Source organism: Drosophila eugracilis, unplaced genomic scaffold (assembly GCF_018153835.1).
Source record: "Drosophila eugracilis isolate 14026-0451.02 unplaced genomic scaffold, ASM1815383v1 contig_2159, whole genome shotgun sequence".
Lineage (NCBI taxonomy): Eukaryota > Metazoa > Arthropoda > Insecta > Diptera > Drosophilidae > Drosophila > Drosophila eugracilis.
In genome coordinates, this window is record NW_024573043.1 from 779857 (window position 1) to 904583 (window position 124727).

General features: G+C 43.5%; 19 protein-coding genes across 22 annotated transcripts; 12 read left to right on the forward strand and 7 right to left on the reverse strand.

Annotated features, from left to right (window-relative positions):
* The first annotated feature begins 12499 nt into the window (after window positions 1-12499).
* On the forward strand, window positions 12500-13351 carry LOC108115916. The gene has a single exon (XM_017227552.2). The coding sequence runs from the start codon at window positions 12500-12502 to the stop codon at window positions 13349-13351; it is 852 nt and encodes a 283-aa protein (XP_017083041.2).
* Window positions 13352-13414: 63 nt separating this feature from the next.
* LOC108115915 (seminase) lies at window positions 13415-14317 on the forward strand. Its single transcript, XM_017227551.2, has one exon. It carries the CDS (start codon window positions 13415-13417, stop codon window positions 14315-14317), a length of 903 nt encoding a protein of 300 aa, XP_017083040.2.
* A 10400-nt stretch (window positions 14318-24717) lies between these two features.
* On the forward strand, window positions 24718-25442 carry LOC108115913. Its single transcript, XM_017227550.1, has 3 exons — window positions 24718-24963; window positions 25024-25194; window positions 25263-25442. Exons 1-3 carry the CDS (start codon window positions 24718-24720, stop codon window positions 25440-25442), a joined length of 597 nt encoding a protein of 198 aa, XP_017083039.1.
* Window positions 25443-25858: 416 nt separating this feature from the next.
* LOC108116079 lies at window positions 25859-26612 on the forward strand. The gene is made up of 3 exons (XM_017227797.1): window positions 25859-26107; window positions 26184-26354; window positions 26410-26612. The coding sequence occupies exons 1-3, from the start codon at window positions 25859-25861 to the stop codon at window positions 26578-26580; spliced, it is 591 nt and encodes a 196-aa protein (XP_017083286.1). The 3' UTR covers window positions 26581-26612.
* Window positions 26613-26661: 49 nt separating this feature from the next.
* Window positions 26662-30017, reverse strand: LOC108116078 (serendipity locus protein H-1). The gene is made up of 3 exons (XM_017227796.2): window positions 28761-30017; window positions 27493-28697; window positions 26662-27376 (listed from the first exon to the last, which is right to left on the reverse strand). Exons 1-3 carry the CDS (start codon window positions 29765-29767, stop codon window positions 26988-26990), a joined length of 2601 nt encoding a protein of 866 aa, XP_017083285.1. The 5' UTR covers window positions 29768-30017; the 3' UTR covers window positions 26662-26987.
* Window positions 30018-30826: 809 nt separating this feature from the next.
* On the forward strand, window positions 30827-36416 carry LOC108116021 (pre-mRNA-processing factor 39). The gene is made up of 8 exons (XM_017227708.2): window positions 30827-30914; window positions 31146-31237; window positions 31460-32324; window positions 32382-32584; window positions 32646-32771; window positions 34154-34428; window positions 34487-35815; window positions 35881-36416. The coding sequence occupies exons 1-8, from the start codon at window positions 30875-30877 to the stop codon at window positions 36203-36205; spliced, it is 3255 nt and encodes a 1084-aa protein (XP_017083197.2). The 5' UTR covers window positions 30827-30874; the 3' UTR covers window positions 36206-36416.
* Window positions 36399-38933, reverse strand: LOC108116022 (DDB1- and CUL4-associated factor 10 homolog). Its single transcript, XM_017227709.2, has 3 exons — window positions 38325-38933; window positions 37904-38273; window positions 36399-37728 (listed from the first exon to the last, which is right to left on the reverse strand). The coding sequence occupies exons 1-3, from the start codon at window positions 38615-38617 to the stop codon at window positions 36529-36531; spliced, it is 1863 nt and encodes a 620-aa protein (XP_017083198.1). The 5' UTR covers window positions 38618-38933; the 3' UTR covers window positions 36399-36528.
* A 955-nt stretch (window positions 38934-39888) lies between these two features.
* Window positions 39889-44203, forward strand: LOC108116029. The gene is made up of 4 exons (XM_017227716.2): window positions 39889-40188; window positions 40240-40386; window positions 40455-40666; window positions 40729-44203. Exons 1-4 carry the CDS (start codon window positions 40009-40011, stop codon window positions 43946-43948), a joined length of 3759 nt encoding a protein of 1252 aa, XP_017083205.2. The 5' UTR covers window positions 39889-40008; the 3' UTR covers window positions 43949-44203.
* Window positions 44204-44265: 62 nt separating this feature from the next.
* Window positions 44266-51824, reverse strand: LOC108116030 (neural Wiskott-Aldrich syndrome protein). Of its 2 annotated transcripts, XM_017227717.2 has the most exons (7): window positions 51620-51824; window positions 50427-50594; window positions 46681-46908; window positions 45979-46605; window positions 45735-45896; window positions 45490-45678; window positions 44266-45433 (listed from the first exon to the last, which is right to left on the reverse strand). In XM_017227717.2, the coding sequence occupies exons 2-7, from the start codon at window positions 50541-50543 to the stop codon at window positions 45182-45184; spliced, it is 1575 nt and encodes a 524-aa protein (XP_017083206.2). In that variant the 5' UTR covers window positions 50544-50594; window positions 51620-51824; the 3' UTR covers window positions 44266-45181. The 2 variants fall into 2 exon arrangements, with proteins under 2 accessions (XP_017083206.2, XP_017083208.2); XM_017227719.2 differs by lacking the exons at window positions 50427-50594; window positions 51620-51824 and adding an exon at window positions 47012-47084.
* A 361-nt stretch (window positions 51825-52185) lies between these two features.
* On the reverse strand, window positions 52186-64661 carry LOC108116025 (adenomatous polyposis coli homolog). Its single transcript, XM_017227712.2, is given in 5 exon segments — window positions 52186-56328; window positions 56390-56528; window positions 56833-59318; window positions 59320-60758; window positions 64470-64661. Coding segments are annotated over 4 exon segments (7281 nt in total). The 5' UTR covers window positions 60694-60758; window positions 64470-64661; the 3' UTR covers window positions 52186-53046.
* Window positions 64662-65176: 515 nt separating this feature from the next.
* On the forward strand, window positions 65177-91695 carry LOC108115991 (dedicator of cytokinesis protein 3). Of its 2 annotated transcripts, XM_017227658.2 has the most exons (13): window positions 65177-65910; window positions 73171-73412; window positions 73473-73621; window positions 83474-83594; window positions 83657-83894; window positions 84496-86229; window positions 86283-87103; window positions 87165-87274; window positions 87392-87409; window positions 87561-87767; window positions 87832-88006; window positions 88066-88287; window positions 88354-91695. In XM_017227658.2, the coding sequence occupies exons 1-13, from the start codon at window positions 65877-65879 to the stop codon at window positions 90298-90300; spliced, it is 6018 nt and encodes a 2005-aa protein (XP_017083147.2). In that variant the 5' UTR covers window positions 65177-65876; the 3' UTR covers window positions 90301-91695. The 2 variants fall into 2 exon arrangements, with proteins under 2 accessions (XP_017083147.2, XP_017083149.2); XM_017227660.2 differs by lacking the exon at window positions 87392-87409.
* On the reverse strand, window positions 73946-79692 carry LOC108115992 (innexin inx3). Its single transcript, XM_017227661.2, has 6 exons — window positions 79596-79692; window positions 77498-77694; window positions 76084-76292; window positions 75275-75735; window positions 75060-75213; window positions 73946-74993 (listed from the first exon to the last, which is right to left on the reverse strand). Exons 2-6 carry the CDS (start codon window positions 77658-77660, stop codon window positions 74793-74795), a joined length of 1188 nt encoding a protein of 395 aa, XP_017083150.1. The 5' UTR covers window positions 77661-77694; window positions 79596-79692; the 3' UTR covers window positions 73946-74792.
* A 164-nt stretch (window positions 91696-91859) lies between the features above and the next one.
* Window positions 91860-108085, reverse strand: LOC108116007 (progestin and adipoQ receptor family member 4). 2 transcript variants are annotated; one of them, XM_017227683.2, is made up of 8 exons: window positions 107786-108085; window positions 106701-107458; window positions 96309-96524; window positions 93943-94046; window positions 93742-93879; window positions 93649-93657; window positions 93371-93511; window positions 91860-93309 (listed from the first exon to the last, which is right to left on the reverse strand). In XM_017227683.2, exons 2-8 carry the CDS (start codon window positions 107344-107346, stop codon window positions 93217-93219), a joined length of 1347 nt encoding a protein of 448 aa, XP_017083172.2. In that variant the 5' UTR covers window positions 107347-107458; window positions 107786-108085; the 3' UTR covers window positions 91860-93216. The 2 variants fall into 2 exon arrangements, with proteins under 2 accessions (XP_017083172.2, XP_017083174.2); XM_017227685.2 differs by lacking the exon at window positions 93649-93657.
* LOC108116005 (neprilysin-1) lies at window positions 93972-96241 on the forward strand. The gene has a single exon (XM_017227681.2). The coding sequence runs from the start codon at window positions 94144-94146 to the stop codon at window positions 96166-96168; it is 2025 nt and encodes a 674-aa protein (XP_017083170.2). The 5' UTR covers window positions 93972-94143; the 3' UTR covers window positions 96169-96241.
* LOC108116003 (neprilysin-1) lies at window positions 96767-98720 on the forward strand (the record flags this gene model as incomplete). The annotated part of the gene is made up of 1 exon (XM_017227680.2): window positions 96767-98720. A coding segment is annotated over exon 1 (1923 nt), but the record flags the coding sequence as incomplete, so codon positions are not given.
* Window positions 98723-100598, reverse strand: LOC108116006 (neprilysin-4; the record flags this gene model as incomplete). The annotated part of the gene is made up of 1 exon (XM_017227682.2): window positions 98723-100598. A coding segment is annotated over exon 1 (1869 nt), but the record flags the coding sequence as incomplete, so codon positions are not given.
* LOC108116001 (neprilysin-4-like) lies at window positions 101358-103586 on the forward strand. Its single transcript, XM_017227678.2, has one exon. It carries the CDS (start codon window positions 101378-101380, stop codon window positions 103472-103474), a length of 2097 nt encoding a protein of 698 aa, XP_017083167.1. The 5' UTR covers window positions 101358-101377; the 3' UTR covers window positions 103475-103586.
* On the forward strand, window positions 104080-106345 carry LOC108116002 (neprilysin-4-like). The gene has a single exon (XM_017227679.2). It carries the CDS (start codon window positions 104164-104166, stop codon window positions 106252-106254), a length of 2091 nt encoding a protein of 696 aa, XP_017083168.2. The 5' UTR covers window positions 104080-104163; the 3' UTR covers window positions 106255-106345.
* A 6257-nt stretch (window positions 108086-114342) lies between the features above and the next one.
* On the forward strand, window positions 114343-115965 carry LOC121530052. The gene has a single exon (XM_041818406.1). The coding sequence runs from the start codon at window positions 114343-114345 to the stop codon at window positions 115963-115965; it is 1623 nt and encodes a 540-aa protein (XP_041674340.1).
* The last annotated feature ends 8762 nt before the right edge of the window (window positions 115966-124727 follow it).

A 124727-nucleotide genomic window follows, 5' to 3' on the forward strand; every position in this document is an offset into this window, starting at 1 on the left:
GTGTGCCATGGCGATGGCAATGGCCATTGTAATTATGAAGTAACTCAATAAACAGTTGGCATGTGAATTACTGTTCGGAGAAACTGCATGCAAATTGCAATTAGTTTCTGTTTTGCATTTGCCATTATTATTGAATTTGGACTAATGTGCAAATAGCATTGGCAGTCCTCGTCGTTGCCAACCTGTAACTCAATCAATGGTCAGTGCGGTTAAATTGCGGCACACAAAGGGGACTTAAAGGGTTCGATGTGTGTTTTGAACTCATTATTGATTCACAATGCAAGCAAACACTTTTTGTTTTGCCAATTATATGGGGGGATATGTACTACAATCACCCGCTGCAACTTCCGATATCACCTCATTAAAACTGGTAAACCTACGCGCAGACATACAGACTTCCGTTTTGGAGGGCTAAAATGAAATTTATAATGACAGCTACAGCAAACAAGCAAACAAATCATACCCCAAACCCAAACAATTATGGGCAAAAGTTGAACGATACAACGAAAATATATAATCAAACCAGGGCCTACACACTGTGAATATATGTATATAAGTACCGATCCGTGTAGTTCCCACCATCTAGTGTCCAGTATGCAGTATCCAATGTCCGTTTGTTTGTTTTAATTAAAATTACAGAGCCGTGTCTTTGCCCCGTTGCCTTTGCTGGCCACTCTCTCACTTGTCCCGACTTTAATACTTTTTTACTAAATAATTTATATTCAATTTTCAAATAAATTACAAACAAAAATAGTTGGCAAACAAACTGCAGCTACCATGGGATGTGTGAGTATTAAACCATTCAAGTTTGTAATTGCAAAGGATGGCAAACAAACAGTTGATTTAATTCCATTAATCCCGGATGCTCGACTATGAACAACAAGATAGTTTTTTACGATTATTCTGAAAGTGTTTATTTTGACATTTGATTTTCAATCGTCCCATTGTGCTGGCCCAAAACTCTGTGTGTTTTCCATGGACATTGTCTGCGTTTAGTGGCAGTGAGGATTATTATAATTGTGTAAGCTATTTAAGCATGATAAACACACGGTGTCACACTCATTTGCATGTCTATGTGTATATATATATGGGTATGTGGTGGGGGGTGGTTAGAAAAACAAACCCACACCTGCACAGTAAACACTCCTCAACCGCCCCCGTGTGCGTGTGATTGTGACGTGTGGTTGGCTTTGATATGGCATTTTCGTGTATGCGGCTTTGGCCAGAAAACCAAATCTCTAACTCTCTCGCTGTCCACCAAAAACTTTAACAGTTCAAGTGTCAAATTAGCAGAGCAAGCCGAGCCGAAACTGAAGCTCTTAAATATTAACTCTTACTTAAAAATGTACACAGCTCGCCTGGTTACCAATTAAACTAAAGTGTTGCGTTTTTGCCAACCATCTAGAAGCTAGAATCTAGAATCCTCAACCATCGGCCGCAGCATGCACACAAACTTCAAACTGCAGCTAGATAAACAGTCCGCCCTCACAGGCGCAAATATTGATAGTCTAACACAAAAGTTTTATGCACTAAAAGAACGCCTAGCAGTGGGTGGGTGGTTGGGGATGGATTCCTGGTTCTCTGTTTCTGTTCCCAGGAAAGTCAATTTTCACCCAAGTCGACGTTAGTTGAAAAGTTAGAAACACGAAAAAATAAAAAGGAACATACAAAAAGAAAATGAAAGCCGAAACGTAAATTTTTATCTCTGCGCGGTGCAGTGCAAAAAGGTTTCGAGTGCAAAATAAAGTTACTTTGGCAATGCGATGCATCAAACCGCAAAACAAGATAATTTCAACGGTAAATAAATCACAGCCACGAGTGCTGGTGGTGTAGTGGGTGGTGCAGTGGGTGTTGTGACGGTACAGGGTAGATCTACCTACACGGTTCACTGCCTAGCCTCTTTCAGGGGAAACTCTGCTCCCCAAAGTGAAACAGCTGAAAAGTTGCAGGTACACAAAAAAAGAAGAAGGCCTGAAATAGACATGAGTTTTAGAAAATTATATTGAATTGACGTTTAAAATTCAACAAGGATGAAGTTCTAGAATCATTTTAGATTGTTTAGTACAAGAAAGTGCTTTCATTTTCATTATTATCTTCTTTTAAGATCTCCTGATTATGTTTCTTTTCCTTTAGTGTAGCCTAGCAGGCAAATCCAGAGCCAAATCATTCCATTACCACCTTGGGCAACACTCGCGCATGGTGTTGCACAAAAAGCTGATTAGTTGCCATTGTGGCTACCAACGACGAACACCGGTGCACTTTGCAGCCAGGTGGGAGTGGTGCTAGGCGTTGGAAATGCTCTTCCGTTTGGCACCCCGAGGATTACTCCAATTCAGGCGATTGCCTCACTCACTTTTATAGCGAAATTATATGCAGATCGCTTCATTATTTGCATGCGAGTATTTAATTGGTTCGAATGCACTCGATAAACTTCCAATCCGATTAGCTAAACTAAGCTTGGTACCATTGTCATTTATTATTAACCCGAACTGGGGAAAAGGGATTATTATCTAAGGACTTTGCAGCTTAGTAAGTGGGCCAGCGTCGGCAATAAAAACCTGATTCAGGACTAAGCACTCGAGTGGAAAACAAAGACCAAAAGAAAACCTGGGGAAGGGTAATAAATAAAATGGCCTTGTTTCACGGGGAAAAAAAGGTGTCACACCCCCACGTGGAACTGCAGGCTGCAGCGAGTGCTTAAGCCAAAGTTGAACTTTAAGTAGTTGCCACCTTAAGTCGCTGCCAGCTGCAGGCCAAAAACCCAACTAAACTGAAGCAAACCGAACCGAAGTGTAGCATATTGCTCTATATGGACTGACAGTCCCAACGATCCACTTTGCCCCACTCTCCATCGAAAAAAGTGAGCAAAACTTTTCCATTATTTTTATCTGCTTCACATTTTCAAGTAGGAAAAACTTTGATGCTGTATGCAAAAATAAAAACACAATCCGCAAGCTGGGAAAACAAAACCAAAAATTAAATACGATTTTTTTTTCGTTGCTGACAAAGCCAAAGAAGATTTTCATATATATATAGATATAGCCTGGCTAAGACCTTCCCCAAACAGTTATTGTTGCTGGCCCGGCCAATTCAAGGCCCCCTCGGGCTGGTGTCTTTGGCATTTTATTTAGTTTGTTATTTGTTCATACTTAAGTGTGTCGCCAGCGTCTTGTATTGGTTTTATTCGAAAAACTTGTCGTATGTCGTCCTCGAATCGAAGAGGATGCTGAAAAAGAAGAAGCCAGTCAGCGATGCCCAAGACAATAACCCAGACCCACATCCACATTCACACCCACACCAGCAATCACTGATTTCGGATCCTCATCCTTGTAGTATAAGCAAAGTAAGTTGTTGAGTAGATTACGCTTTTTGTTACGTCCTGCCTGACTGCCCGCCTGCCTGCCTGCCATTGTCTTTAAGTTTTTGCCCGTCCTTTATGGGCAACGAGGTCCCCGGGTCCCCGGTGACCCTGTAAACTTCAAATTGCTACAAGTGACACATCCCTTCCCATCGTTCGTTCGATCTCGTGAGTATCCTTGCCAGGACAATGGTCAGGCGCCCAGGTGAGTATGAGTGCGACTGTGCTGCTTGTCTCGATGCCAAAAGCGCCTTCAATGACACAAAGCTGGCGAAAAAATCCAAAGATAAACAAATTCGAACAATGTCGTGTGTAATTTAAACACTTGTCTCCGGATGTAGCTGCATGTCTTTTGGCACACTTACAGACATCTTAGCTGTGCCAGTTTAAAAGGGTTGAATATGTTATTCTTAAATTCTTATTCATAGTTAAATAAATAACAGATATTGATGGCGAAACCATTTAGTTCTGCGTATAAATTGAATCAAAACCCCGTTAATGATACTCTCGTATTTATCTATCGCCACTAATTCCTCCTTTCTCTCGCTTAACCCACTTTTATGTGGGTTTTCTGGTCTGCTGCACTCATCCCAAATAAATATAAATTTGTGCTCTGAATGCTGGCTACTCGGAGGCAATTCAATATGGTGAAATTCCGCGGATGCGAATGCGGATGGGGGAAAGTGGAAAAATGGGAAACCAGGGGGAAAGATGTAAATCCCTTGGGCCATACACATGACATGCCATGCCTAAACCATATTTTGTGCCACAGTCATGTAAGTACATAATTCAACAAAATGTTAATTTAATTAAATTATGAATATGAAATTTTCGGTGGCTGCCTTGCCTTGTGTCAGGTGCAGAAGGGGAGGCGGGGCCATTTTGAATGGCACCAAAAACTCGACGCGCTTCGACTGAACAAATTCATTTATATTTCGCACACGGGGCCGGCTCTCTTTGCTCCAGCTTTTTGTGAGGCAAACACGCTGGCATATGGATATACCGAGGAAGCTGGAAAATGAAAACAGAAAACTGGGTTCTGGGAACTGGGAACTGAAAACTGGGAACCAACTCAATAACGATACGGCCAGCCCATACAGCATGTGTGGCCCAAAGCCGCATATCGCATATAGCATATAGCATAAAGTGTATGAGAGCCAAAAGGCAGCATGACCAACAGCACAGCCATTGCCACATGTTGATTTTGCAAACTGAAATTATATAATGCAATGCCTGGTAAACAAGCCGCGGCACACATGACTGCATAAATAAACTGAAATTCGAAGAAAACAACATCATTAAAGTAGTCTCTGGGCACGGAACACATTGGCGGCAAACATGGAGCCATACAACATAGTCCCCCCAAAAACCAGAAATATATATATATATATTTGGTTAGATATACTCAAATACACGTGGGGACCGCCAGAGCCGGGCTAATATCAGCCAAATCCAGAATTACTAAAAACCAAATGTGCAGCCGCATTATAAACATGCAGCGAGGCAGTTACTAGAAATAATGAGCCCGCTGACTGAGTGTTTGGTCAGCAGCACTAAAAGAACCATTCGGTGAATGGAGTAAAGGCACTTAGAGAAAAAAGGGTTACCTTTAGAACTAACTTATATAAAAACAAAGTTCTGTAAGAAAAATATCATTATAAAGATTTTTAAGAGCTGTATCTTTTAGAATCTGTCTATAAAAGAAAATGTTTCAGATTCCTTAACGACACTTTTGAAGTCATATTAAAGAATTCTAATAACTATGATATAAAAGTAATCATCATGTACTTGATTGGCAACTTTTACTAAAAAATTCTTTAAAATATTCATAAAACATCTTGAAGTGTAAGTACCAGCGCTCAAATTAATGAAATTTTAGATTGAAAAGTGCGAAATTCACTTGAAATTTGCAATTCGCCAGCTCGGTCAGTTGATTTCCGTTAAGGGAGCTGAAATAAAATCCGTTGGCAGCTGAAGGAGCAGCAGCATTACGACGGAATTGAGTTGCTGAGCCAGGCCAAAAGCTATCGGTGCAAAAATCTGCGTGGCCAGCACAATGCGAAAACACCCAAAGTCCCCATCATAAATTCAATTTTTTATGTGGCTGCTAAGACAAAACGCCAAGAGTTGACATTAAGCAGCCGGATGACGGAGACTCCATGGACGGGTAGGACAGCTCTAGGACTCGCAGGACTCCTACTCGGTAGCAGTGACAGCGATGACGACAAGTGGGAGAGGACATCAAGTGAAATGCAACCGAGGCTTCGGCTTCGGCTTCAGATTCAGATTCAATGCGCGTGACAGAAACCACAGGGCTGTCAGCAGAGCAACCGCCTTGGATGGCCATTACCCCAAGTCGGAGCATCCTTCGTTTGACATGGAACTCTGTCCAGGATGGAATGGACGACGTTGGGCTGGGGTTGTCAACTGTAGATGGTAGATGGTTCTTCGTTGGCTGTAACTGCAACTGTAACTATATATGGCAGCGTTCTTATTGTGGGCCCGCTGCTCCTCTCTGTGCATTTGTAACAGAGCTTTTCGTAAATTGATCCAATTTATGCTTATTTTATGGCAAATTACGGACGAAGGAAGCCAGGAAGTCTCTCGGAGACCTCTGCCACTGACACCAAAGGGATGCAGCTGGTCCAAGGACCTGATTAAAGGGACTTTAAATATCCATATCGTCAGCTAAATGATGTATGTATATCAGCAATCAGGACATTTTCAAGTTCAGACTCTTGTGTGGAATATGGAAAGGTATTTGAAGAGTTGGGGAGTACTAAATGAGCTGCTTTATTCTGTTCATTATTCTGAAATATAATGTAATTTCCATCGAATGGTATTTCCCCTGCCATTGAGCAATGCTATCAATTTTAATTAAATATTATTTATTATTAAACTATCTGATTTTATAATTTAGCTAGTCCCTTGGGCAAATTAGATTTTTGGAAGCAATTTTGATTACATTTAAATGAAAATTGTTTTGATTTTTAAACCCAACTACCTTTCTATTGCACAAATATTTATGATTTTTCATTATTTTAACAAAATAAATGACAAGTTGAATAGCCATCAAAACTAAAACGGTGCCTAGTGGTTTATGGAATTTATAAATCTGCTTTCCAGCTTTGCATTGTGACTTCAGGGAGTCCCCACATGTTCATATTCCAATACATATATAGTATATATATATATATTCGATTCTGCATATCCACTTGAGTCGTTGGACGCCAACTGCTGATTGTTCGCTACTTTCACCCACACAATTTGCCTGCTAACTTGCCTTTATTGGCTTCTAAATGCAGCTCTAAATCCTTTGAACAAATTGCCATATTGCTGCCAGCTGCCTCTTGTGCGGGATGTCCTTGCTTGTTGCATTGTTTTCGTATAATAAAATTAAACTTATGCACTCTTTCCCACCCTTCGTACTCCTTCCCAACGCTTCTTGCGTTTCTGGAGCAACTTCTCGCCCCGGGGCGCTTGGGTGAGCATTTGTTAAGTGGCAAAAGATTGAAATGAAGGCAAACACACAATTGCATACAACCAGGGACTGACGTGCAGATTATTGGCATGTAAGCGTAAGTGTGCGTAGGTGCACTGAGAGAAAAAAATATACCAGCACAAAATTCTAGTTATGTGTTAAAACCTTTAATCTAAGGACCCAATAGTTCCACTTTGCAGTACCATTTCCAACTGCTAGTAGATAGATGATGAAAACTGTCATCAAATTATCTTCTCAGTGCCTGCATAAGGGTGTGTAAGTGAAATGAAATGGAACGAATTGGTTGCAACAAAGTGAGGGTGCTACATGGGGCTTACCGACTGCCAGATAAAGTTAAAAGGGGCGCCAACGCAATTTGCTCGGGGTCAGTTCTCCAGCAATTTCGTTGATAACTTATGTCATTCAACGAATGAAGTTGACATGCCGAACCCGAGCCCTCAGCTCCCTGTTGGGGTTGCATTTAATATTCGAATTTAAATTGCTAGCCCTGTCGAATGGTCCACTAACACATGACATACCTACATAGCTCAAATTTGTGCACCTGGACAAAAGTAGAATGTTACCTTAAACATGCTGCAACCAACGCCTCTCAATTACCTAATTGAAAGCCAAGCCAACGAGATGGGCACAAAGTCAAAGCTGGTTACTCATTCGCATTCTCATTCTCATTCGGCATCGAAACTCTCAAGGCTGTGAGCTGCATATGATTATAAGTTCCAGACTTGTGCCATTTCAATTTGCTCTTTGACATTCCCTCTCTGTGTCAAATGCAAATTGAAAAATCATCGAATGGCCCTGGCCAAGCAACGCTGGCATTTTGGCTGCCGGAAGCGTTTTGCTGCCGCCCCAAACTAATATTGAGGCAGGGGCGCTGCAAACTGTTTCCGCTCCATGGCCGGCGGAAAGGAAAACTCAATGGAAATGGAAAGCTGGATCTGAACCCCAAGCTCTGTGCCTGGCCTGGTCTGGCTTGGCTTGGCTTGGCTTGGCTTTTTTGGCACGCAAGAGGGTACATGGTTTTGGCACTACTCCCGATCCTGCCACTCCTGTTGTTGTTATTGTTGCCCGTTGCCAAAAGTCGCTTGTTAAACAGCGGAAACGGAAACGCCAACAGTCGCACAAAGGGAGCACAAGCACACAGGCGGCTTTGGCAACAAGACGCCCACCGGCATCCATCGGCATCGCCATCGTCATCGGGCCGAGTGGCAACGTTTTTGAAAAGTGTAAATCAAACTAATTGAATGTTTTTCGCCGAGCGAACAGCCGGTGCCAAAGATATATAACTGCGACACGCCCCGTTTAACAGGCAGGGAGATATGTACTCGTTCTACAGAAAGAAAGGAGGAAAAAAACAAGAAAAGAAAACTCGAGCACTACTGTGATGATAAGAAATTCAATTTCGTTCGATGCACACGCTTCTGGTTGAGTGGTGCACGCTCCTTTGACAATTTGATTTCGCAAATATCGCACATACGCAGTGTTGCAGGGTGGCTCTCCCTAATCAAAGGCCCATTGAAGGATCAAAGCCGATTTTGCTAATAGTCGCTATTCATTAACTGCAGCAGAAAACAAGCCTTTACGCCAAAGGAAACAGAATGCAAAAAATAAACCAATCAAAGGCCCATTGAAGGGGATTAGCACTTAGGACTACTGCATCAAGCATACGCCATGTATACAGTTTCCACTACCCAAAGGGTCAAACATCAAGCCAAGATCAGTGCTCATTCTGCTAATAGTCACTATTCATTAACCGGCAAACCCTCGAATCAATTTGCAATGAAACCCTTAGTTAAGCTGCAGGTAAGCCGGCTCCGGCTTGGCCCCACCCCACCTGCATTTGTCTGCGGCTGCAAATTGCCGTTAATTTAATGAGCATTTTGGCCATAAAATCACTTGGCACGGCTCAATTGCCACGACGCTGGCAGCCGGCACAATTTATTTGACTGTTAATTAGAAATTTAAATTATGCGCTTAGCCTTTGCCCTCGAAGAGGCACTTCCTCCTCCACCTCAAAGCCGCCGAAGCCACCGATTACTCTCTCTTCGTTCGCCATTCAATTGGCGCTGCACAAAATTAATTGCAGGCAACGGCAACGGCGGCAGCCAGCGCCTTGGAGCATCGTTTGCGCCCTGGCAAATTCGAAATAATTTATAATTTGGCACAATTACGCTCAGCCGCAGGCCAGCCTTCGTCCTTCGACGGCTGCTCCTTGCCGCAGAAGGCAGGCCGTTGGACGGGGGCCATGAACTGGCCTGATCTCATCCCGGGTTTCCAGTTCGGGTTGGGTTTGGGTTTGGCTTCGGTTTCGGGAGCCCGGGGTTATATGGGTCATTTGCCATGCAATTGCATTTTATTGATTTTCCTGATTTTCTCTGGCTGGCTGGCTGGATGACTGGATGGCCAGCTTGTTGGCCGACTGGCGGAGATGCAATAAACTTTCACTTGTTTTGTCGCCGTCGCCTAGAAGCGGGAAAGCGGAAATCAGCGGGCGCGGCGGGAAAGCTGCGGACACTGGTAAACACATTGCTCATAGCCAAAACATTTGGCACACTGCCGCGACCAGACAACCAGGATGCACTGCCACAGAAAGTGGGGATAGAAAATGTACCATTCAGTTTTTACTAAACTAACTTTTTAAAATAAAGATTTCAATTTAATGAATAAAGTTGAAAAGCGTCCCTTTTAGAAACACCAAATAATTTTCGTTAAATATGCCAATAAAAATAAAATAAAATCTATAAAATGGAAAATAATGGCTTAGTTTTAGTTCTCTAAATGGAAACAGTATACATTTTTCAGCAACAAAATAGCCAGCTCTTCCTTTAAAAACTCTAATATTTTGACTTAACTAAGCTGAAGCTTAAATGACCATCAACTTTAGGATTGCAGGATTAAAGTAAGACAAATCTCCTTCCTTTTTTCTCTGTGCAGCAAGACCAGCAGATCTAGCTGGGATTGTCAAGTGGTTTTTGGCTCGGTCCCGAGATTTGGCTACGCTTTTGTGATTTCTTTTCTGCTGGTCCATTGTTTGCCCAGAAATTGGGTCAATAGCCTTTTTGAGGGAGGTGTCCTGCCCGCAGCATCAGATGCTTTTGCCTTTCCTGCTCCTCCTGCTGTTGATGATAATGATGAGGGGGATGATGACGTTGGCTAGCTCGGCTGATGAGCAGCGAGCCTGGCCCAGACTTGCAGCCATTGTTTCAACTTCTGTGCATGTAATTTCCTCCTGCTGCATGCAGCAAACTACTCCCTCCAATGTGCGAGAGTGTGTGTTGCTGGTTTTTCACTTTTGTTGCTGCCACACTGATTACTGCTGCTTGTTAGTGCGTTTGACTGTGCGGTTTTTATGCTCGTTTACATGCATGTATTTGTATACCGAAGTCCTTGCCAAGCACTAAGCACTAAACACCGAGCACCGAGCTCGAGCACCCAGTATCCATCCGCCAACCATCCCTCTGCACTTTTGCCAAAATACACATTTTAGCTTAATTTGCAACTTGTTAGCTGGCAGCAAAACAATCTCCCGTCGGTCTCGCCAAAAACTCATGTGTAAACAAATCAAACTTGAAACTAAAGCTTAGCCCCCGAACATTTCGCAATAATGAGCAATGCTCGGGGGCCAAAAGAAAACTTGGTCCTCGTCCCTGGTCCTGGTGCCCAACAGCCCAAAAACCCAACAGCGGGGCAACAAGTGGAGTTCCCGAAGAAGCCAACTTTGTTAAATCAGCTTTAAGCTGCAGCAGGCTATTTGTAGCCCAAGCTGTTTGTCCGCCAAGATACCCCGATGTTTGCCAACTTCCTTTCTCATTTCATAGAAACAAAGGTCCACTTGGCTCGATTCCGGATTTAGCCGGCGAGTGTTGTTTAAAATGCGTAACCATATCCCGACCATGAATTTATGCAGTCAACTGTGTAAAAGGCGTAAAATGTCCAAAGACCATCAGTGGTGGTGGTGACTTGGCCTGGCCTGGCGTGGCATTTGTTTTGGTTGGAGGAAACCGCCGTAAGGAGTGTTTCTCCAGTAGCTACCAAACGGCGGCCTCTTCATTCATTTCATGCTCCATTGCATTGCGATATGTGTCAGGAAGAGGACAATCAGGCACTCGGAAAAAAAGGTGACAAGTTGAAGTCAGATATATGTATAAAGATTTGATTTAAGTCTGCCAAAGTATTAAAGATCTATTAGCAAGTATATAGAATTAGAGTATTTATTAAAAGCAACTTTCTATAACAGCCAATTTATTTGCCGTGCATCTTAGACCACCAGCAGCGTCTGGGAACCATATAAGATACCACTCAGCCAGATCCATCTGGGACTTGTTTGGCCAGCAGACTACTCGCAATCGTTGTTTTTATTCAATTACCAATTCGAATTCGAATGCTGTCATTGGCCCACTCCAGTCCATCGAAAGCAGCTGCAGCCGTTTGTCTTGCCAATTGGCCGGAGCCATCAACAAACCGAACCCAACCGGAGCATTATTGTAATTCAGGCAGCAGCCAGGAGCAAGTATCAAGCAGTGGCTCTCGATTTTAAATTGTTTGGAAGCAATAAAAAGTTTATCAAGTGTAAAGCGTAAAACAGCGCACGAAGCCCTTGACTTTCGGCACTCAGTGTTAATTGTGTTGAGCTTTAAGTTGGGAAATGGTGCCACATTTCAAGGACCTGGCAAAGTAAAGCTACCAGGGCTTAAATCAAGGCAAAAGTAATACAAAACAAAGGGCCCCCAAAAACACACCCTCCCTCTTACACACACACACACAAAAGCAGAGAGAGAAAAACGCACAGCAAATAAATCAATTGGCTTTGCCTAAAACGTTTGAAATTGATTTCAAGTTCTTCGGCCCATTGTTTTTATATGCAACAAAGGGACAATTTTTCATTTCCAACGACAACAATAAAAGCAACACAAGGTCCTTTTCATGGTGGCACTGCCACAAACACACACACCCAGAAATAGACACACACATGCGGTCGATCCCTGGGCATGTAAATTGGCCGCATTGTTTATGAGCTCTGCTATCCTCCGTGTCCTCCGTGCCAGCCAGCCCCTCCTCGCCCTGCCATTGACTATTGATTGTCAATTCAGTTTAAGCGCCGCCCATAAATTCAGTAAATGAGCAGAGGTCCAGCAGAAGCTGCTGCCATTCTTCTTAATTTGCTGAAATGCACAAAAACAATTTTCAAATTGCACGAAAGACGCCCACAACGCGAATTCGATTTCTCTTCTTGATAGTTCGCTTGTCCTCTTGATTTTGTAGAGATTTTGTATATAGCATAGCAACTTTGAGCTTATTTGTATTTATCTAGATACAGCTCTATATTGATAGAAACTTTTCCTTTTCCCTCAGAGATTAGTTACTAGAACTACAGCTTTTTAAACACCCAAATCGTAGAGTCAAAGGCACTTCAAGTGTTTGTGTGTCCAGCGTGTGTTTGGTCATTAGACCTGACACATTGTCAACACGCAACAACTGCCAACTGACAGCCGTCAACTGTTTATGTTTGCCATTTACCAGGCAAAACATTTTGATTACGCATACGCCATGTGGATCGAAGCGACGTTTGTTGCTTTGACAGGCGCCTCGAATTCCATTCGCCCATAAATAAAAGTCAGCTGCTGGTCATCAGTCGATTGGAGATGCATTCGCTGCTTGTTTGTGTTTCAGCGCTTTGCTTTTGTCAGCTTTGCCAGGCAGGCGCGGGGATTCCCCTCTGCAAGGATTGTCGGGTGAATGTGATATATCCTGGTGAGGGAAAACCCCAACAGCAGTTGCCAGAGAATCATCAAATAGTTCGCATCATCAACGACTACAGGCGAATCACCAAAGAGCAAATGGAAATTCAGGATGAGATCAGGCAGCATAGATTGCAGGTGAAGGATTTCAACTTTATAGCCAAGGTAAAGTTGGAAAATGTCATACGATGCAGTGCGGCCTTGGTGGGCCCACGACTGCTGATCACCTCAAGTACTTGCTTTGTGAATAAAACATCTCAGCAACTGAGAGTCCTTTTCCCTGGTGGAAGAACTTTTGATATTGATAGTATAGTAAAACCTGATTCTTGCCCTGAGATTAGCCTGCTCCTTTTGAAGTCAGAAGTTTCTGAAATCAATCCGATTTACCTGTGTCATCAGGACATACAGTTGGGCATTAACGCCTCAATGATGATGGCCAGTCCTGATCTCAGTTTTTATGGCCGTCGGCACACTAAAATCATCTCGAATGAGGTCTGCCAGACTACTTTTTTTGAAGAAGATTCCGTTTTTACTACCTCCAATATGATGTGTGCCATGAACTCCATGACGCCAGATAAGTGTGCCACTTCTCCAGGGGATGCCTTGCTGATAGACCACAAGCTGTGTGGCATAAATATTTATGGATTCCGCTGTTTCGTAAATGAACTCAACGGCGATCTCTACATAAACCTGAGTAAGCTGCAGCCCATGATCGGCGATTTGATACGGCAACTAAATGTTAAAGTCGGAAATTGAAATCAGTTTCAGTTTTACATTATTTATATTCATGAATGGAACAGGTTCAGTTTGCTAACTATTATGCACCAGAAGCCTTTAGTACTAATACTAATAATTTACCATGGAATCCCTTCAGTTTTGGGATATTTCGACTCCGCGCCGCAGATGAATATGGGTGACCTACCCTCAAAAGGACAATCCTATCAAATAGTTCGTGTCATTGAGTATATAGTTCCATATCCCTATCAAAGACCACCCAACATATCTGCCAGAGGGGCAAGTGTTAACACAATGGAGCCAAACAGCCTGGAGATTATTCCAGCTGATATTGAAAGTCTTCTTACCGCTGGACAGAGAACAACAGCCAAGCCCAAGGCAGTTAAGCACTTTCTGATGAGGATCCTCTACGAAAATAAAGTTATCTGCAGTGGGGCTTTAATCTCCAGCCGTTTGGTGTTAACTTCCGCCCACTGTTTTCCCAGGAATTTCAGTAAAGCTTCCGCTCATTTATATAAACTCCAAGCAAGTAGAAGTCGCATTTACTCTGTGACGAATATAATTCTCGGCTCCATGGAAGACATGGCCCTGATGTTACTCCAGTTACCGCTCCAGGATTCATTCGTCCAGCCGATTGAACTCTGTGACAAACCACTCCGCAGGAATGACAATGTCAGCATCTACATGTCACAACAACATCTGCGCTTCCTGCGCACCAAACTCATTGCCAATGGAAACTGCAAGCGAAGTTATGCCCAGGACGAGAACGCCTTCATCACCAAGACCATGTTATGTGCTTTGAATTCGAACAGATTGGTGGACTGCCAGACGGCCAAGGGGGATCTGCTCCTGCATCAAGATCAAATGTGTGGTGTGAACATCTATGGACAGCACTGCTCCGATGGAGCCATCAATGGAGAGCTCTATGCGGACGTTTTCAAGGCCAGGTCACAGCTGTTGCCATTGATTGAGCGCTACTCCGCTTGACAGGCTTAAAACATTTTAAATTGTTTACTGCTTTATGAAGTTCAGCTTTTAAATAATATTATTGAAAACAGCTAATGCAACTTTCTAAGTCATATTTAAAACATTTTCATATAAAAAGTCGTACAGTAAAATGAAATCTTTAATATATTTTCTAGTAACATTTGATTTGTGTTAGCCTCACATATTTTATTCCAACCAAAAATAAAAGGCAAATACATTTATTGTCGCTGTTCAATGTTCGATGTTCAATGTTCGTGTGCTGCCCAAATCAAATCAATCTCACTAAACAAACACTGAAAATAAAAGGGCGAAAGTGGGTTGGAACCACCGAAAAATGGCAGAATAAAAAATAAGGGAATGCCGCCTTCTGCTGGTCGCTGGGGGAAAATTGAAAGTCGCAGCCAACAAAATCAGTGGAACACAAAGAACACAAGCTGGTGATGTTTTTTTAACATTTTATTTTCTTTCAATTTGCGGCTTAAAAAAGTTAACTGTTCCCATCAAAATGCCCTGAACTGCAATGACTATGATGTATGTAAATTTGAACAAAAAAAAAACAAATAGAGAAAAACAAAATGAAAAATTGTTATGAGAGAAAAAAATAAAAACAGACACAAAAGCTACCAAAACCCTCTAAAAACATCATGACAGCAAAAAGGTGTTACACTTGGCTTGAAATTTACACCATTGGTGGGCGTGGCAGCAAAGGGGCTGTTGCGGCAACACAGAGGGACTGATGGAAAAATGAAAAAAAAACGCCTGAAGCTGCGCCGGAGGCCATGGATCCGTCGCTGGCTTTTGGCTTTGGCTTTGCGCTAAAATATGCAATTTTGTCATGAAATATGCACATGTCCACAGCGCGGCAAGGACGATCCGCCAGCAGGCGGCCAACCTACCATCACCACCCACATGCAGCACCACTATCAGCGACAGCAACAAAATAAATTTAAAAAGCAACATACATAAATAAATTAAACATTTAAAAAACCCAACGGGAATAATGAAAGATATAAAAGGCTTAGACTGAACGAATCTGAAAGTGCCCTTTATGGATGGATATTTATAAATAATTATAATGAGATCTTACTCAATATCTTACAAGGATTCTTGTAATAATAATATACAAAATAATATAAAATATGTAAATCAAGGATTCTTATAATAAAAATATACAAAATAATATTAAATATGTATATCAAGGAAATTAGCTGGATAAAGGGCATCAAAGGTATCCATAAACTCTAAACTAAAGTCAGCTATGACTTTTCGACGCCCACCATTTGACATTTAAATGCGGCGAAGCCTGTCGAAAATGTTGCCAGCAACATCAGCGCGAACAACTAAATTTATGTACATAGAAATTAATATTAAAGAAAAAAACAAATAGAATGTTTTCATAGAAAATAAAGGATTCAAATGCCGATGATGGTATGGTATTAGTGCAACACGGGATAATAATGAAACAGAAAACAAAAATGGCATGAAAAAAACTCACAACACTCGTGTGATAATAAAAACAATAAAACAAATATATTCCATTTGACTAAAAAATTGTTTCCCCCGGGGCTTGCCGACCCCGCCTCCAACCACTTCAAGCACTTTAGCCACTTCACCCACTTTGCCGCCCCCTTTTTCAGCGACCCGCTGACCTACCGCAAATATTTATTGTTTGACAATTTTTATTGCCTACTTTCAGGCGATTGTCGCTAGCGCAAAAACGGAAGCGACACAACAACAAAAAAAAGTAGGAAAACTTTTCAGAAAAAAATTCAAAAGGCGTTAAAATGATTTTGAGAAACTTTTGCCTTACGTGACTTTGGACCCAACATCGGCGACCACTCGCCGGGCCTACATATTGTTCAATTTCCGTCCGGGCCGGACTGACTGAATCAAATAGGTGGCATAAACAGCAGCCGCCGCGGCAACAAAAGTGTTCGGGGACCCTGCGATGGGTATAAAATAAAAGTTTTCCACTTAAGGTTTATGAAAAGTTTAAGCCCGGCCGCCCATCCGCCCGAAGGGGATCCTCCCACATTCACACCTACCGCACGCCGTCAAATGCGGAAACGGAAACTACGGTCGAAAAATGATGAATACACCACGTCGGTCGGCGGACCAAAAAGAGGGAAACCCCATCCCCCTTCGATCCCTGGCCAATACAACACAAAAACACACTCCAGAGGGATGCCGGCAATGGCTATAATATCCTTGGACCTGCTCAAAGATTTTTCGCAATAAGGAAACGGCGAACGCTAGATTTCCCTTCCACCTTCAACTTCCTGGCCATAACCACTTAGGACCCACCAAGTTTTTCCCGACACAGAGGTGGTCGGGTTGGGGGAAAACTCCCCAAATGCAAATAATAATGTAATTGCCGGCAATTTTCTTCAAGACTTGTTTACCTTTCGCTTCAGCGTTTGCGTTGTTAAACTTTTATGAGATTTGGACTGAATTTTAAAGCATTTACACCTGGCCCGCAATGACAAATGAGCAAATGAATTGAACCCTATTGCGGGGCTGAGAGCCAATTTAAAATCCCCTCGGCTAATTGCAGGTCGGACCCACTAATTGAGTGCAAGTCAAGCAAATCGCCTAATTAGCGGAGGCAATCTAAGCGGACTACGATTGCCATTCGAGGGAGTCCGTTGCCGGAGCTGGTGAAAAGGATATGCAATTTGCGCGGACAGGACACTTGATCTGAGTCGAAGCGCGGAATTGACAGGCCGGCCGCAGTATTCCGGTTTAATGCGTTATTAATTGGCTGGTTAACCGGCAGTAGCGGAATGGGATTTGCCTTAATTTCCTCATCGTACTTGGACACTAGGTGAAAAGCAGTACTACAACAAAATTTTTACAAATTGCAGTTTTTTTAAGAATTTTATAGGAATTGAAGTCTCAACATAAGTTATTTTAAGTAAATTCATTTGCCAAGAATATTAAAAAAAGACATTCAAAAATATTTCAAAGTGCACTCGTTTGACTTTTCGTATATGTAAATGACCGTGCATATTTTTCCGACTCCACTTACGGACTAAGTGCTAGGCCGGAGTACATTTCGAGAATGTTTTCGGATGTCGCCGGCAAGACCACGTGCCAAGGGGCAACCACGTGCCATTGGGGCCAACCACGTCGCCCGTTGACTTTTCATAGATTTAGGAGTACATTTTTCTTTGGGGCCACAGCACCACTTTACCGCTGAGCCGAACGCACCGCCAAGTTTTCCGGTGGGTGGATACGTGCCACGTCCACGTAGCACCACCACTGTCACTGTCTTTTCTCGTACGCCACATGTGTTTGGGGCACATACACACGTAGGTACATACATATTTATTTGAGCTGCGCATAATGAGCGTTATTTATATTTAAGCAGCTGCGGAGCAGACACAAATCGTAAATAAAACGTTTTAATTTATTGGGCAAGTGATAATTTCGGAAAGCATAGGCCTAGAAAATGCTATAAAACCGCCATGATAATTCGACAACACGAATATGTTCGAATATGTTTAACCCCAGGACTATCAATCAAATTAACCCATAGCCCAAGGCCAAGTAGCAAAGTACCCAAATTGATTTGTTGGCCTTTGGGCAAGGTCAACCTTTGACGTAGCCAGACGTCTAGTTGGCGTGCGATATAAATATAATTGGGCAAAGTGAAAAGCTAATTGAGCTTGGACAACCTTGGTAGGTGAAACCCAAGGCGATTGATTTACTAAGTCGAAATTAAAGGAATGCAGATTCGGTTGTCAAATTTGCATTAGGCCAATGCTGTTGGCAAAACATGAATAAATGTCAGTATTTGTTATCGTTTTTAATTTTCTTTTGATTTTATATTCAAATTGATATACATAACTATTCAGTCACGACTAAATAACTAATTGATCTAAGCACCTGGGACCCACCCGCAACTAAATCCTAAATCCAACAGAAGTGTCCTTTTTTGTTTCAACTTATTATTGCATCTCAGAGTTCCATTAGGACTCAGCCAGCTTCTTTTGCCCTCAAAGCTTATTATGATAATTGGAAATTATATGTAAAAATGATGACTTAGCGGCCAAGGGCCTCCAGACAATCATCCCGAACCAAACTAGCATCTCTGCCGCATTAATCAGATTATTAATGGCGCATAAAAGAATGATATAGCGATGGACGCAGAGAACAAAACGTAATTGAATACTAATGCAATCAATTAAAGTTAAACTCCGGGCACACGTGCAAGGGAGGCGAAGAAAAAAAGTTGTCAGGATAAATCTCGGAGGGTCCTTCTGCGGAAATGCAATGAAGGCTGGTGACTAGTCCGATGATGCTGATGAGTTCAATCAAGTTGTAAACATGATTCCACATTCTATTAATGCGCCGCCAGTCTCAGTAACTCAATACACAATCAACGGCGTTTTAGAGTTCATTTGCGTGGTATAAAAAGGGAAATCGAATCATAAAAAATAATATGCCGCTTTGTGGAAGTCGGAATGGGTGTGTGTGTGTGAGTGTATGTGTGAGTCCTTCCTGAAGACAGCTGAAGAGGAAAAAGGAATCAACATCGACAAGTCCTTACCTTTGGCATGCTAACGGAGACGTGGAAAATCCTCCTCCTCTGTTCAACTTCAAATTGATGCAATTTATGAAAACTTTTGTGCGCTCAATTGCAAATACAAGTGTACAAGTGTACAATCTCTGTCATTTTTATGCACTTCCCCTAGTTATGCCAAAGCAATTTCTCTCTTTTGGCAAGTTTGCTTTCGTTTTCGCCCGAGTTCCTATCTTGATTTTCCAGCCTTTTTTTTCTGCTTGAGCGATACAAATTTCTCTGCACTTTTCCCTTTTTATTTCGTTTTTGTTGCCATTCGTGCATTGTGCGGCAAATTAAGCGCATTGCAAGTGATTTGATTTGCTTTCATATAGAAAATACTTCAAATTTCCCTTTGCCATTGCCAGAGCAGCAATCACTTTAAAGTTGCCAGGAAAGCAACGACTGCGAACGAAAAGTAATTCCCAGCTAATGACTGTCATTTGTATCTGAAAATGAAATGTGCGCCACTCCTGACGGCGTTTATTTATTTTTATGGCAAGGGCACAGCGCGTGTCTGTAATTACCGCCAAACATTCAAAAGTTATGCCAACGAATTATGGCATTTAATACTTTTGAGTGAGTGCAGCAATGCTCAAGGAGTCCCACTTGGGAGTACCCAGGCGGAACTGCAACGGGAGTTAATGTGCAAATTTAGAAATCCAATTCAATAAAGTGCTATTACATCAAATATATATTTCCTACATTCATTTATATATAACTAATATATATATATTAAAACGTTTTCACTGCACTAATAATAAAGATCAGATCAAAGCAATCAAAAACAATTCAAAGTTCAGTGACCTTTACTGATTTCAGAAATAAAGTTCAGACAACCCCTAATTCCTGCTAAAAGACCTTCAAAAACAGCATCAATAAGCCCGGCATTTGTTTGGCATTGTTGGCAACGGAGCCAAAGGACCAATAACAGTAAAAAACTTTCATTATTCTAAAAATAACTGTCAAAAGGAACTTTTCACAAGGTTTCACATTAACATTCTAGTTCATAACAGGCCAACAGCAGTATCATTTAACAGAGCAGTGGCACAACATACAGTAACAGAAAAGCCACCCCTGAAATTCCCCTTCCTTTTTCGAACATTGCCCCGTTATCAGGGGTTCTTTAGTGCAACAGAATGTTAACTGGGCTCTGTAATAGCACTGGCAATGTTGAGCTGAAGGATGTTTAAGAAAGAAACCTGTGGCACCCAGAAAGAAAATGTTAGCTGATGCTTAAGCTTAACATTTAAACATTACACTGTTGGGTAAACAAAAGTTAAGTTATTAAAAACCCACAGAAAATGAAATCATGTATTAAAAGAACGCGTTAAATGGGATATATTAAAGAAACTTTTGTACACTGAACCAAAAATAGTTAATAAATTAAAAAGACTATAAACACTTACGCCTTCCCTTTTCGTTCAGTGAGCAATGGGAAATTCATTTGGCAAATGGAAGCTACGCATTTGGCTGCCGGCTGATGAGGTGGAGATGTGGGTCTGAGCCAGGCCAGTGGCTTTTAGCCCCCTTTAAAATAGTTTTAATTGAATTTATTGATATTTCAGAAGGGGGCAGAGATAGACCCTAATACACTCACACACCCACGTCGTACAAGTCAAATGCAAACCCAACAACGAAACATAAGGAACTGGAAACTGAAGCTCGGGGCTCTGGGATCTGAGATCTGGGAATTGGAATGTGGGACTCGGGCTCTGGCAAATGTGGCCCAGAAAAACCAAAGTTTAGTTAACTTTTCATCAGGCTAATAAAGCGTGCGTCTTTTTGGCAACAAAATGGCGGCGGCAATGGAGACAACGACACCAAATCAATGCTCAGCAAGTCCTGGCTCTTAAAATGTGTATGTGTATGAGTGTGTGATTATAGATGCGACTAATGAATAGAAATGTCGTCCTTCAAAACTTTTCGGTTGCCAGGCCAAGGAAAATCTGCCAGTTTCCCTCTCGCTCTATTTGTGTGGGTTAATGAAAATCTGATTTTTGTTCCATATCCCACACACACACACCCTCAGATATCTTACACTTTCAAGTTGACTTTGAGTTTTTGGCTTTTCGAGGACTCAAGGAAGCGTGGCAGAAGATTTGCGGCTCACTTGGAATGCAAAACTTAAATGCGTGCCATATGAATCGTTAATTGTGTGGGCGAAGCAGTGGGCGGAAACGGATGCGGGCTGAAAGAGGAAGAGAGCGCTAAGAAGACGAATAGAACATTTAGGAAAGGGTGAATAATAAACCAGGTTTGAAGACGCTGGTTGTAAGAAGGTATTAGACAGCTCAACTTCTGTATCATAAATTTTAAATTTTCTTTAGAAATTTAGATGACCTAATCTGACATCATTTTTTTCCAGGTAAGCTAGGTTTAGAAAATATCTAATTAAGCCCGAAAAATAAACTAAATCTTATTTGAAAACATATATACAAATGTACTTCATATTTCCATTCCATTTGCAAGTCATTAATCGACTTCTCTTTGTCTAGTAAATACTTTAATATAAAGTCAAGCAGCTATGGCAAATATTTTCATGCTCATTCATAAAATTTGACATTAGCATATTGCATTTCCATTGCGTTAATGTGACAAAATGACAAATGAAGTTGGTTTCGCTCCTCCAGTCGCATTGCATTGCCAGTCGAAAGCCGTCTGTCTCGTTTCATTTCCGCCGCCTGCCTTCCGGTTCCTCGAATGGTATTTTATGCGTTTCGCGGCAAACTGCACTTGAATTTGCATTTGCATTTTTCCGAGCGTGGCAAAAAGCAAAACACTCTGACAAGCGTTTACAAACTCGCCAGTGCGACAACGCCAGCAACAAGCCAAGTAGCGCGGCAACTTTGAAATTGATAAATTGATTTATGCAAACAAAACAGAAAAAAAGCGAGAGAAAGAATATCCCGAGAAGGCGAAACTTGCCTGACTATGCCCCATATATATATATAAAATACAAGTCTTTTATCCTTGAATCCGCTGAATATGAAAAATGATGATGAGGGAGCGAAATCAAAAATTTTTAGCACACCTACACGCTGGCGTGACAACAGCAGGACACACAAAAGATGTAGACATTGAACCCGAGGCTCAGACGGTGGATCGGCTTCCAAGAATTGACTGGTACATACAAAATCAATTAATAAACAATATGAAACGAAATTTGCAATTGTTCGTTATGTCCAATGCAGACATGCCCTCTCGAAAGCTTTTGTGGCTATTTTTGCTGTAAGAGCCTCTCTGTTTTTTGCCCACGGTCGCTTAAAGTCGATCTCAGGCCCATTGTACCGGGGATTTGGTTCCATTATTGTTGCTGTGGCGCTTGCTGATTGACCCACGCCCTCGCACGTACCAATGGCAACACCATCGGCAATGCCAACCATATTCCTGTATCAATTTCCATTTTTTGCGAAAACACTTTCTGTTGTTCTGGGTACTCACATATCAGTCTACTTATACACCTGTGTTCAGATTGGAAATGCTCAAAGTTCTAGACTTTAAACACTGTTCTTATTAGTTGGCTAAATTGTCATAGAAGGTGTTTGTTTTTCAACTTGCTTTAACTAATATTATGTTCCTTAATTTAAAATAAAAATAAATAATATGGCAAGTGCTATTGCTGTAGGCGCTATTGTCTAGCCCATGATGGCAGATTTTGATCTGGATTTGTATATATATATATTTGCATGTGCACTGCGACATTTAAACCGTAAGGACAAACAATTCTATATGGTAAACAAGTCACGTGCGACGTGTGTTATTGCTTTCCGTTGCCTTTGATTTTCTGCACTGGAAGAGTGGGCAGTGGGCGTGGTAAAGGCAAGATGTCGACTTAATGGGTGGCACCACGCCCACTTTGTCTGATGCCAGTATATGCCTGCTTGCCAAAGCAGCTGGCATTATAAACTTAATTAAAATATCGGCAGACAGTAATAAATGACAGCCCCCGAAAGCAGGCAATGTTTTCTTTTAGAAAGGCAAGCGGCAAATATTTAAACACTCCCACACACACGCACACACATTGTAAAGACTTTAGCACAGATACGCGGGCATGTGTGTATATTTATAGACACACATCCTATACGAGTACACCCACATGCACACAATGGCGCTACAATCACAATCACAGGTAACTGCTACATGTGTAAATATTTACAAAACGCGCCAAGCGTCGACAAACCGACGCCAGGCATCTTCACTTTTGCCGCCAACGAGCGGCTCTTCATTGTTGTTGCAGCGCGTAACTCTTTTGCTTCGTCCAGGAGCGAATCTAGGGCTTCGATAGGTGTCAGTGGGGCTCAAGAATGGAATTGAAATCAACTGGACCATGCTTAGTGCACTTAAATATTCTCTATTTGGGATTCTAAGTGGTTAAGTTGTTTTACAATACTCAGTTATCACAACGTCACTAATCATATTACATATCATATGTCAATTTTTAAGGAATAAGGGTTTAAACAACTTGGAAATAGAGCCTAATCTACCCACAATCTGCTCCTGAATTTCCACTCTCCCACGCAGCCAAACACAGGTTTATTTATGCCTTTCGATATTTATCGCTGTTGCTCTATTTGTTTTTGTTGCTGCCGCTGCTGCTTTTTCGAGAATCCCCCCATTTTGGATGTGTGGGTAAATGTGGCTGTGTGTGTTTTATTCCCTTTTATTATTATTATGCTGTCATTCCTGTTGTCGCGACATTGTCAGCGAACGTTGTGTGTGTGCGGTCCCTTTTACGTGTATTTGGGATATGGATATGGCGGACTTCGAAACAGGCTCACCTCCTGCGTGTCCATGTTTATTCCTGTATGTCGACAGCGAAACGGTTTTAGTTGCCCCCATTTGTACAAACCGTTTTATGTGCCGTTATGATGGCATGGCTTATGATGGCTTGCCATATTTGTAATGCCCCAAATCAAAACGCTTTACTACTCCAAAAAGTGCCCATAACTCGAGACAGAAATCAATGTTTGATCTTCGATTCGATTACCCAATACCCAAATCAATTTAGTAATTTGGTCACATTTCATATTCTGTCCAATATGCCTCATAATGTCAACGAGGTTAATATATCAAATGGTCTCTTGGGATTTTATGTTCTCGTCCCCAAAAAATCAGTTTACACTTCCGTAAAACAGGATCTAAAATCGAATTTTTTGAGTTACACATCCATAACACATTTAAACCAAATGGGGTTGATATATATATTAAATACCCAAGAAATAAACTCTAGTACCTTCTCAACCCTCCTTTGAATGCATGAATGGAATAGAAATAAACCCTACCCCAAACTTAAGCCTCCTCAAAGGCAAACCGCTTAAACTCCCTGCCTGTTTGTTGACTTTGATATACAGTCATTTGAGTGTCGCTCAAAGTAATGGCAAAAAGAACCAGAGTATGTGGAACATCCCTTAGGCACTGCAATTTGCATTTGTGCGGCCTGACAGTTTCCGCTTCTGAAAATTCCTATAGAAAGACAATAGAATCAATTTAAAAAGACTTATTTCAATAATAGTTTATAAAAGTACTCCAATAACATCCAATTACAAACAAATTGCATGCAACTAATAATTTATGTGTCTAAAAATATCAAAATATGGCAAAAGTTCGGGTGCAATTAATCAGGTTTAATTTTATAGAGTATACTAACAATTTTGTAATATTTTTTTTAAAATCATAAATGAGAATTACACAAATTAAACTAGCTATTAGCCATGTAATCTTAAAACCAGTGTTATGTCAAGGATAATTACTATTATTTGGAGTAGCATTGCGTGTTTCCGGAAAGTATAAATTGGTCGCAGCATCAACAATCTGATTGTATTGTTCGCTTAATATGGATCTGGATATAATTCTACTGGCGAATATCTTCTTTATATGCAATGCAAACGGAGCTATGTACGAACTGGCCGTGACGGATGAGGAAATATTTAGCAGTTGTCCTGACCCTGATCCCGGCACACTGGACATAAATGGTTTGATAGATAGGTCAGAGCTCCAAACTTCCATGGATGCTGATGGAGTGACTATAAGTGGAAACAAAACGATGGTGTGGGATATCCAACCAGAGGATCGAGTACAGGTGATTAAGAGCTCGACAACGATTTAAGCAATCATTAAACTTCTAATGTATATTTCACAGCTCTCCATCAAACTTCTTTACTTGGACAGAGGCATCTGGTCGCCAACGGTATTCTCATTGGTTACCAGGGACTTCTGTAAGTCCATGTACGACAAAAATCAGATATGGTATAAGTGCTGGACGCAGCATATTACAAACGACAACAAGCATACATGTATCAATGTTCGCGGGGTATGTTTGATATAAAATATATATTTATCTAATTTATATATATTTATCTAAACACTTTCTCGTGCCAGATGAAATTTACCTTGGAGACCTATCTGCTAACGTTGCGTGCCGCAGCCACTGGAGCTCTTCGCGAAGGTCGCTACAAAGCCAAAATATTGTTTCAAGCTTTTGATTCATTTAATCTTGAGAGACCAACTCGGATATGCTTTGAAATAATAGGCGACCTTTACCTAGCTAATAAAGCATAATGCATATTTCAATTTAATTTTGTTTTTTAACTTAAAAATGGAACATTTTTGTATTTGTCTTTGTCATTTTTGTCTTTTCTTTATAGTTTTTTTCCTAAAATGTATAATCCCTATATTAAAGTATCCTACGTTTCTTAAGTTATTAAGCGGAAATATTAACAAAATGGCTGATTAGATCTATAATTGTCATAGGAAGGAACCACTACAAAGAGACTTTTACATTCAAAAAATAAATTATTAATTATACCTTAACTTATATAATTTATAATTCTAAATTATATCAAAAGATTGGGAATATACATTTAAAAACTGGGGTATGTACACATTAATTACTATAATTAAGAACAGAATTGCCTGCTAACGAATGGTATATATTGCTGTAAACTTCACTGATCGCCCTAGAATTCGTGGATATAATGGATCTGAAAGTAATTTCCCTGCTGGCACTGCTCGTCATCTTAAGCCATGCAAATGGTACAAAATATGAACTAACGTTTGCCGATGAGGACATATTCAGTACTTGTCCTGATGCAGATCCCGGCGCACTTGACATACACGGCTTAGTAGATATATCGGAGCTCTCAACTTCGATGGGTGCTGACGGTATAACCATCGGTGGAAACACAACATTGACATGGGACATCGAAGCGGGGGATCGCATTGAGGTGATAAGTACTTGAAATTCAACGAAAATTACAAGTTTCTACACCTTGGAAACTGGCTTATCACAATTTTTTCCAGCTGAGCGTTACCCTTTTGTACTTGGACAGAGGTACTTGGATAGCCACAGCATTCTCGATATCATCAAAGGATTTCTGCAAGGTCATGTACGACAAAAATCAGTACTGGTACAAATATTGGACGAGTCATATTAAAAACGATGTCAGAGATGTATGCATTAAAGCCCCCGGGGTAAGTAAGCAATGAATGCATTTTGCATAAATTATTCCAATTCTTCAATTGGCAGACAAAAATGATGTACGAGACCTATGTGCTGACTTTGACTGCCAACGGCTTGGGTGCTCTTCGTGAGGGCCGCTACAAGGTCAAAATAAATTTTAAGGCTTTTAGTGCTAATGGAGTTGAGAGGCCAACTAGCATTTGCATGAATATCGTGGGAGATTTATTCAAAGTGTGACCGATTCATTCAGTTGCAGCATAGAAAACTCTGTGCCTGTCCTTTGTTTGACGAGCGCAGAAATAAAAAAATATTGGCCAATTACTAAAATATGTACGAAATTTATTATTGGTGTGAAGCGTACAAATTAAAGATTTATCATAATGATTCAATATATAAACGTTTATATATACAATCAAATACACTTACGGGCTATGCAGAAATCAGCTTAGGTCTATCACTTAAACAAATGTAGCGTCATAATCTTAATAACCTAAGGATTAACATCCTAATTCTTTTAAACGATTGCCAGCGGTCAGCAACCGCCCAATTGCGCGGCCGGAACATGGTCGACACTGCTAACTTAACTAAGACACAGGAGATCGTTGAGGCGTTCACGTTGGCGGGCAGCAGACGCCGCCGACCGATCATGTCAGGTGCGACGTGGCCGCAGTCGCCGATTTCCCCGCAAAGAATCGACTTCCACCGGTCTGGTTGGTAAAGAGTAACGTGTCAACTGGCGGTAGCATCTGGTTGGATCGCACCAGCAACGGCACATTCACCATGGACACAGATGGTGTCTGAGCCAAGCTCGTGGCCACGGACTGCGTCACATTTCCAGTGCTACTCAACTTGCCATGCGCGTTCAGCGTAAAAGCGGGCAGGTAGTAGTTTCCAGATCTCACTGGTATTGTTTGCGTCGCAGTTGCGGCACTAGATGCAGATGAGACGGCCGTTAGTTCCATTGAGGCAGGCGACGAGAACGGTGACGACTCAAGTGAGGGGCAAGCAAGGCGATCGCTGGGCTTGCAAGGCACTGTAAATATAAAATATACATTAATATTTGGTTTCTCTAAACAAAGAATATTCATAAAAGCTTTTATTACAACTTTTGTTTAAACAAAACACAACACTTTTGCATTTTCAACTTACTGAAATCATCGTCCGGTAACAGTTCATCTGGTAATTCATTCTTGATTTGGAAATGCAGGGCAGCGGCCGAGTCTGAGATGGCGTTGTCTGATGTCCCCATTTCCGTGTTCGAATTAGGTGCATCATACAGACCGCACTCCTCCATCTCCAGGGCCTGTTCCATGATCAGCTCTTCGGCGGAAGTGAGGCTCAGGCCGTGCAAATCAAGAAACGGACCCTGGTTCTGCACTGGCTCCTTCTTTATTTGCGGCACTGCAGCAATAGGCTCAAGGCTGGTTTGGTGAACCTGAGCCTGCTGGAGGAGCTGTGGTTTTTGTTGCAGCTGCTTAGGTGCCAGCTGCTTACGCTCCCGCTTGGCTTTGGTCTGCTTTGGTGCCGGCGGAGGAAGTGGCACAAGTACCGTAGTTAGTTCCTGCTGATGCGACTGCGGTGGCGGAGCAGGATGTACCTGCTGCAGAGCAGTACCCGCCGGCAGGGTGATACCCAATGCGGCAAGAGTGGCCTGTTGTGGCTGCTTCTTTTTCCGGGCCTGTTTTGGGGGAGCTGGAGTGACTGCAGTGGTAAGATTGGGCTTAACTTTCAGTTCACCAGAAGCGGAAATGTCACTGGGATTCACTGCTGCTGTGGCCGCCGCCGCGGCTGCTGCTGCCGCAGCTGCCTTTTGCGCCTTGTTGGTGGTGGACTTCTTTGAGCAGTAGGAGGGAATGTTCTCAAGGTGTTCGCCGGTCTTGTGGTCTACTTTATGCCGGCGTCTCGTGTGCTTTAGCCAGTTGGGGAAGTTGGTGAAGTCGCGCGGACAGTAGTTGCACTTGAACGGCCGCATACCGGTGTGTATGTTCGAGTGCTGTTTCAGCTTCGAATTGCTAATGAAGCTCTTATCGCATACAGTGCAAGCAAAGGGTCGCTGCTCCAGATGCACCAGATTATGGACCTTGAGGCAACGCTCTGTCTTGTACATCTTGCCGCATTTTTCACATCGATAGGAACGCGTCTGTGCATGATACTTCTGGTGGCGCTGCAGATGGGAGCGCTCCTGGAACCGCTTCTGACACTCGGGGCACTCGTACGGCTTCTCCGATGAGTGTATCCGTGCGTGATGAGTTAGGTTTATTTTCTGCACAAACTTCTGACCGCAGATGTCACACTGGTACTTCTTGTTATCGCTGTGAATCTTTCGATGCATCCACATGCTGCCCAGTTTAAGGCTAAAATTTTAGATAAAAGATGTCAATTAGAATGCCTATTTACAAATTTCTTGCAACACTTACCATTTGCCACAGTCTGGACACTTTTTCCAGGTGTCCTTGCGTCCCTCGGTGCGGTGCGTCTTTAGGTGCTTTTTCAAACCGCCCAGCACCTCGAACTCCCGTTGGCATTCGCTGCATCGGTAGGTTAGCCTCAGACGATGGGCGGCAGCTTCGTGCTTTGCCACTTCGTCCGGCGTCTCCAGGAGCAGTCCATTGCAATCTAGGCACTTGTGCAGCGGAGCCGGATCCACCTCGAAGAGCTTCGTTTCTGAGGCTGCGGGCGGTGGCATGCTGACAGCATCTGCCATCGACTCCGCCGATTTGGCCTGCTGGAATATGGTGAATGCTGGAGGCAGAAACTCCGACTCAGACACCTCCACCTTAGTGACCACTTGCTCCGGCGGATGCTTTTCCTCGGGCGGCTCCTCCTTAAAGACCTTCAGGCGCACCGCCGTTGCCGCTGGTAGTTTGGGCTTGCGTTGCAACATCTGGCCCTGTGGAATTTGAAGCTGATGCTGCTGATGAAGCTGTTCTGGCGACAGCTTCACTGGCGTGGAGGCGCCGCTGGAGGTCTTCTTGAACGGCGAGTTGGTGAAGGCATTCGGCGGCTCCGGCCGCAAGAAAGTTACACTAAACTCGGAGCTGGAGTGGTTATCACTAGCCAAACTGCTGGGCACAGCGGAGGAGCTGGTGCCCGTCAGATCATCGCGGCAAACGTCCGAGGAGAGATTCAGCTCGGTGTTGTTTTGGGCACTCTCGTCGAGCACGCGCCAAAAGTCCGTGGAGGAGAGACTATTGCTATTGACCAGACTGGCAGAACTGATGGTCACGCAGGCCGACAGATCGATGTCCAGCGACTCATCCTTGATGCTCGATATTGAATCAAAATTGTTAATTCGCAATAGTGAGGTGAGGATCTCGTCGTGGGCTGCCTTCGTGGGGGTGCCCGCATCGCCGCCGTAGATTTTAGGCGGCAACTTCTTGCTTGGCGCCTCCTCCTTCATTCTCTTGCCCTTGCCGCCCTCCATTCGCCTTGCGTACACGTACAGGTTATGCGGTCGGCGTTTTCGCTCGCCGTATTTTGTCTTTGTTTGACGGGCCGCTGGCGCTTCACATTCACTGGTCGTCTTTATCCGGTCACTGGGTCCGTATATCACTCATAGCGATCGCTTTTGTTGGGTTAAACGCGCCGCAATAGTCCGAAAAACATTTAATTATTGTGAAATGCGCCTTGGCTTTGTTGTTTTTGTCACGCTTACAATTCTGGAATCGCCATTTTGAGAACAGTGTTGGAAGATGCGCACGAGTGGTAGTCCCGCTAAATATGATGGTCAACTGCCGATTTTCTAGCTACATTTATTTTCTTAAAATTTAAATTTAAAACGATATATAAAATGTAATATAATATATATGCAGCCCCAAATTATAACACAAATTGTTTCTGCTTATCCGGATATTGACTCTAGATTTTTTGCATTTTTCATGTTGTAAGGAAGGCGTAGTTATTTGGGACATTTTCAAATGATTGTTATACAGAAATAAATGATTCGTTAAAAGCTCTATGTTTAACATATACATTAGTGTTTACTACTAAATTAAATTACTTAAATGAAATATTAAAGTATTAATTTTTATACAAACATCTATAATATGCAATTTGTGGTTTGGTCTTTTTTGGTCTTATCAAAGTTCAATAGAATATAAAAAATTGTTTGTATGTTTTTAGGTAAGTCATATTGCTTTTTGAGACACTATTAACTAATTTAAGGTACTTTTACAAAATGGGATCTGATGTTTTGAAATATTTAGCTTGACATAATATAGCTATTTTCCAGTCAAAGTTAACGTGGTTCGTCATTGGTATTTTTCTTCCGCTGGTATATTGAAAGAGGTTCCGTTCTGAGAACTCTGAGAAATGAACTAGTTCATTTAATTACAGAAGTCACCGAAAAACATTATTTAACTATGGTAAAATAGTTCTCAATTCCTAGTTGAAAAAAGGCAATAAAAATGTTTAATGAATGTGGAACACAAAATTAGTCGTTTTTTAACGGCTGTTAATCATCGAATAAACACTCTTAAATTGGATTTATCGATTCTACCGGGATATATATCGATATCAATGTATAATAAACATGGCGTCAGAGGGAGAAAACGTTGTGATGGAAAGTCCAGGTAATGATAAAAATTTGGCAATAACCAGCCCAATTCAACTGGAACGCAATGACCGGTGATTCTTAAGTCAGTTGTAATGAGTCTATTCCGAAACTAGACATTGGCAGTCATTTCGAGCAGTCTAGAAAATCCGTTCGAAAAAACATCACGAGGTCGCAAATTTATAACACCGCTTGTACAGTTTATGTAAACCGCGTGGAATTACATAGTTGGTTAATTGACGTTTTTCAGGTCGCCGCACACGTTCTGGCCGAAAGGCTGCATCTCCGGCTGCATCGTTACCCACGAGGAACACTAGACGCACATCGAAGCGGAACGTCCAGGTCAGTACACTTATGTAGTCCTTAGTTCCTGCTAATGGGACGCCCAAGCCAGTGATGTAAACGATTGCAACTACAAGTGCGGATGTGGCGTTGTTCCATCCGCACATGATTTTCCTCCCTGGAGGAGCAAGATTACCTGCAAGGGCCAACTGATGGCACATAATCCATTAACTACATTTTGGTATGCGGCTTGCCGGTCATTAACCTATCTTACCCTTCCAGCTAAGTGAACCGGAAGAGGAACCCGAAGAGCGGGCAGCAGAGGAGGTGATCATGATTCTGGATGACGAGGATCAATTTGCAGGGGCGGCCACCGAGGAGGCACCCGCTTTGGAACCACAGTTTGAGGAAACCCAACATCAGTTGGACGACGATGTTGAGATGCTGACGCCCGCCGAAACTGGCGGAGTGGATGAGAAGAGCTCTTCCTTTCCATTTGGTACAGTGGCGGAGCAACATTCAGAAACTAGCGATGACATCAAGGAGAGTCGCGGACAGGCTGGCGTGGACACCCTGCTAGCTTCTATGGCAGGCGATAATGCCAACAGTCTGCCATCTGTGGGTGGAAATGATGAGAGTGACAACACAAAAAAGGCAGATTTTGAGTACAATGTTGAGGCTCTACAGCCACAGACAGAGAAACTGAACTCGTCTGAGGACTCCAGCTCCCATCATGCCATAGCCGAAGATCTGGCTGATGAGGCAGACAACAGTAATGCCACCATTGTCAACACGGAAATTATATCCGAAGATGAACTGCCTCCACCCAGCAAACCAGAAATCAATGATGCCGAGGAAGTCTCCGACGAGGAGCTGCCAGCTCCGCAGCGGGCGGAGTTGCCAGCGGATGCTGAGGTTATCTCCGAGGACGAGCTGCCCACCCACAATAATAACAACACCACCACTGAGCCCAAGGCTGCTTTAAAGCGCAAAGCGGAAAATAATACCGATAAGGGGGCTGAAGATAAGGAAACAAACAGTATGGAAAAAAGCACAAAAGATAAGTCTGTGGAGCAATATAATCCGGGAAGCCCAACATCTGAGAGTAACGATTCTCCGCCTTTAGAGAAGAAAGTCAAGGTTGAGGGTAAGTAGTAAAATTCAAAGCTTGGTTTTTAAAATCACTCAAAACTAAAATCCGCAGAATCTGAAAACAAAGAAAAAAAGAAGGAAAAGGAGCGCGATAAGGATAAAGATAAGGAGAAGGAAAAGGACAAAGAGAAAGATAAGGACAAGGAGAAGGAGCGCAAGAAGCTGCCTGACCTGGATAAATACTGGAGGGTTGTCAAAGAGGACTCTACCGACTTCACCGGTTGGACGTATCTATTGCAATATGTGGACAGTGAGGTAAGTCTATGACTGAAAACCTCTTAAAACTTTAAATAAATGTCATTTCCATGAACACCAGTCCGATGCAGAGGCGGCTCGAGAGGCCTACGACACATTCCTGTCTCACTATCCCTACTGCTATGGGTACTGGCGCAAGTACGCTGACTACGAGAAGCGCAAGGGCATCAAGGCCAACTGCTACAAGGTGAGTACCCCAAACACATTTGGTCGTGCAATTAAATATTTTTCGCAATTTCTTGTATTACGCTTACAATTACGATTAAATTTGATATTCATATATTTGTTGTTAAATGCAATTTATTATGACCTAATAAAAACTACATTAAATAAATGCAACATTTACAAAAAAAAAAAAAAAAAAACACCTAATTGAGAAGACAATACAAAATTTTAGGAATGAAACTCTAGCCTCCATTCAGGGTCGTTTTTTTTGTAGGACTTGTTTTTGTTAAGTTAAAGGGTATGAAACTGAAACTGGTTTCGGTATCGTTTATTTCAGATGCTGAAATTGTGACGTAGTTCTGGTTTAGGTGGGAAAACTATACAATTTAGAAATATTGTGATCTTTACTTTTTCATGGACAAAAATTTCTCAAACCTACTTATTATTATTGATTTGGATTAAATTTTTAGTTAAATTATAAAGAATTTGTAATTGATTAAATACCATACATTGCTAATTTCATCATATGCAACTCTTAAATTTTTAATGTGTCTTTCCCACTTAGTAGACTTTAAATATCCTAAGTGCTACAATTAATATTTGTTTCGGTTTCATAACCTTAGTTCCTCACCTTTAGTACACATTTTTTTAAATTCTTGGCGTGGACATTTTTATTAATATTGCTGGTACACATTTTTGAAATTCCTTACATCGGTTTGACAAAATTTTTACTCTTAGAATCTTATTTACCACTTGTACTCGTTCCCAATCACTTATTTTTGGTGATTTTTGCCCCTGAGATGTTGTAATCTTTCTCTTCACGATACGTACCGGACATTTTTAGTATTATTCACCTCTGTGTTGCACAACTCTCGTTGTAACCCAGCCCAGTTTAGCTCAGCTCAGTTGACCCTTTAAACCCCACACCGACCTAAACGCGAAAGCGACTGATTCGTCTAGTCGAAGTTCGATCCGTCTACTTTCTGATCTCCGTACGTTTGTATCACCAGTTACCTCTTCAGTTACGTTACCTCCATCCTTCTTCAACACGATATAAATAGTGAGCTCGCATCTCGTACAGTCGTAAGTACAAATGGCGTTTAAATGAAATTTTTAAGTCTCTGTGAAGTTTTTTGTTATTTGAACACTGAAAGTGTGTGCCTAAAAAAGAAAACAACTACAACCTGTGTGTTATGTATTCTGTGTATTTGTAAAGACGCTAAGTTAGATTATAAGATCAAATACCATTCACATCAAAACGATATCCTTAAGTTTCTGAGAACGCAATTCTTAAAAGATTACTATAAACCATGACAATTTTTTATATTTTTCTTATGCGATCATCCACAATAAATCAAAAAATCAAAAAACTGTACCGAACATACGAAAATGAAAAAATCCTAGGTCTTTGAGCGCGGGTTGGAAGCTATTCCCTTGTCGGTGGATCTGTGGATCCACTACCTGATGCACGTCAAGTCCCACCATGGAGAAGATGAACAGTTCATCCGTACCCAGTACGAGCGAGCAGTGAAGGCGTGTGGCCTAGAGTTCCGCTCGGACAAACTCTGGGACGCTTATATTCGATGGGAGAACGAGTCAAAACGCTACCATCGTGTAGTCCAAATCTATGATAGGCTATTGGCCATACCCACCCAGGGTTATAATGGTCATTTTGACAAGTGAGTGCATCTCCTTTTCAGTTCAAGCAAAATGTATATATTTGTGTTGCCTTTTTAGTTTCCAGGATATGATTAATCAGCATGCTATTACCAGCACGATTGGCAAGGAGGAGCTGGTCCGCCTACGTAAAGATTTCCACGAGCGTCAGCAGAGCAAGTCCTCAAAGTCCTCGTCAAAGCATCGACGTGACAGCAGCAGCTCTAAGGACAAGGAGTCAAAGGATCGAGAACGGGAAAAGGATAAGGACAAGGACAAGGACAAAGACAAAGATAAGGACAAGGACAAGGAGAAGCGGGACTCAGGCGGCGGTGGTGCTGGTAAGTCGCCTAAAGATACTAGTGAAACTCATGTCGATGAATCAGATAGTACTACCGATCTGATCGAAAGCGAATCAACGCCTGCTTCTTCAAAACCGGCACTCCCGATCGATTTCAGTGATTTAAGCACGCTGAATGACGAGGAGATAGCCAGCATAAAGGAACGTGCGATATCTGCGCGCCGCAAAATCCACAAGGCGACCGTAAGCGCAGTGACCGCCCGATGGTCCTTCGAGGAGGGCATTAAGCGGCCATACTTTCATGTAAAGCCTCTTGAGCGAGCACAACTGAAGAATTGGAAAGACTACATCGATTTTGAGATCGAAAAGGGCGATCGTGAGCGTGTCCTGGTTTTGTTTGAAAGATGCCTTATCGCCTGCGCTTTGTATGACGAGTTCTGGCTAAAGATGCTTCGTTATCTGGAATCCTTAGAGGATCAGAGCGGTGTGAACAACCTTATACGCGATGTCTTCCGTCGCGCATGTCGCATTCATCATCCGGATAAGCCCAGTTTGCATTTAATGTGGGCCGCCTTCGAGGAGTGTCAGTCAAACTTTGATGCCGCTGCTGAAATTTTGGAGCGCATCGAACAACGTTGTCCTCATCTCCTGCAGATTGCTTATCGTCGGATCAACGTGGAACGACGTCGCGGATCGCTGGACAAATGTCGCGAGCTGTACAAGCACTATATAGAAAGTACAAAGAATAAGGGTATTGCCGGCAGCCTGGCCATTAAGTATGCCCGTTTTCTCAACAAAATCTGTCATGATCTCGATGCAGGTTTGGCAGCCCTGCAGCAAGCTCTGGAACGTGATCCCGCCAATACTCGAGTGGCCCTGCAAATGATCGATCTGTGCTTGCAGCGGTCTAAGGTGGATGAGCAGGAGGTGGTTAAAATTATGGATAAGTTTATGGCCCGACCGGATATTGAACCTGATCAGAAGGTACTGTTTGCCCAGCGCAAAGTCGAGTTCCTAGAGGACTTTGGCAGCACAGCCAAGGGTCTGCAAGATGCACAGCGCGCTCTGCAGCAGGCTCTAAGCAAAGCCAATGAAGCTCAAAAGAAGGGGTAAGGAAAATATATCTCAATTTTATAATCTCAACTCATCCCTAAATTCATATTTTTCCTTGCAGTGATAGTAGTCCTAGTCGCAAAAACTCGTCTACAGGTAGCAAAGATGGATCTGGCGCCTCCGGATCAGCATCAGCGGCAGCCTACAACAATGGTGGCTCGGCCGCGGCCGCAACAGGCTACAACTATGGTGCGGCCAATACTTATTACGGACAGCAGAGTACCAGTGGAGGTTCTTATCCCCCGCAGCCCCCGCAGCCCCCACAGCAGCAGGCGTCCTATGACTCCTACTATAACCAATGGGGTTATGGACAAGGTGGTGCCAGCAACAGTAGTAATGTTGGATACAACTACGGTCAATGGAGCGGCTATACAAACTACTACTAAGATCCTAGCCTATATCCAACTCAATCCCCCATATCTCTAAGACGCCCAAACTCGTTTAGTTTTGCTTGCTGATTTGTTAAGTAATATACGTCTAACTGTAATTTTTTATCAATTTCTAATACATATTGATATGTAGGGTATTTAATTGCGCCCTCACATACGCCCCACAATGCGTACAATAAAAGATATCTGCTAAATCGGTCCACCATAATCGTGTTGTTGTATTTCGCCAATATATGCTTGAAATATGTCGAGTTATGCCTAAATAAAAAATAAAATTTACAATCTGACAGTGAGCGCTCGACGGACGACTCAACTGAAGTCTAAAGATTGGGTCGATACCAGGTTACTTCGCCACCGTTACAGCCGGTCACAAGTAGCGGTTCTCTGGGGCTAAACTTGGCGCATAGAACGACATCCTGATGCTCCGTAATTTTGGCCAGTTCAACCAATTTTCGCGGTTTGCTTTTAACTTCTTCGAACGCTTGACATCTGGGATAATCGCAGCAATCCTCACTGTATCCCAAAAGTCGGACTCCATTGCCATAAGGTGAGCAGACGATCCGACCGTCCGCTGAGAATCCCGGCTCCTTGATGAAGCCTGGCTTAGTGTTTGTTTCGGCAGCGTAGTAGAGCAGCTTTTTGGCATTCACCAGTATGGAATGACCATTCTCCTTGGACGTTGCCGCTGACGCATGACTAAAGGGTCGCAGACGAAGACGATGTCCGATTTCTAACCGGACGGTAGTGTCGCTGTTGGTACTGGAGCTACTGCTGCTGGAACTACTGCTACTAGAGCTACTGCTGCTACTCTGATTGCCCTCTGTTGGCGGCGGAGTAGTCAGCAGTCGAGAACCGCTACTGTTGACCATCAAGCGACTGGCCACCGAGGGTCGTAAAGGTAGCACTCCGCTACTGATGGCGTATACAAAGTTATAGCCGCTCACATGGTTGTTTGAGTTTCTCGCACGGTTCTGACGGATGGCCCGCTCTTGGACAGTCACCTCTGCGGCCCAGATATCAGGTATAAAGGTGTCCGAACGAGTCGACAATGAGCCAGCTCCAGGCGCCACACGTCCTGATCCTGCATTATCCAGGTGGAACACCTGGACAGTGCCCATGCGCATGGGTCTTCGTGGCTGTCTGGGAGGCAGTCCATCCGTGTCCTGGTCTTGTGTGGTGTCATTCAACGAGCTGCGGCTGGCGAGCGTTGTCGATACCCGTTTTCTCTTGGGCTGTGGTTCAACCTCCTCCTGCTCCTCATCGCTCCGCACTGGCTCTTCGTTGATGTCATGGATGCAGGTCCACTCGCTCTGCTCGTCGCAGCTGACATTCCTAGTCAGCATGCAGCGACAGTGCGGGTGAATCTGCAAAGCCATGATCATCTCAGCGTCATTGTTCTCGGGGAAGTCGGTGACCAGTTCTACGCGGTTCTTCTTTTGCCGTTTGGAGAACACGTGATCATATTTCGCAGCTTGCGGGATATACTGTTCGCCCAACTGCATCAGTCGGTATATACCAGGCTAAAAAATCAGATAGTTTTATTAGTTTAAATTTCTCACTAAGAACTTATAACTTCTTTTGGAGTATATCCCGTTGAAAGTTAAAATAATCTGTGCAAGATTGGTGACAATACTAATAAGTGATGATACTTTAGGGGACTTGTTTACAATCCCTTTATATTTGTAGATTTCTTACCCTGAATCCGCACAGATCCTTGTGCAGTGTGGTGAGATCCAGGTGGTGGATGATCATGATGTATCCACCGCTAGTGCAGAGTACAAGCTTATCCCCCGTTGGCGATATCCGACATCTCATTAGCCCGCTCGCATGGAAAACTCGCTGCGAGATCAGACCCTGTTCCGTCTGCGAATTGATATCCCAAGTAAAGATACTGCCATCGAAGCCAGAGCTGACGAGCAGCTTGTCCTTGGAGGAATACTCAATGTTCTTCACCCAATTGGAGTGACCGTGGAGGACGCGCAGCTTCTGCTTCATATTCCGCAGATCCCAAAGAGCTACGGTGAAGTCGTCGGAACCCGTGGCGAAGAGTCGCTCATCGAAAAATCTGCAGCACAGATTAGGACTGAGCTTCTATGACTGAAGCGGGTTTACTTACTTTATGCAATTGACACAGTCTGTGTGGGCGTCCGGTACTTTGAAGATCTCCTTCTGTGTGATGGCGTCAAATACGAGGACGCATTTCCTCTCCGTGGCGGCCACGACCACATTGCCATCAGCATTGAACTCCAGGTTAAAGATGGCCCCGGTGCGCCCCGCCTCCGTTGGCTTGCAATTGGCGTGATAGCTATTGAACATGTTCATCGAGCTGTATATCCGCCGCATTACAAAGTTATCATCGCTCCGGTGGATGTGAAAGCCACTTTCACGGCGGCTCAAATACCGCTCCATCGTATGGATCGTCCTAGCTATCGGCTTGGATCGGAAATCCTGGAGGAGTGTGTGGATGTGTAGGCCTATTCGCGATTTCTCAGACACCTCGATGCAATCCCCCTGGCCTTCTTGTGTTTATTCTAAAACGAGGGCTGCAAACCAGTTTGGTGTTGCATATGTATAACCGATTTCTTTTTTTACCACTAAACGTAACATTTTAGGATTGGATTAATTAAACAATGATAAATTCTAAAATATTTAACGGCAGATCGATGACTGATTTGACACAATACTCTTTGGATAAAATTCCATCGATTATTTTAACGTCTCTTTAGCGATTATTAAAAATATGTACATATGTCTGAAATGTCTGAAACAAATTGGTCTTTTGGTATTTATTTCTAGAATATTAAATATATTTATTAAACGACTTAGCCACGCTGTAAGCAAGGACTACTTATTAAAACAATATTAGGAATTATTCTGACATTAAAACGGGATTTTAAAAATGTAGTAGAGGCATTATATTTATGGCTTTACAACTTACCACACTCTCAGAAACTTGTCTAATCCCTTTAAGTTAAAAATAGAATTCGTTTTCTTTGTTATTATTTTCTGTAATAATGAAGGTAGAACAACTTTTAAAAGACAATACTGAATTTAACAATCTTCAATTTACCTGTAACCTGATGAAAGAGATATATAATTATTAAAAAGGTTGTCAAATCTCTTCTTAAGCCCACTGACAGTAAAATAGATTTCAGAGACTTTCGATTTAGATATTATCTATCGGCAGTTGACATATTACTTAAAATAATTTGTTTAAATAAATAATTAGGGTCAATACTGACTAGAAAAGCGTTAATCAAAAAGATTTTTTAAATGGTTAAATACAAAACTTAAATTCCAAAAATTAATATTAAAATTATTAATATTATATTAAAATAGCATCGATACTATCGATTCAACAATTTTTCTAAATTCACTTCAATTTTTATTTATATATATTTTTTTTATTTTTGGTATATTTTGTGGTATTTATCAAATAATCTTGTATAACGGTATAGTAATTACTTACTATCTTTCTTACTATAATAATAAGTCTGAATATCAGCCTTAACAAATATATTTCCTTAACATATTATTTTAGATATATTATTCATGAAAACAAGATGCTGTCCCATTTTATATTCTTACAAATTATCAATTCTCTGCGTACATAAATAAAATGAGTATTTAAGGTATATTTTCGTACCTCGAAATGTTACTGTTCCGCGGTCACACTGAAACATTAAAACAACAACAACAGCATTAAACAAAATGCGAGTTCAACTTGTGATAAAAAAAATAACCATGCTAATTCCTCGTTGGTAAAGGCCTTTTGAGATACCGTCTTAAGAGCTGGCAAGATGGATCGGTTTGCTTTCAAGATCGATGCTGCCCTGAAGGCGAATCTCTGTAAAATCTGTCGCTTGTGCGGCATCGATAATCCAGGAAAAGTGCCTATACTGCTACCAAATGAAGGCGCCACCATTGACCTGGACGAGCCCTGCATGTCGCAGAAGATCTACGAGCTGGTGGGCTTTATGGTGCGTATTATACGAGTTAAATATATCCAGCTAAACCAACGCCCTTTACAGGTGTTCGTGGACGACAAAATGCCGCAGACAATGTGCAGCCAGTGCGTGGATAAAATCAATGATTTTTATGAGTTCCGGGAGATGTGCTATGCAACCAATAAACAGACTCGTAATCTGCTGGGACTAAAGCAAATAGAGCCCACTAGGGTGAGATATATTAAAAGGACTGTCCAGAAAATAAGTACATATATTACTATTTAATTCTCTCCCCAAAGATTATCGATCTGAAGCCCATAGTTAAGAAGGAATCACAGCTTTCTGGGGCAGCTGCCAAACGAGGAAGAAAACGAAAAGGTGACGACGCATGGTCAAGAAGTAACCTTAGTGTCAAACCTCAGGTCAAAAAGGAGCCATTTGGTTGGCATAAGAAACAGAAACTTCAGCCATCACAGACTCCACCTATAGTGCCCAAAACAGAACCTGAAATGTAACCAAAAACAAAGTTTTATTTATCACCTTTAGCTAATGCTCTTCCTTTCATAAATCCAGCAAAGAGGAGCCCTCCGAACCGGAGAGCAGCATAAAGCAGCAATCAAAAAAAGGCGGCCGGAAGTCCATTTGCAGCGTTTGCGGCGAGAAGTTCATCAGCAAGGAGCTGGCCGACGAGCATAAGAGCTTGGTGCATGTGCCCTCGATACCGCGCTACACGTGTAATGCGTGTAACCAGACGCACCATAACCAGAGCGACATACGCGCTCACCAGCTGTGGCATAAGCTCTCGAAAACGCCTTACAAGTGTCCTCTCTGTGAGACCAGTGTGGCAAATGCCTACGCTTTTACGAGGCACTTGCGCGAGCACACGCCGCCCACTCCTGTCCAGCTGCTTGTCCTTGATCGTGAGTGCCCGTTGTGCAAGAAGACGTTCATCACAAACTATTTCTACAATACTCACCGCTGTGCCATCCGCAAACGCAAGTGCGGCGGCTGCAGTCGCCAATTAAACACAGATGCGGCTTACATGCGACACGCTCCCACCTGCTCAAAGATTTACCTCAATCACTCAAAGCACATCTTGCCCGAGGAAGTGACCAATGAGGCCCAGATGTGCATTAAGAATGAGGTAGAGGAGGAATTGCTTGGCCTTCCTCCGGCCACCGCTGTGCCGCCAGACTTCGTCATAGACGAGGGAATGCAGCCAGTAGTTGTCTTGGAGCGCCTGTCATCACCCCTGCTACGGGCTTCGGCCGGAGTCAGCCGATTGGGTGCCACCAAAAGCAAAAATAGCGATCGTGTCTCTGCTAAGAAGTACTTGAAGAGAGTTGACCAGTTGTTGAAAAACACGATAAACACCCTGGTCAGCATTAAACATGAGCCTGAGATGCACATCAATGACACGGGGCCATCTCTAGAGCAGGGGGAGAGTGAACACGACGATGAACCACATGGCTATGGAGACGATTTCCAGGCAGCTAACGATGACAGTGAAGAAGAAGAAGAGGAAACAACAGCAGCTGCTGACGATGTGCCTAGTGTTTCGGTCAAACAGGAACCTGCGGACAATGCCTATGAAAAGCAAATGGAGGTGAAGCAGGAGCCACTGAAACTTAAATTGAAAATCACTAAGAACCATGGCAAGCTTAACTCCTCGCTTATAGACGATTTGGATGAATCAGGGCAGGCAACTGGCAGGAGCACTAAAAAGAAAAAGAAAAAAAAGCACAAGGAACGAGAATGGGAAGCGTCGGCGGGGGCAGAACCCTGTGGAACAAAATCTGAGGAACACCCTGCGTTTAACATTAAACAAGAACCTATTGATTATACACCTGAGGTAACAGTAATGACAACAATTCCCATGATCCAGATGGAGAGCAGCTACAACGATCAGCACGAGGAAGATGATGCAGAGCATCAGGAAGATGTTAAGCCAAATCGCATGGAGCTTGATCGCTTGATGCAGATCTCACATGTTGCCAGTGGTGTGGTTATGGCAGAAGAGGCAATGCCTTTGGAGAGAGCAGAAGAAGCCACTCCCGATGAACCTCGATGGACGGATCTGCCGCATGAATACTCCGCATCTAAGGCTATTTCTGGAAGGTCTACAGCTCGCAAAAGTACTGGTGGTGCTCAATGCAAGACCCAAACGCCACCGAAGCATCCTCCACTGCCACAGATCGTAGCCGTTGTGAGTGGCGAGTCGGCTGTTAACATTATGCCGAATGCTTGCATCAAACCGGAGCCGCTAAATCGTGGCTATGGGGATGAATCGCCAGAAGAAGAGATTAATCACAATATCAAGATGGACGAGGAAAATGCCTATATAGGCAGTTTAGATCTAAGCAATGTAACCGTGAAGCAGGAAAAAGACTTAGATATTACCGAGCCAGATGCACTGCTGTGTAATGGATTGGAAAAAAGTAATGAGACCAAGGGAGATGATGATGGCAATGAGGACGGTGTTTCATCCGCAGACGAGGCCGAAGAAGCCGTGGAGGAGGATGAGGGAGAGCGCATATATCGCGAAATTGATCTGCCACCACTAGAACCTCAAAACAGTGCGCAGGAAGCACTACACAGGTTACAAGTGGAATCCGAGAAAAAGGATACTCAGATATCAACGGCTTTACATGCGGAAGACACTCCTCCGGAAGTACTTGGTGTCGAGAAACCATTTAGTTTGGTCATAACCAACATCTGCAGTCAAGCCGTATCGACACCGGCCGCAGCTGATACCAGCTCTAAGTGTGCTAATCAACCGTCTGTTCCCAGCGATATTAAATGCTCATTAGATCCAAGCATTAGCCAATCAAATGAGGGTCCATCCCAGGCAGAGGAAAATGATATGCAATCTGCAAATGACATTCAATCTTCTCTAGAATCAACCTCCAATCTTGCGTTAAAATTAAATGCTGATCCTTGCCCAATTCTCATAACTCCTGTGCCAGATGCAATAGATATGCAATTAGACTCAGCTGAAAATCTTCCGAGTGCTGCTATGGAGACCCGACCTGCAATGGATGTAGCTTGTAGTTCAGAAGAAAGAAATTTGTTAACTATGACCCTTGAAAACGATCTTGTTGGCTCTAACCTTGAAACTGAACTGCAATCCATGACTGAACTAGGGTCTAACCTTGATATTGAAAATCACTTAATAGCGAACGGTAGCCCTAGTATTGAAGAACAGATAGGTCCCAGAGTTGAGGAACAATATACTGCTAATCATACACTGTCTGCTATTGGTAACCCTGCAGTCACCGTTGAAGAAAGTGAATCCCTTCCGAGTGAAAATTCTGGTCCGGTTAACCTAGGAATTTCTATACCGGAAAACCGTTCACCCCCGCCCAACGAACCATCGGAGTTTTTGGAGAAATCAGCAGCAGGAAATTCTGATTCTCTTGCAACAGTTTCCCTCAACACTGTTAATATCGAATGTAATTACACGTGTGAGGAGGAGCAGCAGAATGTGCTTAACCATGAGCTCTCGGAGCAGCAGCAGACTTCACTAGAAGATAGGCAGCTACTTATTCACGAGGAACAGCCAGCTGTACTGGAGGTAATCGCACCTGGGCCATCAACACGCCCAATTGAGGAGACTGAGAACAGCATTAACGAGCAGCAGTTGAATCTTGATCAGGCGGAGCAACGTCAGCCTCGTTGCCAGCACAACGATGACTCCAATATCAACGAAATAGCCGAGAACAATAACAATGCCAACATTGAGCGTGAATTGCAAGATGATGCGCTCGGGGCTCAGGAAAACGAAAATCCATAGGATACCCAATGGCATGGTTTCCCCCAATTCAGTTAAAAATTGTAAATAAGTATGGATTGGTCAATCATGCTTTGGAAATTGGATATAGTCGGTGCTATAGCCCGAGCGAATAATTTTTACCATGAGTTGCGAATAAACTTTTTCGGATAGCATTAGTTTTAAGTTAGATATACACTTTATTACATAAATTAATGGCTTATATATTAGTATATGTAAGTATTATGTATTTAAATACATAAATCGCACAAAATCTGATCCACATAGATTTCTCGCTCTAACAAGCTTATTGGGTTTAGTAGTTTCAAAACGTCACGAAAAAACACATATACGTAATCTTTATTTAAATACAAACACACAGAAGAAAAATGACTACAAGTTTGCATTAAATGCATTCAAACTAAAAAGAAAATACTTATGAGTTACTAGGTCATTAATCGATTGGGTGTAACTGGATGTAGTAGACAGCTTTAACGGGCCCATCAGTGCCCAAGGAAGCCTTATGGTCAAAATGAATTGAATACATCGCCTATTTGATTGGATTAGCCACATTTATATCATTAGTTAAATATTATTTCAACAAGTAGTGAATTATTACTGAGCAAACTTGTAAATTTAGTATATGGTTAATTGCGGGCAAATCTATTAGTTTAAATATTGTAATTTAATAATTATCAACTGTGGCTTTAATAAGTGTAGTCACAGTTTATTTTTCTTTTGATCCATTCCTTTGTTATAGATTTATAAAATATATTCACTATAATAAATTTCTATCGCTCAGTTTACAGTTGTTCAGTTCGCAGTTAAGGTGAATTTCTAATTTCTTCACAAACTCGTTTTCCATTTTGGTGTTCTCAAATTTTTTGGCACAGTAGTCTAAACGGGGTCTGTAATATTCACCCATATATATATATATATGTATAATTGAATTGAAGTAACACGCATGTGTATAGTTCATATTTCATTGAGCAGCAATTATGGATATGCAAATATGATTCTGGAACCAACGAAAGCGGGCAAATTCTGATAAAATTTCTCAATTTATGGTTATCCTTTAGTACTTTTTGCGTTTGTTAAACTCGTACAATTAAATTAAAGAGGTATGAAAATTCACTAACAGTATTTACAGGGATTTATCTAACGATAAACCAAAATGCCAAAGCACAAATTAAATTATTGCTTATATTTGGAATAGTGTCTGCCTGCCCCTATCGCATCATGTCATCTTTAGCTCCCTTAATCCCACTCGCCCTCGTTGTCCGACGATTCGGTCTCGTCCTCGTCCGAGTGAATGGCATTTCCACGTGCCGCCAGTGCCCGACGTAATGCATCAGCCAATGCATCGGTACCGCCTCCATTGTCGCTGTTCCTCTGACTGCCTAGCTCTCGCTCCTTGGCCGGTTTCAAAACGGTTCCCTGGCGAATGTCCTTCATTAAATCGCTGCGAGAATCGCCACTTCCAGTGCTGAGAGCAGCCGTGTCCACTTTCTATTTCATCGAATAACATTTATATTTAATTAAAAATAATTTTCACGTTTACTTACCTTTAACTGAGTTCCCTTGCGAATGGCGTCCATTAGTGCATTGCGTGGATCTGGAGCCGCTGGGGCTGCTGGCCGGGCTGCTTGATTAGGTGCGTGCGTGGTCGTGATGACGGGGATCTCTCCCACTGGCATGGGCGGGGGCGGTGGTGGCGGCACCGCTGCTGGTGGCGGCGGTGGTGGAGGTGGTGGCTGTAATAAGAAAACAATTATTACTTGTTCATTTTAACCGGGAAAAGATGACTTACCGCTACAACGGGAGCGCTGACTGGCGGTGGTGGTGGTGCGTTGCTAATGGGTGGTGGTCTGCTAGGTGGTGGAGGAGCTCGCGATGCGCCCGGCAGAGTGGAGGGCACGGGGGGCGGTGGTTGTCTTGCCGGCGGCGGAGGTGCAGTTCTTTGGTTCCCATTCTGAAGTTGAAGATCAGATAAAAGGTATGAAAGTTTTAATCTGTCGTAGAATTTAATATTCACATAACTAAGAAAAACTTACAGAAGGATGACGGGTTGGTACCGGAGGCGGCATGGGAGTCGCCGTTTCCGTTGGGGATTCCACACTATTCTGCTTCACCGAAGCCAGAACATTGTTGGTTTGTATGAAGTCGTAGATAAAATCGCGAGTTTCTCGATCATTGAGCTCAATTTGGGAGACACCTGCTTTGACGAAGATCTCGTTTAGCACCTCGTCATTTTCGTTTCCCGTAAGATCGAAGCCTGTTTTCTCATCCCATCCTACGTGGGTGAGGTGCACGAAGTTGGTCGGTTGGCTGATGTCCGCCTTTGTCACCTTGCGCTTTTTGTCCTTCGCCTGGCTTCCCAGCCCAAAGCCGCTGGGTATTAGTTTCTTTGAAAGCGCTGGCGCCGGCGTTAATGTAACCGAATTGATCTTATTGTTCCGCATCTGAACGCCGTCCGTGGCAGACATACCGCTCTGCATAGGCGGTGGCCTCACCGGCTCCCGGTTCACCTGGGGCAATGGAGCATTGGGTGCCTGCTGGCTCTTCTGCCGATTGCGTTTTTCCTGTCGCTTGCGGTTGCGAGTCTCAATAGTGGCGTCCACGATGCGGAAAAACGAGTCGCACTCCTCCTCGGAGACAAAGTTTAGTCCTACATGACCATCCTAAAAATATAAATCAGTAATAGGATTGGTTTCTTTAAATGTTCAAATTGACATATGATTATAAATTATACTTACGCTTCCCTCGAAAGTGAGAAGAAATGGACGCGATTTGACCACCTCCATTCCATCGTAAATCTCGTGCTCCCAGATCAGTTCGTTCTTGATCAGACAGTAAGCGCGCATGAAATATGAGCGGATGGCGCTATCCTTAACGAAGCAGACGACTCCGGTGTGCCGCTTCTTCCAGTGGGCATGGGCACTGCCCTCCGTCTTGTAGATCTGCACCACGGCGGTGTTCAGTGTCTGAAAGTGGAGCAAGTAGAGATTGCGTTACACAAAAATACGATCATCGATAGAAAGGCCCGGAGCGATTATCTAATATGGCCGAACAAAAGCCTTCCAACACCTTCAGTTTGCGCCTCATTTGAATGCAACTATCAATCCGACGACCACGAACTCAATGAACTGTCGCGTTCGAGCTGAAAAACTCATCTGACTTTCAGTTTCGCTAGTTTCTGGCCATCGAGTCGATGGCCCCAAGTGAGTGTCGACTCTTTTGAATACCGATTAGCCTGGCCAACTCTTGCAGCAACTGCAATTGGGAGTTGGATGGCCGATTCCTCCGCTTGGCATGGATAGCACGTAGCTACGGTTGATGGAGGACATAAGTCTAGTCTATGAGCATTAGTCTAGTGGAGACCTTTTCGCGGATCGGTGCGTATTCTGTTTAAATGCAACGGAAACCCATAAATCCCACAGGGAAAAAAAGATAGGTGCAGGAACCCAATACTAAGTCATTTAATTAAAAAAGAAACATTAAAAAAAAATTTCTCTAAAGCAATTTCACGGTATTAAATAAATCGGATAAAAGTATTAATAATGTTACGTGCCAAATGAATAAGACTGTAAAACTTAAAGTTATGTTGTAAAAAAAATCGTAAACTTAACAAAAATTGTTTTCTGTGTGCCTATGTGTGATGGAAGACATCGTTTATGACCCAGACACAGGAAACGGTGGCGACAAAACAAGAAGTGCAGGATGCCACTGAATTGCCGCATCAGAATAGATGCCAAAATTATAATATACAATAGATTTTACCGCCAGAAAAGTCAAGGCAACTATCCTTATATTATTAAAAAACATCGTGCAAAATTTCTCATCAAGGACACAGAAAGTAACTTGCGCTTTTTAAGTCTGACTAATGTGTGTGTGTGATTTGTGGCCCTAACATTTGGCATTTGCCCGAGGCCGAAGAATGACCCCCAGCCCGAATCGTAGCTAATTGATTCAACTTGCCGCCCATGGGCGATGATCCAAAAATGTTACGTGCTAGTAATTGAAACACTGCAGCTGGACTTCTGAACAGTAATCCAACATTATCAATTAATGGACATTAGAGATGGATGGATGGATGGGCATTGGCCATGCAGCAAACATTTGTAGCTGACCTTTGGCTTAAATAAAAGAGAAAGAGACATTGACGAGCCAATGGTTTTCATGTGGATGTGGATGCTTTCCAGCCCACACACATTCGCAGAGCACAACAACACACAACTTGTATCTCTGGCAAGTGCGAAATTGTGAACACATTTGAATTTTTATTGATGCTTAGCTTTGGCTTTTTACTCGGCGAGTTTGTGTGGACATAAGTAGCATTGTAAAATGATGTCTTGCCTTCTACGTACAAGCTGCTGTTTCTTTTGAAAAGCATTAAAATCGATGGAAAACCAGCGGCAACAAAAAGTGGTCATTGCCACCGAACGTTTGGCCAACAACAATAAAAAAAAAGTGGCCTAAAGGGGCGGGGTCTTAGCGGTAAAAAATCAACCCATATGGGCCAAGCGGTAAAAATGCTCATACGCCCTGTGGTCACTTTATTATGTCACATAATAAACATTTACCAAGCTATCAATAGCTCTCATTTAATTCGCAATGTATTTAAAGAATGCCTCTGCTATTTTTGGCTTTTTTCTTTAAATATATCAAATGTATAAATAAATATATAATGAGTCAGCTTAACACTTCTGTCACTTCCGTTGCTTATAAAATTCTTTGGAAAGTAATCAAAAAATCAACTAATTATTCAGCCAGCAACTTAACCAGCCCTACCAACTGCAAAAGCAATGGATTAAATCTGACAATAGCCAAACATAAACATCAATTAGAAAGTCCGGCTCTGGAGCTGGCAATGTGCAGAAAAATGCGTTAAATAAGTGTATACAAATAAATGCGAGCAAATGTTGCGACAAACGACTGGCAAACCACAATAACAACATCGGGTTTACTAAGCTGTAGCTTTGGTTGTTATCACACGATGAATGTGACACTATGTCATCCACTACAAAGGCAGGGAGTATTCGATACACAGAAAACAAGATATACTATAATGATTGATTGGATTTTATACAGTTTTGTAAAGGCTTGGTCTTGAAAAATATCAGTTAATCTTTTTCTTTAAGTCATAACGAAGAGCATAGAAAAATGTTTGGGATTAATGATATAATTTATGGATATTTGTAGGAATTTTATCAAGTTTTTAATTATGATGTTTCTGCGTGGATATAGAAAGGCTAACTACCTCAACCAGCGATTGGCTGCACTACTTTGGCAGGGTTCAAATGCATTTGGAAATGTTTTGTCAATGGAAAGTTGCGAATTAGCAAAGCGTGAATTGCGAATCGAAATAAGCGTTTTTCTTATGTTGTGCACACCATAATTATCCGCATAACGGCCGCCGTTAAATGGTCACATTCCAAGTTTCCACTCCAATTTCAGGGCATTCTTATCGCACTTGGCATTGGCCGGTGATTCGCATCGGGCGGATGGATTGATAAGATAAGGTTCGCCTATAGTTGGCCACAAATACCAAACGACTTATCGCGACCCAATGAGGCGGGCTCAACAGGTCTGGTTTCTCTTTCATTTTGCACCAATATAATGTGGAAAATATAGTACAGAAATAATAAAAACTAATCAAGAAATGCAAACAACTGCGTTTGTGACCTATCAATGCCGGCTCAAGCCGTTTGCTGATAGGGGCACTAAGAAAAGCTAGGTAAATATTAGTAATACTAATAAAGTCAAACAAATGGTTCTAGATACACTGTCAGGCCCAAAGTAGTGTTTTCAATGTACTCAAAATTTGAGAGAATGGGTAAAGCATTTTCTTTTCTTTACAAGAATGACTCTATGTAATGAAAAAAAAAGATAGACTTATTACACTTATTATTCATGATGTTTATGGTTTTTTGTAAAAATAATCAATTCTTTTTTATCTACAACTCGTATAAAACAGCTGTGTAATAATGATTCATAAATTTATTGCAATATGACAATTATTTTTGTGAACTATCAGTATTGACTTAGTAATTGTAACCAGAATTGCATTTACAAAACATAGAAATTAAAGCAAGTCCATGCTTATAAATATTTATATAAAGATGTTCAATTAGAAAAACTAAATGAGGGTTAACTTGTATAGATTTGTCTTTTTCCCAGAATTTTGAAAGTTTCTACCAACAATAGCTTCCGCTCCAATCTCTTAATGGGCAAAGAAACCATTAGATTATGTTAAGCAGTGTGCAAGTGAAATTGGGTAAACAAGCCAGCCAGCAGCAACAGCTGCCGACCGACCCATGATATAGGGTTACAGAGCTTCTGCGAAACATGGAATAATATTCGCACATGATGGGCGATACTTGAGCCGCAGGAAGTGCTTCATCAAGCTCATCTTATTCGACGGCGAAGGAGAAATTACAGTTCGTGTCATTGCCTAATTATTAATCACCCCGTTCGGTTATTATGCATCATCACTACTCACCTGACACTTCTTGCCCAGCAGCTTAAAGACGGCATCATTTTCCTCCTGGGTGAGCAGCGAGCTGGCGGCATTGACCTTCGCCCGCGGACCGTCCTGCGACCTCATTCCGCTGCTCATTTGGCCGGAGTCGATGGATCTGGGTCTGGAGCTGGATCTGGGTTGGTTTCCCTGCACAATACGACACAACACGCATTTAAATTTATGGCGAAAGCAAAACGCAAATGAACAAAGCTAAATGTATTAATTTAATAACACAATACACTGGGGACCCCGAAACAAAAAAGATGATAATAATAAAGGCACTCGGAATTACAGTCCAACCTCAATAAGTAGAACAGAAGTTTTGGGAAAATACAACTAGAGTTAATACAGATTATTTAGATTTATTTAGCAGTAAAAAAAACTAGTTATGGAGCATTTATGTAGATTTTGTACAGTTGCGAAGATTGAAAGCTCTTATATTTTTTTTACAGTGTATTGGCAATAAATAACTTCAATCTACAATACAGTTTAAGTTATGGAAGTTAGACTGTATTGTAAAAAGGTCAGCAACTGTATTCCGTATCGATGTGTATTATTGTTTTTAAGGTTTTGAATCGAGAAGGTAGTATTGTTTTAATGTTTTTAAGGTTTTGAATGGTTTTTTAACCCGAATTGCGGACAACAGCGCGAGCGAGAGACCTGCGTTAGCTATGACGATATAGGTGGTTATGGTGGGGCTGCGAGCGGATCGTACGGGTTGAGTCACGGTTTCCGAGTCAGAAATCAGAAACAGCAGCAGCAGCACCAGAAACAGAAACACTCAGCCAGCTGCGTTTGAATGTGGGCAAAAGCCAACGCAGAAGCGAGGCAAACTCTCCAAAAAGAGCCCTTATCTTTGGCGAAAACCACTGATTAGGTTTGCGCATGTATCTATGATACATGCACACTGGTCTGGGTTATTCAACATTTGGCGTTTGGCACTCCGCTGGCAAACCGAAGAGTTGTGACAACACCTGTCCGTTTCGCCAGGTGGGGTAAGAATGTAAATAGACGCCGATGATGATAAAAGTAGGTTCTGAAGTGGGGTCTCAAGGTCTCTCGGGGTTGGGACTTCTCATATGAGCTGTTTTGCTGGGGGGTCACCCATTGATTTTTTGCGTTTATTTTCGTGCACTTCTTCACTCTTTTCTTTTTTCCCACACACAACACACCACAAAATCTCTGCGCCTTTGGCTTTTGGCCTTGCTGTCTCCGGGTTCTCAATCGGGAGGCTTTACTGTACGCGCGTCCGCGTCATTGACTGCATGATGTTTAAAACGTGTGTTTTCTCGAGGAAGATTCGCCTATTCCTGTTCGCGGACGTACTGCTAGTTTGTTTATTTGGCACTCAATTCATTTGCACGCCCACAACAACGATGTGGTATCGATACATCGATGGTGTGTTAAATCGATTTATTTACAACTATTATTTCTTGCTTTTATATCAAATTTGCCGAAAAAGAGTTACTAACTGAAATAATAAGTTCACTTTAATATAGTTTTTAAGCATTATTCATAGAAAACTGTATCTATGTTTAAAAAAAACTTTGTGAAAAACCCTTTTAAATGGTTTGGTCACACCGCCTTTTGTAGTGCTCGCGGTATTTTAAGCAGTAACGTAACAAAGAACGTAATGAATTTGTCTTACGTTTTCCGTTTTTTTTAAATTTAAATCGTTTGATAAATATGAGATTATTTTGTATTTGATTAGAAAAACTAGAATTAATTCCACTTTTGATTTTATTTTTTGCTGACAAAAAGCATATTTCGATTTATTAATATTAAAAATTGTTAATCGCCATGGATCGGTAAAAACTAAGTCGCAAATAATCGGCTTAATACAAAGGCTGTTTTCTATAACGTTTACCCTTAAGTAGCTAAATTATATAAAAGAATACTTAAAAAGCAGTGACTACAAAAGGTGATTTTCTTCTCTCTTCAGATATTTGGTGTTTGCATAAGGAAGCCAGAGGGCATATTAAACCTATAAAATGAACAAAATTATTATTGATTTAAGTAATTGCCCTGCCATGGGCAACGCTCTCTAACTAAGTGTAAAAGTAAAATCAGAATACATATTGGACTTGGTAAACCTTTCCTTATCAACCCAAATGGGACAATATAAATGTGTCAAATCGAATATATAGCAACTATATATATGCCAGTATACATTTTGTATATATAAGAGAGTTGTACACGGTGAAAGGCCTGATCTAGTGTATATATGCAATACATTTGGCTACACACGATCGGGAGCTCGGATAGGAGCTCCTTCTCTGACTGTGATTTGGATTAGTTGAAGTTACTAGAAGTTTTGCGCTAACACTATGCTAGACTGGTTGCTTACAAAGTTATAGGGACTACACATATGTATAAAGTAAAAGGAGAGTAGTATATTGATTACATAGTACTTGTATAATATTGCCTCCTATCCTAAAAACTCTTTGATTTTAACTCTGACTCTAGCTCTGCTTGTGGATGTGGACCTGTGCGTGTTCCGTTCTAAAAAATGCGTGACAAATACAGTCCTGTTCCTAAATCCAGTCTCCACTTTCAAAGTCGCTTTAACTTGGCTAATTTGTGATTATGTTGGGTTCCTCTATTTGCGAGCTCCCACCACTGGCAACTTGGACTTGACTCCTCCTCCTGCTGGTGCGGGATTTGGGGTATTGTCGAAGGTCGAGCTACGCAAGAGCGTCGGTTTGGTTCCATTTCCGTTGAGCGTATTGGAAGATTTCGTTTTCTGCGACTTCAGGTTGGATGACGATTTCTTGGTTTTGGCCTCGTCCACTCTCTTCCATATATTGGCAATTCGGCTTTGGGCCTGATTGATCTTTGCCGCCGCTGCTGCGGCTGCACTGCTTCCATTCAGGTTGGAATTACTGCGAGATGGAGGCGTTGTCGATGACACCCGGGCGGAAACCACACGTGTGGCAGCTGGGGATTTCGCTCCTGCCAATCGCAGACTTGTGTTGGCTCTTTGTGGCGTCATCCGGCGCACTGGAGCCAAGGGAACTCTCTTGGGAGATCCAGCTTTCGATGGTGAATCACCAGTTGTGGTTTTCTTTGTCGGCAACTTTGAGGCTCGATGACCGGGACTGGTTTGTGCTGGCTTTGTTTCCACCACGGGAACTTGAACATTCGAGTTCGTGGGCTCGTCCTTGACAAAGGTTCCCTGACGTTCCAACCGAGCGGGAGCGGGTTCTGGTGGCGGCGTAGGCTTCTTTTTGGCTGGTAGCCGTGCTCCAGCTCCGGCGGGCACCACACTGCGTTTGGCAATCGTGGGAGAAAGGGTCTTCTTTTTGGCTGAAGCGGTATTGTTGTTACTTCGTTGACTTTGCATGCTGTAGGGTGATACATAGGCCGGCTTCTTGCGTCCTCGCACTAGTTTTACGGCCGTGGCAGGCTCCAAAGTTGCGGGCTTCACGGTAGGGGATTTAAGTTCCACCATTGGCGGCGGAGGAGGCAATTGTGCTGGTTCCTGACCATCGCACGACTCCGTCTCCGAGTTTTGATCGCACTCCGGGGATTCCTCCGCTTCTCCAGTAGAATCAGCATTTTCGGAAGTCTCCTGGCTTTGTCCAATGTTTATGTTTGTAATATAAGTAAACTGCTGCATCATTGCTCGAATGGAGGAGAGCTGTTCGCTGGGACAATCATCCGACTGGGGCTGAATTAAAGCTCGAGGACATTCAATCAACTGAGTCTTGTACCGCTCAGCGCTACCCCTTCTCCTGCCGTTCGCACGAGGCGAAGGTGTGGCCACAGGAACGTCCGTCTCCACAATCTCTATCTGCAGGGTTTCATTGGCCTCCAGTGCTTCCAACTCGCAACTGGTGGCAATGGTGTAGGTCTTGTAGCGATCCTTGATGAGACGTCTCTTTTGTTTTGGGGTAAGAGAACGACGATTCGGTGATGGAGTGGATCCTTGTTTAGGCGTTGATTCTGCCGAGCTGTAGTCATTCATCGTGGCATCTTCATCTTCGTCAAAGCAACTCTGAAGAACAGTCATGGTCTGATCATCACATGCAGCCGTCTCGTAATTGGACACCGAGATAGTGGTGGCCATGCTGCAATCCTGATCGCCATCGGCGACCTCTGACTGGATGCTGTCCACACTGATCATGGAGTCCAGAAGTTCGTCCATTAATGAGGGAGGTTTGATGTTGTCCAGCAGATTGCAGCTGGAGTTAACGCTCTCCGCACTCCCTGCCAAATGGCCCAGGGCTCGTCTAGCTACTAAATTGGCAGGGAATATTTTCCGTGCAAATCTGGGGCTCTTGCTGGGCAATTGTTGGCGAAGGGAACTCGGCTGGGAGTGCTCCTGGTAGCAGCTATTGAGTGATTCCATTCCCGACGGAGGACGAACGTTGTCCAAATCCAAACTGTTCATACTAAAGGTCATCTCAGTGTTGTCTTCATCGCTAGCAGCGGGCTGGAGAAGGTTTTCCGCCAAAGCTCGTGCTTCGAAAGCAATCATTGTTGAGTTGGTCATCATGGAGGCACTGGTTCCATTGAACAGTAGCCTTTGGGGCTCCAAACGGACACCTGCATTCTGGACTTGCCCACCCAACTGGAAGTTGAGTCCTCCAGATGATCCTGAATGGCTGTCAGCTTGTCCATTGATCAAGGTATCTGTTTCGCCTTCCAGAGATGCCGGCTGCTGTTCATTTGTGGGCGTAATTTCTACAAATTCATGTAAGGACCTTGCTTCTGTGGCGTCTTCATCTAAACTTAAAGAAGCCAGAACCGGAGCCGTTTGACTCACGCTGGGAAAGCTCACATCATTGGGACAAGTGTGTTCGTTCCAGGTGTTGTTACTGCTGTTGTTCTTGTGACTGTTGCTGCAGCTTTGATTGTGGCTGTTGCTGCTACTGTGATTGTTACTGCTGCTGCGTAACTGTTCCGCAGAAGTGACAAACTCCATGGTAAGTCTTTCCACGGACTTGAGCATAAGGTCAGGATCCTTGTGCTTCTCACTTGCACCAGAAATGCAAGTTTCGTTGAGAGCGCTGTCCAACCTGACCACGGTCTCCATGATGAAGGATTGATTCGACTCATCGCTGGAGCGATCTTCCTGGTCCAAATCCTTAGACCCAGTACCGATCTCTAGACCGTTCTGATTCCCGATCTCGCTCTCCTGATCTAGAGCTGCTTGACTTCTTGCTGTGTCTGTGACGGTGGCGATGACGTCGGTAGGATTCGGGAGGACGAGGCTGTTCGGGTGCGGGGACAGCTGCTGATGCGGATTGCTGGTGGCGTGTGCTTTCTGCTCTACGTCTGGAGCTGCTGTGCTGTGGGCACTTGCTGATATAGTAGCTGCCATTGGGTGACACGGTTCCAATGCAGCCGCAGACGTAGCCAGGACGTTTTTTGGCACTGTGTTGATCTTTTTTGAGATGCCCGTGTTGATGCACTCTTGTAGCAGCTTTTCGTCCTTGCGCTCTCGTTCTCGCTCTCTGTGATGATGATGGTGATGATGGTGACGCTGCCTTTTGGGCTGTCCACCAGATGACAGCTGCACCGGCAGCGAATCAAACTGCTTGAGATTGGGATTTGACTGGGCGGACGATGATCCAACAATAGGCTGTTCCTGTAATTGCTGAGCCCTAGCCCCGGGTTCTTTGGATTTGTACATGCCCTTGAGGATACACAGCTCGAAGAGCGACTTGGACTGGTTGTCGTTGGAATCGCTAGAATCCACAGAACTATAGGATTCCTGTGGTTGGTTCTTGCGGACTGTCATCGCCGAATTCAGGGAGCTGGCCGATGTGGCCGCATTGATGGCTATCGGCTGCGAGGAGCTCAGCGAGCTGGAGCGCTTGCCGTTCGAGCTGAAGCCAAGATTCGATTTCGGTCTATTGCAGCCAGCGGCAATAGCCTAGAAAAATTTAAGAAATCATTTAAGAATTTTTTAGTTTTCGATTAAATTTAATGATTACCTGACTCAGTAAATTGGTATCATCCTCCGAGTCTATGGATAGAGAACTCAACGAATCATCTTGCCAATGCGGCGGTCTTCGGTCTTGCTCCTGTCTAGCGGGTTTTATATCCGTTCCGGTTTTCGAATCCACAGTGGATCTGTATAAAAATATAAGTAATAAACGAATGTATTTAATAATTTCGGATATCTTTTTAACTTGAACCATCCTTTAATGTTAAAGCAAAACATTCTAATTGATTTAAAAGCAGACGATTAATAATTTATTATATAGGCTACTTGATTATATCAATGTGGACACTGGTATCAAAATCTAATATCGTTTAATGAAAGCCTACTAGATCTTCATTTAGACCCAAAAACAAAACTTTTTAAATATAATTTTAAGTTTGCTTAATAATTGTCTGGTTCAAATTTTTGTTTCTCTCTAGGATCACTACTCACGACACGGTTTCCTTGAGTTGCACGGCTGGCCCAACTAAACTGGAACCCACGGTGAGGTTTGACAGGCCAGAGACCACGGAAAAGTTGCATGGACTGTCCTCTACTAAGAACTTGTTCATCTCATCAGCGGAGGGCAGGTAACCAGGCAACTGGTTTCCTCCTCGTCGAAGCATAGCTATGGGATCTGAAGTGACTTCGTTTTGTGGTTTCTTCATCCCATCGCGGATGCACTGCTGCAGCAGGTTACCAGCTGCTCCACCGCAGTCTGAAGCGTTTGAGGATACGTCGTCAGATAGCTGATGTGTGTAGATCTGTGCCTGACCAGATGTTCCCTCCTTGGGCTCATTGGAACTCATGGAGATTGCTGAAAGATTAGTATTACTGGCCACCTTGGAGAGCAATGCCGGCGTATCCTCAGTGCAGTAGCTGCGAATAGTCTCTTCAGCCACGTCAAGTTCCGTGTTCACAACTGTTGTCTTCACAACCTCTGTAGGCTTTCGCTGCATGCCCATGTTGATGCAGTTGGCTAGAAGAAGCTCATCTTCGTTGTCTTCTTCGGCCACACTCGCTGGGGCCTTTTCATCATCCACTATGCTCAGGTTACTCAAACTGGTGGCCGTAGAGAACTGAGCAGGTGTATGTTCAACGTTGAAGCTGCTTAGATCGTCTTCGAAGACGCTGCGTAATGGTTGCAAGCTGGCCGGGATTGCAGGCAATGGGGAGTCCACATTCTGCGTCAATCCAGCCATACTATTGCGTCTTGGCGATTGTGGCATACTTTGGGTTGGCGAATCCGGAATCTCGGAAGGGGATATCACCCCACTGGCCAGACGACTAAAGTCACTAACCACCGAGCTCTTATCATCGCAATTAGCCACATCAACATCCGGATCGTGAACTAAGGAATCCATGGAGCTGCGCCGGGAGAACATTAAAGGGGTTTCCAACGCCGAGTTTGCCTGGGTAGTAGGTTTGACAAGGACTTGTTCTGCAGGCTGGGATTCTTGATCCTCAAGTTTCTCTGATTTAGGTTTGATTTCTGCATCAGTTCCCACTGTTGCTTGGTTAGCCTTACCAGACTCATCCAAGCTACTCAAGGAATCGTACCGACTAAAGTAACCCGGCGTTCCTTCCTCACAATAATTGATTGGTTTCTCTGGAGTATACGAGCCGGATCCACATTGCGACAATTTGGGCAACTTTTTGGGAGCTTCTTCCTTGGAAGCCACTTCTCTAGCTTCTGGTTTCACATCCGCTTCCGTTTTAGCACTGACTCGTAAATCTGTCACGGAAGCAGCATTGGATATAACATAAGGGGTATCTTCGGTCTGATAGCATTTAACACTGTCGTCTAGGATCAGCAAGATCTCTTGGCCCTCGGATTTAACTGGAACTGTTTCAGCAGGAGCCGTAATTGTACTTTTCTGCGGCCCTGCCGATCCTGATATGTCCAGGTCCGATTCAATTTGGTTTTCCGCATAGCGCAAGCTAAAGTCCGTGGGCTGATCCAGATCCGTTTCCTGATATGTCGAGGTTTTGGTGGCATTCTCGCTGTACTTCACCGAATAGTCAATGGGTTGCTCTTCTGTTGCCTCCGTATCCTGTTCCATTTCCATATCAAAGTCCGCCATTTTGGGCTTCACTTTACGATGGGCATCGGAAGCCGAAGCTGAGCGAATTAAATGATCGTAAGCGCAATCGGATTTGGCCGAATAAACTGAGTCTCTGCTTTCACTCTTCGTTAGCATTGCCGAGCGGGTTAAACGTGGCACAGGAGGATGTCGTCTGGATGAACTCGAAGCCCGTTCCTTGGACAACTTGCCGCCCGTGTCCAGATTGTCGCACGTCTCGGCCGTGTGACGCTCACCCAGTTCCTGCTGCAGTGCCTTGGCCTTACGAGCCTCCAAAGTTGGCAAGGCCTTTAGACCCATGGAACGGGCAATGGGATCTAGCTGATTATGATTTTGGACAGCAGGTCGAAAGTTCAATAGGTTTTTCAAAGCCGAAGAACTGCCCTCTGAGATCATGGCGTGCTTAGAGTGGATTAACGAACGCAACATCGGCACCGCTCCATTGTCCCACAGGAACTTTTGATCCTCAGGAGAGCGGGCTGATAGATTCCATAGAGTTCCACAGGAGTTGCTAACCACCGTCAGGCTTTCTGATTTCAGTTGCTGCAGCAAAATAGCCAGACAATTATGCTGCCGCAGGATCTGCCGATAAGGTTCACACACAGCAATGTGGCTGGACACATTACGCAGGATGCCTCCCGCATTCTCGATGATCTTTAGGGTTTTGCTGGGACCCTCGTAACTCAGCATGCCAACAAGGAATGCCAATGCTCCATCCACAGCGCAGAACTCGGCCTTATTGGTACTACAATGCGCCGAGAGATTCCATAGGGCCGAGAGTATGGCCTTCAGAGTATTTTCACTTCTATTCCGCATGGCCGCCAGGGCCAGAGCAGTCACCGTTCCAATCTCATTTCAGCACCGCCTTCATGTTGCTATCTGCCCGCCAGGAAAGATTACGCAGAACGCTAGCCGTCACCTGAAGCAGGTCGTCCGGAGCTGAGTCCAGTTGGGCCACCAGGGCCTCCATGAATTGCTTTTGTCCACAGAGCAGAGCTTTGTTGTTTTCATCTCCGAAGGTTAAATTTGTAAGAGCCATCAAGGCATATCTCCGCAAAGAATTGCAGCACTGATCCTCCGGCTTTGGGCCATGGACGGCATGATCCAGATGCACCAGGTTTGGGATCGCATGCAGCGCTCCTAGCTCGCACATTGCATGACGGTGCTCTTCATCGAAGCTGACTTTCATCAGCGAGGAGATTGCGGCCAGCGGATGGCGATCGGAGTCATCGGCAATGGCCTCTCCGCCGCTTTGAAGCAGAGTCTTCAGGAAGGAGCAGTAGTCGACAATCTGGTCAAGAAGGCGCAAAACTTTGGCCTCCCGACGGCCGGACTTCTCGTCCGGATGACTATGCACCACATTATGAAGGGCCTGGCCAGCACATTTCCTTACCTCCTGATCGTTGTCAGGTGCGTGCATCATCTGCACCAGGAGTGGCATACAGCCGGAGCGTCTTAGGGTGGCACAGCTCTGAGCATTTCCCGAGAGTTCCAAGAATTTCTTGGCCATTTCAAGGGGATCATTTGATCCCAACATGGAGAGAAGTGAGTAAACACACTCAACCTTCGAACCCAAAGTGGCTTCCACTGCCGAAGAGGTATACCGCTCATCAAAGCTCGTGGTCCAGGCGGCTCCCTTGGGCAATCTTGGAGCTGGAGCTGGCGAGTCCCCATCTAGAAACCGGGAGAGCGTATAAGAAGGCTCCTTGCTTCGGGACGGACGACCTGCGCTGGCTGGAGATCCACCTCCATTTCTGGGGGGCAGTTCATCCAGTTGCTGTTGCTGAGCCGACTGTCGCTCAAAGTTCCTGTCCAGACTGCGATGTTCCCTCATCTCCCTTAGCTCCTGTGCCAACATATAGTCTGGCGGAATGGGATTTTCGTCTAGGAAATGTTTGGCCGTCGACTTCTTGCCTACTGCTCCTGATCCCAGTCCTGCTCCGCTCTGGGTGAAGTGAAGCGTATTGTCGTCCTGGGTGAACTCCTTCTTCGTATAGCCACTGGCGGCCAACTCATAGTCGCTGACTTCGCCATCGCGCTCGTACTTCTTGTCCATCTTCAGCTGCTCCCCGGAACTTGCTCCAAAGCCATCTTCGTAGTCCGGCGGGGGCACTGCATCGTAGTCGAGAAAGTGAGGCTTGCGCTCTGGCACCGAGTCCACATCCACATCGTCTAAGCTGAGCCCGGCAATGCCCTCCTCCAAATCCGGCGTTAGCGTGGGTTCCAACATGACCAGGCAGGGCTCGGGGATTGGGGATTCGGGATGTTCAGTGGCTCAAGTCAATGCTCCATGGCCTGCAAAGGGAAGGAGACACGGAAAACAAAGTGAGAGGAGGCGCAATTGAGACTTTATAAATTGCTATAAATTTAGTGCCGGACCAGGGCGTGGGCTAATTATAGACGCACCACCACTCTGGCCGCCAATGCCTGTAATAATCCGCCGAGCAAAACTGAAATAGAGACGAATCGCCTAGCTGCATGGATATATATGTATATGTATGTATAGATCATGCATCAGGTGTGGGCAGCGCTCAGAAATGCAACCGGATAAGGCGGAGATTAGTTCAAACTTCTTCCAAAAGCATTACAACAAAATAATAAAAAAAAAGGTATTACAAGTAAAAAGTTAGCAATATATATTAGATATAACATATCTTAGGTATATTTTTAATTAAATAATTTAAGCACCTGTCCAGGATATTCCAATGTTAACTTAGTTTAACTAATGGATCTTCCATGACGGCCGTCAGTTTAGTGCCTACTCTTAACTCATCACGAGCATATGACTCGGTTTATGATCGATGGTAACTAGCCAACTTCATGATATAATAAGCTCCTTCTACGATAAATGCTATCCAGATAGCAGAGAAGGTGAAGTCATTTTAGAAACTTTTAAGGAATGATCTTGGGCTTCACGTTTCTGAATTACTAATATATTGGTTGAGAATGTAATATAACCAAGTAATGAACAGGTGATTTAAGATACTTCCAACTTTTTAATTAGCTGTCCCCTGTTCATTGTTAAGATCTACTTTCTAAGCAGATGCATAATGTTTTCTAGTTGCCCGAACAGAATTCGTCTATTAAGGTAGGTTCTCTTGATTGTCTGCTTTATCGCTCTGTAACTTAATCATCGGGCCAACTTTCAGGTGGTGGCAACAACAATAGCAAATAAGCAGCTAAATCATTATCATGATTAGCTGGCGCTGCATCTTTTAGAAAGTTAGCGGCACACGGCGTCGTCTTTGCGGAATTTCCAGTGCATGAAAAAAAGATACAGATGCGTTTTCAGCAGATATATTATATTGCTATTGCCGTTGTTATTGTTGTTGTTGCTACACACACTGTACTCCGAGTACAAGACATATTTCTCATTTGAGCTACCGTTGAATTATGTGCAAATGCAATTTGGTGCTGCACTTCTTTTAAGTTGTTATTGTAGCGTAAAATTGAGCATGGACAGACAGATGTACATAAATATGTATGAAACACTGGGAGAAAATGCGATTAAATTGGTCATTAACTAAGTCAGCATATTTAAGTTATATTACCAACATAAGATGTTAGACCTTTCAATACTGGTCGGTATCATTCTGTTCCTTGACATCAACCTTCTTGTACTTTTAATAAGAAACCCATTAACTTTTATGTTTTTCTCTGTGCACACAATCCAATTCAAAGATTTGAAGTGGATTGGGAATGACCCGGGTCGTGTACCAGTTCTCGCTCCGCACAAGTCAACTTGTTCAAGCTCCAATTGGCAAATTAATCAAATTTTAATTGCGACCAACATAAGGAGAGAAACAACAAGCGAACGAAAAGTGGTAACCGCAATTTGAGTGGCTGTGAAATGCAAAACGCTTGTGTAACAGCGGAAATGCATCCACCGAATCCACTCGAATGGAATGCCGGGCCGGCGAACACTGGTCAATCATTCATCATCGCGGATCGATTGTTTGCCTAGGCCTTAACCTAAAATATTTATGACCACACTACTATCAGTCCCTTGATAAGGCCGTTGGGTTCCACTGATTAACATTTAGCACGAGTCTTACATTGCCTCAACGATATCTGTGTTCTCTCAGACTGAAGAATTCGGAAGACGAGCAAGCCATTCGATGAATCAACGATCCGCGAATTAGACATATAGATACTACTATATATGCATGTGCTGGCAAGTACCACAAAGAATGCGAGAATATGCGTCACTTGTCTAGCCAAAGAGCTCCACAGTCCCCCAGAGGCGGAGGCGACTCCTCGTGTCATTAACCGGCCAACAAAACACATAAGGGAATCAGCCATCAGCCTGCGCACAATGGAGACAATTCAAAACTAAACAGTTCAACCCAACAGTATTTGGAAATTAAATTGGTTTCACAGCAGACGAGTTTTAAAAGTATCCCACGCTTTAAAAAAATAATTCAAATGTCATACAATAATTGATAGAAAGTGAATCAGTAAATATTACTGCTAAATTTTAGTCACCCAATTTGTTTTGTTTTGAGTTTCTAGTGATAAAGGCAATTTAATCGCAAGTTTTTATGATTTATTTTTTGACGCATACAAACTTTTAGTTTAATTTTAAGAAAATGGGTCTTATTTGGGCATCTTAAATATTAATATATTTATTAGAAAAATGTAATATGTATAGAAACAATTTGATGACAACTTTTTGCGAAAAACCAGTCAAAACGGAAATTAAATAAATGAACTTAAAGCTGGTGAAAAATTTGAATAATCAAATCAAAATGTAAACAACTCCATTTTTGGAAGTCGCATATAAATTAAGCAGCTACTTTTTTGTTTTCGTGTTTATCGAATTTGTCGGACTAAAGATCTAAATTAATTTGTATTTTGATAGATCAAGCTAATCATAGTTTCCTTATAAAGAATGTATACGAATTTTGTTTTCCTTTTAACTTATTTTGCACATCAGTTTTTTCGTTTGAGGGGTTGTTTTCGCACACCCTCCCCTATATTTTTTCGAAAATAACATTTTTAGCATCGTAGAAATACCCAATTGAGCACTGTAATTGGAGCCCCAACAGTTTATCAATGATTTTGCTGCACAATTGCCTATTTCCACCCACCGTGCAGTATTCAGCTTTTTTCAGTTTGGCACACATTTTGCATACCAAATATTCGCGGCAGAATTATCAAAGGAAGAAGAATTGAAGATTTACAGGGGGAAGGAAAAACCGACAATGATGATGATGGAACCGAAAGCCATTAAACAGACAAACAGGGAAATATGCGCGAAAATATTAAATAATAAAACTACAGTCAAACTACTGAATTCGTACACACTTATGATTTTTGTGTGTGCATTTATGAGTTGCTTTAATGAACGCCACTGTTGTTGTATTTGCTGTTTTGTTGCTTTTATGTCTTTGCCGCGGCGAGATGATGATTATGTAAATTGTAGAAAAGTAAAAGGGAAACTAAATACGAGCGCATGCAGTGTGGAATTGTGTTGTTTTCTGTTTTGTTGTGTTTTTGTAACGTTCGTAGTCGTTGGCATGTAAAACAATCGAGCGTGCAGATATTATTGTATTTTCCTTAATGCGGTGATTAATTATGCGGCGGTGAAATAGAAATGGAAGTGGTCGAAAATAGTTATCAATTAGGCGTGCCACAATCACTTGCAGCTGTTGGAAAACAAAAATAACAAAAACACAGAGTGCGTTTTTCAACTGATAAAGGAGCACTCACGCACGTACACACGCACATACACAGCACACCTACACTCGGGCGCAGTCGCAATCTGATTGGGACTTTTATTGATTTTTCCTGTAAAAGGAATCAGCAGGAAAACAGGAAACTACTAAGAAACTACACAGGAATATCATTTAGATCTAATTTATACACAAATGAATACTATTTATGGTAAACATATTTATTTAGTAAACATTCTGCGTTTTATTGTCAATCCAAAAAAGAACAATTCCAATTGGAAGAGGCAGCGACTATACTCCCACACATACGAAGATTCTCCAATTGCCGTACCTTGACTAAAAAAACAGTTTCTCGGCAGCTTCTTCGCCCACCAGATGACACATTTCACGCTTTATCACTTTGTTTGCAAAAAGATATTGCGACTATTTGAGTTCTTAGTTCATTTCGCGACAAAACAAATACGAAACGCGCCCGAAAGTCCGCTTATCAACAAAGTAAATTGCGACCAACCGCGGCGACCAGTGCTACCGTTATACGAACATTCGAAAATACCATCGTATGGTGACTGTATTTTCCTAATTAAATATTCTTCTAAACTATCGATTGCTATCGATGTTTGGGGATTAGCTTTTAAAAGTAAAATAGTTGGCAACGCTAGTTCAGGATCAAGTATTGGCTAATGTCCAAATAATTTAATTTCAAATAAAATATTTATATCATAAGAGAACGCAAATTATTTGTTGATTCAAATTTGAAGGACCATTTCAGTGTTAGACTGATATCTAACTGTTATTTTCAACAGAAGTTATTTAAATGAAATTTTATTTTAAGTTTTTGTTTCAAATAATTAAATTAAGAGAGAACTGTTAAAACAATCAACTAAGAGAGCAACCATTACTTAGCTGTGCCGACGCCTTTAAAAAATACCAAATAAGCGAAATTATAAAATACATTAAACACTTGGATCTGGTCACACTGTACACTATATAAGCCAACGAAACCCGCGATTTGTTGTTGTTTTTAGACAGCTGGGGCGGACGAATATTGTTGTTGGAGCGCCCGGGAAGCTCCGCTGATTTAGCCCACGAAAACGCGAAAAAATAATAAAACGCAAAAACTAAACAAAACAAAACGTCGCGAATGCAGTAGCTAACAACAACAATAAGCGAAGCCAAAAGTCAAGTAACAAAAATTGCAGAGTGAAAAATCCTATTTGAAGTGCAGCTCAGGAGTCAGAAATTCGTATTGATTTTCTTGTTTGTGTGTGCGCGGGTCCGTGAAAAACGCAACAAAAGCAAAAGCAACCACTTCCAGACTTCCCAATCAGCCACTTCCTTTTCTTCCACCTAGCGGTAATCATTGCCAATTGGAACCGCGATCTCTGCTTTCCAGCGACCCCAACAACAATGTAGACAAGTGCAAGTGTTGTTGCATGTAGTTGTAGTTATTAAACAAGATAGGCAAGGAAATAAAAATAGGGAGAGAGAGAAAGAGATAGATATAGACAACAACAAAAGCGAAAGTTTTATTGAGTGCGTACATGTGTTGTTGTGTGTGAGTGTTTGTGCGAAAAATGGTGGATAAATATTACCAATAATAAATGCAAATTCAAATGCAAATCTTCGCCAATGAAAAGGGTGTCTCTGCAAAAATTGCTTGATAAATTATAAATGCAGGGAGTGGCCGGATAAGTTGGATTTTTTCGGCTAAACTTCAAGGCACAGAAGCAGCGACGAAATGTGGATACCTTCGAACAACAAATACGGAGTTGGTGAGTACAGTAAATAATGGAAATGTCCCACCCACTTTTCCAACCCAACCGAATCACTCACCACCCCCCTGCTGGGCGTCACGTGCGTGGCCTTTGTTTTTATTGTTGCCTTTTGTGGCGATTCACGCTTTTTTCCGCGAAACGCCGGATCCCAACCACCCCCGCACTTTTTCGTAGAGGGGAGGAAAAGCGATTTTTCTACTTATTTTTGTACACAAACTGTTTGTAGCATCATCATCCCCCAGCCCAGCTCACCACCCACTGCCCACCGGCGCACCTCCCCCTTTTCCACCCATCATGTATCTCAAAGAGATTTTCCTGTTGTTGTTGCTGCTGTGCTGCCGTGCTGCGATTTGATGTGTTTATATACACAGTTTTCCCCGCGCACAGTTTTCCCGCACAGCGCTTTTCTTCTTTTTTGTCGCGTTGCCAATTTCCCAGCCCAGGTGTTGCCAATTTAAATGCTTTCGTAATTACACACGCTAAAAAAATATATTTTTAGCAGGGAAAATATATTTTTTTCCCATTGTTTTTGACAAGCAAAATAGGGAAAATATATTGCTGTCAATGAATAAATGTTTTTAAAATGCCTTTAAATAAATTTAAGTAACATTAAATTCATAGGGAAAAGGGTTCTGTTAGGTTGCGAATCAGGAATAAATATTGTTTAATAATAAAGTTTACTTTAATTCTTAAACTTTCTCCGCTCAGCATATGGGTTCTACATAAAACCCTTTTTGCAGCTTTTACTGTATATTGTCCACACTTTAACAGTTTTAACGCTGTGTAACCGCTGTGAAAAATGATGTTGCGTGTTTTGATAACACACTTGTGAAGAATAATACAAGTAGATCTTGGATATTCTTTGTGCAGCTTTTTGTGGCTGTTGTTTTCTCCTCAGCTCAATGATGTTCACATTATCTCCGTATTCGTCACACTTCTCGCTTCAATGGCAACGCTTAACAAATTACTAAGGGGGCAGGGCATGGCAGAGGGAGGTAGTCAACAAAATAAAGTAAAATAAAATACAAGACCGAACGACAACGAATGGTTTCTGATGTATGTATGTACATATGTACTATGGACAGCATCTTTAGTGGCCGACTCTGTGCCAAGTTTTATTCATTGTGCCGCTTGAATGGTTCTCCGCCCAGATAAGCACCAATTTTCGATATGATGGGATGCTCTGGCATCCTGGGAATGTTTCTTAAGAAGCTTTAGAATTCTTTATCAGACATATGGAACTTTAACTATAACATAACCATTCATATTGTTTCATATTTTGTAATATATCTTATTTAAGAAGAATAAATATTAAATAAATTTATTAAAATTTACTTTAAAGATCCAAAAGCAATATTATAATGATATTTCTTAAGTAGAATTTAGAGGATTTCAGCTTTTAGGGTATTTAAAACTCGTTATTGCCCTACAAATATTCTTTAATATTCCGTCGTTGTTGTGCTTAACTGCTCCAGTTCCCCATCATTCATGGAGATAGCTCTTTGCTGCCGCTGCTGTCCGATGACGTTTGCTCCACATTTAACCCGGCAAAGATTGACATGAGAGCGGTCAGAGTTTACACAAATCAATCAGTCAGTCAGTCGTCAAGCAATCCAGCTTTCCAGGCTGTGGGTTAACATCATTAGCGATTCGAGGCGCTGTCAAGCCAACGCCCTAACCTTGCACAATGCCCAGTTCCTCCCCTTCTGTCACTGTTTTGGTCCCAGTTCCTGGCCCACTGTCCTTTCATCTGGCAGCGCCACGTGCTGAGCCACTGCAACTGCTGGGCAATGACTTCATTACCAGCGCACTCTTTGTCTTCAATCGTCTCGTTTTTCACTTTGTCCCCTATATATAATTATTGTACCGCTGCCTGGATATATACAGGCGAACATCAATAACTTGAAAGTTGAAACCACCATCTGGCAGGGGAGGAAAAGGGGATACTTTCATTCCAAGTATCTAACTTTCTGATATTTACTATACTTTTTGGTAAGGGATTGCCATTCTTCAACATCAGTAACAATGGCCTAAATGGGAATAAACTATCTGAAGATTTACGTTTATTTTTATTAGATTTTTTGTTGCAGAAAACTTTGAAAAACTTGAATTTGTAAAAGTTCAATTTGCAGAGGTCCGACTGTAGTTATTGCCCTCAATTGCGCAGTGAGTCGAATGCACAATGGTGACAATTTTGCGGAGCAACCCTCGTAAATCTGGGCCTGGTCATGCGGGTCACTCTGTTCGGGAGTTGCAAACTTAGATTTGAGGCCGAAAGTTTACGCAACTTTTTGCCAAAAAATCCAAATGAATCTGGGAGATGGGAAGTGAAAAAGGGAAGGCCTACGGCATTGGCACCGGGACCGGATGTTGCTGCTCCGACTTTCTGTCCGCCTGACTGTCTGCCTGCCTTTTCCAGCGAATTCCGCTGTCGCTGCGGCAATTTCAGTTTCAACTTTAATTTAATATTCATTTTATGCATTTGGCCAGTGGAGTCAAGCGCACAAATTTGTGCAGCGCTTCCTTCCTTCAGAACGCACAACCGCACACACACATGAGTGCGCATAAAATTGATTCATTTCCATTGTTTAATATGCTTGGCGGCATTACTTTTTTTTGTATTCATTTTCCTCTGATTCAAGTTGTGCGTATGAGGCACTCGTCCATTTGAGTTGAACTTCCATAATTCGTCTTTAACGATTTATTTATGAATTGCCATTTGTGGGACACGCGGCGTATGATTAACAACCCGAACACACGCACACTCGAAATTTATCAGCCTATCGCATTTGGGCGCATTATCGGTCATATTGCCGGATGGACGAGCGGGTGTCCCCCATACGTTGACTGATTTATGTAAATGCAGGGCTTGTCTAGAAATAGTATGTTTTCCTATAGGAAGTAACCCCTCCGCCTTCGATAAGCCAAGTAAGATAACCAGTTACTCATAAAGTGATTAAATACTGTAGTATAGTAAATATTTAATACAAATAGCAGGAAAGTTCTTCCGGTGGGGCACTAAAAGGGGGACTTATTGATGGGGAAAGGGTCATTAAAAGTTGCTGTTCATCGATTGGTTCGACCAGGGAAAATGTATATTATACCCAAAATGAGTAACACAAATTGACAGCGCCAAACATGCAGCATGTGGATTTGCTCATTTACATGCGAAAACAAAATGCAAACAGTAACAAAAAGCAAACAAGTGCGCAAGCACTCAATTGAGTGGCATATATGAAATGCATTTAATTACTGTAATGCCAGCCACATCGAGAGATACAAAATGCATATAATAAGCAAATATTTCCAGGCACCAACAACACGTACGACAACATATCCATCCACATACCAGTTTATTCTCACTAACTTACAATTATAATAAAAATCCACTTGACAATGGATGGAAAAACGGCATTGTTTAGCTCTCGGAGTTCGCTCTCCGTGCGGAGCATGTGCGCCAGCATCCATTCAACCAACTCTATTATTCCGACAATGTCTGTGATAATGACATCTGATTGACATTTGGGTCATGCTTCCTCCTTTGGACAGGTTTCAAGCGATTTCGCCAAACAAAGTAAAGCCTTTGAAAAGGCTTTATCTTTATCGATAGGTTCTTTCTTTCTTTTGTGTTTAAATAAAGATAAAGAAGGCTTAGATTAAAAAAAAGATACGCAATATACAAAAAAATAATTCGTTTCAGGTTTAAGTTCATTAACATTTTGGAAAGTAGCAAACTCAGCTGTTTTGGATTGATCCAGAGGATTGCATAAGCCGGTTTATCATTTAAAATTTCGCTTTCGTTTTACATAATTTTAAATAAATATAAAGTATGCCATTGATTGTATAAACCTTATTTCATATAATAACGTTAACGTTAATACAGGATACTGTCCTTTATTTAACAAAGAAGCTGTCTTTATACATTTACGCCAGGGCATTTAAGTTTTATCTAATCTCTAGATGCGCGTTGATAAAGAGGCTCTAACAAAAGCTGATGTTGATAATGTAGATTATCAATATTGGTATTGTATAGATTTCAGATACAAATTAACTGCATATAAACTGCTTATTAGGGTATATAGAATATAAGGCCATAAAAGTTTATAAATCATTTAGTTCATTTTTGTTGACATGTGTGAACTTTTCACTGACTGATGCAACTTTCCCAAACTGGCTTTTGTTTAAGGGTTCGTAAACACATAAATAAGATTTATATTCTTGCTGAAATACTTTTTGCCGGTTGTATTCTGTATAATCGGTCATTAAAACAAAAATAAACTTCACTGTCACGAGTTCAGTATTTTTTGCCTTACCTGAAATATAAATGAAGTCAGAGGCAGGAGGACTGTAACCTTGTTCTGCTAATGTGCAGTGCGATAATTAGTTTTTCATTCTTCCCCTAGAGAAACAATAACCCCAACCGATTCTAAGTTAATTTTAGTGGTTTTAGGCAAGCCACTTGACCCACATTCTGGCGGTTTTCCCTTTCCGCAGTCGGCGAGTTCCACTTTGTTGGCGACCTCATATTGTTGGTTATAACACAATTAATTAATTAAATTCTTAAGCCTCCCCAGTGGCACTTGAGGGCCAGAGCGGCGGATGCGGATGTGGATGAGCCGGGGGGAAAGGGTCAAGTGTGAAGATGGGCTTCCCATTTGGTGGGCTACCCGACACGCCCCTGCTCATTTAATCCATTTGCAGTTGAGCTCGGGCTGCGGTTTGAGTCACAGCGACTAAGTAGTGCAGCAGGCACTGCTCTTTCATTTAATTTAAAATTATTTTCCGCCTAGAGCCCCCTAACCCGGCTCCCCCTTTTCCATTTGGCATGCACTTGCCTTAACGACTTTTTTATTTAAATACGTTTGTTGACATTGCGGACTTGTTGGAGCGAGCATTGTGTTCTCTGTTCCGCTACTCCTTGGCTATCTACCCCAGCGTTCTCCCCCTTTTTGGCTGGGCTCTTGTGTGCGGGCAAACAAAAAGAGTGATGTAAGCCAAGCCTTTTGGGATATTGCATTCATCGTAAAAGTAATTATGGGGCTCAGCCCTATGATGATCCTGCCAATTTCCAGTGCCACTTCAAGTCAACTTTATGAAATTTAATATTAAATTTCCCTAAGCTTGCTAAATGCTCATTAAAATTATGCAGGCACTTGGAGAAAAAAGGGTACATATTTACCATATGTGTAAGACAATTTTAAAGTTATAGCTTATGGATTTTGGTATAGCTTATTCAAATTAGTATAAACATTGGCCTTATATGCTTCACTTTTAAAGACTTCACCTAACTTCTTCCGCTCTTATAATAAATTCAAGCTCATTTCGATCCTTAGAGAGCCATTTTCTGTGAGTGTACTTGTGGGGTTTTTCCAGTTGGCTTTTAGTTTTAGCTGCTTGCCAGGCCGACGCCTGCCTAATGTGACTGACCTAAATAGTGCAAACGCTTGGCTGGCACTTTGCCTGCTGCTCTGCGGAATCCAGGATGTGTGAGAACGTGCACTCAGCGAAAAAATATGTCTCCCGTCAAGTATCAATCAATGGTCTTATACGTAGGCATCTTAGAGAGGCTTTTTTATTCTTCAGAGAGCATTTAATTAAAGGATCTTTATGTTTTATCTTTCTATTTAGTCTCCTTATTTGAAGTTACTATATCCCTCTTGATCCTTTTGTAAAATATGAAAAGCTCTGCCATATTTTCCGTGTGCCAAAGTGTGGGTATGTGTGCTCATTTGCTGGAGTGTTTGCCTCCGCCAGTTGAAGTGCCAAGACCGGAGCGATGCGAAGCCTTCAACTGGCATTTTAAATTATAAAATACTTGCTATTTAGCATCTCCAGAATTCATTTAAATCAGACTGCCACATTCGCGACGAGCAGCGCAAATTGAAGCCAGTTAGAGTCGGTTGTCGAATGGCATAGCTCAAAATAAAAAGGAGAGACTCTGGCAAAGGCAGCAAGCATCAACCATAAAGCACTCACAGCAGAAGCAGCAGCAGCAACAGCAACAGCTACATCAGCAACATCTACAGTAGCAACAGCAACAGCAACAGTCACAGTAGCAACAACAGGAAGCAGTTTGCCCATTTTCATGGCACTGAAGCATTTCATTTTACATCTCCCCGCCCCGGAATCCCTCTCTGTCTGTCTGGGCGTGCGTTTTATTAGCTCCTTTCGTTGATATGCTCATGCCGTTCTCGCCCGTTTGTCTTTCATCAAGGGAGCCCACATTCACATACACATCTACATCTACATTCATGTCCACATCCACATGCAGCCATCCCCACAGACACACCACCTCCACCAGCAGAGAAGCACCACCATCAACATCAGCACCACCCTAGCAGAAGGCCGGGTTCCTCGTCTTGCGGCGCCTCCCAGTCCAAAGTGTGTGCCTTGCATTTGTAATTGATACACAGTGAAAAATCGGAAACTGCCTGTCTAGAATCTTAATCAAGAAGTCTAAGATCATGACTGAAAGTGGGGAAAATTCCTAGCAAATTTCTGTTTGTTTGTAAGATTCTGTTTGTTATCTCTTTTAAATCTTTCATGTTTTTTCTTAGGAAAATTGTATTAATCAAGCATTTATGGCCTTAGGATGACTCATATATCATCTTTAGTCATTTCATTTTACTTTTTACTACATTCAAAAGTAAACAATTTTACAAAGGTCTTAGAAAAAGATTTCTAAAAATATTAGTTCATTGAACTCAAAAATCAAAATTCTGCCAATTGCACAGAAAGGAATTCATTGGCCAAATTAAAGTCTTCAGTGTAATCGTTGCCATAGCCACCATATCCAGAAATGCGGATGTATCCAGCAGCTTTGGCAGCCCAGCTATGTGGCTCCAATTTGAGCTCCGGTTCGGAGTTAGCTCCCACTTGGGCTGGTGGATCCATCCACGAGCCAAAGTGTTCGATTGCCGGCGTGGCCAAGTGCTGCTCATTGTTCCGTGTGTTCGACAAAGAGACACCCCCATATACATACGCCTGGCTCCATAAAAATACGTTCGGATGCATATATTTTCCTTTCATAGCCATTTGCCTATTTATAGTTGAAGTATTTATTGTTGCTGTGCCACTCGTGGCATGCTCAAGTGGCCACTCATGGGGGCACTTTAATTGCCACGCCGTCCATCCTGTAGCAATGTCATGGCCAAGAAGTGGCAACGCAACTAGTTGTAATCCAACCGCTTCTTGGACTCTAACTTTTCCTGCTCTCATTTTCATTTACCATATTTTTCCTTCTTTTCCCCCCAACAGCCATCCACAACTGGCATGGCGATGTCCGGTTTGGTTTGGCCCTGGACGTCGGTGATTCCGTGGACATTGTGGAGGAGTGCAAATTCTGGTATCGCGGCTCCTGTCCCCGAAAATCTCGGGCAGTGGGTCTCTTCCCCAAATCCTACATACACATCAAGGACCTGTCGAAAGTCGATCCTGTGGTCGCCGAATGTACACAGGTCCTGCGAGAATGGTCGGAGATCTGGAAGAGGCTTTATGTGGTAGGTGAATTATATTCCCAGGATATGGAACATAACTAAATCTTTATAAATATTTTTCAGGATCGTGAGGCCTACAAGTTCCAAACCCTGCGAAAGGTTATGTTTTCCATATTGGAAAGTCGACGGGAACTCCTGAGTGCCACCATGACTCAGGATCAGACCCTGGAGCTTCAGATGGTTGTGGTTTCGAAAATAGATTGGGGCAATCGGTAAGTTTGTAGATACTTTGATAAAAATTCTTTGTAATGCAATTATGAGAAATCTTATAGTAACTATGGAGAATATATTCAAATTCTAAAACAACTAACAATTTGCTTAAAGCCACAAAAGCTAAAAACCACTTTAGTAATAACTCTCCTAACAATCTAAGCTATGTAAACAAACTTGAAGTAGCTCTTGAGATTCTCCTTTGTTTAAAAGAATTCCCATAGACTGCGTAGTACTTCAGTTGTAATGCCAACCGCTTGTCAGAACAATTCGAAATGCGACCTTCATGTTTATAAACCATTTCCCACCCATTGATAAGTCGGGAATTTAGCTGAAATTGTATATAGAATATTTATTACAACTTTGAACTTAGATAGCTTGGGTTCTCTTTTGCTTTATGTAAAATGTGTTCTTTTCTAGCAATAATCACAATAATTTTGTTATAAACAAAATTTCTTAAAATTACGATACATATCTGTAGACTAAATGTTAGGACAAAAATAGCGAGAGCATCGTGTATACTCGTTTAAATATTCATAATTATATTCCTTCTCGTACTCGTACTACAATTTTATATAGATCAACGTTTCGTGAGCGTGCGTGAGCGATAAGCAGATATATAGCTGCATATTTATTTTTCAGTATAGAATCGATCATCGATCTAAGCTATCCACTAATCGAGAGCTAACTGTTAAACTTAATTGTATATTTTAAATGGCGCATCATTGTCGTCTGATGGGATATCCTTGTCGTCCACCTCGTCGTTCAATCTTCAACCTACAAATTGCACGGTTCTGCCTGTGTCCCTCTCTTGCTTTTTTTTTTTTGTTAATTATTTGTCTTTCTTTTTTAATTAATGTATTTCCCTCAATGTCTCACTCTGTGGTTCACCTCGTGTCAATGACGAACTGCACCCTGTCTTTCGCTTGCCTAGGACCGAATTCAAAGATTATTTCCTTATAATTTTGCTAAATATATTTCGCATTGAATATTACTGAGTTGGATCTCCGAAAGTGCAATTGTTGATTCGTTCTCTTGCAGTCTTAGTGGTAGAAATGGAAATGCCTAACCTCATGACACACAACTCTCTCTATCTCCTCCTCTATCCCCCTACAAATATTATTGAGAAATCATTGAAATCATTGTTTTGGAAGCCAATCCGGAGGAATGGGCTCATGTCTCCGTCTCCTTGCCACCGCCGAAGCTCTCCACGGGCGGATATATCGGATGGCTGATGGGATTCATTTCCAGGGTCGATGGGGCCGAAGGGGTTCGGGATGCTCCGAGCAGGCCGCAAAGCTGCTGCAGCATGTCGCTGTACGATCTTGTGCTGAGATTCTGGCTAAGGAAGTGCAAGATCAGGAAGTCACCAATCTGTTGGGAAAGTAAACAAATTGATTAAAAAATAATTCATAGATGATATTTCAGTAGGGGACTCACCTCCAAACGCCTGACCAGTCCGGCGATTTCCTTGCGTTGTCCTGAGCGATAAGAACGCTTGATGATGGTCTCCCGGGTGGTGGGCATCATGATAACCACCAGTGAATACAGCACAGCCACGCCAGAGATGATGGCCAAGATAATAAACCAGAACCTTCAAAAAGTTATAAAAACATTAAGGATCTCTCTGTTTAAAAAGCAACTCGCGTACTTACCACAGGAAGATGTAGATCTTCTCGTTAAGGATATTCAATGCTAGCACACAGAGGGTGTCATGCTTCTGAACCGATCCACTGGGACCGAATTTGTGGAAAGTACATTTAGTTAGTCGTGGGAAGATCTCAATCATGGGATCGAAGCGCTTGTCCTGATCCATGTTAGAGAACTTCACCACATCCGTACCGTAGGACATAAAAGCACCGCCCAAAAACTTATCCACCATAAAGATATTTACGATCACATTGATGAAGTTCAGCAGTTCGCAGAAGAAGTAGGCAAACGAGTAGCCGTTGTGCGTGTTCAAGCTGCTAACGAAGTACTTGAGAATCCTGTCCTGACGATCCCGCCTATAGTCATCCGGCACACTGACCATGCCACGCAGTCCATCGGTGATCATGCGGATCTTGTTGTCTTCCATGTTCTTCCAAATCCAGTGGGGCACGTAGAACATGAGACCCTGAAAGAATATATACAGATTAGTTTGGTCGGAAGTAGAAATTACATTAAATTAAAGACTTAAGACTTGTCACGCTTTAAGTGGGCAATAAGTGATAGACTCCACTCTTATTAAGACTTCAATTAAGTTTGCTTTATCGCAGACAACATAGAATTTTATTGAATGCGAGATTTCTCATCTACATGTAAGATTTACACTGTAAATTGGGAAATCGTATGCAATTATGCACTTAAAATCTGTTTAGCTTGAACTGAAGTTTGAGGAAAGAGCACTAAATCTGTGTCATAATCATATATACTTCAGTTGTGTAATCGAAAGCCCTAGTTAGTACTTCTCATAATCACTCACCTGGAAGAATAGCACGAATGGCACCCATTGATAGTAGCTGTGATAGCGCTTCTCTTGGCCATATTCATTGCCTAAACCTGGAGAAGCCACGTCCGTTCCAATTTGCCGATGCTGTTGGCCAGGTATCGTAAACGTATAGGTGATCCAGCAGAAGGTGTTGATCACGTGCATCGGTATGGAGCCATCGTTGATGCAACTTATGGGATCGCCTGCAAGCGCAAAGATAAAGATAATTTGTAGATATGCATGTTGACCTCGCCGCAATTTGAATCAAGAGATATGCACGCGCATTCCTCGCCAGCAACCTTCTCGCCAGCCGTTCGTCAACGTCAAGTGCCATTAGGGCAATCTCTGGGCCCCAGCACCGCAGTCCCAATTTGTCGGTGCTGTGGGTGCGGTTACGACAACGCTACGGTTACATTTATTACGGTTGCAGACGTGCCTAGGTAAACCTGCAACATTCAGAGGGACAAACGGACGGATTTTTTTGGGTGCGCCCCAACATCAACTTCAACATTAACTTTACCTTCTCCCCCTGCCTTTTCGGGCAAACAAAGTGGATACAAATGGAGGAGCTGCTGCAGACGAGTGGGTGGGGAATTCCCAGAACCAACCGTCAATATTTGACTGTGGTTTTGTCAGTTGTTCACTTTCAGAGCACTTCTTTTAATGCACAAATATTTGGCTTGAAGATGGGCGACTATGCGATGCCTAGATCTGATTGAAGGCTCATACAATGGGTAATAAAGTCAGGAAGTTGGGAGTTGAAACTATTTTAATAACTAGAGCTCTCTGAAAGTTATTATATAAACAGAAACTTCATATTAAAGACAAACACATCAAATGCTTTAAATTTCTTATACAGCTTTTATCTTTGTTTTGCCGATGCCGAACTTTTCAATTACTCTCAGCTATTTATTTACAGTAGGAGTTTCTCTCATCGCCCCTTTACTGACCATTAGGTTTTAATTTCATTGCCTGAAGTCTAATGTTCTGCTGTGAATGGTGCGTGGGAATGTAAAATCATATTTATTACAAGTATCATTATGTAAGACACTTCACTGAGCCCAGCTTGAACCAGATACATTGATTTTCACGCCACTTTCAGGCTAAGCCCAGGGAACCACCCGTGGCGACCGTGGAATGAGTCATTCGAGTAAATGGCTTAAGCTGAAATCCGATGAACGTGTTGCGGCCAATTTGTGAAAGCTCTGCACGAGATTTGCTTTTTTTCGATGACTTCAATTTCAAATAGGTCGAAATGTCTTTCTCAGATTTCAGTGCCGCATTAGCAGCGATGCAGCAATTGCAAAAGCAAACTAAATAACTAGGCTATGTGGGTGCTAAACAGTTGCATAGCTGCACTAATTTTTGATGCAATCAATGTGTGGGAGGTGCTAACTAACGAACTTACCGATCAGATTGTTTGCGGTGACAATAATGCAACAGGTGAATAAAATGGCTGTCGTGATCCTGTAGTGACAGCGAAAGACCATGTTGTCGATGACCGCCTTGTCCAGCAGATAGCGTATCTTGATGAAGCCGGACACAGCCGAGACCATGCCAAAGACCGCCATGTTGATGGTTGGTGTGCTGCTGCAACGTAGCTAACTGCAAGTGGACAAGAGAACATTAATGAAATGAGTACTATTACACTGTGAAAAAGTATGAACTTATTACGAAACATATTTCTCAATCCCCAAAGACCCCTCTTATCATCTATTATTCATCTTAAAAGGAACCGTTTTTGATTGTAATCTTTGTGATTATTGCCTTGGGAGTTCCCTTCTTTACTAGGATGTGGGATTCCAAGCACATTATCTTTTTCCAAGTGCAATGTAATCGTTTTTCCTTTGCCATACTTGATTGTGTGCTGTGTTTGCCTTGTGCGTTATCTAGGACAGACATGACATATTCCAAATTATTTCACCACCCAACTACACATGTACGAGCAGACTTCCTCTCCACTCCCAATCTGGGTTCTACAACCAGTACCCAGTACCCATCCCAATGTTCGTCCGGGTTCTCGGCGTTATCGTCGACAAGCCGCACTTACAATTAAGTAAGTGCTTGGGCAGTGCCGGAATACATAGTTTGTTGGGAACATCGTCGTTCTCTCGCTCTCTGAATAATATGTTGTGCAATCTAATCTAATCTGCGCTAAGCTAGAGCCCAGGTTGAATGCCCCCTTTCGCCTCGAGACCCCCACCATTGCCCAAAAAATATTTATACATAGATTGCTAACAAGTTCATCTCAAGAACTTGGTCTCTCAGAACCGGTACAGCTTTTTTGTCAACCCACGCATAAATTTCACTTTGTCCCCGTAGCCAAAGAGTTCGAATTTATCATGAGGCTTTGTTTTCTTTTTCCATTTCTTTTTTTTCGATGCTTTTTGGATTTCGATTTGGGTTTTGGGTTTTCGGTGTGTTCGGTCTTCAGTTTTCAGTTTTCGGCTCGCCATGGATCAGGTTCTGGTTTGCTTTCTTCTTGGCTCTTTTGTTTATATGCAAATTTTTTTTTGTTTCGGGCTATTGTGTGTTTTATGTGTGTGTTTTGGCTGTATTTCATTTCGGCACGACAGATCGTATAACTCCGAATCGGATTCGGAATCAGAATCCGTAACTCCGAGAGCAACACGCACACTACCCTATACGCATGGCACATAGAGTCATCTCTGTCGCACGCACGCGAGCGGCAATTAAAGTCGCAAAGTATCTGTATCTGCGCAACGGCAGCTACTCCTTTTAAATGCATCAGCTTCTGCACTGAACATTCAATCTTACCACGCACACACATAACCACTGACACATAGACACTCACACACACACCGAACACAGATACGCGGAGAGCACTTCATTTCAACCCAACTTCAATTCTTGCCTTTTTTCAATAATTTTTTTCTTTTCTTGTTTTTTTTTTCGAAAAAGACAAAAAAAGAAACTGGTTTTAAGGTATTTTCTTTTTGGGAGCGGAGCGGGCGCGATCGGATCCGATCGGTTGTTGCCACTGTTCTCTCTCATTTTGTGTCGTTTTCCTTGGTGGGTTTTTTTTCTGAAGGTGTTGCTACCAACATTGGCAACAGCAACCTGCCAGTTGGCCAGAACCGAACTGCGACGACCCCTTCGCACACTTAAGTGATTCTTTTGCTCCTGCTGGAGTCGCAGTCCCGTACTTTTTTTGAGCTCTCCCCGCTCGCATTTAAATTTATTGCTGCCACTTTGACACTTCGGAAACTCGTTTTTGGCTGCCTGTATTTAACATTGCTGGCTGAATTTTTTGTGTTTCTTTTTCTTAATTTATTGTTATTGTTAAGTTGGTTGCAGATTCGAGATTTCTATTATACACAAGTACAAACACTCGCAGCCGCAGATACTCGCGAACACACACACACACATGAAACACACTCAGCTGTGGAGCTGGAATTGCAATCGTAACTGCATTTTGTGGTGGTGTGCGTGCAGCTTGGTGGTAGCTCAGTGCTGCTGAGCTGTGATTTCAGTGCTGGCCATACCCGTATCCGTATCTCGAAAATGTGCAGCTGCTCTCAGCGGCGTTCAAAAACCTACTGACACCAACACCAGATTCAGATTCCCAGACCCAGCCGATGGAACCACAATTTTCGAGCCGAGAGAGAGTCACTCTCTCTGTGGCGGCGATCTGGGTGGTTTTCCCTCTCTGGCGGAACCAGCGATCGCAGCTGGTTCCCGCTCACCATTCGAAATTACGCTCAAGCTGCATTCGCGCATTACCTTTTACCTGAGATGAGACCCGGTGTTGTTACCTGTAGACTGTAGAGTGCACACTGGAGACCCACCCAAACCACCTCAGGTCGCTTAGGTAGTTCACTCCGATTCTCAGATTTTCCCTCGATCTTGAACAGACTTGAGTGCGGCCCTAAACATCTGGATTGAAAATCTGTAAATCCATTGATTAGTAAGGTCTTTCGGTTCAGAGGGAAATTTTTATTGCTTTCTACAACTCTATCAACTAGATCTGGAGTTTAGATTAAGCTGGGATAGCTGAACTCTGAGTCGGAGTCATTCGAGCTAAACAAAGATTTGGGAACACAATGAGCCAGAACTGGAACACCCAATAAAAGACTTAAGGAACAAAAGGTATACCTAAAAATAGGTAACAATGGTATGCCAAAAAACATACCTCCTTATATCTTATAACTTCCCCTTGCATTTTAAAAATATTTAAAAATAATATTATACAAAAATTATACATAAAATTTTAGTGTTAAAAGAAAATAATTTCCAGTTAGCAGATGTTACTACGGTTTCTATAACAGGAGAAGCAATTTAACAGTAGTAATAAAGTTTAACATCTTAAAATAGTATAATTATCTTAATCTCAACTGCGTAGAACTTAATTTGTACTCCCATTTACCCCAGCTAAGACTTTCTGTTAATCACCTTTAAATTTATTATGTTTTAAATCAAAACTCAAGTAACTAATGTTAATGAGGTGGACCCGAAGTGCTTTGCGCCTCATTATAAAAACGTATTCCAATTAATTCCGCGGAACTTGAAGCTGCCTGTTCTTATAATTTATCGCTGCTGCCATGGCCAGCGAATCCTCTGGCAGCACAGATGCCGAAGTATCTGAAGTATCCGCCAAGTGGATCTAAGGAACTATTCGTTTTCCAGGGTTAAATGTGTCGTCGCTGATCGCACACACTCTCACATTGAGGCCAAAATGAAGATCCATTTGCATGCTGAGAGCTAGACAAGCAACGCCAAACTTGTTGCCAGGCATTCCTCCCAGTTCCCTGGGGTCCTGGGGTTTCAGGTCCCCAGATCCCCAAGTTCCAAGTTCGAGCCCCTACCAAAACCTGCAACTCCTTTGGCTGGCTGGTGGAATGACTCAGCTTGGTGGCTTTGGCTTTGACTTTGGCCTGTTGGCATGGGTTCTTCAGTCTTGGCCATAATGAAATGACATTTCGAAATGGCTGCTGCTGCTGTTGCTGCCGCTGCTGCTGCTGTTTCCATGTCCTGAACCACTGCGCTCCACTTCTCTTCTTTGCGCGTTGCACTGTTTGTTTATTGTCGGTTCCTGATGCCTGTTACCTTATGCCCGATGCCCGATGCCCGATGTCGGGGCTGCCAGGTTGCATGGTTGCCTGTGGCCTCTCGCCAGAAATGTATCTGCGAGCTACACCTTTTATAAAGACATTAAATACGAAATATATGGCATGTGTGATTGTGATATGCCGTGTATCTGGGCCGCTGTTGAGGCGAGACCCATAGATACAATGCCATCGAACGCGTTGTTGTTATTGCTTTTGTTTGTGGTTGACAGCTCTGCTTATCGAAGTGTAAATAATTAAATTTTTCTGTATCGTCTGGGACTCCTCCATCTTGTTGCGTTTTCTCGCCTTCTCGTTCTTTTCTGTTGTGTCATATCTTCATAGATTTCCAACACTTTAGGCGAGGCTTAATTAAAAAAGAATTTGTTAAGATAAGCGGAGCATCTTTCCCCTTCTTTTTCGGGGGATATATATTCCCTTTTTTTTTGCCTTTCACCTGTTGAGCTTTGGGTCAGGCACTTAATTAAAAACGACTTAAAGTGTTCATTACCAGCATGGCTACCGTTTCATTTTTGCGGGTCCCAGGCAGCCGCGCACGCGCTCCTCTCATATTTGTATCCATGAGATACATTTTCGAGTCGCGGTGCTTCATTTGGTCACGTCAACTCAGAGCCAGAGCTCCCGGCGTAACAGAGGTGGCTCAAACCCCACACATACGTATTTATCTCTGTATAGGGAGAGAGCGTTGAACATTCCCCAGAGATCTATGGGTCTCCTTCTCTGGGAGTCGGGGTCTCTTGATCTCTACCACTTTGCTTCTCTACTGGTTCCGGTTCCAACATGGAGACTCTCTCTCTGGTCCTCTCTCACTCGCTCTCTCCCTGTATTGGCCGCTGTGAATTTCACCTGAACCAGAGCGAAGCCGTTTAGGCCTCGTTAACAGCAAAACGGCTTCTTCGGCTTGTTCTGGAGGTTGTATTGTAAAAGATGCCTGGCTCTCTCTGCGTAAGCCAGGTAGAAGGCCCGGCGTAGCCGAGGTAGCAGCATCGTCAACGACGTCGCGACGTCGGGCAACATATTGCTGATGACGTTGGACGTTGGCTGTGTGCTGGGTTCGGCCAACCTGGCTATATGGCTATGAACCTGGCTGGCCCAAAACTCTGTCCAACTCTGGGCCTCTGAGTCTGGTCCTCCTCTCCTCTTTCCCTTCTCTTCTTCTCGCATGCGCCACCGGAATGCCGTGAACCCATTAGCTGTGTAGTTTTTTGTGTACCTCAACCTGGCTGGATCGGCTGTAAGCAGCCGAAATTTATGCGTCATGCGGGCCATGCGATGTGTGTCCATGATCATCGTCATCATCATCATGTAAATTCCAATCGGTAGCCACCGTACCAAACAGCAGGCACGTATCGGCGGCCATAGATAGTGTGAAGTTAATGATCGACCCAATCCATTTAGATACGATCTTTGTCGATAGAACTCGATTGATTCTCCATTTGAGCTACTTTCCGAAAGTTGAGCAGAGCGGTGACAGGTTCTCTGGCTGCCTTGGCACTGATTCATTCGATTTGCATGAGTGCTACGGATTACTCAGAATATGGGGAACTTGATATGGTCTACATTGATCTGGAGTTCTTCGACTTTGTAGGGAAATTTTAAACTTATGATGTTTATGAAAGTTTTTGTTGATTACATTTAACATTGAAAGATCAACATGTCGAATTTTAGATAATGTAAGATTGACAAGAAGTTGTGATATAAAAAAATATGAAACGAAAGATATACGAAAGACGCCTTAACTTAACTTTTTATTTGATAAATACCTTTAAGGTATAATTTTGATTAACCCTTTTTCTATCTCTTGAATGTTTTATGTTATGTTTATTTATGTTTTTCCTTCTCCATTAAATAAAATTGGAAGTTAGTATTCTTGGATAAGTTCCCAAAAACAGTTTTTTAAAAGGTCTCCCTCGCTAAACTCAAGCCTCGTAAATTGCCTTAAATAAATCTTTATTCCCTTCGCGGTGTGTTCTATTTTTGGGAACGCAGTGTGATTAATGATGATCACCCATGATGACTGACCAAATTTGTATTTAATTCTTGGCGCTCCACACGACTCCGTTAAGCGACAATTAATTACGAATGCGTCAATTTCCTTAAAGCTCTGATGGTTTTCCAAACAACCAACACTGGACTGAATTCGAAGGGATCCCCTCAAGCTCCCGCTCCCACGTTCCGATAATTGAAATGTGTCTTTCGTATCGGAACGTGACAAAGTGGCAAAGTTGTTTTAGCTGGGTGTTTCCTTCCCTAATATCACTATTAATCAACCGGCAAATGCTTTTCGATCTTTGCAGCAAACTGGGTCTGGACTTGGTGCCTAGAGAGGGACCTCTGGCAGTGGATCCACATGGGATCGGCATCGTAAAGTTGTACAATGTCCACGTGAGCAGTGCTGATAATGCCAAGGCCTCATCGGTATAAATAGGAATATAAAATCATTGGTTTTCTGTAATAATTCATGATCTTATGACCCGCAGAGTCGAGGAACTTTGAGGCGTAAGACGCAGAGAAAGATCCTCACCCATCATCTTTACTTTTGTATGCGCGATTTTGGCCATCGGATAGGTGGCGATGATGCAGAGGTTTATTTCTTCCTCTATGATGGAAGTCACATGCGACCGCTGTCCGAAAGGTTTCTGGTCAAGATCTCCAAAGACGGTTTCTCCAACTACATTGAAAGGTTGCACAGCAACTGCACGGTGTTTACTGATCTGGGTAAGCTTAATTTCGATTTGGTGGTATAATTAATATTTATTTATTTATTTATCTAAGGCTAACAATTAGTTAAAACTAAGAGCTAACAATTGGCTAGGAGCAGTAGCAGCTAGGGCCTTCAGCTCGGCTTAGGTTAGAATATGGCTTGCGAATGTTTGACTTATAAGAATATACAAAATATTACTAAGGATTACTATTTACATTTTATTTGCAGAGATTTTATTTATTTAGATTTGGGAGGTGATATGGGAGTCGTTTAGGAATTTGAGTATGTTTAGGGAGTTTGTGTCTGTGGGGTTAGCTATCGTGGTAATTGGATCGGGATTATTGAGGAATAAGGATCTTTGCGTGGAAAGGGAGGGGCAGGAGCAAATAATGTGGTAGATGTCAATCTGGGAGATGTTGCATAATGGGCACACGTTGTTCCTTGTTCTGTCGAGGTAGTGGGCGTTTGTTAAGAATGAGTGTCCTAGTCTGAGGCGGGTGATAATGGTTTGTTCTCTTCTGTTTAGGGGGAGTTTTTGAGGGGCTGGGTGCACGTTGACAACTTGAGTATTTCTTGATAATTAATATTAATATGGACAATATTTAATATCTTTAGGCGCCGCTGATCTCAATGAGGATCTTCATCTGGTGGCAGTGGTCATGCGTGTGGGCAAGATTATCCAATCGGACTCCATTAAGAAGATCGAGAAGAGTGGCACGCTTGGTCATGGACCAACCTTCCGTCGACCATTTGGCGTGGGTGTACTTTCGCTGAGCGACATAGCCCAATTTGATAGCAGTCTGGAACAGTCCTCCGATGAGCGGGAGTATAGCTTCAAGCTGTTCCAGAGCGAGGAAAAGGATTTCCACCTGCTGCCCGAGCTGATCATCAAGAAGTCGAGTGGAAAGTACTCGCCCATCCAGACGAGTCAGGGAACTCAGGGAATTGTGGTGTCCCTAAAACTCTTGCATGGTGGGTTGGGTCAGGCTCGACAGGAACAGCCGCTACTCTTCCAGGGCTCCACTATAACCAGAAAGATGGGTTTCCCGGATGTGATCATGCCCGGAGATGTACGTAACGATCTCTTCCTCACCCTGGAGCGTGGAGAGTTTGAGCGCGGTGGAAAGAATACGGGGAAAAATATCCTCGTCACGGTTGTGGTGCTCGATGTGACGGGCAATGTTCTGACCGAATGCTTGTGGGGTGCCTCTGGCATGGACTCGCAGCCGCAATTCAGATCCATGATCCTATATCACCAGAATGCTCCTAGTTGGAACGAGATGCTGCGCCTCAGTGTGCCCATCGACAAGTTTTCCACGGCCCATGTGAGATTCGAATTCAGGCACTGCTCGACGAGGGATAAGACGGAACCAAAACTGTTTGCCTTCAGCTTTGCCAGACTGATGGACACCGGAGGAGCCACTCTAGGTGATGGCCAGCACGAGTTGTATGTTTACAAGTGCGAGGATCCCGCAAAGCTTCAGGCATCCAACTATCTGCGGTTGCAGTGCAGACCACGGGATGCACAGGCCAAGATGGATTGTGGCGGCTGCTTCAGTCGCAGCTCCAAGGAGGTGTTCGTCTTGCGCTCCCTGCTCTGCTCCACGAAACTGACCCAGAATGCGGACCTTCTGTCCCTTCTGCAATGGCGTACATATCCCGAAACGATCCAGGATTCACTGACGGGAGTCCTGCGATTGAATAACGAAGAGTTGGTCAAGTTCCTGCAGGATGTGCTAGATGCCTTGTTTGCCATGTTCTCGAACGAGGAAGGCAACAGTACTCAGCACTCTGGACTGGTCTTCCATGTCCTGGTGAGCATCTTCAGCCTGCTGCAGAGCAACAAGTTCCAACACTTTCGTCCGGTGATGACCGAGTATATTGAGAATCACTTTGCGGCCGCTTTGGTTTATAAGGGACTCATTACCTCCGTAGAGCACATGGCCGTGTTTATGACCAAGGCAGAGCACCCCGATCCCTTTCAGAAATGTTTTGGTTCCCTGGAGTATATATTCAAGCTGTTAATTCAGTCGAGGAAGCTCTTTGCAAGGGCTACAGGTGGGCAGTATGAGGACTCATTCCGAAGAGATCTCCACTCCCTTTTCACGGCCCTTAATGGAATGCTGGCTGTACCATCGTACGATGTAATTATTCCTACCCAGGAGGCCCTGCTTAATTCGACGGGAGTGGTGCTGGAGCAGCTGAAGGACACGCTGCCAGCTCCGGAGTTGGGCATGCTGGCGAGGAATATGTTAGATGCCATTCCCCGGGGAGCTCCCATTCGGCTAATTCAGGCGAAACTACATGCTGTCAAGGATCTCGTGTCTGGGGAGTTATTCCATGAGGATGGTAAGTGTCATTATTCAATGAAGTTTTCTTTTTAAACTTATAATTGATTTCAGATTCTCGGACTGTTGTCCTATCTGTGGCCTGCAAGCACCTGCGCATGCATCTCAGTCGCCGTGATGAACTGCGTCTGTGTGCCGAGATTTTGTCAGAGATTCTTAGCCAACTGTACGATCTGCAGAAGGAGCAGCGCGACAAGGTGACCAACACTCTTCAGCATGATCTGGACTCGCTATGCAAGAATATACTGGGCATACTGATCCGTACTATCAGCATTATAATGGAGGGATCGAATGCAGTGCTGCCTCAGTTGGTGTCTTGTCTTCTGGGGTTGTTGCAGCTGCTAGACGAGACCCATTACAAGCGGTACTGGGACGAGCTGAGTCCCAACAAAGATCCCCGTGATCTAAAGGAGTTCCTGAGCAAATCCCTGCTAGTATATGAAGAGCTGTTGACCCAGGACTGGCACGTGTTTCCCAACGACTGGCTTGTGATGAAGCTGGCCGCCAACGATGTGCTGCGAATGTCGCTGGAGGAGTTCGCCAAGCCACTGGTCTACAGATTCTTGGGGCCCCAGGCCTTCGACTCGCAACTGTGGTGGAGCTATTTTAGTCTGGCTGTTGCCTTTCTGACACAGCCCTCCCTGCAGTTGGAGCAATACAGAGAGCCCAAGCGGCTAAAGATACTTCATTCGCATGGGGACATGCGGGTGCTCATGGGCTTCCAGATACTCAGCATGTGGTCGCAGCTGGGCGAGCAAAAGCTGCACTTTATTCCCTCGATGGTGGGTCCGTTCCTGGAGGTCACATTGGTACCAGAGCCAGCATTGCGAAAGGCCACTCTCTCTGTCTTTTACGACATGATGCAGTGTGAGCAGGTGGGTTGTTGGGCTTTTATCGTCTTAACAAGAGATAATTAATGTAAATGTGCTTGAGCAGGCTGCCCGTGGTTCATTCCGGCTGGTTGAGAGCGAGCTGATTGACAAACTGGACCTGCTCATCAGCGAGAACAAGGGTGACGACGAGTACAGGGAGCTATTCAGCACCATGTAAGTTACGAGACATGATTTCTTTTACTGCTATAAATTGTACATAAATGTTTGTAAATGTCTGTAAATATATATATGACTCACTTCACACTCATTGCAATCGCCATCCATAAAAAGGGAACATCTCAGCTTTGTGTAAGTTTAACTCAGTGTAATTTTTCCTTTGCCTTAAATGTAGTTTTTCCGCTAGTCTCTATTAGTCCTTTTGTTGTGTATTTATTTTGTTTAAAAATCTTACCATTTAACGATAGTTCCTTTAATAATTAATTTTTATGTATGCTGTTAGTTTGCTGGAAAAAGTCCAAGTGGAGAACCCCAACTGGAAGGATGCTGGCATAGCTTTCATAGCCTCAGTCACCCGACTCTTGGAGCGGCTTTTGGACTATCGCAGCGTCATGCAGGGAGAGGAAAATCGGGATAAGCGCATGACCTGCACTGTTAATCTTCTTAATTTCTACAAAAAGGAAATCAATCGAAAGGAAATGTATTTAAGGTGAGTCTATTAAGATGCAATTTATCCTTACTATTGATTTTTATTTGAATTTGCTGCCCCACAGATACATTTACAAGTTGCATAACCTGCACTTGCAAGCCGAGAACTACACAGAGGCTGGCTTTACCCTGAAACTATATGCCTCCATGCTGAGTTGGGATCGGGAAACCCAGAGCTTTGCGCCCTTTGACAACAGTGGTCAACCAGAGTGGCAGCGTAAGGAGCGACTTTATCATGAGGTAAGCAATTATTCCTGAGCTCATGAAGAATATATATTGATGTTTATCATACCTTTCAGATCCTTAAATACTTTGACAAGGGCAAGTGCTGGGAGAAAGGCATTCCGTTGTGCAAGGAACTGGCTCAGCTCTATGAAACACGACGCTTTGACTACAACAAATTGAGCGAAATACTCATTCAGGAGGCCAAGTTCTTCCAGAATATCCTTACTCAATTGCGACCGGAGCCGGAATACTTCCGAGTGGGATTCTACGGCATGGGATTGCCGCTTTTTGTTCGGGTAAGCTTTAATATTTACATATCCTTCGAAGTATTCCGACTTATGATTATTCTCCTTAATTTACAGAACAAACAATTTGTCTACCGTGGACTGGAGTACGAGAGAATCGGAGCCTTTACCCAGCGTTTGCAAACAGAGTTTCCCAGTGCGCAGATCCTAGGCAACAACAGTCCACCGGATAATGCAATTCTAAATGCTCCAGAGCAGTACATACAGATCAGCAACGTTAGGCCAGTTGGAGATGCGCAGGCCCTGAAGACCGCAATGGTTCCGGTGCCAGAAAAGATAGCCCGTTTTTATGAGGTCAACGATGTGACTCGGTTTATCTACGATCGTCCCATGTACAAGGGAACCGTCGACAAGGACAATGAGTTCAAGTCGTTGTGGATAGAGCGAACAATCCTTGAGATTGCTAGTCCCCTGCCAGGAATCCTACGCTGGTACGAGGTGAAACAGAAGACAATGCAGGAGCTGACGCCGGTGGAGTACGCCTGCGAGATAATCAGCAATGCTGGCAAGGAACTCTCCGAGTTGATTGTGCAATACAAACGGGATCCGAAGAGAAATATTAATCCCTTCTCCATGCGTCTGCAGGGCACAATCGATGCCAATGTAATGGGCGGTATTAGCAAGTATCAAGAGGCCTTCTTCTCCGAGCAGTTCCTCAAATCGCCTCAAGGTGCTGGCCAGCAAGCAAATGTTCAGCGCCTAAAGGTTTTGATCTTGGAGCAAATACAGATTCTGGAGCAGGCCCTCGAGCTGCACGGCCAGTTGGCGCCTAGTGGTGTGCAACCTTTGCATAATCGTCTTTTGGAACGCTTTTCACAACTAAAGCAGAGTTTATCCGGCATGGGAAGGCTGAAACGACAGCACTCAGAGAGCATTGTGAACACTCCGTTGCCACCTTTGCCCACGGAGCAGCGAGCAGCCCCGGCAACAGCTTCCTCCAGCTTGAATGCAAATTCGCATGCCAACTATGTGTATGATTTGGACGAGATCTACACGAGACCGGGAGACACTTTACGACCCGTGGACCCTCTCAGTTCTTATCAAACACTAAGTAAAGAGAGCCTCAGTATTCCTCTGGAAGATAGTGCAGCTCCACCGGTACCAAATCGCCCACGTTCGCAGAACTTTGTGGGAAATGGATCCATGGATAGCCCTGAAGTTCCACCCAAGCGACAGCCAACGGTGAATTCTCCCAATGCCCCACCGTTGCCCCCACGAGGAATTACGCCGGATAAGAGAGCATCGAATCCTTTGATTTTTAATGACTTTGGCACCGGTGATGGAGTGGGACGTCGACACTCTCAACAACAGCAGCATCATGGTCAGAAATACTCCGTAGTTGATATAAGTTACGATGATCCTGAGGCCGATCAGCAACCGCATTCGCTACCTCCGAACTTCCAGGATGGAAGTGGGGGACACTTGAGCGTATGCTTTGCACCAAATGATTTCCGGGACTCCGGCATCTCGACGACAAGCTCTAGGGAACTAAATCACATGAATCTCAACAACCTCAGCGAAGACTCATCATCGATTTCGGCCATCACAGTGCAGCATCGGGAGCACTGTCGCATCAGCAGCAATGGAAGCTTGGATTATAATGCCAGCGCTTCTATGAATATTACACAGCGCGAGAGTTCGACTAGTTCGTTCGACGTGGAGGATTTTCCAGTGCCACCGCCGCCGATTCCGCCGAAGTCATTGGCCGTGTCGAGCAACGGGGTGACCGTTGGAGGCGATGAGGCGCATTCACCGCATCCCAGCACACAAGCGCACAACACACAACTCAATCACAATCAGAATCAAAATCATTCCACAAACACTCACCATCATCATCAGCAGCAGAATGGAGATGGCGATGGTTATAGCTCTCTGCAGCACCAGGTCAACGGGCTGGGTTTAGCTACTCTGCCTCCACCGCCTGCTGCTGTCGAAGCTCCTCTGCCGGCATCCGCAATTGCTTCATCTTCATCTAGTCATCAGCACGATGGCGGCACTTTTTGAGTTACAATATGTCGCTGCCATCATCCACCCGATCAGCCTCATCAGCCACATAAGCCATCCTCATCCACATCGACTTCGGACAGTACGGCCACGGATACAGCTTCGGAATCTACGGAGTCCAGTTCGTCTACGCACTCGATGACGCCGCCACCGCCTCCTCCGCCGCCGCCGTCATCATTCAGTCAGTTCCATACGCAGCTGGCAGCTACACCTCACTACTGCCAGGACTGTCTGTCCTCGCCATCGCCACCGCCCACGATCATCACAGAGCAGGCACAAGTGCATGCCACGCCTGGACTGGCAACGCCGCAGCCACACATTGAGCACTGCTCCTGTGGACTAAGTTTCTCGGTGATGCAGGATCAGCAAGATCAGATTGCTCCGAGGCTGCTTACCTCCAGGTTCTCGACGCTGGAGAGACAGTCCGATGGCTTTCAGGTGGAACAGGTTACCGGCTGCCAGCATCATCATCACCAACAGAGTCCGCTCTATCATCTACCCCAAGGCAGCCAGGATGCACATGCTCAGACGGATTTCACCTACGCGCAGCGCTAAAAGTTAGATCCATAGACCAAGTGAAGGAGTCCTCGCGACCCACAGAGAGTGAGATTGAATTTCGCTTAGTTATTAATATTATTTTGTACCTTTGTTTTTAGAAATGCTCTCTTTTTAAACTACTTTTACTCAAATTATTTTTGGTGCCAAATTTTTGCTGCAAGTCCAAAGCGCAATATAAACAAATGTTGTAATGATATAGGTTGCTTAAACAATTTTATTAATTTTAATATTAATTTAATTTTATATCTGTATTTATACGGGGAATTGTCGCTAAAGTTACTAAGAGGAATATTTTATTAAGAGAATAAAGAGGAAAACAATTTTTATAACGAACGAGAATATCAAACACTAAAACCAAAATACAGAACGCTAATCAAAAGAAGGTCAACGCAAAGTATATATACACTGAAAACAAAGCAGGACACCGACAAAATGTGCAATGCAGTTTTTACTTTAACGAACATAGCCATATACAGAACATTATAGATATATACACGACTACTACAGATATACATATATGTGCGAAAAGCAATTAGGAATTTTAAAGTGCTACTAGCTTCATAACGAATCAGATAAGTTTTCCATTTTTGTAAATTTTTTAAATAAACGTATTTATATAGAGTCTTCGTGCATGTATGTATCTGAATATACTTTAAAACGCGCAGCAATCAAAAGCGTTAAACTCGTATTAAAACAAACTAATCATAAACTACAACTAGTCAACAACTCGAATAAACATTGATTATTACAAAAGGAAAGTATAAACATATTGTCTATAAATGCATGGCGCGAATATATGAATTTACTAAAGAATTTAATAAAGTATAAACACAAAAACTGTTCTTTTCGTCAAACTAAAAGCAATTTAAAACTTGGGATTTAAACTGAGCCAGAGCTGCCAACTCTCTTTCTTCAGGGATGGTAAAAGCTTTACCAAAGCGCCACCTGGCGGCCTTGTCACACAAGGTGATTTTCAAATTCAAATTAAAAGACGTTATGAGTGACTTTCTTTTGCTCATTAAATACTCTTTTAATGTTTATTAACCTTCTCAGAAAATCATTTTACATTATTCGTATAATTGTCACTTACATCTAGCAGCAACTTTAAACTTAAAGCATTGAGTCTGCCTATTATTATTGCTTTGTTTGTTTGAATTCGTTTGTTAGCTTACGTTTCACTTGTTAGATTTGCTCTCTCTCGCTGACTCCTTCTTACATTCGAGGGGAGGGGGTGGTGTAAATTATTGACACTACTAAAACGCTTTACTCATAATTGTTCGCATTGCTAGGATTAAAATAGATCGACGCTCAAAGGTTTTTTGCTATCGTATAGTTAAGTTTGTTGTATACCTGCCCTAATGCTTATCACCTAGGGTACTTGTAGTCGTTATAAATATTGCGGTTTCTAATAATATTCAATACTCTGGGGAGCTCAATAAATACTTGAGGTTAATATTGCGCAATCAATTGACATAAATGATATAAACCCAATTCATATCGAACATTACTACGTATGTATGTACGTGATTCGTTGCAGTAGCGATTTGCCAGAAGATTGTATTTTTGTTTTCACACTTGTCCAACTTGAATACAGGTTACTAACTAACTACTACTGGCAACAACTGAGTGGTTGGTTGGTTGGTTGAGTTTCGTTCACAACTATGCACAGATTGGAGCATCGAATAGGCTTACACTACCACTAGCTTGCCAAAAATTAACAATTTGCATATCTAAAAAGTTCAACTAGGAAGAGATTAGCTTATAGGTGTTCTTATTGTAGAATTTGTCGACGAGGTACAAAGTTATACATACGAGTATTTGAAAATAAGATGTGTTGTCGTAAGCACAATGAGGTACATGTGTATCAACATCATTCAAATCATCATTACAATTACTCATTATTCATTTATCCAGCCATTTATCCAGCCATTATTGCAACTGTATAATCAAGAGTTTAGCGTGAAAATCCGAAGACTTGGTTCCGAACCCATCCTGACATCCTTTCGTTCGTCTCGTCTCCGTAATTATATAACCTTAATGCTTAATACCACAGTCGAAGTATGTACTATATGTAAATACACACATACAGTTCATATATGTATGGCCTATACCTACACCTAGATATACATATGTATATTGTTACTGCAACAGCATCGGCGCTCTCTTATACACGGTATATTCAAGAAGCGTTCATCTTCAATGGATGTCTATCTAGTCTCATCCGGGGATTTCAGCTCGTCTCCTCCGCCAGCCGATAGGAGCGATCAGGGCACGGATTAGATGCGTCCGAGCCCGTCGTCTGGCCAGGATTATCCAAGGCAAGGGCAGCAGCACCAGCGGCAGCAGCCAATAAGCGGGTCATAGCTCCACGTGCCCCAGAGCCTGTTCAGTGGCATTGGCTGCGGTGTGACAGGTCTGCGTCGACATCCACTCGAAGTCCTTAATGGTGGCCTACAAATAATAAATAACAACTTTATTATATAAGACTACAGGAAAGTAAAGTAGAATCCACCTTGTGCATGGAGTAAACCGCCACCACGACCAGTACATGCATTATGTTGTGGGAGTTCAGATAGAAGTCCACCACTCCGGGGAACCATTTCTCAGGGATTCGCATCGCTCCGATTGCACCGCCCAATATGGAGACACCGTCCTAGAACAAAGGGTTAGCCAAAAGATTAGCGGGGACTGATTGGGGAAGCGGGATTCGTGTTATGTGTCCGCCAGTAAAATTAGTTAGCGGCTCTGTCCATTTACTCGAATGTACATATGTATGAAAATGTGACTTACAACTTCAACCTATGCGCACCGAGAGAGGCCAGCCAAAAACGTATAGTTATAGAAAATAGCAGTTAGTCAATCGGAATGCCTGGACATACGCACCTGCAGGTAGACATGGGAAAGGGCCATGTGGCTGCCGCCCACCATTCCACGGATGCGCAGAAAGGTCAGGATGGAGCGCATTGCGAAGGGCAGAGCGAAGCACAAGCGACGCTGCCAGGGTGAACTGGCAGTTAGAGCCTGTTGGGATGGCGATAAGAATCAATTTGGATAGGATATATCTAGATTAACTAAAGATCTCACCTTATAGAGGCCCCACAGCGAGAGCACGCAATAGGAAACAATAATCAGCCACTTGAGTACGGGTGGGAAACACAAAGTGGTGGCTGTGACCAGGGGAAGAGCACCTGCAACAAAAATAAATCGGAGAGCGGAAGAGATAGTTAGCACACAGAGTCTGTCCACCGATAAGGCGGTTCAGTCGGAAAACAAAGCTCTAACGCGATGGACGGTCTCCCAGTTTCCGCTTGCCTAATCTTTATCACCTTGATGGTCGGTTCATCAGCCATGCAGGGTGGATTTTTCAAGGAGCTAACAACGCCGTTAGGACAACAGATCATGCGCGTTGCCAAGTCTGCGGAGATGCGATCCTTTATTGACGCGGATGTGAATCCCTGTGATGATTTCGATGGCTACGCCTGCGGCAATTTTCGGAAGATAAATGCGGCCACTGAAGAGAAAGACAGCAATTTTGATCTGCGAATGTTTGACAATTATCGGCGTCGGGTGAGGCAGTTGCTCAATGAGCCCCGGATAAGCACAGATCGGCCAATGGAGCTGCGGGTTAAGTATTTCTATGAGTCCTGCCTGGACACGGCGGCATTAAGGACGAAACAGCGATCCCATCTATTAAGTGTTCTGAGGGAATTTGGTGGAATGCCGGCAGTTGAGGGTAAAGAGTGGGACTACGCTGGCTTCGATGCTCTTGAGACAATGGCCCAGCTTCTACGCCGCTATGGAAAGTTGACTCTACTAGGTGTCTATGTATCTCCGGATTTCTCCAATTCCCAAATGAATCGCCTATATCTGGGTCAGCGAGACGGAATGATTTTCGACTATGTTTATCACCTAAGGTTGCAATTACAAAATCTTCTCGGTCTCTCGAAAGAGCAAGCCGAAGAAACGGCTAATGAGATTTTCGAGCTACATATACAACTTTCGCGTAGTGTCCTCGAGCATGGAAAGCCCCTAGATCCGCGCCTGAAGAATCACCTAACCACGCTGTCCAACATTAGCGAAGCAAATGGGCCCACTCTAAACCTAACTCGCTTTGTGAGCACCTGGTTGGGTCACGAATACAATCTCCCAGTGTATGAGTCCGTACCCATCTACCTCTTCCAGTTGAAGAACATTCTATTGAGCACTCCCAACCACGTGCTGGCCAACTATATGCTGTCCACTTTGTTAGCAGATTTCGATATCGATATTGATAAGGATAAACAGGAGGAGATATGTGCCGAGAAGATCACTGAACTCTTTCCCGCCGTAATCGATCATTTAGTGTACCATTCATTGGAGCAGCAAAGCCCTCACATGGCCAATGAGCTAAACAACTTATGGGTGGAACTGAAGGCCTCATTCGAGGAAATGCTGAGCTCTCCGGATCTTAAATGGCTGGAGGAACAGACGCGGAAGGAATTACTGGAAAAACTTAAGAGCATGTCCTTCGAGATAGCCGGCAGTCAGGCGGTGGATTTCGAGGAGCGGTATGGCGCTCTAGTGGTCAGCTCCGCCGATTACTACGGTAATGTTCAACGGCTGCTGGAAGTTAAAGCCAGTGATCTTCGTGCAGATCTGATGCGGGAATCCAGGAAAAGAAATTTCTACAAAGACGTGATCGAAAGTCCAGTTTACATAACCGAATCTAATATGGTGGTTCTTCCGACTGCTTATATGCAGCAACGCTACCTCTGGGATGACGTTTATCCGGCTGCCTTCAAGTACGGCACGCTCGGCCTTTTGCTTAGTCACGAAATGGCCCGGGGATTCGACGAAGTGAACCGGCTCTTCGACAGTAAGGGAAATCTAAATGACAGCTGGAGCCCCCAGACCAAAATGAGCTTTGACGTGATTAAGGGTTGCCTTGCGGATCAGTTCAGTGGGATGTGGTACGGCGACAGGCCATTGCCAAAGTATGAGTCGCAAAGCGTGACTATAGCAGATAATGTGGGTATACGAATTGCTCAGGCAGCGTACTGGAAGTGGTTGAAGCAATTGAAGACCCAGGATACAGAGAGCCTTCCACATATGACGCAGTCGCCGGAACAGCTCTTCTTCCTTAGCGTGGCCCAGTCCATGTGCGCGGATGTAAATGAGTATAGCCGGGCCGCCTTTGCTTTGGACAGTGACTATCCACCGAATGAGTGTCGAGTTAACGCCATGATGACCAATAGCCTAGCCTTTGCCGAGGCCTTCCATTGCAGTAACAAGACCCACATGAATCCCCCATCCAAATGCACAATGTTTTAATATTCGCCTTGTCTATCAGATGACGCAATGTCTATATATAGTTATTAATTAAATATTTCCGCTTCCCAAGCAATGCCTGTGTTTCAATGGGGCACCTACATACATAAGACTTATTGCGTAGCTATAGCGATCGTACTCACCAAAGCTCTGGCTCACCCAGATGCCGACCATGTCCAACTTGAGCAGAGTGTAGTAGACGTTCTCGCCCTTCTCGATGTTCATGAACAGGTGATAGACGAAGCTGCCGCACCACGGAGCCACCGATCCGAATACGTGACAGAATGACAGAAACTTGTAGCCACTGTCCCAAGGCATCAGTCCGGGCACAATGGCCAGGATGTAAAAGATGGGTATTGCTGGAAAAACAACAAAATTAGAGCTATCTTAATTTTGGACTAAGAAGATATAGTTATACCAATAAATATGGGGATTTTATCGGATAGGTTTGATACAAAAGAGTCATTCACCAGACAAGCAAATACCCTATTAAAACAAGTTTAGTCTACCGCTGGGGAGATAACAGATTGACCTACCCCAGCACTCTGGACATTGTATAAACAAATCCCGCTGATAAGGTGGCCGTCACCGATCGAGAGCAATTGAAAATTAGTTGAATTCAGCGCGAGATCATGACGAGTTCGGTGCTGTGGCTTTGCCTGTTGATGGCAACTGTTCCAGTTTTGGCCAAGCCAGCAAGTACAGATGACCCCTTTGCAGATGACTTGACCTCGGAATACGCCAAGAAAATTGTAGTCCAAGCAAAAGCTGCCGAAATGAAGACCATGATGAAGCCAGAGATATCGCCCTGCGACGACTTTTACACCCATGCTTGCGGAAACTGGCATCGCCATAATCCCGCCCAGCTACTAGGCGACATAATGACCGACACGTTCCAAGTAATATCCAAGGGATTCAACCGACGCCTTCTGCGCTTGCTGGGTTCCAATGACCTTCAATCCGAGCTAGAGAAAAAAATGCAGCGTTTCTATTTGTCCTGCATGATGGTGCATCGCGGTGATGTCCACTACAAGTTGGCTCTGGAGAACGTTCTTAAGGAGTATGGAGAAGTGCCGTTTGGTGCCCAATCGAACTCCTCCGATTTCAGTTGGTGGCGAAGAGTAGCTGAGATCCAGCATAAGTACGGCAAGCAGATTATCCTTGGAGTGGATATCATGAGCGATGTAAGAAACAGATCCATAAACCGCGTGTACCTAGGTCGACCAGATACAGGTCCGGGCATCCAAACTACAATTTTAAATATTCTTGAGGAGATGAAGACATCCACCGATCTTGAACAATATTTTGGGTTAAGCGTCTCGGATGCAAAGCACATAGCCCGTCAGATTAAAGAATTAGATAAAAGCTTGTCAAGTTTTAATTCAAATGCAGAATCTTTGGACGACGCTCTCTCCCTTTACACGCTGGCTGAACTTCAAGAGAAGTATAGTGACTACCTAAACCTAACTGAGTTCTTGGGTACAGTAATCGGAGAGGAAAACCTTCCGGAGGACCTGTACGTCAATGAAGAGGAGTATCTGGAGAACGCGCTTCTTATAATGCGAAGCACACCACTAGCAGTGCAGGTCAATTACATCATGTTTAAACATCTTGAGGAATTCCTGGTGGACGCCAAGTCTAACGAAATGACCACATGGTGTACCGAATCAACCAAAAAGTACTTTGACAAGCTTTCCGAGCACGCGGTATACGAGCGATATCGCAGCCCGGACACAGAGTCAGAAGTATTCAGAATCTGGGATCAGATTAAAGGCCTTTTCAGGCAGCAGCTTTTGGGCGACAAATTGGATTGGATATCCAATGCTACTCGGGAACTGGCCATCGATAAGTTAGACCACATGTATCTAAACATAAATTCCTACGACAAGGAGAATTTCGAAGAGCTGTTTGGGGAGGTTACCATTGATAGACTTAATTATGTACCGAATGTCCAGCAGCTGCTTATTGCTAAGACCAGGCGATTTCTGGCAAGGATCAAAGAGCCAGCCCGTTCCATGGAGAACACTGAGATTGTCGGCTTTACGCCCGCTTATAATATCCTGGAGAACAATATCACTCTTCCAGTGGCACTGTTGCAGCCACGCTACTTTTGGGGTGACCAGTATCCGGAAGCGTTGAAGTACGCCACTTTGGGTTACCTGCTCGGCCACGAGATGCTCCACGGCTTCGACGACGATGGTTCGCAATACGATGCTGGAGGTAGCAAGGGAACATGGTGGGACTCCAAGTCGCTCTACCAATACGAGGAGCGTCGCAAGTGCTTCCAAGCGCAGTATCACGAGTACAAGTACGGAGGATCGGAGCTGCCAGACAGGAAGGACCAGTCGGAAAACATAGCAGATAATGGTGGGATCAAGTTGGCCTACGCAGCCTATGACCTCTGGCTGCGACAGCAATCTGAGGAAGTGCGTCAACGAGAGACCCTAGAGGGTCTGTCATACAACAGTCGCCAACTTTTTTTCGTAGGATTCGCCCAATTGTGGTGCGACGATGTCCAGACGTTCTTTAAGTCCACTGTTTCCCAAGGCGACAATTTCAGCAGGGATTGCTTGTCCCGGAAGTTCTCGTCGGCGTCATTGCATAACAGCTGGCTGAATGTTAGGAAGAACAGCCTTCGGGAACTGAGATTAAGATGTGGCAGTGATTCCGAGCCCAAGAAAGATGGGTCCAACTCTCCTAAGTATCTTTTGTAAGCGTGGTAGGCCACTTGAATAGCCAGATTGTCGGCTATGTTTTCCGCCTGCAGATCACTCTCCGGCAAATACTGTCCATTGAGCCGTAGTCGGCCATAGTGCTCTTTGAAGCATGCTTTCCGCTTGGCATACTCGGCAAATGATTTGCCATCCCATTTGGAGGCATCTTCCAGGCTGTGGGCCAACTGTTGGGCCAGTAAAATGCCGAGGCTGCCGTAACGCACGGCCTTGGGATAGTAACGGGACCACAGAAAGTTTGGTTGAAGCAATGCCACTGGAAGCAGGACTATTTTTTCCACAGGATTGTAGGTCATAGATGTCTCGGTCTTTACTTTGGCCCTTAAACTCTGTTGGTTTAGTACGGTCTTAAGATTGTGAAGATAATCCCGTGGCTCTAGCTTTAGTAGCTCATAACGCTGGGTAAAATTAACATCTGCGTATCCATTGATCACTAGTCTGGTGGTATTCAGCTGCTCCATCAGTTGTTCTCGCGTCTCCGAAGTCAACCAGTCAGCAGAAGAGTTTTGAAGTAAGCCCCGAAAGCTATCCTGGATCTGCTGCCAGACGCCGTTTATATCGCTGAGGGTATCTGCATCTCCATACTGCTTGAATACCATGTTGTCAAGGAGTTCAGGAAAAAGGGCTCTCACTCGGCTAACACACTGTTCCACCACAGATCCCGACCTCTCATAGTAGAAGTGCTTGAGAAGCTCATTGAAGATATAGTTGGCCACCACGTGCGGCTCAAAGTCCGCCATTAAGACAGCCAAGCCTTTAAGATAACTAGGCACATGCTCGTAGAGAGTCTCGTTGGCTCCCAATTCGCGATCAAGAACAGTTTCAGCATACCGGGTTAGATTAGCTGTTTCAAAATCGTGTTCATCCGAGCCATTGAGGGGACGCAATATGGACATAGATCCAACTCTGTAACTAAACATACTGATGCTAATCAAATTCTCGAAGTCTGCGATTTCTCGAGCCGTTGTCTTGGCCAGCTTTGGATCCACTCCCAGGTGGCGCTCCAGCTGATCGGCTATGACATCAGCTGCAGCCTGTGGACTGGCCTTCCGAAGAATCTGTTTCGGCTGACCCACATAGATGCGATCCGCAGTCAACTGGAAAAGCAAAATTATATCAAAGCCGTACTTTCGCTTGATCTGTGCCACAGTGTTCAACCAATCAAACTCTTCGCCTGGCCACTCCTGACCCAAAGGGCTCAAGACGGGCATCCGTCCGAATTCGGCAACAATTTCCTGCAACCGACGCTGATAGAGATCCTCTGATGTTTGTCGGAACAGCAGACAGCTGGCATAGAACTCTTTGAGTCGGAGAACAGCCACATCGTCCGTTTCCTCATTCGCCGGCTGCTCCATCAGACGCTGCTGTTTGTGGCGATATGCCTTGACCAGCAACTGCTCCAAGTTGGTCTCCCGCGGATAGGCATCGTTGGCCGGATTGATCTGCGGCCAATTTCCGCAGCTGTACTCGTAGAAGTTGTCGCAGGCCTCCACTTCAGGATGCATATAGCTGCGCATCTCTGCAGACTTGGATAGGCGCATCAAACGCTGGACATAGGCGGTATCATTGTTCTGAGAGATTAGTTGCTCCTGTGCCTGGATGCGAAGGTCGATGGCCGGCTGACCTGCCAGCAGGTGGCCTCGACCACTTCCCACCAGCAGCAGCAGACTAAATGCTATAGCAATGTTCTCCATGTCGAACACTCCGAGGGCAACTGAACAGCCAGCTCTGTGAGACGCACTTCCGCAGCGGCTCTCTGTGGCTGAGATTAAGATTAAACTACACCGAAAAAAAAGCTGACCTTGGTTGATAAGCTTCAAATAAAATTTCAATGTCGTATTTAACTTATTATTTCTGAAATATCTTTTCACTAGAACCTTAAAGTTGGCTTTCAGTTATAAATTATTTTGATTAAACCCAAACTTAAAAAAAATGATCTCGCTAGAGTTAAGATCAATATTTTAGAAGCAATTTAAAATATATATTATAAATTGTTGTTAGTTTTTTTTTGTAATGATTTGAGTGCAGAGCGAAGTGGAAGTAGATGCAGCGGCCACAGCTCTTTCTTATCATCCGCTCAGAAGTTGGTTTGATATTCCAATAGCGAGTTAGTGGGGAGCGCGTGATTGGAAAACAGCTCACTTCGACGTTTAATTACTGAGATGAATAATTGGCTGCTAGTTATTAGTGTCGGCTAATTATTAGCATATTTTATATTTGTTTAGCTGGCATTACAAACACATTCAATATTATAATATTCTATAGTATATTCTGTTTACTAATATAGTATGATTCTACTAAAATGGAATTCCTTAAGTCCAAATTCCTTGAATAATCTGAATTTATTTTATTTATAATCATTTAATTTGACACATATTTTTGGGGAACAAAAATGAGTCAGAAGAAAGATATTCGTGATTCAACAAAAGAACAGCATAAAAGTTTAGTCGAATAGTTCAAGTGAAGTGAAACACAACGTAATGAATCTGCTCAATATTTTTATTACTGCCCACGTCCTCACAGCCCTGGTCCTAGCGGCGCCCCCCAACGCGGTTAATCTCAACCAGGACACCCCCTATATTAAGGAGCTGCTGCGACAGGCCAAAACTGCAGAGATCGAGAGTTTCATGGACCAAAATATTGATCCATGTAGCGATTTCTATTCCTTTGCCTGCGGCAACTACGATCGCATTAACTCAGCATCTAACTTGGGGGTTATCTCTACGGGATTATTAGAAACAATCGCTAAAGGGTCTGTTCGGAAGATTTTAAAGATGCTCAACACGGCCCATGATGACTATGATACTCCGGAGGATATTCAGGTGAAACACTTCTACGAGTCCTGCCTAAGGATCAAGGAGCTCAACTCCACGTACAGTGAAAAGCTCAAACGACTTATTGCTGAATTCGGAACCATGCCAGTACTCGAAGGCTCTTCATGGCAGGAGTCCGATTTTGACTGGCTCGGTACTATCGCACGCATATTCCATCAATATGGAATGAGAATCCTTTTCGGTACCGAAGTGACGGTTAACCTTGCAAATAACACGGAAAACGCGATATACATAACACAGCAGGTCTTCCCCCTTGAATACCGGTCCATGTACATAGACAATGAGACGCTCACCTATCGTCAGAAATACCAATATAAAATTCAGAGCATCCTCCAGTCATTTTTAGGCGTACAGGCGGAGTTGGCAAGGCAGACGGCTAAGGAACTAATGGACTTAGAGGTGGATCTGGCCCAAGGACTAGTGGACGAGAACGACGGACTAGAACTGGGGGAGTTGGCGAAGCAACTGACAGTGGCAGATCTTCAAGAGAGCTATTCCCCCACATTGGACATCGATCGATTGTTATTTTTGAGTATCGGAGAGCGGGTTTCTGGTCAGATCTACGAATACAATAAACAGTATCAGGAAAATCTCGTTGAAGTCATCAAGCGTACGCCCAAGCGTACTTTAGCCAACTATATATTTTTCCGCCTAATTAGGGCATTTGTTAAAACACCTTCCGACAACCCAAAAAAACAGAAAAATGACTGCATTGATCTTACCAAGAAGTTCTTCCCCAAGAATATTGACAACATGTTCTACCGTCGCTACAACAACGATAAATCCTCCAGAGAAATCGATAACATGTGGCGTCTGCTAAAGACTACTTTTAACGAGTCTCTGCAGTCCAGTTCGGCACTGGACTGGATCGAGCGTCCCACTCGTGATCTGGCCATTGCAAAGCTGGAGGCCATGAAATTGGAAATCAATAAGTACGACAGTAACAACTTTACCGAAGAGTTTGCAAATCTTAATCTGCAAGGTCCAGATTACGTGGAGAACGTTAGGCAGATAATGTTGCTACGTACACGGCAAATGCGGGAGATGCTTCACAAGCCGGCCAAAAAAGTGGAGATTTCCGAAGATATTAGTTTCTCGCCCTGCTATATCGGGCTACTGAACACTATCCAGATGCCAGTTGCCCTGCTAATGCCCTTTTATATTTGGTCTGATGTCTACCCCAACGCGCTGGTGTTCGGATCCTTGGCCTCAATGATCGGACACGAGTTAATCCACGGGTTCGACGATAGTGGGCGAGGGTACGATGCCAAAGGAAATTTAAAGGATTGGTGGGACGAAAAGTCAATCAGCAACTTTGCAAAAGGCCAAAAATGTTTTACGAGACAGTATGGCAAGTATGTGTACGATGGGATCCAGCTGAAGGAGTCCACTTCGCAGTCGGAGAACATTGCGGATAATGGCGGTATGCGGTTGGCATACACCGCTTACCGGAAGTGGTATGACAACCAATTGGCGTTGCCAGTTGGCAGCCAGGCTCTTGCCAAGGAGACTCTGTCAAATCTGCCATACACCGCCAAACAGCTTTTCTTTATAAGCTTTGCCCAGACCTGGTGCAACGACGTGGATCCAAAGGAAAAGGCTCGCCTGGTCTCGACAGACACACATACGCCCGATAAGCTCCGTGTTATTGGAACATTATCGAATGACTATGAATTTGCAAAGGAGTTTAACTGCCCATTCGGATCCACGATGAATCCCAGGGAGAAGTGCATACTTTACTAAATGGTCGAGGTTTCAGATCTGAAATGCATTTGATGTATGGTTGTGAGGTTTTCCATCTCATAGTAGGCAAAGTTAGTAATAATTAAATCTGAATATAATTACCTATGTCCTTTTTTATGTTAGAATATATATAATTCAAATTTATTTATTTGTTAAATTTCCAAATAAACAAGAACCGAAAAACCCAAAAGAACAAAGAACAAAAGAACTATTTCTTAGCAGTGACTATTCGTCGTTATAAATATTCTTATTCTAAAATCAAAGTCATTTAAGTATTATAATATAAGGTTTGCGATTGAACGTCAGGGCAGAGTAGTAAACTACCTCGTCATTAATTATTGTACTCACGTGAATGAAAATATAAGGGAATACAATAATCGCATATAGAACAAACACAATGCATATATGCAACTTGAATTCCGTGGAAACATAGAAGCCGTTGTAAAATGTATGATTGCAAAGAGAGATGATTAGATAACAATTTGCCAGCTAATTGTAATCAGCAGCGAACAATTCAACCTCTCTGTATTGAGGAGAGCGGCCCATAACTAAGCCAGAGATAACCCCAGGGTCGCCTTTTGTTTTCCGAGAACAGAGGAGCGACTGGCTTCGACGGAGATGGCGATGAACTCATCAGATCAACTTACGCTCGACAGTCGATCATTGAAATTATAACGAAACACTACGCGATGAATCTGCTGTATATTTGGATTACTGGCCACGTCCTTAGTGCATTGGCTTTTGCGTCCCCTGCCAGCCAGAATGATCTCAATCAGGACACCCCTTACATCAAAGAGCTGCTGCGGCAGGCCAAGGCTGCCGAGATTGAGAGCTTCATGAACCAGAAGGCGGATCCATGCAGTGACTTTTACGCTTTTGCATGTGGCAACTATGAACGCATTAACTCGGCTTTCAGTATGCAGGTTGTTACCACTGGTGTTTTCGAGACTTTGACAAAAGGTCTCAACCGGAAAATTATTAAGATGCTCAACAACGGACATGATGACCACGATACTCCGGAGGACATCCAGGTAAAACACTTCTACGAGTCCTGCCTCAGAATCAAGGAACTCAACTCCACCTACAGTGAAAAGCTAAAACGACTCATTGCCGAATTCGGAACAATGCCGGTGCTCGAGGGCTCATCGTGGGACGAGTCGAGTTTCGACTGGCTCGGTACAACAGCACGCATGTCCCACCGATACGGAATATCGCCAATTCTTGGTGTAGAGGTGAATACGGACATAGCGAGCAATGATAGGAACCGGATATACCTGGGGCAGCAGGATTTTCCCCTTGAGGCACGGTCCATGTATTTGGAAAATGAGACGCTCATCTATCGTCAAAAATACCGCAACAATATCCAACGAACCCTGCAGCGATCATTGGGAGTAAAAATGGAACTTGCAAAACAGACGGCCAAGGAACTGCTCAACTTCGAGGTGGATTTGGCAAAAGGACTTGTGGACGAGAGCGAAGGTCTAGGCATAGAAAGTTTGACAGAGTTGATAACTGTGGCCGATCTTCAAAAGAGGTATTCCCCTATATTGGACATAGACCGATTAATATTTGTGAGCATGGGAGAGCATGTTTCTGGCCAGATATACGAATTCAATAAACAGTATCAGGAAAATCTAGTTGAAGTCATCAAGCGTACGCCGAAGCGCACTATAGCCAACTATATATTTTTCCGCCTCATCTGGGAATTTCTTGAAACGCCTTCCGAGAATTCGGAAAAGCAGAAAGAGGCCTGCGTGGACCTTACTAAGAAGATATTCGCAAAGAACCTTGACAACATGTTCTATCGTCGCTACAACAACGAGAAATCCTCCAGAGAAATCGATAACATGTGGCGTCAACTTAAGTTTACCTTTAACGAGACGTTGCGGTCTAGCTCGGCACTAGACTGGATCGAGCGTCCCACTCGTGATCTGGCCATCGCCAAACTGCAGGCCATGACTCTTCAAATCAACAATTACGCAAAGGATAATTTCACCGAAGAGTTTGCGGATCTTAATCTTCAAAGTGCCGATTACGTGGAGAATGTGCGACAGACAAGCCTTCTTAGTGCAAAGCAGATGCGGGAGATGCTTCACAAGCCAGCAAAACCATTGGAGGCGGGCTCACAGCTTAGCTATACACCTGCCAACATCCTGATTGAGAACACCATCAAGATTCCGGTTTCCCTACTGCAACCCTTTTACATTTGGTCCGATGTCTATCCAAACGCGGTTATGTTCGGAACATTGGCCTCGCTAATTGGACATGAGTTGATCCACGGTTTTGATGACAGCGGACGAAAATTTGATGCCAAAGGAAACACAAATGATTGGTGGGACGAAAAGTCAAGCAGCAACTTCCTAAAACGCCGAGAATGCTTTACGAAGCAGTATGGCAAGTATGTGTACGATGGGATCCAGCTGAAGGAGTCCACTTCGCAGTCGGAAAACATTGCGGACAATGGGGGTATGCGTCTGGCATACACCGCCTACCGGAAGTGGTACGAAAACCAGTTGAAACAACCAAATAAGGATATTTCCATGGAAACCCTACCCGGCCTGCAATACACTGCCAAACAGCTGTTCTTCATCAGCTTTGGCCAGATCTGGTGCAACGATGCGCATCCAAATGTAAAGAGCCTTCAAGTATCAACCGACCAACATATGCCTGGCAAGTTCCGCGTTATTGGTCCCTTGTCCAACTACGATGAGTTCTCCAAGGAGTTCAACTGCCCAGCAGGATCCCCAATGAATCCCAGTGAGAAATGTATTCTCTATTAAATGATTGACTTTCTTTTAAATTTTAATCTAAATGTTTGTATGTAAATGGATTTTATAGAATACAAAAAATAAATAAACGAAGAACCATTAATTTCGCATTTTAACATTTTCTATCACTCGTTCCCTAAAACAAAAAAAAATATTGAAAATTTGCAAAACATCAAATACGTAAATTTAGCTAATAGGACAACGATCAAAAATACCCATATTCCGCTGTGGGTAAATGCTATCTTTAGTTGTCCACTTTCTTATGCATGCCCAAGCCAACCTCAGTCAAGGTTCATTAGAAATGCCGACCTAATCTATTTACGTGCCTCAACTTGGCTTTGACCGTGATTGTTACGAGCTAAAAGACTGGGCCGGATCGATAAATGAGCCAGTGGTGACAGGTGGGCGGAAGAAGAAAGTGGAACTGTAAGCGGAAGAGAGAAGCAGGTGGCACTCACCATGTGTCAGTATGTTGATGGTCTCGTTGTGCCAGTAGAACAGACTAAGGAGGCAGCCCTTGAAGGTCTGCAGTGGCCTGTATCCACGGAGCACGTACGGATTGAACTGCAGATACGTGGGCATATCTTGCCAGGGCAGCAGCTGCACCACGTTCTCGCCGGATCCGGAACTGCTAGTTGAACTGGTACTGGGTACTTGTGGAACTGCAGCTGGTGGATGTTCTGTTGCCGTTCCCAAAGCCAATCCTGATCCTGACCCAAGCAAGGCAGACGTTGGCGTTGTGGAAGCTTTGGCGGAAGACGTTGATGATGTGGCGGGCAGATCCTGCTGAGTGGTTTCAGTAGATGCTGTTACTGTGTCGGGCGCCTCCTTGCCTTTCAGACCGTTCAAGGAGTGGACCTCCCCTTGGGCATTTGGGATACCTGGTACTGTTGGTTCAACGTGAATATCTCCAGGGGCGCGGGAAGGCGGTGTTGGTGGCGGCGTTAATGACATGGTTTCCACGGTACTACCCAGACAATCGCATCCAGTGGTTCCAGTGAGTCCTCCTGCTCCAATCCTGGTCTTTGTGGAGCTTCCGATGAGCTGCTGATCGGGTTTCAGGTCAACGGCGACTGCAGCGGCGGCGGCAGCAGCGGTGTCCATGCCTTGCTAATGCCGTTCGATCGTTTGCAAAATCGGTAGGGGTTTTGGTTTCAGTTCCAGTTCCGGTTCCGATTGCGTGGCCGTTTCCGTTTCCGGTTCCCTAGCTTGCCAGCTGAAAGCGAAAGCCAACGTCATCAATTATGGATCGTCTTTATGCGGCGGGCCAAGATGTGATGTGTTACGTATGTGTTTGCCAAAAAAAAGCACGTGCGAAAAAGAAAATGAAAACGAGACCAGGACAATGTCAACACACACATAGACTTATACCCACACACAGACACTCGCACAGCAGCCTCGTGACCCAAAAAGGCCTGCGCCATTTGCCAATGTATTTATGTGTGTGTGTGTAATTGAATATTCCATGCGAATCACGCGAGTCTCGGATTAGGCTACAAATACCAGCTCCCAGGTCCGGAAAAAAATCAATAAAAATACTCACTTCTGCCATGGGACGCGCACACACGTTTTTTGCTACCGAATCCTCTTGCCGAAACTTTGAGGACTAGGGATTTTGGGGCCTAGATTTCTGGACTGATGCTATGATGAGCAGCGTTCTCCACTCGAATTGCAACTATTTCGTGGGCGGGGCATAATATCTCTATCAATTATTCAGCCATCCGATCGGCTGTTGTGGGCGTTTCGCGGATGAAATGGAGTATATTCCAGAAAGATGGACCTTTTTTCCAGCGACAAAACGCGGGAAGTAGAGTCAAGGGGTATCCGCGCACACGACCGTTGGGACAGGCACGTCAGAATCTGACTGAGCGTGGGCACACGATAACGATACCGTTATTTTTCCTCGCGTATTGTTATGCAATTGAATGAATTGGACCCCGTATTTTTATTGGGCGCCAAAGCAGCGCAGGCGCAGTTCGAAACACGAGGCAGTCAGCTGTTTTCCAAATTAAACTTAGAAATTTTTACTTGGGTCTCCCAACGCATAAATTTGAAATTTTCGTTCGATTCGTTAACACCGTTTGGGACATAACCGTTTCAAATAGGTGGCATCCCTCTTTATCAGGATATGCAACAATTAATAGATATTTTCTGCGATGAAAAAATTTTGTTAGAATTTAAGTTCTTATCTATAATTCAAGCAACATTAATCGCATAATTTTTTTTCTATATTTTTTATCTAATTGCATTAATTTGCAACTTCATAATAGTTTGTAACTTGATTTAACCGCGTAAAATTTACCATTTCTACTGGATGAGCAGCACGCCGTTTCCAACACTGTTTAAATGCAGGCTTAATTGTTTGGTGGTCACACTGTTACGGCTAACAAAATTTGGTTTTAAAAATCCATCAATATTTCGTTTAAAAATCATTTAAAGTGTTGCATTAGGAAGTGCCAGTATTTTGGTTCGATTCATTTTTTATACGTCGATTTTATGTTCAGCAGGAAGCTGGTGGCTAGGTATTAAATTTCCTATTCTTTGAATTTTGTAAAGTTATTGCAATACAAGTAACCAGATTAAATGTAAAAAGAATGATGTAAAATTCTTTCGACTTGTGTAAAATGTAGGTTTTATAATTCATGGTAAGTAGAGTAAAAAAATACTGCAACAAAAAGATTAAAAATTAAGAAAAACTGGTCACACTATGTTATATAGTTAAATGCAATTCAATTTGATCCGTTGCAAATTCCCGCGTATAAATTGCATTAGTTGCAATACAGGCGTCTAAATAAGCATTCTAGTAAAATGGTTAACGTCAGGCTATAATCGAAGCGTCGAGATGCTGCTAGAGATGGATTACGCGAAGCAAACGTAAAAAGGCGCCAAAAGTGGTGATACGTGAAAACACAAACAAGAACCGGACTGAAACTCATACTGCTTGTGAATACTAATTCAAAAAAGGACAAAACCCATGCAACTACCCTCGATTAAGGACAAGCTCATGCACAACTGCAGCGTTCAGCAAGCGAAAGCGAATTTCTCCTGGCAATCGCTAACGCAACTTTTGCGCGGTCTGTGGCAGCGCTTGTATTTGCCCCGTTCGCCGTATTTGGCCCTGCCAGCGCCGCCCCTGACCACGCCCCCAACGACTACTGCGCAGCGAAGCGCCAACGAAGAGGTAAGACAGCTGAAAACCCAAAACAAGATATGAAAATGCTCGGTAGAGATAGCAGGAAAACGAAAAACAAGGTATCTAAAAAAATGCTACCTGTCCATGGGATTTGTGGCACCAATACGAACACAAAAACGAGCGTGCATGTGAACAGCTGATTACGCAGCACACCGCGTCCCTCAGGGATGTCGACTATCGCAAAAAGATAAAAACATTAGTTTCGTTTTTACAGTTTTAGCCGGTTTAGATACATCTAAACTTATTCATGTTTTCAAAAAAATATTTAAATTAACTGCTTTGGTTGTAATAGCTAAGCTAATAAATTACCTTAAAACTCTATTTTCGTTTCCGGCATTAAACCAATTTTTTTTCTGTTCTGAAAATTGTTTTGATATAAAGAATAAATTTGTTTCTCAAAAATTAAGAACAAAAATTGAATAAAGTGGAAACTAAAACGTGTACAAAACGTGTGTGGGGAAATGCGGCTGCGACCTCGGCAACCCTTTTGCGCGAGCACTTTGCAACACTATTGGCGAGAAGTATCCAACACTGCTTCACGTGGTGAATAAAATACCAAGTGACGTGAATTTTGGGAAAAAACGCAAACGCACATTATTATTTAGAGTGTGCAAAAATACTAGGCAACCCTTGAAGTAGACGCCAGGTTTCGCAGGACAACAATTGCATATCTAAAAAATTCAAAGATAAGGAGCAGCAGCAGCTGCATAAATAGCAACAACAACGGCAGCGACAACGACGCTTTGGCCAAGCAACAACAATACCAAAGTAAAGCGAGCCGAGCGCATACAACAAAAATCAATTTTCGCGCTTGTGAAAAAAATCTGCAGCAAATTGCAAGGTAGATGGGCTAATGGTTGTTCGCTAATTAAAATGCGAAAGTTAGTGATTTTTTTTAGCTTTTTATTTGTGGTTTGCTTTTCCAATGCACCAATACAAAGGCAAGCTATTGCAATTTGGTTAGGCGCTCGCGTGCCTGTGTATGCGTGTGTCTGTGTGCGTGCCAGCTGTATTCCGTACTGTACTCACCTCTTCGGTGGGAACAGCTGAAAGGGGGTGTAGGGTGTTAGGGGGTGTTCCCAGAGCTCACACCACACGGTTCATAAGTACATATGTATAGCTGTGTAAGAATCGTATAGTCCATAGGTATCTCTTATAGGTATCTTATAGGTATTAAAAACCAACTAATATAGTGTGTATACTATTTTTCAGATGCCCAGAACACGGAGACTCCACCACTCAAGGGATCGTTCCTCGGCGGGCACACGAGACAAGCGCCGACGACACGATACTGCCGATCATTCGCCACCCCTAGCTGAGGCACCATCGCCGTAAGTTCGCATGTTCATATGTATATTCTCGGATATTTTCGGGATGCTCTTCGAGCTGATCGACGGATTACTCATTACCCATTGGTACTCATTGTTTCCATTATTTAACTACAGGCCGCGCATCACCAACACACATCACACCAGATCGGCGGCCAAGCGAAGGCGACACGAACTCGATGCCAAAAAGGCCCAGATATCCAAGGAGCCCACGTAAGTAATCCGAATGGGTATGAATGGATTTGATATTCCATATGAATGGTTAAACATTCGGGAAATCGATTCTATTAAAAAGGAACTTATCCTTGCCAAACTTGTTTTTCCTTCAAAACGATGGCAATAGAAAAGTGTAAAAACTTTACGAGGAGTAGAAATGTTAATGATTCCCTTTACTGAGGTGTTCTGTAGCATATATATGTATATATGTTTGTAGTTAATACGATTTTGGGCGATCTTACGTATTAAGACGCATATTGCGTAGTACTGGTATTACAGAAGCCGAAATTCGTTATCTTTGAAAATGAATTGGCTTCCCTGTCAGAGGTAGTATAATCAATTCAAAGCGAAAGGCACATTTAGTTGGTCAATGGAAAGTAAGTTTAAATCCATTGCGAATTTTTAATTGCTCACAAGAAAATAAAAAAGAGCCAAAATGGAAACATAATTCACCCTTTAGAAAGGGTGAACTATTAACAGAAACTAAGGGATCTTAGGAAAACCTTATTTTGCTCATAAAATTATCTTCTATTTACGAAGTGTACTTCACCTGAGTGGCAAATACAGCTATGACTTCACATCTTCCTGTACAAGAAAAGTGAAAAAAATAACTTGCTTCGTGTGAATGAACAAACTTCCCCGGTGGAAAACCTTTCGAAAAAACTTAAGTCTTGTCCATGCAAACTGGCTTTACCCACTGATCCACGGGTATTTCCCCAGCTGTCGGAGATGTGGCAGCCAGAGTGTCCTGCCCACGCAGCTTTTTGCGCTCCTTGGGACTCGCTTTCTTTGAATGGCTTGTAAACGGTCGTGTCTTTAATGGTCCATGGCACCATAAAAAAGTGCCGCTCGAGCAGCAGGAGCAGCCGGAGAGACAAATTAACATTTGGCCATATATGGCAAGTGAAATCTGCGCTGGTTCCTTCCAATGAAGAGTCATCCTCTTCAGTCGGCTTACTGTAAATTAATGCGGACTCAGCGATTTCTTTGTGCTGACCCCCTTCTGGAGGCCTGTGGACGTAGGCGGTGGTGTATATAGTGTATCTGGTGGATCTGACGGATCCTGGCGCGTTGTCCGATGCATTTCCTTGCCTTAATTTATGCGCTTGCGTATTTAAAGCGTACTTGCATATTACTCAAAACAACGGATAACTTGAGGCGCGACGTTGTCGCATTTATTATTGTTTAATACACTTGGCTTGGCCTTTTTAGGTAGTTGCAGCAAAAGCATCTTGGGGAGTTGGCTTAATCAGAGTCGCATTTTGTAATTTATACGCCACTAGCAGCGACCGCTTTCTTTGTCGATAAAGTGACGTTTTCATGCCTGCCACTGGTGCTGCGCTGTGCTGTCATTGTTTATTAACCTTTTGCATTTGCCATAAAACACGCTGGCTAAGTGTTCATGAACCACAGCACAACAGCAGCGCCAGATTAATCGACCTGTCCCGGCTCATTACTCAAAAGTTGGTGACATCTTGCAACGCGGAAGTGGCCGAAAAAACGCAGCCCAAATATGAAAATCAAACGTAAAGATAAGGAATAGTATTCTCGAAAGTGTATTGCTCGCGTTTCCGCTATCCTCTTGTTTTATTGCCGATCATTTCGATGATCATTTTCAATTTCAATCATTTTTTATTTAAATTACAAGCCATCAATTGGGTGCACGCATGGCGCGGCGAATTCGTTGCTGGTTCGATCGTCTGTAAACTGGAAATGCGAGCAGCTGAGTCGAGCGGTAGAAGCGGCTGAGGCTGAGGCCGAGGCAGCGGCGGTACAACCGACACTTGTTCGCTACCAACTTGTCGCTCGATTGCTCAGTCGCAACGACAACTCGAAAGCGAATGGAGGTGCTGGCTTCTTCGCTCGTCGCCGTCGCCGCCGCCGCAGTGCAACCGAAACCAAGTGTTTTTTGAAAGAAATGTATAATCATATATTGTTTTTAATTTTTAACAAATGCAGTGTGTGTGTCTGAGCACTGAGCCCCTCGTGTGATTTGTGTGTTTTTCGCCATTTGTTTATGCATCCTGGCCAAAAATAATAATTCGCGCTGACTCTGCGCGCCTACGGAATTTCAATTCAATTCAAAACACCCCCTCAATTATTCCGAGAAGTTTCAATGCTGTGCATAGCCTTGTCTTTAAAGCTTTAGAGCACAAGGAAAATCACTGGACAATAGGGGACAAACCTTAGGCAACACGGGTTAACTAAACCAAGATAAGATAACTCCGACTATGACGACAACGCCTACGACTTATCAAAGACGGGTTGCAATGAATGGATGACTTGGAGGAACCGGACGTGCCGATTGTGTTTTTTATTGGCCAAGGGATTTTGCACCTATTTCCGATATCATTACTCATAGCGTCACAAAAAGTCGCGGTTCGACTGTTCCTCGGCTGCTGCTGCTGCTGTTGATGTTGCTGACCCGTTTAGTCGTTTGGGGCCCAAGACTTGCGTTTCCTTTTTGAATCAGGTTAAAAAAGTAAAAATTGTGAAAACTGGTCGGAGGAGGACCTGTTCGCAGCCGGGTCTTTGAGCTTAGCGCATGCGCAGACACTTTCTACCAACTACCAATGTATTTCCCTCGCTCTTGTGAATTGCATAAAACCTTAACTGGTTGCGTTTTGGGGGTCTTATCAATGAACTTGCCAGTGGCCGGTGGCTGGGGGCCAATTGGATTTGCCATAGGCTAAATCGCAGTCAAGGTTCAGGGTTATTTTAGCAGCTAATTCAATTGTGGCCCTCGCCGTGCTGACAGGCCAAAAGTGGCTAAAACAAAAACGAAATGCGGCCAGCAAGAAGTCGCACAAATGCAGAGGGGTTGTGGGTGATGGATACTGACTGGTGGGGTAGCCAACTCATAAGCCATCGAGAACGTGTTAATTACACGCGTTTCAACCAGCCAAATCAGCAGCAGCAGCAACAGCAGCAAACGCCAATAGACAAAAGAAAAGCGTTCGATAAATTATTGAAATTAAAGGCTGGGCCAAGGTATTTCATGGAATCTGGCTGACTGGGTGCTGTAGTCTATATAGCAGCAGTCCGTTCGCGGCATTCCAAGTGTGTGCACAGCATTGAAAATTAAGGCTATATAATTCTCGAATTCTTCAAACAGCCAGCGATATACAAATGATAACGATAGAGCTAAAGATAAGCGATCTTCGAAGTGCACGCGTTTAAAGTAAACGTTCATCGGTTTAAATTTCAACGCCAATTCTAAACAAGATCACTGGAAACAGCAACAACAACAACAACATAAAGAAAACAACATCATTGCCCCGCAGCAACATCAGCAATTACGAATAATTAACCAACAAGCGAGTCTATTTAACAACGAAATAAAAATCATAAAAAGCTAACAAAATGCCAGTCGTTGGTCAACAGTATGGAAATGGCTTTCGGCCATATAGCTCCTTTCGTGTGCCGCGCGGCAGTTGTAGCTACGGCAACAACAGCAGCAGCAATAACAACCCCAGCAGCAACATGAGCAACAGTATCCAAATGGGAGCAGCGGCTGCCCAACCCCTGAGCACCAATGGAGCCAACAGATCGATGGTGAAATCAGTCACTGGAAGAAACAACAACACGGTAGCTGGATCATCGTCCACATCTACAGCCTCGTCCACTTCCTCGATCCATCAGCAGGGTGTGACTGGTGGTAACTTTGTACGCCAGCAGCCCTGGAGGAGCAGTTATTGCAGTAGCAACCGCCAGAAGTTGCAGCCAGAAATGCATTCCCACCAGCAGCAAGTGCAGCAGAGATTAGTAAGTGGTGGCAGCGTGAAACCACTTACACCAAAGTTGATCCGGCGCATTGAAAGCACCTGCTCCACCTCGGCTCCCACACGCCATTGCAAGGCGAGGGCACCACAACCACCCACTCAGGCTACGCGCCCGGTAACCACGCCCAGCACTGCCAGGAAACAGTATCAGTCAGCAGCATCAGTATCAGTATCTCAGCAACCGATGGGAACCCCCACCAGCCAGAAGCGCACTCATCAGGCGGGACGAATGGCCGCCAAGGAGAATTGTCCAGCCCAATTGGGACAGCGATCCAGCAAAAACTATCCGGCGCCACAGCCACCGCTGCCAGCGCGTAGGCAGGTGGCAACCAATGATCTCACCAACGGAGGAGGAGCCGGAAAGGCCACTCCTCTCGCCCAGCGCCGCCAGCTGCCGGCCACGCCCAAGTTGAGCCTCAAGCAGCGCAGCAACGGGTGCACCCACAATGGAGAGGGAGCTGGCTCCTCTACGGGATCCAGTGACTCCCACGACTCTCCGCGCCTCAAGAAGGCCTTTTCGAATAAGTTCCCTCAAGGATTGCCCTTCGAGGATGAGTTTTACGGACGCAATCGCTCCTATTCGCAGTCGTCCAGCAACTATAGTTTCTACAGTTCTGTGGGTGCGCCCACCACTCCTCACGATGATGATGATGATAGAGATCTAGATGACAAAGTGCACCGTGTCCGCTGTGATGACGATGATGAGTTCCAGCGCAAACCATCTACAGATGAGTCGCTTTATGTGGACTTCTCGAAACTGGTGCAGACCCACCAGCAGCGGCAATATGTGCCCGCTAGCTCCTGGATTAGGGCTTCTCCGGATGAGTGCGAACTCCGTAGCAAGCCAACTAGTCAGTTAACACCTGCCCAGCAGCGGAGGAAGAACAGCAAGTATGCGCGATCGATGCATGAATATCTGTACAGCGATGAGCCTGGACAGGCAAGGACTAAGCATAGGTTATCCGTGGTGGATGAGCCGGAAGATGGATACTACAGCTATGCGGCAGGAACACCGGATCCGTTGCCATCGCCGCCGCCCACGCCCCGGACGGACATCTATGTGGCCGCTGCATCGTGGGCTCCCAAGCCGCTCTATCCCGACCGCGTGCTTTTGCCACCAGCGGATGGTAACAACAATCACCAGAAGCAACAGCCGCGTCGACGATCGGAGCACTTGGGGTCCACGACGTGTGAGTATATGTGAGTGTCTCTTCAGCATGCGGAAACTTGAATCTGAAAACTGGAGCTAGCCTTGAGTGGCGGCACAGCTTGCTGACTAAGCGTTCTGTCCGCACTTCATTTAAAGCCGCCACCTCCTCGCACTCCTCATTGTTTCTTCTCCAACTTGAGCTCAACCCAACTCAATCTCGTTCTCGATGATGTTTGTTTTTTTGTTTTTATTTTGATTTTTTTTTATACTCGCTTATATTATATATTTGTTATTGTTGGCGTTGTGCCGCTACGATTCGGTTCAAGATCTCTCCGCCAAATTTGGTCAAGCACACCGCCCCTACTTATGAGCTGAGCCGCGTTGCGGTGTCCAAATGGTGAGCTCCGTCCGGCTCATTAGGCAACCTAAGCGCCGGGCTGGGCTAACTGCAAAGCTTTTAGTGTTCTATGCTCAAGTATGGGGCATACTTCATTTGGTTGAGCGATTTGCCTGACTCTCAGCCCCTTTTCTGTCGCTTTGTTGACTTAAAGTTGCCCAAGAGTTTTAACCTCGTTGGGCACTTTCCCATGTTATATGCCTGAGTTGCCATCATTCGTTTGACCAGCTGATCTCTAGATTTCCACATAATCCAGGTTCTGATCAATTAACACTTTATATACAACTAATTTGGTAGGATTTGGAAGCAATGACGTTTTAGTGTGATGTTAATGATTGCTTTCATCTAGTTTCTTGATGTTATTCATTTTTGGATGATCTTCAAAATGTTGTGCAAAGATCGAATTTCAGCTCTATTCAAATTTATGCAGAACGTTTTTCGTTTAGCTTACAGTTATTAAAACAAATTGAGATCAATCAGAATCGCTTTATCGATATAAAATCATACCTTAATAATTTATGGAAAAATAGTTTTTATTCTGCTTATTAACTGTCTGGGCTCTGAGCTTCATCTCTACCTGGGTTTCCTTTTCGAATTCATGATCACTTAACTGCTCGAAAATAGCTATTCCTTAAATAATATTTTTAGGCAATTATGTCAGCAGCTGGGCAAATGGAATCCTCACTCTGTCACCGTCAGCCTCCGCACCTTGGGTCTTTATTCATAAGGGAGGGGCCCAAAGATCTTAGCTTTATCTTTTGGTTTTTAATTTGGGTTTTCGTTTTGTATATTTGGTTTGCTTCTGTATTTTACTCGGGTTCATTTATCTGACGTTTATCGCGATCGGAACAAACCGGACCTGTCTCCGCAGACCCATATACGATCATAATCGATGCTGCTACCGCCGGCAGCTGAGGTAGCCAACTAAAAGCTGACAACAAAGCTTAGAACTTGAGCTTACAGTTCTCGATCGATTTCCGACAGCGCAAGGCAGGCCTAATCGAAAAACACAGACGCAAACAATCTGAAAACAAAAGTGAATAATGGATGCACTTTCAGCGCCAAATGAATTGTTTTTTTAATGTATTTTATTGACTTCCTATTAAGAGTCAGCCGAAAGGTGATTGACTACGCACAAAACAAATACAAAACTCGCACCCAGACGCAAAAGTAAACTCGCATAAATCACGAAATAAATAAAACAATGCAGTATTGGGAGATCTTCTAGACTTGATTTAAATTGCACAAAAATTTTCATCGCTTCCTTTTTCGCAACGCGTTGGCTGTAAGTTTGGGAGCGGGCCGAAAGCAGGGGGACATTTGGCATATTTAATTTGGCTTGTTGTTGAATTCGTTTAACTGTTGTTTGTTTTTGTTAACAGTAATGGCCGGCTCGGTCCGTTTGAGATGGATGGGGTAAATCCAAAGGGGAAGGCGGCGATCTCAGTGCAAAATTTCATTACGTTCATTGAACCGGGCGATCTCGCACTCTCTCTCGTTACCGACGGATCAAATTGACTCAGACTCAGCCCCAGACCCCGACCCTGGCTGACGGCTTGAACCCGGCATGGCACTTCCTCATCCAGTGGATCCAACTGCTGCTCCTCCTTCCCTCCCCTCTCGTTAACTGACGCACAAAGGCCTTTCCATTATTTGCAATGCCCATCTCACTAACTGCCTGAAGAGCTTATTGATGTCTTCCCCAGGCCTGCTGTTTGCGCAGACGCAACCATTGACCTTGCAATTGGCCAACGTCACCTCCCGAGGCGTACACCTGGCCCTGCTGCTCCTCCATGCCCTCAATTCGAGATCTGCCACCCAAATGGATTTGCATAATCCCGCAGCTGTGTTTGGGCTGCTAACATACTTAGCCACTTACTCATTTTTTGTTCATAATTTCTGCTTTTCATCGAGTTATACTCAGCAATATATGTAACGGCATTTCTTTTGTCATTTAAGGCGCGCGACAATCATTTGCATTTCACCCAACCACTGGCCCTCGCCTTTGGCCTCTTGATAGCTCTTAAGACGAGGGGACAAACCGAAAATTCCGGTTTGTCATTATGTTTCACTTGAAGACAAAGATATATGCATAGTACGGGCTTCTGCTTTAATCAATGAGCAAGCAGCCAAACAAAAACAAAGATATTCCATATATATATTTAATTATATTCAAGTTCTGCTGACCAGGGATGGAGGTAACTTTTTGGTTCTGAAGTGTCACACAAATTTTATATAGGAAGAAAAGATAGATGGGTATTTAAACATGCCAAATTAATGAATTCAAAATCACAGTTATACCATATTTGGAGTCTCGAGAAGACAACTTTAAATGATGGATAAATTGAGATTTAATATGGGAATTTATTCGCAATTTTCTAAATCCGGAAGTGTCAAAGGTGTTTTGTTTTTTCTATAAACATAAATAAATATCAAATATTAAAACTTTTTAACCTTAAAATCTTTAACGTCATGCCAACCCAGAAATGCCAAAAATATGATCCAGTTAACCTTTATGTCATCAATGCTAAAAATAAAATAGTTCATGAACCAAGAAAGTTCGCCTTGGTCTATTGACTGACATAAACATTGGCCATAAGTCTTGGGTTTATTGATCCGAGTTATTGAAATATTTTGATTTTATCTCAACTGATGAACTGTCTATCACAAAGTTGAATATTTATTGAGCTGGCCTGCCATAAATAGTTCACGAGCCATGATGGCGAACCTTGAACCATCCCTAGCATTTCTTGGGCTATTCAACTGCTTTCGGGTATTTTTCGTGTGTAAGCGCATAAATCCAAAATGACGCATAACTTCTGCAGTTCATTGGAAGCGAAAATTGGAATCCAATTGTTAACGCTTTTTTTTTTATTATATTTGTATAATTTGTATGAGCACAGATGGAGGGGGGTGGAGGGCAAATCGCATATGTGCGCTACGTTTTGCTTAATGTATTTATGGCAATTTCAGGGTCAGGACAAAAAAAAAAAAGTTAAATACAACAAAACGAAGAAAAATCTCCCGAGCCGCCGCAACAAATGTTTGTCGGCGGTTGGCGGTGCAGGCAGATCTGGTTGGTGGGTTTAAAGTGTCTCAGCTGCTCTATGTAAATCATGAAAAAAACTGGTTTTCGAATGATTAATTTCATAATTCAATAACACGGCTAGCTTATAAGAAACTATTTTCATGGGTTTTTTATTCTCGTTCTCCGAAATGGCAAGAGAATTGCAGAATTCGACTCGCAGTGGAGAGTTATTGTTCTTAGCGGATTCTGTTTGGGCTAATCTGAGTGGCTGGATCTTAATGCTTCCAAGCAGCTAATTGTTGTCGCAGATTCTTTATCATCTTAGAGGTGAATAGGTGTACATGATTCGTACAAATTGCAGGCCATTAAGGAAGTTGGCCAAGACAATGGTGTTTATTTGTGTTTAATTGCGTGAAGGGGGGAGTTTTTCTTGCCTGCGCAAATGCATAAAATCATAGTTGGCAGCAAGAATTGGTCAAGGTCGCGACAATCACTCAAGGAAATGGTGTCCACATGTGGGGAATGATAAGGCCAGAAATGGGATTGGCCTGGCCATAAAATTGTTAACTCATCTGTGTGTGTGCCTGCGAAAAGTCGAGGCCAACAGAGAAAAATAACAATATAGAACCCCCGGTGTTTCTGAGCTGACTCAAGGGTAGACCGCTGAATGAGGAACTCTATAAATATGGGCGCGATTGTAATATTATCGCAAGAGTAGCGGGGTTAGAATAAAGATTTTTCAATCCTTGAAATTATCAGCAATTTGCGTTGGATTTCTAGTCAGTGTGAATAGCCTCTTGTAACCCCTTCAGGGCAAGCAACTTTGTGTTCGGTTACCCTACTCATATCTTATCATGTTTCCCACAGGCTGTCATAACTTATTACCACGCCGGGCAATAAAACGGTCGAATTGCCGCGATCACTCCCAGATCACCCCTTAAGATAATCAGTTTCAGAACATAGCTACCACAATGTACTATAAATATTTTAAATTACTATTTCCCAAGATATCTTATCTTATGTTCGCCCATATCAGCGCTTTCCACGTTTGACATCGACCAAACCCTTTATTTACATTTACCTTAGCAATGTTTATGGTAGTCGGTCGCGTTGAACCCATTACTCGTGTTCTTTTAGGTCAAAGATAATATTTTATGAGCTCTTTTTATTAGTCAAGCTTTCGACCTGTTCGTTCGGCTGCCTTGAGTGAAATATTAAGCCAATTACCTTACACAACACCGATCTGAAATGCTCCAGTCCAAATTGGGAATCTATTATGAACTTGCTTTGCCATTCGCTTCCTACCCTCCTACCCCTCCCACTCTTTTGTTTCTCGAATTCGAAATCGGATTCTGGATCTGACTCTGACTCTGAATCTGAATCAACGAATCATTAATATCCAATTACAGTTGGCCATAAAAGCTGTTCTAATTTGCACGCAGCGCGTCATTAATCATAAATCAAAAAGCCGAAAGAGGTTGGCTACCATGGAGTGCTATGGCAGCTATTCCTTTTATTAACTGCCGCGAGGCCGTAAGCGGCTTTTCCGCGACAGACACCAGTTAGAGATCACAGATCACAACTCCCAGATCGGTTCAATTCAGTTCGTTTCTTGGCCAAGAGTCTTTCCAGCCTACGGAGATATCCCAGCGTGTGCGCTCAAGTAGTTTTCTTGGCGGGTGCGCAGGCGTTGAGCTTTTGTCATATACTATACTACATAACATATTTATATATATATACATATAGTTATATAGATGCAGGTCGGAACTAACGAACGACTGAGTGCTTGTATCGTACTTGTAGCCAAAGTCACTTTCAGCTTCAGTTCGGTTCTGTGTTTCTCATAATTTGTGCCCAAATTTAGATGCTTTTTGGGGGCCACGTGGGCGAGCTGTGAGCACACAACCGACAAAAATTTTCGTAATCGCTCAATGAGAGCTGGTTTGCCTTATTAGCATATGTGGCTTTTTGACTTCTTGGATCTTGGTTTTGGATTTGTATTTGGATTTGGATTTGGTAGCTCAACTTGGGGTTGAGATTGAGCTTGAGCACTGTATAGGTCAGTTATCTCTCGCAATCAGCTGATTCATGCCAAGATCGCTGCCCACCCGCACTTGTGGATCTCGTTGTCTGGCCCTCTTGGCTTCTTGGGGTGGGTGTGGTGAGTGGATGTAACATGAGCATGAACATGAGCTCTGCGCCCGCCGAGCTACCGATGTTATTGACACAGTTTCTGGCCTCGATCAGAGTCTAGGGTGCTTTGCTGCTGGGTTCAGTTCAAAACTGACTTACGAGACTGCCTTACATTGTGTCATTACTGAAACCATGAAGTACTCTCAAAGGCATTTACCGGAGGTAGAGGTGGGCCGCTGGCAGCCAGATAGCCAACAGCTGAGGTAGCCATCCGGCCGAGTTGATTAACTTGATTGGTAACGCAAAACCGATTCGCCAACACACGTCTCGCATTCGGTTGCCGGCCGCCTGGCTTAAGAATCCGGCGGCAAGGCGAGTGTAGAGCGTGGAGCGGCTTACCTGCTAAGTAGCTGAGTATCTGAGCAGCTAAGTAGCTTTCCATGTTGTCCATGTGGCTGGGCGTTGCTCCAAGGACGGCCATTCATCCGCCGCCGGGTGGTTAGGTAATATTTCAGAAGATCAAACTAACCGGACACCTTTCTTTTTGCAGTTTCGATGACAGCATCTCATCCCGCCGACGCAAGGAGCGTTCAAAGCGCTCGCACCGCAAATCTCCCGCCGCAAGTCGGCGGCAGCACAAGTATCGCTACAGGGACGAGACCTCCCACTCGAGCTCCCGTCGCCGGCATCGTGATCGCGCCAAGGACGAACGCGACAGCGGACGCAACAACCGTCAGTCGCAAGCTAAGGTAAAAACTTTTCATTTTATACACACCACACATAGCAAACAAGTGAAAATTGTAGGCAGGGCAACGAAAAAAAAGGAAAACCAAAAAAGAAAATCACAAACTAAAACGAAAAACAAAATCAAAACAAAATGGTAAAAGAACAAATTAGGCGGACAGATACTATGTGTACGAATACATCGGACAGATTTCAGTTAACCACCGCCTGCGTTTCTATCCTTGTGCATTGCCAAAAGCTGTGCCGCTCGATTGATCAGTTCTAGAAGATCTCGCAGATCGACTCCCACCTACAATGCTGTTCTTCAAGCGGTATCTTGAAAAGTCCCAGCAGGTGGCCGATCACTTCGAGAGCTCCCAGATTCCGTGCTACATCAAGATGCGTGACCTGCCAGCGCCACCGGTCGTAGATCATTGTCGCGATCTGATCTTGGCCAGCTGTCCATTGCGCTTTATGCAATACACCGAGGATTGGATAGTCGTTGAGTACTTTGCCGATCACGACAGCGATTATCTAGTAAGCGTGTCCCTTTGCAGCCAACACAGTATGTTGTGTTATCGATCGATCCCATACCCACCACCCACCGCCTCTTGACTAACCTAATCGCTCACATGTTGCCCGCTCTCTAGATGTATGTGTGTATGTTGTACCCCCTATTCTTGATTACAAGTCAAGTGGATCTGTGAAGTGATCAATGCGCTATCACGATCGTTCGCCAGTGCACTCGATCGCTCTCTCCTTTCTTATCACCCATGCGGCGTTGAGCTAAATTTGTCATTAGATGTGTCACTTTGCTCTGGTTTTTGGTTTTGTGGTACAGTGATTACATGAGGCATTCAATATAATCAGTATGCTGAACTAATAGTGTAACTGCATATGGAAATGATTATTTTAAGGCTGCGAGAGGCACTTAAGATCTCGGAGGGTAGCATGAGTTGTATGTGGTCGTTGATAAGATAGTATTTAGAGCAAAGTCATTTGGTTGAGCAAGGCCTTTGTAATGTGTCGAAATTCGGAAACTTTAGTAGAACATGATCTGGTGAAACAGTAGCTGTTTCGAACATTAGCATAGTTGATAGAAGCTCAAGGATAATTAATTTTGATGGCAAAGAATGTAGGAGGAAACACAGTTAACACGATATTTATCTGCAATAAAATGGTACTTAAATAGAGCAGTTAAACGAAACCTTGGCCATATATATGTGTAGAAATGAAGCAATTTCTATGCGATCTTCGTGGCATCTCGGAATATGAAAAACCGCTCTTAATTAAACAAGATCTTTATAGTTCCCATTCACTGTTGGTGGTTCTTTATAGTTTCCCCTGTGCCCAGCACATCCCGCTGTTCTAGTTATTTTCGTTCAATTGATCATTTGACATTAACTCGTTGACGGCGGCCAGAGTTTTCTTTTCTGCTCTGAGATGTGATGAGATGAGATACTGCTGGTCTGGCTGCTGTGGATGATGCTGACTGCTCCTCGCCAGCTTTGCCAGTTGCCCATGTCGCCGCCAATTAAGTGGGCTGAGTAACTCGCATAGAATTCCCTCCGCGTCATCGTTCAGCGCCGCCAAGATTCAGTATTTTAGGCAGTTGGAGCAACAGCTCATCATCCGAAATGAGGCGAAAACGGAGAACGGATGCGGCCTGGATGAGCAGGAGGGGGCTTACCCCGGTGATGAAGATAGCGTGGCCATAACTCGCTGCTTGATGCTGAAGCGGCAGCGCAACCACTTCGATCTGGTGGCCCTCTGCGATATGCCCGTGGACAAGTACGCCGGCGACAATTGGATCGTCGAGGAGTACTTTGTGGACCACAATGACGACTATCTAGTGAGTCATACAAATTCAGATTCAGAGATTGTTGGCGAGTATCTTTTCGCTGTTGCATGGTCGACCCTTCTTTCTCCTCTGTATTTTAGACAACAATAATACCACTGCTTGAGATTTTCTTATGAACTTATGAATATCAGTTGCTGACTTTTGTCATTAAATGTTATGAACTAAAAGTGTGTCTTTCTGTTAGTTTTTTCATGAAAGAAAATGACAAATACGAAGAGGTTAAACTTAAATAATTATTTTGTAAAAAACGATCCCTATACAATTTCAGTTTTCCGAAATCTTCTGGAAATTATTGTATGATTTATTGGCAATGCTATTATTTTGACCGCAGCTATATACACGAATTCACACGGGGCCTACTCTCCCTGACTAAATCCCCCCTGTTTTTATACGTATATATATCGGTTCCTGAGAGCGACGCCTTGGGGATTCCTCTCCGTGCTCTGCGCATGTTCCTCTAAACCATGGCCCATGGCGCACAGCTGATGTTGCTTGCTCGGAGATGCGCGCGCAGCTTCATCCGGCGGAAAACATCTTCTTGGGCCGTGTGTGTTTGCCATTTGCTCTAAAACCATTGGAAAATTATAAATACACGCGCCGCAGAAAGTCTGCGCTCTTCTCTGCCGCGGCCAGTTTTCGGCTGAGAATTTTCAAATTTGAGGAAACCGAAACAG

What these genes read in the sequence shown, in the direction of transcription:
- LOC108115916 (XM_017227552.2), top strand. Translation starts at nt 12,500, where the DNA reads ATGCATTCGCTGCTTGTTTGTGTTTCAGCGCTTTGCTTTTGTCAGCTT.
- LOC108116002 (XM_017227679.2), top strand. Translation starts at nt 104,164, where the DNA reads ATGAATCTGCTGTATATTTGGATTACTGGCCACGTCCTTAGTGCATTG.
- LOC108116079 (XM_017227797.1), top strand. Translation starts at nt 25,859, where the DNA reads ATGGATCTGAAAGTAATTTCCCTGCTGGCACTGCTCGTCATCTTAAGC. An exon ending in AAGCGGGGGATCGCATTGAG is followed by an intron (nt 26,108 to 26,183) that starts GTGATAAGTACT and finishes AATTTTTTCCAG; the next exon opens with CTGAGCGTTACCCTTTTGTA. An exon ending in TATGCATTAAAGCCCCCGGG is followed by an intron (nt 26,355 to 26,409) that starts GTAAGTAAGCAA and finishes TTCAATTGGCAG; the next exon opens with ACAAAAATGATGTACGAGAC.
- LOC108116007 (XM_017227683.2), bottom strand. Translation starts at nt 107,346, where the DNA reads ATGGACACCGCTGCTGCCGCCGCCGCTGCAGTCGCCGTTGACCTGAAA. An exon ending in CATCAACATACTGACACATG is followed by an intron (nt 96,525 to 106,700) that starts GTGAGTGCCACC and finishes TTGTTTTTCCAG; the next exon opens with CAATACCCATCTTTTACATC. An exon ending in CGGTTTACTCCATGCACAAG is followed by an intron (nt 93,310 to 93,370) that starts GTGGATTCTACT and finishes TATTATTTGTAG; the next exon opens with GCCACCATTAAGGACTTCGA.
- LOC108116005 (XM_017227681.2), top strand. Translation starts at nt 94,144, where the DNA reads ATGGACGGTCTCCCAGTTTCCGCTTGCCTAATCTTTATCACCTTGATG.
- LOC121530052 (XM_041818406.1), top strand. Translation starts at nt 114,343, where the DNA reads ATGCCAGTCGTTGGTCAACAGTATGGAAATGGCTTTCGGCCATATAGC.
- LOC108116001 (XM_017227678.2), top strand. Translation starts at nt 101,378, where the DNA reads ATGAATCTGCTCAATATTTTTATTACTGCCCACGTCCTCACAGCCCTG.
- LOC108115913 (XM_017227550.1), top strand. Translation starts at nt 24,718, where the DNA reads ATGGATCTGGATATAATTCTACTGGCGAATATCTTCTTTATATGCAAT. An exon ending in AACCAGAGGATCGAGTACAG is followed by an intron (nt 24,964 to 25,023) that starts GTGATTAAGAGC and finishes TATATTTCACAG; the next exon opens with CTCTCCATCAAACTTCTTTA. An exon ending in CATGTATCAATGTTCGCGGG is followed by an intron (nt 25,195 to 25,262) that starts GTATGTTTGATA and finishes TTCTCGTGCCAG; the next exon opens with ATGAAATTTACCTTGGAGAC.
- LOC108115915 (XM_017227551.2), top strand. Translation starts at nt 13,415, where the DNA reads ATGCACCAGAAGCCTTTAGTACTAATACTAATAATTTACCATGGAATC.
- LOC108115992 (XM_017227661.2), bottom strand. Translation starts at nt 77,660, where the DNA reads ATGGCGGTCTTTGGCATGGTCTCGGCTGTGTCCGGCTTCATCAAGATA. An exon ending in CACCGCAAACAATCTGATCG is followed by an intron (nt 76,293 to 77,497) that starts GTAAGTTCGTTA and finishes TTGCGCTTGCAG; the next exon opens with GCGATCCCATAAGTTGCATC. An exon ending in GACTGGTCAGGCGTTTGGAG is followed by an intron (nt 74,994 to 75,059) that starts GTGAGTCCCCTA and finishes CTTTCCCAACAG; the next exon opens with ATTGGTGACTTCCTGATCTT.
- LOC108116030 (XM_017227717.2), bottom strand. Translation starts at nt 50,543, where the DNA reads ATGAGCAGCGGAATGAGGTCGCAGGACGGTCCGCGGGCGAAGGTCAAT. An exon ending in TTCTCACTTTCGAGGGAAGC is followed by an intron (nt 46,606 to 46,680) that starts GTAAGTATAATT and finishes TTATATTTTTAG; the next exon opens with GATGGTCATGTAGGACTAAA. An exon ending in TACCAACCCGTCATCCTTCT is followed by an intron (nt 45,897 to 45,978) that starts GTAAGTTTTTCT and finishes CTTCAACTTCAG; the next exon opens with AATGGGAACCAAAGAACTGC.
- LOC108116021 (XM_017227708.2), top strand. Translation starts at nt 30,875, where the DNA reads ATGGCGTCAGAGGGAGAAAACGTTGTGATGGAAAGTCCAG. An exon ending in TATAATGGTCATTTTGACAA is followed by an intron (nt 34,429 to 34,486) that starts GTGAGTGCATCT and finishes TTGCCTTTTTAG; the next exon opens with TTTCCAGGATATGATTAATC. An exon ending in AATGAAGCTCAAAAGAAGGG is followed by an intron (nt 35,816 to 35,880) that starts GTAAGGAAAATA and finishes TTTTCCTTGCAG; the next exon opens with TGATAGTAGTCCTAGTCGCA.
- LOC108115991 (XM_017227658.2), top strand. Translation starts at nt 65,877, where the DNA reads ATGTGGATACCTTCGAACAACAAATACGGAGTTG. An exon ending in TCTGGAAGAGGCTTTATGTG is followed by an intron (nt 73,413 to 73,472) that starts GTAGGTGAATTA and finishes AATATTTTTCAG; the next exon opens with GATCGTGAGGCCTACAAGTT. An exon ending in ATAATGCCAAGGCCTCATCG is followed by an intron (nt 83,595 to 83,656) that starts GTATAAATAGGA and finishes TATGACCCGCAG; the next exon opens with AGTCGAGGAACTTTGAGGCG.
- LOC108116029 (XM_017227716.2), top strand. Translation starts at nt 40,009, where the DNA reads ATGGATCGGTTTGCTTTCAAGATCGATGCTGCCCTGAAGGCGAATCTC. An exon ending in AGCAAATAGAGCCCACTAGG is followed by an intron (nt 40,387 to 40,454) that starts GTGAGATATATT and finishes CTCTCCCCAAAG; the next exon opens with ATTATCGATCTGAAGCCCAT. An exon ending in CCCAAAACAGAACCTGAAAT is followed by an intron (nt 40,667 to 40,728) that starts GTAACCAAAAAC and finishes TCATAAATCCAG; the next exon opens with CAAAGAGGAGCCCTCCGAAC.
- LOC108116078 (XM_017227796.2), bottom strand. Translation starts at nt 29,767, where the DNA reads ATGGAGGGCGGCAAGGGCAAGAGAATGAAGGAGGAGGCGCCAAGCAAG. An exon ending in TGTCCAGACTGTGGCAAATG is followed by an intron (nt 28,698 to 28,760) that starts GTAAGTGTTGCA and finishes CTAAAATTTTAG; the next exon opens with CCTTAAACTGGGCAGCATGT. An exon ending in GTTACCGGACGATGATTTCA is followed by an intron (nt 27,377 to 27,492) that starts GTAAGTTGAAAA and finishes TTATATTTACAG; the next exon opens with TGCCTTGCAAGCCCAGCGAT.
- LOC108116022 (XM_017227709.2), bottom strand. Translation starts at nt 38,617, where the DNA reads ATGGAGCGGTATTTGAGCCGCCGTGAAAGTGGCTTTCACATCCACCGG. An exon ending in GACTGTGTCAATTGCATAAA is followed by an intron (nt 38,274 to 38,324) that starts GTAAGTAAACCC and finishes TCTGTGCTGCAG; the next exon opens with ATTTTTCGATGAGCGACTCT. An exon ending in AGGATCTGTGCGGATTCAGG is followed by an intron (nt 37,729 to 37,903) that starts GTAAGAAATCTA and finishes CTGATTTTTTAG; the next exon opens with CCTGGTATATACCGACTGAT.